This window comes from Amblyomma maculatum, chromosome 7, assembly GCF_055883805.1.
Source record: "Amblyomma maculatum isolate TAMU_Amacu chromosome 7, ASM5588380v1, whole genome shotgun sequence".
In the NCBI taxonomy this organism is placed as follows: Eukaryota; Metazoa; Arthropoda; class Arachnida; order Ixodida; family Ixodidae; genus Amblyomma; species Amblyomma maculatum.
Genome location: NC_139350.1, coordinates 133779857 through 133924035, shown reverse-complemented (window position 1 = coordinate 133924035; position 144179 = coordinate 133779857). Strand labels below are relative to the sequence as shown.

At 45.1% G+C, this 144179-nt stretch overlaps 1 protein-coding gene and 1 long non-coding RNA gene across 2 annotated transcripts; both read right to left on the bottom strand.

Moving 5' to 3' along the window:
• Positions 1-56030: 56030 nt before the first annotated feature.
• Positions 56031-140738, bottom strand: LOC146184793 (luciferin 4-monooxygenase-like). Its single transcript, XM_084608840.1, has 11 exons — positions 140665-140738; positions 108025-108202; positions 96277-96484; positions 93742-93848; positions 88914-89116; positions 86575-86746; positions 84102-84273; positions 77735-77835; positions 75757-75898; positions 63663-63932; positions 56031-56330 (listed from the first exon to the last, which is right to left on the bottom strand). The coding sequence occupies exons 2-11, from the start codon at positions 108145-108147 to the stop codon at positions 56179-56181; spliced, it is 1650 nt and encodes a 549-aa protein (XP_084464966.1). The 5' UTR covers positions 108148-108202; positions 140665-140738; the 3' UTR covers positions 56031-56178.
• LOC146184794 (uncharacterized) lies at positions 130012-136633 on the bottom strand. Its single transcript, XR_014708593.1, has 4 exons — positions 136558-136633; positions 134654-134793; positions 132961-133049; positions 130012-130078 (listed from the first exon to the last, which is right to left on the bottom strand). It is a non-coding gene; the product is annotated as an uncharacterized LOC146184794 (long non-coding RNA).
• Positions 140739-144179: the final 3441 nt, after the last annotated feature.

Genomic DNA, 144179 nt, shown 5'->3' with positions numbered 1-144179 from the left:
AAAAAGTTTTCCGCCAGGTCATTTCAGGGGCCAACGAACGGGGTAGATATCGCAGGGAGCGCTGAAGGCCACCTGTCATCCGTGGCGTTATCATTAACTAAATAGCATCACCTAGATATTAGCAGTCAGGGTTGCATTTTTGGCGGCAAAATAGCTGGCTGGGCCCCGCCGGGGTGGCGCAGTGGTTACGGCGCTCGACTATTGTTCTCAAGAACGCGGGATCGAATTCCGGCCTCGGCGGCCGCTTTTCTATGGACGTGGAAAGCAAGGTGCCCCTGTGCTATGCGATGTTAGTGTACGTTAAAACACCTCACGTGGTCAAAATTTCCGGAGTCTTCCACTACGGCGTCTCTCATAGCCTGAGTTGCTTTGGGACGTTAAACCCTACAAACCAAACCAAAATAGATGGCTGAAATTTGCCCAATAGTCGGCCGATAATTAGCGGCCTGTAACAACAAGGTTCGGAGGACCTGCACAACAAAACACGTATCGCCTTTCGTCTAATGTAGTAAGAGGTCTGTGCAGCAATTTTCGTTGTTCGGTAGCGTGTTCCTCGTCCAGACTGGGCGGTGTGAAAACGTGCGATTTTTGAGCAAACAAACGACTTTCACAATGAAGGCCGCGACAGCCTCGCAGTACACTGCCGGAAATATGAATGCTCGCAATTTTCTGGTGAACCCGTATTACGTTCGGTCGTCAGAACCAGGTGACCCATAAAGTAATGGAAGCCTTTTTTTATCATAAAAGAAGAAAAACGTCAGCCGGTTAGTCATTGTTCAGAGGCCCTGTCTGATGTGGGCTAGATTTATTTAGGAAACCGGCTACACTCTGCTGCTAATACCATTCTCTTCGCGACATTTTTTTAGCTTTGCGCGTGATATGTTCGCACACGCTTTTGATGTGCGCCTAATCCGGTGGTTGTTCATATATTCGTTCGCTTTCTCTAAACCTTTAGCTGAAAATCGCAGCGCGTGGTACCTGTTTCTTTCTTTGCATGTGTTCCTTTTATTTGGCGTTGTTTTTCTTGATCAATGTATTTCAACTAGCTCGATCATCTGCTCTGCTAGAGCATAGAAAATTAATTTTATCCCCATGATTTCCTGTTTGAGTCGAGGACAAAGCTTCTTTCATTGAAGCAGCTTTTCTGTTGAAGGTTGCATCATTTAGTAGCCGCCACCGTAGCCACCTCCGTAGTGTCCAAGAGGGATGTGGCCATATCCTCGTTGGTCGTAACGCACGCTGATTCCGAAGCGTCCATAGTGGTCCTTGTGCACTGTCAGGTCAGGTCCACCGCCTCCGAAGACACCGCCTGCGGCGACAGGCAGGAGCAATGCCGCCCATGCTGCCAGTAGAAGCTGCGTAAAATGTTAGGTAATTCATGCTGGGGGATCTGTACCATACGCATGTAAAAATGTAGCACTATATGACACTAGAAGGCACAAATTGTTTTATATTTTGGTACCATAGATGTGAGAATGACATCCTATTTTATTTATTGTTTCCGCACATTTACTTTAAGGCTGATAGCGACACTGAATAATTAGAAGGCTACTTATTCTAAGTACTCTCACCGTTAAGAGCAATGGCCTTATATGAATATATTGCTGACGGCATGAAAGGCACATTAAAAGCTATTGTGACTCTCCCTTCCACACAGGTGGGGCTAAAACAGCAGTTGAAAAGCAACACTAGGATGTTCTTTGTTAAAGAAACGGCATGTTGACCAGCAGTAGCAAGTGCGGTGACGGCTTTAGAAGTGGGCTGAGCAGGCGCGGGATTGCAGGCATGCGAATGCTTTGACACTGCCTTGGCGGGCTGCGTATTTGGGGATTTGCGACGACCGCCGTTCATAGAGAAAAAAAGCGGCAATTAAAGTAAAAGCACTAAGTTGTACACTACTTCGCAAATTATCTGCAAAATGAACTGACCGCTGTCGGTGCAATGTTAGGGCTGCGATGACGCAAATGTCCCCGCTTCAAAGTGAGCAATAAATTCTATTGACTGCCTAAGCAAATTTTTAAGTAACTGAATGCATTATAAGCGAGGTCTACAAGCATATTAGGCAAAAATAATGCGTCAGAAACTTCACTTTGCGAATGTTTATGCATTGAGAATTCAAGTGCTTCAGTTGTACAGTCATTTACGATAGTGAATTATTAACAGGTAACTAAATTATATTTCAGGAAAACCACACCGCTAAAAATGAAGGATCTGCAAAAGCTGAAAAAAAGTCTTCAGTACATATAGAATCGTTGAGGTCTTTGAAATCGTACACGTTTTCTGCAAGAAAAATTATAATAATCTCAATATATTGTTGGGGTGTTATTACGCCATCTGGATGACCTGTGGCAATAATAAACGACTTCAGAAAATGTGTGTAAACTTTCGTTTTCTGAAATGACCGCTTTATTTTAGGACACTTAATTTCATCAGATTTAACCGGGGAACATTTGAACTCAAAACACACAGTTCAGACGCTAAATGAGGTCATAGCTGACACAGTTTTTGCATTTGACTTGGCGCAAACTATAGAAAACCCGACTAGAATATTATATAGCTCAAATACGCACTAGATTTCTTTTTGAACAAGTTTAGATAAACCTAAATGTGAGGTATTAACTTGTACCTCTGATCCGAATGCTGTTTTGCAGCATCCTTCTGGCCTGTGCGCTGATAAAATGTTGCGATAAGATACATTTTTAAATATTTCATCGTGCAGGTGGTTTTTCCATAGTGGGCCAGTTTTCCTTTATTGTTTTTCTACATTTTGTGGCAACTGCAGCAATGTTCCCGTACTCTGAGACAAAATTAAAACAATAGCGCATGAATTTATTGAATATAATATACCGCTATTGAAACGTAAACACTACCCTATGCATTTTACCACATTACCACAAGTGAATACAAGACTGAAAGGCATAAAAAATAAAAGCAAACAAAAAATTATTTCTTTCAACAAGAAACAAAATATAAATTTCTCTTATTTGGACGCGATACTACAAAGACTACTTTCCCAACTCTATATCCCAGTCACCCGAGCAAGGACATTTAACGACTTCGACATCGGTGATAATCTAGTCTACGATAAGCAAGTAATAATCATTGCTTTTATTGAAAATTTTACGCCCTTAATTACGAGTGACAGTCACAATTTTTCAACATTTGTGGCATCGCTACCGCCTACGAAGCACATATTAACCAGTCAAAATGCTATTTTAAATACGGTTCTTACCCTTATTAGAAGAAAATCAACTAAGTACTACAAACAATAGAAGTTAACAGCCTTTATGCGTAATGGAGCAAGGCAGCGTCATCTAACGTTGATCGCCAGGATCCTGGTGGATGTTGACGGCAGACGGCACATGCTCGGACCAAACGTAGGAGGTTTTGCTTTCGTTGGTCCCGTTAGTACAGCTCACATGGCGCTCCCAATCCTCGCTGTATTGCAGTGCCGGCCATTATGTCATAGCAGCCACCGTGTCACCCTGTTACCGTGCGTGAAACAAAACGGCCGTGCAAGAAAACACGACTGATGACTTCTGAGAAAACCCACATCGCTCGTTCGTCATGCTGGCAACATGGTCATAAAAATTCCAGAAATTATGAGAAAATAGGGTGACGCCATCAAGCGGCCGTAATACGCATACAGCAAGCCGGGAATCCCCGACGTAACAGTGCATGCATCAAGAGCTATTCGTGAGCGATAACCCAGTACTTCAGGTATATGTACAGTCGAGAGCAAAACTGGTATACAACACTCAGCCAGTGACAGAGCTCGGGAAAACTTCATCGAAATGTTATCTACCGACAGTGTAAGAGACAGCGACATCGGGACATGCATGTGGATAAAATGAGGCACCGCCAGTATTGTCTCGATCATAGATAGCCGTTGCTACATAAAGTTTGGATGCAGTTTTCTCGAGCTCTGCCACCGGCTCAGTGTTGTATACCACTTTTGCTCACGACTGTACATATGATTTTCCTGTATTACACACGCACCAATGGAGGACCTTCATATGGAGGCGACGTTCACAACTTTCTCATCAAAGTTATGACGCAACCAGTTGTATTTTGCTGGTAGTGTCATACGGTTTCTAGTAGCATATAACATATATCTTCACGGTAAGTTTAAGACTAGCTCGCGACAGGGACTCGAATTAACGACATATGTATCTCTGAATGTATGCCGACAAACCGAGGCTTCATAATGTGACACGTGGTAATCTGCGTCCGATACGCACACACACCGAATACAATGACATCAGAAGGAACCTAATAAGTGTCGAAAACCTCCCTGAAAAACATTTCATCCGTTGGGCTATATGGCTTTCTCATTCATATACGCTATAGATGTCGCTATAGCTATAGATGCCTCTGCCGAATTTATACATTGCAATTTTTTTTCATTCGTGTTCGTGGACGAGGCTAGACTAGTAGGCGAGACTCTTGTAAGTTCAGTTTATCTGAATATGCCTTTCCTTTCTAGATCGCCCAGCAGTTATACGCAGGTTCAGAAACGACGAACACAGTACCAATACACTATAGCGCAGCAAAAGACGAGGACACAAGAGACGAGAGTCGAACACCACGGGCGCTAACTTCCAACAAATTTTATTCTTCTGAAGTATCACATTTATACGCCACAAAAAAGGAATCACATGTGCCAACAGTATCAATTCCTTAGAAAAACGAGCGCTTTATCTGAGAGGAGAATGGAAGGTGGGCTTACACACGCGCATCCTGAACTATTTACCTTTTCTGCTTCAATGATTTCGCGCGTTACCCTTTCTCTGCTTTTTCCTATTACCACGCTTTTATCAAAGAAAGGCTTACAGGTTTTTAACTTGCATACGAGAAAGTGATCAACCAGCGATCCGCCTTGCCCGTTTCTGACGTTGCGAGCGTGTTCCATTACACGCTCGTTCAGACATCTCCCCGTCTGGCCGATATAGCGTTTCCCGCACGACAAGGAAATTTTATACACAACGCCTTCGTCGTACGTGATGTAGGGCTTCTGGTGCCTTGTTGCGCACCCGCTCGCTTTGTTGGTGTTGCTTTCTCCCAGTTTGCTCAACGTTGCAAGTTTTTTCGGCGCCGAAAACACGACGGTCGCATTCTCTCGTTGACCAATTCTCAAATTGTGGGAAATCTTGTGTAGATATGGTAACACAAGGTTTTTCCGTTCACAAGCAATCGGATTTGGATGACATTGATTTTCTGGTTTCATTTTCTTAACAAGTTTTTCGGCAACAGAAACTAGAACATGGGCGGGGTACCCGGCATTATACAGCCTCTTGGACTGCTTTTGAAAACTATCGCTCATCATGTGCGGGCAAGATTTTTGGAGAGCATTTTGAAAACATAAATTGACAATACCTCTTTTTACAAGTTTTCAATGAGCGGAGTGATGTGGCAGCATCGAATTATTGCTACGCGGCTGGTAGGCCCAGCATGTGATGAGTGTGAAAGGTGAAGTTAATATCTAACAATCTAATGGAGTTATTAATGGGCACTTCGCATGTTAAAACAAGCGGTTTAAAATGTTCTTACATTCTCACATCCATCACGTTCTCGCATGCAAGTCAAAAACCTGTAAGCCTTTCTTGGATAAAAGTGTGGTAATAGGAAAAACCAGAGAAAGGGTAACGCGCGAAATCATTGAAGGAAAAAAGATAAATAATTCAGGATGCGCGTGTGCAAGCCCACCTTCCATTCGCCTCTCAGATAAAGAGCTCGTTTTTTAAGGAATTGATACTGTTGGCACATGATTCCTGTTTTCTGGCGTATAAATGTGATGCTTCAGGAGAATAACATTTGTTGGAAGTTAGCGCTCGTGGTGTTCGTCTCTCGTCTCTTGTGTCCTCGTCTTTTGCTGCGCAATAGTGTATTGGAACTATGTACCAACAAGCCTAAAAAACCAGGCTATTGAACACAGTTCTTGTTGGTTTGGCGTAGTCATGTAGGGCGCTGCGAAACACCGGGTAAGTGGTCAGGCATGATCCAGTCTTGCCATACACGCCCCAGTATACAAGGTTCCCGTGCTACCGCGCCGACAATCGAGCACGAAACCATGATCACGGGACGGCGCTACTACTATTGTTCAAAATTGACGCATAATCAGAATCAAAGTGATTGTTTTATCCGCAAGGCATGACGGGCCACATTTTGAGTCTCTGCAACTGCCAGAGTGAAACCGTTATTTAATGTAGAGACGAGTTGCTGATCAATAACCATAGTCCTACTTAACTAATGATGGCTGCTTCTAAGCAACTTCAGCACATAATTCAATGTCGGATATTCAAATTCCTCGCAGCCAACATTTATTTCCCTAATTTTTCAGGAGGGCCTATTCAGCTTATATCGAGACTACACATAATATTGCATCGTATATATATATGATGGAACGCATATTGATGCAAAAATAATAGATAATAATGGAGCCTTCAACAGGCTCACTCATAAAAAGGCATTTTCGTAAATCAGATACCGCACTTCATGAAGGAAAACTAGTCAACTGGATCTCAGCTATACCTTTTAAATGGAGAGCAATTTGTGGTTTTTAGCAGTCACTGTTCTGGCGTCCCTCAGGTCTCTGTTTTTTAGGCCTCAGGTTTTGTTACCATATAATTGTGACGCTATCGGTACCATTCTGGTGAGAATTACGCTTCACTTTGATGATTGCGTTGTTTAAATGCAAATAAGCTTGATGTGTTGAAGGTAGACTAGTACTTCACAGTGCATATCAAAAAGTATCTGCCTGGGGTGAATCATTTCATTTCGTTTATTTCGTTTATTTCACGTACTGAAAGCACATGAGGGGGCGAGAGAAAAAAGCTGCCTTGTCGACAGCTTGACAAGCTCGCGCCCCCTAATACATAAGGGCAAGGGCAGACAGTAAAAGCGTTCCGTGAAACAAAATAAAAAATAAAAACACAGATGTGAAAAACACAGCTACAAATATAAATAATACAGATTAACAGCAATTACATGCAAATTTTACACTGCGAAGAAGCAGCTACATCCTGCACTGAAGTGTTGCAAAGAAAAAAAAAATACAGAGCATATAGAATAAGAATCTACATATAGCAGGATGAAAACACGACAATTCAAATCAACTATACAACACGTTAATATTTCTGATATAATCATGCATTGTTACATTTGAAGCAAGGCTGTTTAACAATCTGGGAATAATGTTTGACAGCATTTACATTCCGTAGTTTGTCCTTGATGAAGGCACTTCCCATTCTTCTTTGTGCCGCGTATGGTATGGTTGACAGTTTTTGCTTATGTTAGCCAACTGTGATAAGAAGTTATTTTGCTTTTTGTCTTTAATAAGTGCTTTACACAAACAGAAATCATATTAGTGCATATTTACCACGTTCATTTGTTGTAACATTGTATCGGTTGAAGATTGTGAGGGTGAGTTTGAGACAACTTTTAAAATCTTATTCTGAACACGAATAATTGTTGCTGCGTTAGTGCGTGTACTATTTCCCCACACGAGGAAACAGTAGCGCGCAGTAGACAAAAAAAGTGTATGATAAAACAGAAGCCTTATATTAAACGGAAGTACTTCACGGTGGCGATAAAGCAAACCTGTCGTACGAGCTAACTTAGTTGTTACGGAGTCAAACTGTAAATCCCACATCATATGTTCTGAAAAGATTATTCCTAATGTTTTGATGCTACTTACAATATCTAATGGTTCTCCGTTTAGGAAGAGAGTGTGGCCTTGTTCTAAATGCTTGCCTTTTGTTCGAAATACTACTGCTTTTGTTTTCTTAGTGTTTATAGTTAATCCATTACTGAGAGACCAGTCTGTTAGTTTAGATAAAACTTGATTCCCACGGCGGAAAAGGGCTTCACTGTCAACATCTGCAATAAACAAGCTGGTATCATCAGCATAGATTACGTATTTTACGGACTGATCGATTTGTATTATATCATTTATGAAAATGTTAAAGAGAAAAGGCCCTAAAATACTTCCTTGTGGGACACCAAATGATGTTGGTTTAGTCAGTGAAGAACAGTTATTCAAAGATACGTATTGTTTACGGTTTTCAAAGTAAGACTTCATCATATCAAGAACGAGGCCACGTACACCATATAATTTTAACTTCTTCAGCAATAAGTTTCGATTTAGGGAATCAAAAGCCTTACTAAAATCTACAAATATTTCTAAGACATACTTGTTTTGTTCAAAATTCTGAAGGATGCATTCCTTTTGGTTTAGCAGAGCAAGTTCTGTAGAGCGATTTTTTCGGAATCCAAATTGCGAGTCATGTATTTATTGTGCTTATCTGTAAATGACACCAAACGAGCAAGAAGAACACGCTCTAAAACTTTTGAGAAAATGGGCAATATGGAAATTGGCCGGTAATTATCTAGATTATTTCTATCTCCTTTTTTGTAAAGTATGTGGTCTTTGGAAACCTGCATCTCACGAGGAAAGATGCCGACATTGAAACAAAGATTAAATATGTGGGTTAACGGACCGGCAATAATGTCCGCCACAAATTTTACTGGACGAACTTGGATGTCGGAGAAGTCACAAGCAGATTTATTTCTTAATTTCTCAATTACTGCTTGTACCTCTAATTCTGTAACAAGGTTCAAGAAAACTGATTGCGAACACGTTTGCATCGTACAGAGTGCATTGTCATCGACGGCCGCTGAAAAGGTCAGGTTAACTAAGTAATCATTGAAAGCATTTGCCAGTTCTGTTCCATTTATGGTTCTTCCTTGAATATGTAGTTCCGTGATTGAAGTTTGGAGCTTACCAGTTTCAAACAACGTGTTTATCTTCTTCCATGTTGTTGTTGTGTCTGAAGCTGTTATAAAAACACTGTTGAAATAGTCTATTCTTGCGCGTTTGATTTCCTTGTTTAGACAATTGCGGTATTGCTTAAATTCTTTTAGTTGCTCTGGGTCACGGTTGGTAAGGAATTTAGCATACATGGAATATTTAATCTTAATTTTCTTAATCAGATCTTTATTCATTCACGGTTTTCGAACTTTTCGTAATATTTTGTACTGTTTTGAGGGAAAATGTTTTGCATAAGTGATTTTGAATTTATTTAGAAATCTGTCAAATGCAACATTTGCATCAGTGGTGCTAAACACATCAGTCCAGGGCAAGTTTATTAGTTCCAGTCGAAAGCTTTCGAGACTATGTGGTGAAATGCTTTGCACTAATCTAGGAGTTTTTAGTTCGTCAAAGTGATCTAGAATCGACATAAAAATTGGAAGATGGTCACTGACATCACAAGACAAAACGCCAGCTTTTGTGTTTGCTGCAGTAAAACTGGTAAGAAAGACATCGATTAACGTTTCGGACTGAGTAGTTATTCTTGTAGGCATAGTTATAGGATTCGTTAACCCATAACTTTCGAACAACCATTTCGTTTCATTTGCTATTGTAGAATTTACGAGCATATTTCAATTTGTTGTTTCTACTGTATTCAAAAATACATTGTAGACTGTTTAGAAAGTTTGGAATGTTCTAGCTCGGAGGACGGTAAAGTACTGTAACAAGACAGCCGTTTAGTACAACTGACAGCATTTCACAGTCACTGTCGGAACGAGTGAGTGATTCAATGATATCGCATTTGTAGGAGTTTTTTACCAGTAATTACACTCCGCCACCCCGTCGTGTAGGGCGATTTAGATAGAAGACGTTGTAGCCTGGCAAAGTAAAAACACATTCGTCGGTATACCATGTTTCGCTAAGGATTATCACATAGAAATTAAAACTGATCTGTCCAAAAAGTACTTCAAGTGGTACTTGCTTATTTTTAGCAGACTGAGCATTAATGTGAAAAAACTTGATTCCGGATAAATATTTTTTCCAAGATGCTTATGTAGGTCGTTAGGAATAGTGAACATAGAAGGAAAGAAAGCAGTTTAATTCAAAAACTCTTTTAATGAGGGTCACTCATAAAAAGATCTCTTTTCGCTTCGATGACGGCAGTAGCGGCACAGTTTTAATAGCAGTAACACGATATCAATATTTTGGATCTGGGTCAAAATGTTCTTAGCTGGAGTAAACATTCCATTTGTAAGGACTATAACTTGGCGCAAGTTATTAATGCGGAAGCAGTTCTTGGCTCACAAGTGGCGTGGACAGGATTTGTAGACAGAGCGTGTGAGCACGAACTGTCATTAACGAAAAAAAAAAGCGCTGTCGCCACTTGGTCTCGAACCCGCCATAGAACGGAAAGATCAGATGCGAGACCACTATACTCTCGTATCAGTCGATCACACGTCGGATATAACTTCGACAGTCTCGCGCTGTGCAGTAAACACCTTCGTCTTCATCAAGGTTCATCTGCTCCGTTCCTTCATTTAACCTTGGTAAATATTCCGTATGCATAAGCCATTTCGTCCAGTGCGTCGGAGGTTCGCTAGCGTAATGTGAGACGAATCCCCAAAGTAGCATGTTAGAACTCGCAATTCTTACACACTACTGCACCTAAGAAGACCTAAGAGCACCCCGGAATTTGTTTTCCCAAGGCGGGCATTGCCCCGCCATTTGTCCAGCTTCTAAATTGCAGAGCAACCGGTAACCTCATCTGATCTCATCTTATGTCGATATCATTCGGGGCCATTTACGGTGACTAACATAAAGAAACTGCAGTGGTTTCAAAGCACAGAACAGAGTGTATATAAAACAATTATAATGTATAAAGGAACAACAATTAATGACGCGAACCCATGTCTGCCCTTTTACAAAAGATTGCCTATCGAGAGCTAGAAGCGAATTAGCTTTGGCCATGGTCAAACACAGTGGCGATTTTGAGAAATTTGGACACAGAACAAAAAGGGACACGAAACATAGGTGCACCTCGGTTTCGGGTTGTTTTCTGTTCTATGTCCAAGTTTTCTATAAGCGCAATGATGTTTGACCATCCTAACTAGCCCAATTTGAAACCTTTTTGTAGTCGTCACCGACTTAATTTCATGTACCAATAGATTAAAAAATATCACACCTTTGGATAAGCCGATTTGCTTCGTTTGTTATCTAGGTATGCAACCGGATGATGACACGCGCTAACTTCTCTTATTATACAAGATTCCTCCTTAATGCGATATCATTACTGCCGCGTTGAACCCGCTTCCCCTCCCCTCTCTGGAAAGGTTACGGAAGTGGTCGAGACAGTGATAGCGTCATGGAAGTCACATAATCTCGAAGGACCAGTCAAAGATCATTACTTACAGCAGCCAAAGTAAACAAACCCTTTGCTCACTCAAGCAACTCCAGGTCCTACTTCAAGCACCAATATGTACCGAGTGTTATGCTAACGAATGAGGCTGAGAATCTGTCGTCGCCGTCTGAAAAGAAGGTATATAGCAACCTGTGAAATCAAGAAACCCTAAGACCGCGACAGCGGTAAATTTAAGTTGCAAGGGCAAACAAATCTTGTCTGACATGGCATGAATTCACCGTTTGTTTGTTTGTTTTTTTCTTTTCCGCAGCACTTTGAGAGCTGATAAATTTTCAGCGCGCTGCAAATAAGAAGCTGCTTCTCCAGACTTCATGAAAGAAATCCAGTTTAGATCGAAAGCTGGGTTGTTTGATTCCTATTTGCACTTATTGGAAATACTGACACGAAGGATGCATTTAACACAGAGTATAAAGCGTAATTTCGTGCAATGTGTGACTGCTTCCTTTGTGTCCGCATATTTTGCGCTTTGGATAGCTTTGAATAGCTGGCCGCAGATTTCACGGCGAATAAGAGCCAAGTGACCAGGTAAATTTCCGACGAACGGTTCGACAGTCGAACCTGAGCGACAAGCCTCCAAGCGCTTCGCAGTCCGCGTAAACTAAACGCAGCCTTTGCGCTGTACCGTACAGCATGCACGAGAAGCAGCAGTTGCTGCGGTAGATGGCTTTCTTACCCAGGTCGTGTACTTCATCGCAGGCTCCGGTGTTCCTGACAAATGCTGTCCGTGGCGTTCGCTGCTTTTTGTGCAGCTTTTCCCGCGGTGAGGAGGGCACCGCGCACGTGGTCCGGCCAGCCGCGTTCAGCAGAGCGAAACTGTTCCGGCAACAACGAGATACGAGCTCCAAGAAGGAGGTGTGGCGCGCCTTCACGGTCTTTGTCGGCCACGTGCACTCAGCACCCTGTCGGACATTATGCGCACTAATTACCTTGCCACGATTAGCGGGGCGCGCATTGCGCCCCCATTGCTCAAGTAGTGCTTTCCTCGAAGGAAACGGAAATGCTAGCGGTTGCTCACGCTTGTTTGGAATTGAGGGCGAGTGGATAGCAGAGTTACCGCTCCTTTGCAAGAGGTACCTCAAGCGTGCATTCTCTGCCAACGCACAATTCTACACAAGCAGCCACGCTTACGACGTAAACAAATGACTCAAAAATGGGAAGAAAAACCTGACAAAAACCAAAGTAGAGTGGAAAAAGAAAACAGGCCGTGTGCTCTGCAGTGAAACATTAAAGCAGCCCAAATGTACATTTACCGACGGCAATCTAATGCTTGTGTCACACAGTACCCTTATGACGAATTCTAACGCAGTAGGTTTCGTTTACATTGTTGATGTGTTGTCTTCACTCCGGTCTTTACCGTCACAGCAAGCATGCATAGGTATAAATAACGATAATTAACTGCGGAGCGCTGATCGGCACCATGTGGGTCCCTTAGTCCTCGTACGCACTAACACAACACGTAGAGTGCATTGCACGTCGTAACACCGGAATAATTAGGCCGGTATTACGGCCACCCGAAGTCGCTGTATCATACAGCGGGCTGAGTGGGATCGTGCAAGTGGGATCGGTCACCACTCTCTCTAACAGACTTTTTTTGTCATGTTTTAGTTCAATTAAAAGTTGAACCTTTATGGCTTTGATACGTTGCTTATAAGAAATCGATACTCTCCCAGGCTTACGAATAGTAGTAGGCTGCTTAAGCTCCGCCGTTCACTCTCATCCCTTCTCTTGTGTCAGCTCAGACACCGTAGTCTGCTCTACCATTTCTATTTCTTGCAGGTCCATTTCAGCATCTTCTGCAAATGGCCGGTAAACTTTTCAGTAGCTTTTCTTGCGTTTCTGGCAGTTGTTAAAACCACACGCAAAGTCCCGCATCCAGATGAGGTTGCATTCGTTTGGCAATAAAAGTTCGCGTCTTCCTAAAACTAGTTCCTATCGTTAAAGACAACAAAAACATAAAACACAGTTTTATTTTGGGCTGAGGTCCTCCTTTTCAATCGTGCAAATGGATAACGTTTATTTAGACAAGGTGTGGAATTTCTTTTTTCCTTATAGAATTCATGCAACTACAAAGCAGAATCTCATGGCGCATATTCCCCAGCCTGAATGCTGTGAAGTAGAGCTGCATTCGCGCACTAGTAAACATTATACCGCGTCTAATTCTGGAAGGCCGCGCGGCTTTAGTCTTCGAGGTATTTACTGCTAAGGACTTTAATACGCTACTGATTAGCTAATGGTTATTTTAAAATAAAAAAATATGTATATATTTGCCATATAAACGGAAGCCTACGCTTTGATATGTACGCTAGAGAAGCGCTAAGCATTTATTGTAGCTCCAAGCAACATTGATAGCTTGTAGAGTGACATGCCATTTTCATGTACCAGCACGATTTTCCAACTACTCGGCACAGACCTCGGAACTACAACAGGTTACGCACTGTGTGATGCCTGAAAGATATGCTGCTATTGTGCGGAAGAAATCGGTCCACTAAACCAGCCGCCGCGCTGTTGATCAGGACATCGTTAAGATGGAAGGACAATAGCTTGCATGAGTCTTCCAGTATACAAGTGCAAACATACGTAAACGGCGCACGGTGATCGTCGTCAAAACTTGATCTTGACTTCACTTAGCCGAGTCACCAAGTTCCTAAAAAAAACTGAAATTAGCAGCGCGCACAAGCGCGCCTCTTAGCAGAGCAGTGAAGCAGAGCTGAGCCTGGGGGCTGCGATTGAGGCGCTTGGTCCGAGGCATCTGCTGAGATATGGGTGCCGCTAGGACATCTCGTGCTTTTAAAAACCGCTTTGCAGCAGTGGGTAGTGTGACGAAAGTGACCAAGCATGTGCGAACCACTCGATGTGTGGGTATGGCCCTCAGCTTGTAAAATGACCCACCTTTTCACCTTCTTACTCCTATCAGGGCCCGAAGAAAGCCAACTTTCTAGTTGCTGCTGCACCTTCATTGACCATTCACCAGATTTCAGGTGCTGCGTTTGCAAAAAGAGGAAGCTATTGCCAGCAGCGGTCAGCTGCTTAAGGATTGCTACCATGCACATGTGTTAGGTGCTACTGCTGTGCTGCCGCGCACGTACGCAAAAACCGAAGTTGTAGCCACCAAGGTACACTTGAGGACAACTGTATAAGTCTCGGTCGTAATAAAAATACATTTCATGTATATTTCTGATTCCCTTAGGGTTTGTTAAAAAAAACGACGAATTTATTTGCACAGAAATTTTTGTTTTAAAGGTTTCCAGCCATTTAAATCTAGCTCGTGATGTCAGGACCAAGAGAAGCTACACAATCAGGGTCTGAAAGCAAATAGAATTTTCTCCTATCTTCAGGGATGTGCACCCCTCCGATCCCCCCCCCCCCCTTTATTTCCCAGGAAAAAAAAGACAGACGAATTGAAGTTTGCTTCCTCAAACGACCCGGTGATGTCAATGGCCGTGTTTTGTCTTTGCACCTTTTCTACCTTCAAAAAAAAACAAACAATTAACGCTGCATTTGAATAAAGCAGTCTTCTTATGATCAAAATAAGGTCAGCTTTCGATATTTGTCCAATTCAGTTTCCGGCTCAGTCACTTTTTTTGATGTGGTGACCGTAGAAGCAACCTGCATCACATGGACAATGGTAGAAAAAGAGGGAGACGGAAAGCAAGGCGGATAAGCAGAAGAAAGCGGGGCGCATTTATTATTGTTCATGAGTGTGTTGGTCACCAGAAAGACGTCGCGTGGGTAGAAAGAGAAGATAGGGCGTAAAAGGGAAAGAGCGGAGTTGGGTTAGGAGAAATTAAGTTTCGGCTCCGCAGACAAACACGACGGTCTTTGAACCGAAACTGCTCTGTATGCCTAGGGAGCTGCGCGCCGGTCGTTGTAGGCGCAGTTACTTCATTTTACTATTACCCAGACGGCAAAAGTGGAGGCGGCCTACAGTACAGTGGAGCATTTTGTTGCGGCAATAAGCAAGGAGGGTTCTGTATTGTCTCCTCCTTCCACATGTGTCATATTCAGGGTTATTGGGCCTTTCGATGGAGGATAATTTTGCCGATATCTCTCCACAAAAGTAACGCCGACCCGAAGTGGCGACGCAGATTGCTTCCACTCCCGGTAGACAAGGCGCCAGTGGAGGTGTAATCTAAGGTTTGGGTAGTCGAAGTAAAAGGTCGAATATTTGACCCGGTCTCATGCATCAATTGAGAGATTTGGCTCGTTTCAATAGCTACGAGCAGCTCCACAGTGCGCAGGTGGCCAGCACGGCTTTATTTATTTACATTCCTGCACTCATACTGAGAAAGCAAGGGGACAAACTATTGAAAATGAAATTAGCGCGTTGCGGTAAAATCAATAAAAAAGCAGCGCGTCACGGGCAGAATAGAATCTACAGGCACTGCATTGCAGGGCAGGATTCTCTACACAAATGAAAGGTATTAAATATGTTACTGCATGCAAAGAATGAGTAAATGTTATGGTTCTGGTAGCAGCTGGTCTGTCGTGGGGACCGAGAACTTATGTAAGGAGGAGTGCTAATAATATATTAGCTGAATTTAGGATGTTAAAAATGGTCTTGCAAGTACTCTTCTGTTTTCTCTACTGCATATGTTATTGGCCAGCCACAACAAAATAATAAACTATAAAGAAACTGTAAATAATATAAAGAAAGAAGAAACACCAACTTTTACGCTCCTTTGAAATATTTCATAAGTACTGGGGAAAAAAAACCTTGGCGCAAAAAAATCACACACATAAAGGAGAGAGGCAAATAGACAACATGTTTTATTGTTTAAAAAGATGTTAAACCAACTAGCCCGGCAACATGCTTTATTGAGATGTCACAAGTAAACGGTAAAATATCAGTTTTGTTTTTTTACATACAAGCAAACTGTGTTTGGTTTGAACAGATTCGCTTGAGGAAATATGATGGTTGCTCTGGTAAGGCTAAAATAAGGAAGCTGAATGATTAACCTAAAGTGGCTAAAGCAATGAAAAGCCTTGCTGAAATGTAGAAAAATGATGTCAACCTGTCCAGCATTATAAATTTTCGATGTGAATGCACGTACTACGGACAGATGTTTCCTAACACCAGGCGAAAAAGGCGAAAGAAACTTATTATTTTATAGAAATTTTATCATTGATTATACAAGCTTCATAACCATACATGTAGAGGATGCCAGGAAGACATTTTGCGACCGTGTAAAATTCAGCTCTTTATAGGTTGTGACGCGACGTAACACATTAAATAAAAATTGATGAACTTACTCCTTAAGGGTACTCTACTCCACAGTAAAAGTGAACAAGCGATTGCACCAGAAATGCCACAAAGGGTGATTTACCTTAGGGCATGATAGCCAACCGGAATGCCTTTCTGGTTGTCACCCTTGTCTTCCTTCCTCCTGTTTATTTATCCTTCATCGGTTTTATCTTGTGGGTAGCGCCAAAAAGCCCTATAGGGCTTTCTTTAAAAACATTGAGAAAAGTAACTAACTTTTACTTCCAAAAGCTCAGCGGTTCTGGAATTTGTGAAAATGTGAAAACGGATGGCGTTTGCCCATGTTTTTTTCGACGTTTACTTTAGAATGAAACTGAATGATTTGTCAAGTAGACTACGATAAAAATATTTGTACGCACACACCAGCTGAGGACAAATCTGTCAATAAAATAGTGGGTATTTGTTTAGGTATGTTCCTTATCGTTTCGATTTCTCATCGATGGTGTCGATTTGAGGTAAGTTCTAAGAAAAAAAATTAGGAGAACACAAGGACATCGCCTTAAGAATAGACGCGGTAGTGCCTTGAACACCACTATTTCATTTAGAAAATTTTTGACATTGAGAGACTGCACAGAGTTTGGCAAATCATTGAACCACTTTAGTTGATTTGGTTTTTGGGAATGGAACACGCAGTATCTGGCCTCACTTCTCGGAGGACACCTACATTTGCAATGAACGGCATACAGCCGGCGATACATACGTCGTCGGTTCAAATCGTAATAGCAAACTGACTTCCAACTTAGTTCGAACATGGATGGTAAATGGGAAACGAAATAGTACATGGCACAACCCTGAATGCTGCGCGCTAAGAACGGCTCCTTCACAATTTTGGCACGAAATCAAGAGCGTATTTTTTCGCGCTTTCGACTCGTCATTGAACGCTTCCGGTCAAAACTGTCGAGTACGACGAAGGCTTTTTTGCCAAACAAGCTCAATACTCTCTGGAGTAAAATGCTAGTATCTGGTTAGAATTGCAGGGTCATGAGCTTGGGAAAAATGTCTTACAGAATTATTGCTAGTACTCGATTGTTCTTGGCATTGAGAAGGAAAGACAATGACGCTCTTGGGATTCCAAATACCTGAACGACGTCGAGACAAGGTAACGTTAATAAATATCAAATCAGGGATTGAGCAGGCGTTGCCCACTTCGCTAGCGAAAAGGAGGCCGTCTGCACCGGACCGTGCAGAAGCACAATATCAGGGAGGAGTTTTGTTCAAGGAATGAAAAGGCAACCGAGAATAGCCTAGTCAAGAGGCAGTGATTTCTGAACAAGAACACATGGACATAAAATTAAGCAAGCAATTGAGAAGCTGACAGTGGTTTCTAGAGTGTGCAGACTGTGTGTGGGATCCTCTAATTTACCTGACATGTTAACCCTAACGGTTATCTAAATAACTACAAACCGTATCATTCAAATATTTTTTTTTTTACTATGACGGCTGCATTACACCTACGGCGAGTCCTTCTCTTGGAAACACTTATGTGTAGCAGTGATAACATTCTTGATAACGTTATCTTGCATCCAAGTTCCTGTAATATTTATCATAGAAGCACAATGATCCAAAATCAAACACGCAAGCTTAATAATGCCCACTGCTCGATATACTCAAATATTTAGCTGCAGTACAAGAACCTAGTCCTTCTACCGCATTTGTTCCTACTTGGTCCAAGTTGAAGAGGCGAACAGCCAGCCGCGAGAAGCTCTGACCTGCGGCTATCGCTAATAATTAACAAGTCTGCAAATAGTACTGGCTATATTTCGTCATTCTGCAATTGAAAAGGGCGAGCTAGTACAGCGTGGCGGCAAGGCAAAAGCACAATGGCACGACTCACGCTGGCCAAGCAGCGGCAGTGCTCTACTGCTGAATACGACAGCGTGGGTTTAATTGTTACGGCGCATTTCGATTCCCATGAATTGCATAAACGATTCTTAAGCCGCTTTAAGCTGCGCTTTTAGCAGTTGTGCTTACAGCATGTGGACGGGCCGGCCTCAAAGTGTCAGCCTTTTAGCGTGCTATGGACAACAGCACAAAGCATGCTATTCAAGAGAACATTACCAGGAATCGTTTATGACAAAGGTCTCCACCTGAAAAATTGATAAAGTTACAAGAGAAGCCTGGCTTTTGTACTCGCTTGACCAGCTGTTAACCCGCTAATTTTAAGTGTGGAATCAGTATTCCGTCGGTGTGTGGAGGTACAGGTTATTTTTAAACGAACTACAGTGAGCTAAAAATGTATGAAAGAAGACCAAAAACACAGCCGTGAAATCCTCTCGCTAAAAAAACAAAAAAAAAAACGGTGTTTCACAATAACAATTTAACAGACTGGTCGCATATCGAGGTGCGTTTGACAGATGAATATATGCTTGTTGTCAATAAGCGCAAAATATTTCACATGGTAGAACGAAGCTAGTTGATATTCTATATTTTAGAATTTATTGTGCTACACCTATTTTAATTTGAAACTAGGGTACAAATACGACAGAAAGCGCTACATATCCTAGCAGTTAGCTGATGTAAAAGCCTCATCACTTACAAAAAATGTCTTACCATGAAACCCAAGTGCAAGCTTTATTATAAAAATGCACTTGTTCTGTTTCTGGCATCAGTTTGCTTGTTGTTAAAAGTAGTGTACTAATATTTTATCGCCTGGAGTACCTTAATGAAACGAACATTAATCAGGCGCAGGTGCTCTAATTTGCTTTGTAAAAGAAGCATTTTTTCCCACCACTGCTAGCGTTTCTATAATATTGCTGTGTCCGTTGCGGAAAAAGTTTTTGAGCCGCTCTGTCTACGTTCGAAAAGTCACCTTAGGAGGCTTGCTCGGGCTTCCACAACATACCCCTCCCTTTCTGCAAAGTGAAACCAAACTGTCCCGCCTGCTTCGCAAAAGCACTGTTTTTGGTCTCTTTATTTCACTTCCGCCAGCGTCGTACATTCCTCAGCCGCCTTTATTACTACTATTACAGCCGTGCATTTAAGTGTGGCGTCTGCTGATTATACGCTTTGAGCAGAGGAACGTTCTCATGATTAAATCAGCCGCACCCACTGGGCAGTGTCTCGGTCGCAACCGGCGACGTCTGCACACAGAGGCTTGCAAAGAGAAAGACACCACCGTTCATGTTTTCGTGCCTGCGCACAGAAAAGCACACCCTAGTTGCAGCAGTGTAGGGCACAAGGCATTTTTGTGCCAGAGACGTTGAAATTGCAAGGATTTTTGGGACAGTATTACACTACGCAGTGCATCTTAGGGCTACGGTAGCTGCCTGATCATCTCTCGAGTAGCAATTCTTTGTACTCATTGGCCCCTTTCGCTTACGTCGCAAATAATGCAACTGATGTACATGGCCAATTGAGACTTAATTGCTCCACTAGCGAAATAATTAAGTCGCAGATTTCACTGCAGGTAAACAAAGTGCCTTCTTTCGAGCTTCTCGAAGCAAAGTGTATATGTACCTTAGCAAAATATCTAAGTATACTGTTCAACTGAGGCATTTTCCTGAGTGCAAAGCTTCACACAAGGTTGTTTCCAAAACGTAGACCCTTTTATAAAATAATTGCAAAGATTTCAAGAACTAAGGTTGTGCGCCCATCGGAGGTGTCCTTAGAGTTAGCTAAAGCTGCCTAAAAAACAGCAATTTTGGTAGAAAAGGCCACAGTCACGCACACATAAATTTCACCTTGTTTCCAAGCCGTGCAAGCGTGTGTTTCATTACCCATTCGGTAGCACGTTTGGCTTCCAACTCAGAGGGCCCTGGGTTAGAATCCTGCCTTTAACCAAATAAATTTAGTTGAGCGAGATCAACTTAAAAAGCTTATTCATTTGAAATATGACAGCAGCCTTGAATTCTGACTGCATGTTGTTTTTTAACCAGTTTCGTTTCCCGCATGACGGCAAGGTTAACTTCCGGTTTGTGCGGTACATGAAATTCCCGGACGAAGTCATGTGGCCGTGACGCTACTGGGTTTCTGGACAACATCGGGCTTTGTTGTCAATGTGCCTTACAATGTTTTGTCATAAAAAACTGTAGTAGGGGAAACCGCGACTGAATTTAAAGATGAGCATGAATTTTGTTTTTCATGCTGTCTTGGATACAAGAGCTTTTCGATGGCTACTTCAGGTGACATCATTGCCGGATAATTTTAGTGAGATAAGTAAAAATGTTAGCCCTCTTGAGCTGGAAGCCTGCGCACTGCGGTATCGACAAGACGATGGAGAGGACCGTTCTTGATGGGATAACTTGCTTTATATGTAAAACATTAGCCAGGGTTTAACTCCGCTTGATCCGATTAAGACTTACGTGCGAGAGCTCTGTTCAGCATAATATTGCTTAGCGGTTTAACATTGAGAAACTGGAACAGAGTTTGGATAAGTTTAAATGTTTGTATTGTAAACCCTAAAAGTGGAGCTACATATGTTTTCGGTTCGATTATTTATGATTTATATGCAAAAATGAACAAGCTAGTATCTAGCCCGTTAAAGCATGGACGCCTAAACTGGCTGGATATTATGCTGCTGATAAGCATCCCAAAATAGCCTCCAACGTGACTAGCAGATCAATTTCGAGGAAGATAACATACCTTAAAAAATGCCAAGTTTATGTTTTTCATGGCGTTTCCATGTCTCATGCGACTTTTCTCACTGGAACGGGGGTTAGTTTTACGCGAGTTAATTACATTCTGGTCAAAATGAAGACAAAGAAGTGGGCATGCGCAGGCCATGTAATGCAAATGCAAGGTAACCGAAGATCCTCTATAGAGTAACACATTGGATTTCAAGGGACGGAAAGCGTAGCAGCGGTGGCGGAAAATTAAGTGGGCAGATGAGGTTAAGAAGTTTGCAGGAGTCAAGTGGATGCAGTTAGCACAGGACCGTGTTAATTGGAGAAATATAGAAGAGGCCTTTACCTTGCAGTGGGTACGACGGAGTTTCAATGAACCGCTTCCGAATTACACTGAAAAAGAGTTGCACCCCTCTATCAAAAGAAGTTTTGTCGACAAATTTGAGCTGTTAGGAGAAGAAGAGTTCCTTAGGGCCAATTTCAAAGCTGTGGCTGACTCGCTCCTTCGGAAAAGAAAGAAGAAAATTAAAGGTGCTGAGGCCCGCCGGGGTGGTGTACTGGTTAGGGCGCTCGGCTGCTGTACCCAAGGATGCGGGATCGAATCCCGGCCGCGGCAGCCGCTTTTAAGTGGAGGAGAAAGGCAAGGCGCCCGTGTGCTGTGCGATGTCAGTGCATGTTAAAGAACCCCAGGTGGTCGAAACTTCCGGAGTCCACCCCTACGGAGTCTCTCATAGTCTGAGTCGCTTTGGGACATTAAACCCCGAATACCAAACCAAACCAAAGGTAGCTGAGGCGTTAGTAGCTGAAAAAAAAAGAAAACTTTAAGGTCACGCCTGGTATGCGCAGAATAACCCTCAACCTTGAGAAGGTTGCGGTCAATTAAGACATTAACGTGTTTTATGCACTCTGCAAGCTCCCGGGATTGTTTGGGCGCATCTCACGAGGCATGTGTAGTATATCGCTCTCTACTAGGCATCGTGGAAACTTTTACATGTCATGTGCCACAAGTAAAGTGCATAGGTTTCCACTGATATGCGAAAATGCCTACATCCTTCAAATAGGCGATGGTTTCAGTGATAAGCGGCGCGAGTACTGTTATGTCCTCCTCTCTTGTTTCGTCTTTAGCGCTGCAATTATGCAAGGGCGAACACAATGCTTTCTTACGATCTGCTGATGGAGCAAAACTTGCCTAGCCGCTGCTTGGATTTTGGCTGTTATTCTCTCTCTAGCAACGTCCAATTCCTTGGCAAGGCTAGGACCAAGCACGAGCGCCTGTTTCTCGGAGAGTATTTCAGCGGAATGCTTGGCTATGACTGCATCCCCAAGACTTGGGTCTATTGCTAGAAAAAGAACTTCAGTTTTAGGTCAGTTCGAGAAGGTTTCATATGTTTTCTTTTTGTCCATTGTATTTGATGTTGATGGCTTCGCTGCACATGTGCTGATTGTCTTGCGTGAGAGGAGTGCTCTTCAATAAAGCTCAGTTGTTTGTCCAGTCTTCGTTGCGTGGCCTTCTCTCCTCATGCCCTTCGTCTGTTCTGACATGTTCTTTGCTAAGAAAGCTGGCACGGTTCAATATGAATGAACCTAGCTAAGAAGCGTAAGCTCTCAGCTACGACTCCCAGATTTGCGTTATAGCTCCTGGTAAGCGCTACGAGCCCCGGTCAGTCAGGTTCCCCGCTGTTCAGGAGCCTCGGCTGCAAACCTGGCACGACTGCGTTCCGTATGAATATCGCGGTATGCCTCGCACTGGGCTACATCAACAAGACTGGATGATTTAGCCTGAGGTTTCAGATAGAATGTAGACATTGACAGGCCGAACACTGAATCACCCGTGGCAAGGCTGAGGAAGTAAGCCGCAGTTAAAACAAATCCGCTCTACGTAGCTTTCCTGTGGCGACGAGAGCAGCGTTTAAACCAGCGGAGAGGAAGAGCGCAGTGCGCTGCTGGTGATCATGTGATTACGAGGCCGACGTCACTCACGGTTCGTCCGGCGGCGAACCGAAGTAGCTCGCTCGCGGCGCTGCTGTGGCGAGGCCCATGTATGGCACTGGCGCATGCGCAGTACATAGCTTCCGCAGAAGAATTGCCTTGGAGAATTGTAGCAGTAGAGCTTGCGCCCTACAATACGAGAGTAGGTCACGTGTTTCATATTGCATAGAAAGGAAGCAAGCGAAAACGGACGCAGGACAAGTGCAAAGAAGGCACACACCACACCGCTGGTGCCTTCTTTGCTCTTGTCCTGCGTCTGTGTTCACTGGTTTTCTTTCTGTGCAATGTGAACCAACTAGCCCAGCCGTTTACTCTACTGACGTGTTCCATAGTGCCATACGTAGTAGGAGATGTTGTTTGAGCGCACGAAGGAAGCGCGGCTTCTGAAAAGCGGTCATGTCGAGGTCGAATTTTCTTGAGCCAGAGCCCCATGGGGTGCAAGTACGTTCCTTGTGGAAAGCCTGGAAAGTGATATGAGTAATAACCGGGTCGGATGCAATGCTTCCACTAAACCAAACGCTTATCTTTCTGAGTTAAAAAGTTAATTAGTAGACATTAGTTACCATCACTCCTTTTTATAATGCGCATTATTTTTCTGATGTTCGCCAACACATGGTGTTAAAGCGGAGCAGAAAGAATCTCTGTTGCTCAAGAAAGCTTATATTCTAAATGCTGGCGGACCTATACCGTCATGTGGCCCGTATTATTTAAACACAGGAACATTCCCTAGAATGCGGATCGGCACGGAAGAATGCGAAATCAAAGGGGTTTCGTGCTACTAGTTTCACTTTGGTTTTCTCCCCTCCATGGCTACATTGTTGAAATGGCGCATAAGGCGAAACCAGAGTTCGTTGTAACTTTCACGAGTAAAGTAGCGCTATTGAATTTCTATGTAATAAACGCTCGACTGCCATTTCTCGATTTTATTGATAATTTCCACACTCATCCTACTTGGGTTCCGCACACATTGTCCTTCGGGATTCAATCGTCTTCTTTTGAGAGAAAAAAAAAAGAAACAGATTTTCTGCGATTATTTGCTGATAGTAGACGCAAGCATGAGAATTCGTAGTTCATTCAGTTCAGTTCAGTCGTTCAGTAGTGTCCGACTCTTCGTGACCCTATGGACCATGTCACACCACGCTTTCCGGTCTCTCACTATCTTCCTAACATCTCATAACTTCATCTGCAGTGCCTCGAGGATGCCATCTAACCATCGCGTTCGCTGCCTACCCCTTCTCCGGCGACCCTCAGCCTTTCCCAACATCAAATCTTTCTCCAGCGACTTCTCTCTTCTCATCAGATGACCAAAGTAGCTGAGCTTTAACTTTAGAATTTGACCCTCCAATGAGCAGTCAGGGTTTATGGTCGACAATATCGACTGATCTGATCTTCTGGCAGTCCAAGGAACTCTCAAGAGTCTTCGCCAGCACCACAATTCAAACGCGTCAATTCTTCGGTGGTCAGCCTTTTTCATAGTCCAACTCTCGCATCCATACATCACCACTGGAAAGACCATAGCACGAGTTATACGGATCTTGGTTGGCAGACTAATGTCTCTGCTCTTTACTAGGTGGTCAAGGCTAACCATTGCTCTTTTTCCCAGAAGCAGGCATCTCCTAATTTCATGGCTGCAGTCTCCTTCCGAGGTAATCTTGGAGCCCAAGAAGAGAAAATCTGTCACAGCTTCTACTTCTTGTCCATTGATGCTCCAGGACTTGATAGGGCAAGACGCCATGATCTTTGTCTTTTTAATGTTCAGTATAAGCCCAAACTTCTCACTCTCCTCTTGTACGCGCATCAGTAGCCTCTTGAGTTCCACTTCACTTTCTGCCATTAAAGTGGTATCATCCGCATATCTAAGGTTGTTGATACATTTTCCAGCAATCTTCACTCCAGCTGAAGACTCGTCCAGACCGGCCTTCCTCATGATGCACTCTGCATATAGGTTAAATAGGCAGGGCGACAGTATGCAGCCTTGTCTCACTCCTTTCTCAATCGGAAACCAATCAGTAAGACCATGCCCAGTTCTGACTGTGGCCTCTTGTCCTTCATACAGGTTCCTGAGGAGACAGATGAGGTGAATTGGAACTCCCATCTCTTGGAGAGCTTGCCACAATCTGCTGTGATCTACGCAGTCAAACGCTTTCGCATAATCAATAAAGCAGAAGTAGATGGGTTTCTGGAACTCTCTTGCTTTTTCCATGAACCAGCTTCTGTGCTAAGCTGGGCGTGATATAAGGACAAACGAGGCAAGGACCTCACTGAAGCCTCAGAGATGAAGAAGAGGTGGCAGGAATACACAGAACTGTATAAGAAGGACCCGAATGTGCAAACCCAACATAAGACGGTTGTGATTACTAATCTCGTGCCGGGCATCCTGAAGAGTGAAGTTGAATGAGCCTTAGCCAGCCTTGCGTAGTTTATTACCCAATCTAAATAGAAGTGAACAATAGCAGCACAGATCTTCAGAATTTGTGAGTGTTCCCGCGAACCGCTTTGTTCACTATCCACTACCGAAACGACGGTGACGACACCTACAGGTCGACCTTGCGGCGAGGGAACGCGGTGCTCCTGTCGTTTTCGCCAGAGGGAGCCAGCCTCCCTCGAATGCGGATAGGCATAGAAGAATGCGAAATCCAAGGGGTTTCGTGCTACTACACTCGTTTCATACATCAAGTGCAACACTGCCAAAACTAGAGCCCTTGTTTGCGCTTCCGGCATTCGTGATGAAAAATAGTGCCTGCTCTTGACGAGAGGAAATAATAATTACTTTGTCTGCAGGCTTAATAAATCTTACATTTGCCATCAACTCCACAAAAAGCACCTTTCTTAAGGAGAAAGGATCGGATTTGGTGAGTTTGTATGTTTTGTTTGTCGTTTTCGTTTGTGTCGCGTTATCGCTGCCCCGCAACCCTGCCAGCGGTGCCCTCCACGCAGCGCAACGCAGAATTCTCGACTGCCTCTTTGGAGCGGATTTTTTCTGTAAGATCCGCTCTGCAAAGATGTCCAGGCACGCGAAGCAAGTTATTGCAAACGTACATGCTCGAAATAGAGCCCGTTTCCGCAGAAACCACTCGGCCACGAAAAGAGCGCGTAGTGATACGCCTTTTTTTTTGCGGACTACTTGCGTAGCTTTCGCTGCGTTGAACCTGATGTATGAAACGCAGTATAGTTGCACGTAGGTTTTCTCCCATCTGTAGCTACCTGGTTGAAATGGCGCATATAAGACCAAACCAGAGTAACTTATAAATTTCACAAGCAAAATAGCGCTATTGCATTTCGAAGTAATAAAAGCTCGACTGGCATTTCCCAATTTTATGTATAATTGCCATACTCTTTCTAGTTGGGTTTCAGCACACACTGTCCTTCGAGATTCAATATTCTTCTTTTGAGAAAGAAGAAAAGAAAACTTCGGCAGGTGTTTAAGAAATCGCGCTACATTTATTTCGGGGAGAGAGGCCTCACACTGAATTATGGACCAGATCACCGGTGGGTAGGCTGAGGAAGCAAGCCGCAGTTAAAAAAATAATCTCTAAGTAGCTGTCCTGTGGCAGCAAGAGCAGCGTCTAAGCCAGCGTTGAGGCTGAGGAGGAGCGCACGGAACTGCTGGTGGTCATGTGACTACGAGGCCGACGTCATTCGCGGTTCGTCCGGCGGCGAAATGAAGAAGCGAGCTCACGGCGCAGATGTGGCAAGGCGCAGGTATGGCACTGGCGCATGCGCAGTACCTAGCTTCCACAGAAGAATGAGCTTGGGGAATTAGAGCAGTAGAGCTTCAGCTTTAGAACAAGAGAGCATAGGTCACGTGTTCCATATTGCATTACAGGAAACAAGCGAGAACATGCAGGACAAGAGCAAAGAAAGTACACACTCCACCGCTGGCGCTTTCTTGGGGATCTTGGGCTGACAAATTCAGTCCCGGATTCCGAGAAGTCCGGCATAGGCAAGGCCACTTTCACACTCGTCTTAAGTCTTAATTCTTGGAATGTCACGAGCACTCCCTTTCGGCGAAAAGCTGAACCCTTTCGCGTTCGCCAACATTAGGGAAACTTTCCTTGTGGTCACCCTGGCGAGCGCCAGACGGATAATTTTACATGAATAGGTGGCTTTCCAGAATGGTAGGCGACGCGGCGAGGTGATTGACCGCCGCAGCATGTGGTGGCGACGTTGCCACCAGCTCGATCGGGGCTTTGGGGGCTGCTGCTCACTGGCTTGGCCTGGGTCCTGTCATTGGCCACTGGAGCTTCGGCTGGAACCCCCGATCATATCAGTAGTAGGAAAATAGCGCTGTTGGAATTCTTTGTAATAAACTCTCGACTGACATTTTCCGTATTTAGCGATAATCGCAACACTCGCTTTAGTTGGCTTTCAGCACACACTATCCTTTGGGATGCAATATTCTTTTGAGAAAGAAGAAAAAAAAGTTCGACTGAGAGTTTACGAAACTGCGCTGCATTTATTCCGGAGCCAGATGCGACCTATTCACAGGCTGTGAATAGGTCGCCTCTGGCGCGGTTTAATAAACTCTCTGTCGAAGTTTTTTTTCTTCTTTCTCAAAAGAATATTGAATACCGAAGGACAGTGTGTGCTGAAACCCAATAAAGTCGAGTGTGGCAATTAGCGATAAAATCGCTAATTGTCAGTTGAGCGTTTATTACATTGAAATGCAATACCGCTATTTCGCTTGGAAAAGTTAGAAGGAGCTCTGGTTTCGCCCTGTGAGCCATTTCAACCAGGTAGCCACGGAGGGGAAAAAACCTACTTGCAACAGGTAACACGAAACTCATTTTATTTCGCAGTCTTCCTTGCCGACCTGCATTCTAGAGGGGCTTTAGCATTCTAAGGTGACTGGCTCCATCTGGCGTAAACGACAGGAGCACCGCGTTCGCCTCACCGCTGACCTGTAGATGGCGGCGCCATCGTTCTGCTGGTCGAGAGTGAACAAATCTGTGCGTGGAAACACTCCAAAATAATGAAGCTTTGTCTTGCTATTGTTCATGTTTTACATTGATTTAATAAACTACGAATGCTTACGCTTGCGTCTACTGTCAGGAAGTAATCAGAGAAAACTTAGATTTTTTATTTCCTCGTTTCTCAAAAGAATATTGAATCCCGAAGGACACTGTGTGCTTAAACCCAACTAGGATGAGTGTGGGAATTAACGATAAAATCGGGAAAGGTCAGTCGAGTATTTATTGCATTGAAATCAAATAGCGCTATTTTGTTTGTGAAAGTTAGAAGGAACTTTGGTTTCGCTCTATGCGCCATTTAACCAAGTAGCCTCGGAGTGGAGAAAACCTACGTGAAACTGGTAGCACTAGCACGAAACCCCTTTGATTTCGCATTCTTTCTTGCCGACCCGCATTCTAGGGCGGCTGACTTCATCTGGCGAAAACGGCAGGAACACCGCATTAGCCTCGCCGCGAGGTTGACCAGTAGATGGCGGCACTCTCGTTCCGCTGGCGGAGTGTGAACAAATCTCCGAGTGGAAACTGAAATATTCTGAAGCTTTATATTCCTATTGTTCATTTTTTACATTGGGTTAATAAACTACGAATGCTCACGCTTGCATCTACCGTTAGGAAATAATCAGAGCAAAGTTAAGTTTTTTTTTCTTGTTTCTCAAAAGAAGAATACTGAATCACGAAGGAGAGTGTGTGCTGAACCCAACTAGGAACAGTGTGGGAATTATCGATACAATCGGGAAATGAAATCCAATAGCACTATTTTGTTTGTGTAAGTTAAAAGGAGCTTTAGTTTCGCTCTACACGCCATTTAACCAGGTAGCATCGGAGGGGAGAAAACCTGCGTGAAGCTGGTAGCACGAAACCCCTTTGATTTCGCATTCTTCCTTGCCGACCCGTATTCTAGGGCGGCTGGCTCCCTCTGGCAAAAACAACAGGAGCATCGCTTTCGCCTCGCCGCGAGGTCAACCTTTAGATGGCGGCACCATCGTGCCGCTGGCGGAGAGTGAACGAAGCTGTGAGTGGAAACACTAAAAATTTCTGAATCTTTGAGCTGCTATTGTTCCCTTTTTTACATTGGGGTAATAAACTACGAATGGTCACGCTTGCGTCTACAGTCAGCAAATAATCGAAGAAAATCTAAGCGTTTCATCCCATCTAGCGTAGCGTTTCTAGTCTTTCAATACCGTAAGCATCAACCTATTCAAAGGCTCATTCCGTGTGTAGATATCTTTAAAACATTACCCTAACGACTTTTATTTGGAATTTTGCGATCGCCTGCACCTTAAAATACGTGCAAGAATCCATATTCCACATGTACATTTGATATTGGGCCTACGTAGGCTAATATAGCTCACGAGATTAACGACAGCGCGTGCGTTGCTGAGCTTGCGCCTCAGATTACAGAGATTTCGTAATATGTGTGGGAGCTATATGAGAGTTGCAAGCAATCTAAGTGTTGCACCTTAGCAGTGTCTGGACTGCACTTTCTCCTGTGTTGATCGCTGTCTATATACTTATTGTGGTTCTTTTTCTTTCTTATTTTCACGAAGGAAACACTTTACTCTCCTCTAAGGGTAGCATGGCTACGCTTATGCCATTTGTATATTAATATTAGGCTATTTAGGAAGTCACTCTGGCCATTTGAGTTATTAACTTTAAAAGATTCATAATCCTGCCTTCTCCCCTCAGACCTTACTTCCGTGCCGCACATGTATTGTACACCTGCCCTCGCACGTGCAGACTCGGTGAGTCAGAGTTGAGATCGTGAGACGATATGTGTCTCTTGCCCCCTTATTCAAAGGAAGGTGACTTCAATGCTTGGGAGACTCATGTTTGTTTTAGTACAGTTCATTAAGTAGAGGCAATGTAGCTGAAAACATTTTATCAAAAAACTCTGCTTTATCTGGTGCTAAGTTATTGGTGATTTCCTTTCTGCTTGTCATCTACGTGATTGTGAGCGGAGGACATTGTGGAAGGCGCTACACCGACTAGCGTTTCTGCGCCCGTCGGTTGCAACGGAGCTTCTGCTCTTGCCGGGGAAATGTAATGCATGCGACAGGACCCGTACCGCCATAATAAACCAGAACATAGCTCTCAACTGCCTGTTGGGGATGCAAAGACACCGGTATACGGATGGGCAGCTGATGAAGGTCATGGCAGCCGATAGCTTGAGCCCGCACTTGGGAAGAAAGCTTAGCGCTGCGATATTAGAGAAATGCACGCTTTGATCGACTTTTGACCTGGCTTAATTTTGTCGCCGGACACACTTTTTTTTTCATGTGTTATGTCGGATACGTAGGAAATATAAAAATTAAAACTGGGCACCGAATTTCTACTGGCGCATGCATGTTTTGGGGCACAGATACACTGCCATCTCCCTCAGTAAGAATGCTTTCGACATTTCTTGGAAATCTGGCCAGATAATTTGGAACACATTTTTCCAGTATGCCCAGGTGACCACACCTCAGAATGCAATTATTCGGCGAGGGTTTCAGGTGGAAGTAATAACCGCGTTCTCATTCATGCGCACCGCACTCAAGGCGTTGACGCGCGGTGTTTTAAAGCGGCTAGCGGACTCTTAAATGTCCTCCTCATGCAATTTATGTTTCCTGCCTGGAGTCTACAAGTGCCAAGAGAGTCGTGAAAGTCGACGTTTATCGCTCTTTTTTCTCTAGGAAGTCTACAAGTGCCAAGAGAAGGCGACTCTCTTGGCACTTGTAGACTCCATATATTGTTACGATGAAATAGCAAAGGGGTGTTTATTTACAGTGATATGGCAGGGGGATAAGGTGAAGCCTACTAGCCCCAGGCATCAACGCTTCTTCTTTCTCTTCTGTCCCACCATCACCATCCTTCATCGTCGTCATTAGCGTGACATTTCCCCCCTACTCAGACGAAGCCCTCTGGGCGCGTTCGTGAGTCGTGCGAGGCTGACACGGCTTCAAGCGGGCAACATGACACAGTTCGGTTTTGGCAGACCGGCGACCCGATGCTGTCAGGCGGGCTATTCCATAAGTTAAATCACTAAGGCGTTTGATAACCACATATGGGCCGTCATAATGGGCCAAGAGTTTTTGATGTAGGCCACGGCGCCGAATTGGACGCCATAGCCAGACTAAATCACCTACAGAGTACGTGACCCGCCGGTGACTGGCATCGTATCGCACTTTAGAACGTTCTTGTGAAGCACCAGACCGTAATCGGGCGATTCTCCGAGCTTCTTCGGCGAGAAAGAGGGTCTCAGCCAGGCAGGGGTCTTCACGGCTTGTGAAGGGCAGGATAGTATCCAGGGATAAGCGTGGCGGTCTGGCATAGAGCAGGAAAAATGGACTGTACCCAGTCGTCTCATGTGTGGCGGTATGAAACGCATACGTGATGAAGGGTAGTATGGTATCCCAGTTCTTATGCCCTGCGTCCACATACATGGCTAGCATGTTGATAAGCGTTCTGTTGACGCGCTCAGTCAAGCCATTTGTCTGGGGATGGTATGGGGTCAAGTGTGGGAAAGTTACGGCGCATAAACGCATGAGCTCTTCAACAACATCAGCAATGAATTGTCGGCCCCGATCAGTGATGACAATTCGTGGTGGTCTGTGTCGTAAGATGACTGAGTGCAGCAAGAAAAGCGACACCTGATGCACCGTAGCAGATGGAAGAGCGGCGGTTTCACAGTAACGTGTGAGATAGTCCACGCTGATTACAATCCAGCGATTTCCATCCACGGACTTCGGAAACGGACCTACGAGGTCAATGCCTACTTGATCAAACGGAGCTGTCGCGGTCTTCACAGGGTGCAGCAAGCCAGATGGAGTTGCAGTTGGACGTTTGTGGCCTTGACATTGCTTGCAACTGGCAACGTATTGTTCAATCGTCACGCGCATTCTGGGCCAGTAAACTCTTTCTTGAGCACGGTGGAGTGTTCGAACCGATCCCAAATGCCCAGAAGTTGGATCATCATGCATAACACGCAATACGTCCGTGCACAACGTCTTGGGAACTACGAGTAGGTATCGCTGGCCGACAGGCGAATAACTATTTTTCCATAGGAGGCCATCATGCACACAAAAACCGCTTGTAGGTACGTTGGCTTGGGCAAAGAGAGGCTGCAGACTGGTATCATTTTGCTGTTCCATTTTGAAAACATTCGTGTCAGGGAACGCTGGCTCTAGGGTCGATATATAATTGTCGAAATCATCACTTTCAGGTCCAGTCGTGGCCATTGGCATCCTAGAAAGACAATCTGAGTCTGCATGACGCCTCCCGCTTTTGTAAACCACGGCAAAGTCATATTCCTGTAACCGGAGGGCCCAGCGTGCGAGGCGACCACATGGGTCTCGAAGGTTCCGCAACCAGCAGAGTGAATGATGGTCAGTTACGATAGTAAATGAACGTCCGTACAAATATGAACGGAAACGCTGCACAGCAAAAACTACAGCTAGGCATTACTGTTCGGTGACTGTGTAGTTTCGCTCCGGCTTGCTCGGGGTACGACTTGCGTATGCGATAACATGCTCTCGTTCATTGTGCCGTTGGACAAGGACTGCACCAAGACCGATTCCACTAGCGTCCGAGTGTACTTCTGTCATTGCAGTAGGATCGAAGTGACGTAGGATGGGTTTCGATATTAAAAGAAACTTCAGTTGACGGAATGACGCGTCGCAGTCTGGTGTCCAGTTAAAAGTAGAGTTTTTGTGGAGAAGGCACGTCAATGGGTAAGCAACGTCAGCAAAGCGATGTATAAAGCGTTTAAAATACGAGCACAACCCTAGAAATCTGCGCAACTCCTTCACTGTCTGCGGGGGTTTCAAAGACTCAACAGCGGCAGTTTTCTGGGGATCCGGCATTACACCATCACCATTGACAAGGTGTCCTAGCACCAGCGCTTGGCGCTCTCCAAAGCGGCACTTTTTGGAGTTCAGAATTAGGGCGGCGTTGTGCAGACAATTCAAGACACGTACTAGACGGTCATTGTGTTCTTTGAAGGATTTCCCAAATATGACGACATCGTCCAGATAGCAAAGACAAATGTCCCATTTTAAGCCGCGCAACACTGTGTCCATAAAGCGTTCAAATCTAGCTGGCGCATTACACAGCCCGAATGGCATAACATTAAACTCATAAAGGCCATCTGGCGTTACGAAGGCTGTTTTGTTCTTATCCGCAGGGTCCATTGGAATTTGCCAGTAGCCAGATCTGAGATCAAGACAAGAAAAATAGGACGCACCAGAGAGGCAGTCGAGGGCATCGTCAATGCGAGGAAGAGGATAGACGTCTTTTTTCGTGACAGAATTTAGACGCCGATAATCGACGCAGAATCGCCACGAACCGTCTTTCTTGCGTACAAGAATAACAGGGGCAGCCCAGGGGCTAGATGACTCCTGTATCACCTTCTTCTGTAGCATGTCCTCCACTTGCTCATGAATGAATTTGGGCTCAGACGGGGACACGCGATATGGCTTTTGACGAATGGCACGAGCCGAACCAGTGTCGATGCTATGATGGGTCCGATGTGCAGGGCGAGAGGTTGGTCCATCTGTTTCAGAAAAGTCAAACATAGGCGAAAAAGGTAGAAGAATATCCACAAGGGTACGGCGTTGAGGTGAGCTGAGATCGGCGCTGATCATGCGGAAGATCGAAGTTTCATCAGCAGGCAGAGGTACGGTGGCACTCGTAGCATCTGTGACCAAAGCAACGACGTGGGGCGCATCGGGTCCACAGGAGGCGAGGTTCAATCCCGTTGGTAAAACTGCGGGCTCGGACGATGGATTGATGGTCCATAACGAGGCCCTACCATGATGCACGGATATCATACAGTGAGGGATAATTACATTTTTCTTCAGGCATGCTGAGTGAACTGGGTGTACCATGGCCTGGAATGAAACCTTCTCAAGAAGTGGAACGGACACGGGGACGAACATGGCAGACAAGGGTGGAACTATTGTGTCTTCGGTAATACTAAAAACTATTTCTTCATCACGGCCACTTTCAGAAAGAGTCGGCAGATGCGAGCCATCAAAATGAACTTCTTGACTTCGGTAGTCCATGTTAGCGCCACAAAACTTCAAGAAGCCCATTCCTAAAATGATGTCATGCGTAGAGTGGGGTAAGACTACGAATTCGGCTTGAAAAAGTGCACCACCCACAGACACTTGCGCACTACACACACCCAGTGGCCGCAACGCCTCTCCACTCACACCACAAAACGTTGAAGCACGTCATATTCAAACATCACTTTGCGTCCCAACAAGCGCCTAAACTGATTACTCATCACAGACACAGTCGCACCCGTATCCACCAAAGCTAATGTATACACACCATCAATAAACACACGAATTTTGTTTTTGGGTATTATAGTTGGAGGGATGTTGGCACACAGCATATTACCAGCGGCCTCACCCCCATTGGTCGCGCTGGTTAGTTTTCCTGCTGAGGATGCTGAGGCGACATGGAGCGCCGTTGTGGTGATGGAGAACGACGCGCACGGAAGGCGGGTGGTGGAGTAACACTTCTATCAGATGCAGGGGAGTGGTCGCGGATGTTCTGGTTATGGATGTTGCGGTAATATCCACGCTGAGTATTTGATTGTTGAAAAACGGGATTGTATTGCCGATTGTTGGGTACTGTTGGAAGCACCGGACGGTTATAGCGAGGTGGGAACCTACTGCGGCAGTATCTGGCGATGTGACCTTCGACGCCGCAGCGGTAGCATATCGGCGGGGAAGGTAGAAAATGCTGTTGCGAATAAGAGCAGGGAACAGCTGGGTGCGTCGTAGGTCTGGCTGAATGCTCATACTGCTCAGGAATCCTGGTAGATCGAATGGAAGATCTATGTGCACTTGAGGCGACGTCATACCTTGGGGCGTCAGGCACCGACGCATTTCGGTTGGCGAAATGCATAGGAGGGTAGTCAATGGAAGCTGCAACTTCAGGAGCTTGTAGGAAAGGCTGAACGGTAATCGCTTGTGGTGGTGAAGCCGGCCGTCTAGATACGCTCTGGACAGAGACCTCAGCATATTCGTGCAGGGGATGTGGGTTGAGCCGCAGGAGTTCTTCCCGCACGATTTGCCGGATCGTCGACGGAAGATCTAGTTGGGCGTGGTCATCAAGGCTGGCCACGGTAGGCACCTTGGCCAGCCGCCCAAATTTTAGCACAATACGACGCGTTTTCAAAGCTTGAAAAGCGCGGATGTGTTTAATGACATCGGAGACGGTTTCAAGGCTGCCTTTTGGCGATTAAAAAGTTGTACACGTCAGCCGCGATACCCTTCAAAATGTGGCCGACTCTGTCTTCTTCGGGCATGTTGGAATTGACACATCTGCACAATCTGAGGATCTCTTCTGTATAAGTGGTACTAGTTTCATCCGGCAATTGAGCTCTTTGGGCAAGGGTCTGCTCAGCCCGCTTTTTGCTCGGTACAGAGTCACCAAAACGCTGTTTGATCTCGGTGGCAAACCGTTCCCAAGTTGTCAAATTGTCCTCGTTATTCTCGAACCATATCAGCGCCGTGTGAGTTAGAAAGAAGACGACATTTGTGAGCATGGTGATAGGGTCCCACCGGTTGTACCGACTAACTCGTTCATAATGAAGCAGCCACTTCTCAACGTCCTCACCTTCCTCTCCTGCAAACGGTCGTGGTTCCCGGTAAGGCTGGCAGGGAATAGAGCTGGAGGGGGCAGGCCTGTCACCAGCCTGGCTTGCAGCGTCGCGGCTGGCACGGTTAGAATCGGTGTGGTCCATGATGTTTGGAAGCGGTGGCAGTCCAGCAAGGCGGCGACTACGTCGAAACTCCAGTTGTTCTTGCTGCGCTGTACTTGGGGATCGAACGGAGCACCTTCCACCAAGTTGTTACGGTGAAATAGCAAAGGGGTGTTTATTTACAGTGATATGGCAGGGAGATCAGGTGAAGCCTACTAGCCCCAGTCACCAACCCTTCTTCTTTCTCTTCTGTCCCACCATCACCATCCTTCATCGTCGTCATTAGCGTGACAATATATATATATATATATATATATATATATATATATATATATATATATATATATATATATATATAGTTTAGTTTAGTGGGGTTTAACGTCCCAAAGCAACTCAGGCTATGAGAGACGCCGTAGTGGAGGACTCCGGAAATTTCGACCACCTGGGGTTCTTTAACGTGCGTGTGTGTGTGTGTGCGTGTGTGTGTGTGTGTGTGTGTGTGTGTGTGTGTGTGTGTGTGTGTGTGTGTGTGTGTGTGTGTGTGTGTGTGTGTGTGTGTGTGTGTGTGTTTGTGTGTGTGTGTGTGTGTGTGTGTGTGTGTGTGTGTGTGTGTGTGTGTGTGTGTGTGTGTGTGTGTGTGTGTGTGTGTGTGTGTGTGTGTGTGTGTGTGTGTGTACATATTCTTTTTATCTATTTTCTCTAGCTCTAACGTTTTTGGCGAATTTCCTATTCGCTTTGTCTAAATTCCACATGCCCTAAGTTCCGTACTAATAGAGCGAGAAAACGAGGGCAAAGGAATTCACGCTAACACTGGACGGGCGATAACTACCAACTGCTTATTTATTGCAAATCAAGCACAATAACTACATATTCGCCAAAAGTTTTTTATTTAGAAGTTCAAGGTTCTTCGGTGATGATATGCAAATATATATCGCGACGGGGTCTGATAGCATTCAATGTGTCGCTTGTTTGGAGATCAGTGTTTATATTTGTCCTATACGAAAAACGAACCGAAAAAGAAAACAGGAATTCTGTAGGCATATACCCTCATACAGCTAAATTCATACCTGCTGATCGGTATAGTCGTGCATTAGGCAAGGCCTCAACACACTATGGCAAGGAACATCGGTAGAAAAGTACAAAGAAAGTTTACGCAAGCGTTCTCATGGCGGATCAGGCCTATTCAAATAGCTCTCTCTATTTTTTAACAAAATTAGGACGAAGTTTTAGGAATGCATTCAAACCGTCTCCAAGAAATGGCGTACCAACGCCAGGAAATCACTTGTAGGCGATTCCGCTGCCCACGAGGTATGCACAGACAGCTGAGGCGGGACATAAAAATAAATAGATGTTTCTCTCGCATAGGGAACCAAAGCTGGAGTTTGCTCCGCGACGCAAGCGCTCGGTTTCCAGCGGAGCGGAGAGGAACTACAAAACCTACGCGCATCCGCGCCCGTGCTGAGCACGGCTGTCTGCGGAGTCTGCGCAGCCCGTTCGCTCGGGAGCGCGTGCAACAGGCAGCCGCACGTGCAGGCTGAGCGGGAGAAAGAGAGTGACGAGGGGAAGTGGACGCGCATCTGCACGCGCATCTGCACGCGCAAAGCCGGCGCTCTTTGTCAGTGGGGTTTCTTATTTTTGCTTTTTTCTGTGCCCCGGCTGACATAGAGGCTGGCTGGAAGCATGTTTTTTATCGGTGCTTTCGAAAGCGAGAAATTATGATTATTTGATCGTCGCGGACATCGTTTTTATAGAGCGCTTGTTGGCAGGATCAGACATTAAGAAAAAAAAACATGAAGGCGAATTCGCTACTAGAAGGCAGAGGCAAGCTACAGGTATTTTGGAGGACTTGAGGCGGCTACTCTTGAGGTCTCGGTCCATGTTCAGAGATTGAAGGGTCCAGCCTTCTCATTGAGAATTGATACGCGTGTATACAGTGACGAGTGCTCCGGGCGTTGGTGGGGGAGCTTCCTTTCCGTTTGGGATTGCTCACTTGAAAGGGGTCTATTCAACTCTTTGGGGACAGACGTTTTAGGCAATGCTGCCGGCGCCGTGGCGCCTGCTTTCGGTGCGTTTAGGACGAGTTCCCTACAAAAGCACAAAGCATGCCGCCTTACCCTTTGGTTCCTGATGACAGCGGTCAGGGGGAGTTCGATGCTGCGGCGCTGACATTCGAAATCGGTGACCTATCTACCTTTAACGATGAGGGGGTTTTTAACGACCTAGGTCACCAACGAGAAGCCGAAAAATGCCATTTTTGAGGCAGTTTCCTCTCTCCACGAGACGAAGAGCCAGGAAATGCATGACGACTTTCCGTGCAGGCGGGTACATCTCTCTAAATAAACCTTTGTCTTCTTAATTCCACAGCAACGCTGCGCAATCCCTAGTTCAGTTATCTCCTCTAGCGAATGTGCAGTTTTGAGCTCCTGAAGCAGGATCGCGTATGAGGATAGAGCGATTGACGTATGTGTTTTTCCTTTATAAGCTCCAAGTGATAGCATTAATGGCGTATATCTGTTTCTTAAGGCCGACTTGGTTCCGCGATGGCTGCTGCGGCACCGCCAGTTTCAAACAGAGGGGCGAGATACGAGCGGTACGAGATACCTAAAAAAAAAAAAGACGACAACCATCCCGTTGCCGTTTCCACACAAGTTTTGCGAAAAAGTGCGCCGTCACATTTTATTCAATTTTTTTTTTGTCCCCTTTGTTGGAGCGCGACGGCGGCCAGAACGCGGCCGGAGGAGGAGAGAAACAACCGAGCGCGCGCGCGCAAACACGTGCTGGAAAGCAGCGCGGAGCAGACAACAGCATGCTTTTCGATGCGGCGGGGAGCAGACGACGCGTCCGCATTGCGCGGAGGTTTTTACGGGGTCTCCATGGAGGGCGCTGACGCACAGAGCGGAGCAGCGCCCCCTGGCCCATGTTTTCTCCCCTATGGCGGCCGTTCGGGACTGAGGTGAGGGGAGGGGGGGGTTAAGGGAAGGGAGAGCAGGCGAAACGATGGGAGCGCAGGAAAAGGCGCGAGATATAAGGGAGTTTTAGAATAGGGGGACCCAAGGCTTGGGGCCCCCAAGGAAATAGCGCGCGGCAGCGCAACGTGCTAGCCGAGCGGCGAGTTTTAGAATAGGGGTTTTCCCGACGCAGCGGAGCCGGGCTTGCGTTCGTCGATTGCAGCGCCACGACGGTAGGCAAGGAAAAGAATTTTGATATATAAAAGCAAACAACGTTATATTATTCATAAAAAAGTACTATTATTGTGCAAAAACTATCTTAAGACTACCGGTTATATAAACCGTTTTCGTCAGACAAGACGAAATCGGCCAATTGTCAATCCGCACCGAAACCGGGAAACCTCATTTGAACCTTCCGCGCTTTCCGCCGTCTGGTCCCCATGGCAACCAAAGGAGGCGAACTCGCTAAGCCTAACAGCTCGGTAAATCCGGAAGCAATCTGAAAATATAGTGCGTTTTATCGCTAAAATTTGGTTGTGCGGGCATCATGAGACATAGCATAAGCTTCGTTGGCCTTTCGTTTTCCATGAACGCGTGACACCATGAAGCGGTGACGACGAATGTGTGCCGAGGCGAGCGGCCGCCGCTTGGCCGAGCGCCGCCATGTTGCCGTAACCCAAGCGACCCAACGGCGGCTTGGGGCGAACGCTATTTTGGAAAAATAGGGGCCGCCCCAAGCGTTAACCCAAGACCCCAAGCGCGCCTTACGTTCTGCGCATGCGCATTTCGACGCCCCAAGCTCCTTGGGGGCCCCAAAGCTTGGGGCCCCCTATTCTAAAACTCTCTATAGATACTTCTGCCGTGGGCCCCGCAAACTTTAAGGGGCACTCACCATGTTCCAGCCATTTTAAACAAACGACCTCAGCGCGTACGCGAGGAATCTAAAATAGTCTGTGTGAAATGCTAGAGGCATGCATGCCCTGAAAGCAGTGAAAGTAAAAATTAAAGTCCTGTCACGCTCCCCTTCGGAAAGAAAAATCTCCTCATCCTCTGCGCAGGCATCCTAAAGTCTGTGTTGGCGCAAACGCAGTTGGGGCCTCCATTGGTGCCGCTTTTTCATTGACTGGTGCAGAACAGGTGCATACAGTGGCGTCTCTAGGGTCACCCACACCCGGTGCGGAGCCCCCCCCCCCCCCCCCCCTCCCGCCGTCCCCGCGTTATAAGCACCGGATCTCAACTTCCTTTGTACCTCCTCTGTAGTGACCAGACTTGCCATTCCACTGAGCAACAGGCATTCCATACCTTTCGACATCTTGAAAGTATAAGCTTTTTGGCTGGGCCGAGGAGCGAGAAAGACAGGTGATAAATAAACAGGACAAAAGACTGCCGGAGAGGTACTAACTTTCAGCGGTCCTCGCTTGGGAAAGAAGAGGGACCTACACATACACAAAAAGAGGCAATGCGGCGGCGCGGCCGCCGACTGGTGTCGTCTAACACCCTCCCGCGCAATGGTTTCCGATGGGTGTCAGGTTACAGGGGCCCACAAACACCTCCCGAGCATTGCTCACAAACTATCTCAATCGCTAGATTATGCTGCGATTCACATTTCAACGTAATAAAACACGTCTACGCGCAGTACAGGTCCCGCATTCCTATTCGAAAGTTGGCGCTCTCTTTCTTTCGACCTTTGCAGTCCTCCTTCTAATCTGTGCAACGCTATTACGTATTAGCGTTTTCGAATGACTATTGGTCTGCTTCTTTGGAACATCACGCATCCATTAAACTACCACTTATGCCACAACAATTGAAATACGCTTAATTTTAGTTATCAGGAAACAAAATTAGAATGTTTTGTAGGCAGAAACCTTTTGTGAAAGCTTTTTTCCTTGCACTTCCGGTCTCGCGCGGGCACAGCGGTAACCACGGTAACCACGGTAACCACGGCGCGGTCGCGCGCGGCGACCTCGTTTCAGTTCCCTACGGGGAGGAGGCACCGAAGAAACAAAGAAAACAACTTTATTTCGAGAGAAGGCCTACAGCATATCTTTAGATAAGTCCTAGAACATATTCCATTATGCCCTGAGGCAGCAAACAACGTTATTAAAAAAAAAAATTCTTTCCGCGGCGAAGCGCTGTGCTTTCTTAGTCGCTCAGAAGTATAAATGACCGCTAAGAACACAGTATTATTTCGCGCACATAATAATAATCAGCACAATTACACTGTTGTCTTGCAAACTGTGTAGCTCAACGGATGGGGAACAGCGAGCCCGTGAAAAGAGAGATGTGACATGATCACTTGTGAAGTCGGCTGACTTTAATTACTTCCAGCTTGGCCTCAAGAAGCTGAACAACTCTGATCGGCATAATTATTCGCAATCTAGCCTTACACACATCTGAACCTGCAGTTGCTCTGCCTTTTATACTTCGTGTTTCAAGCGGCAGCTTTTATGTAATACTTGAAGGACCTGCGAGCCGTCGCACGTACCGAGTGAAGTTGCCGTGATAAGCAAAGAGAAATATTTTTGAGTGCACTATGGCTTGGCCGCAGCCAGAAGCGAAACACAGAGACATGGGTACAACAAGACTGTGCTCACTCCGACTGAAAAAGTCACATGAAACTGCGCTCCATCTATTGTTAGTCGCAGCAAACATATTGATACAACTGTTTCAGCTCCAGTGGCCAATGCTTTACGGCGCTAATGCCAGTCTGTTGAGCATTTAGGTTAAGTATACTGACAGTTGTACTGTGCAATTAAATAGTCATGATAAAGCGCAAATCTGTGCCTGTGTGCAGCAATTAGTTCTTCTTTTGACAGTCTTTCATAGGCATTAGTCATAAAGTGGCGCTCTGAAGCTATGCTTGCAGCTGCCTCTCTGTGTGAACCGCCCTGAGACCGTTTCTCCGCATCCTGGAGGAGCCTGTGGACGTAAGCTGCATGAAATAGTCACCAAGATTAGAACAGTTCACTTAGTTTTTCGTGTAATATTATAAGTAGAACAAAGTTTTAACTCACAAAAAGTAGGCTCCATTTTCACTGGAGCGGCACTGAAGTGTCCTTTTCTTGATTTTGCCATTTTCACTTTCCAGCTGTCCTCTCTTTTTTTTCTGTGCCTGAAGCCCTGAAGAATTTTCATTGAAGCGAATAATAGCCAGATGTGACCTAAAAAGAAGGTAAATATCAATGAATTTCTCATACTTTGGACAAAACTGTGTTTCTTGTTGCCTACTAGCAAAATTATACTGAGTAGAGGCTACCCTGAGTAGAGGCTACCATAAGGAACCATTATGCATTATATTCACATCACTGTGCCAGAGATTGCTTCTGTTTTAGCTTCTATATCCAGCGCCTTTATATCGAATTAAGAGTGTGATGCAATGATCTTCAAGCAGCAAAATGAATGTATGACATGGGCTATACAACATCATATCATGAATTACCCGCATTCTCCCTGCTGTTGTATTCTAGCGATCATCATTAGTCCAAGTGATCAAGTGAAATTTTAGCATTCTTTCAGTTTCAATACAGTAGCTTTGGGACATTCGAGACGGTTCTAGAGGGGTCGGAAACGTGCACTGATAACTTTCGTTTTTTAAAAACTACCTTTGTCTTGCGACTGCACTAAGATGAGGAGCGCAAACGAGAGACCAGGTGTTTTTTCAGCCAGCCCTCCATGCTTGCCCTGAACTTTATGTCAATGTAGTGTCTCAGCTCTTGTCATTTCTGTCTATGTATTCCTGGTGCGCTGTTCTTTATCTCATCCCATCTGCCTATTCTAACATAACAACAATGACTTTCAATGAGGACTCTTGGGTGGCCTGTGCAGTACGTCTATAGCCTCCTGTCTCACTTTTTCCATCGAAGGGGATTACAGAATGGCTACTGCTACCATCCTACCAAGTATGTTTTTACCATATTATATGAAGCATCCTTAATTTCAGAAGTGTGCACTTCAGTGTCCTCCAAATGTATGAAAACTACCTTTGACATGGTAGTGTTCCAAGTTTCGAAAAGAAAGACACAGGGTAAGTTCAGCTAATTTTACAGCAGTGTATTTACTATCAGGATGGAAGGATTGTGGCAACTGGCTCATAAGGTGCATTGGGTGCCCACTTTATGCAGAACTTGGGATTGAGTTACGTGGTGGGCACTTTTTTTGGAAGATGTCAGGGTCGACTCCTGTGAATTGCAATTGTAGGGTCTCGTTTTACCTGGCCTGATAATATGAAGCTCGAGAACAAGCACTGCACTAAAGAGACTGAAGTCAAGCCCAACTTCCGGTGCCTCCAGTAACACAGCAGCTGCTCCCTCCTCACATTAAAAAACAACAACAAAACGAACTCATTTTCTCTTTTTCTCCAGACCTCAGCACTACATCATGTGAAAGACTGTTTTGAGGTGCTTGAAATTGGCCACAGTGCAATTTTTCAGCCCTCCAGGGCTATTTCATAGCACGAACTAAAAGCGACCTGCTTAGTTGCAAGTTCCAATGGGCTGCTTAGCAAGTTGAATAATCAAAAGGAGCAAAGGAAATGAAGCACAAGCTTTCATAGATGAACTTCTGTTTTTCTTTTTTCCACTGTTTTCTATTTCCTCTGGCCTCTGTGTCTTTTATAATGACAATATTATGTACATACATTAAAAGCATCATGCAAGGATTTATTGTTGCACATGCCACGCAGAAAAGTTGGACTGCATAGTTACACTTGAGTGAAAAATAATCTCTTAGTCTTCGCTTTCATTCAACCCCCTTACTTGCATCCCACCATCCGACTATGCAAATGATTTGGGAGCAAACCTGATGACCAAGTTGTGAAAAGATTAAAGGGAAGATGTTTGGGCTGTGGGAGAGAGTTGTCGAATGCCATTCAAAAACCTGGAGTTCTTCAGAATGAAGTTCAGCTTCTTAAAGCACATGAATCTGTTTAATATATATGCATAATATATATATATATTTGGCTGATGAGTTGCAGTATCGGTGTGTATTCTAGTTAATTGTAGATGCTTAACCTGTTTACTGCTGCTGCATTGCAGCTGGAAACAGTTTTAGCATCATATTCATTAAGGGGCTGCAGGTCTTGTATAGTATATTACTGTGAAGAGAAATTTCAGAGATGTTCTTGAGCAAACATGCTGCACTTTGTCTTCTTTTAATTGTCAGTATAGGACAGTGTGGAAAATCTCATTGTATTTGTGTTCCATACTGGCATGTATAACCAAGCTGCCTCAGTATTAAAATATCTTGCAGTCTCAGCACTAACATTTACTAATGGTGTTTCTTCACTTCATTATGGGTTTCTTTCTCGACTATGTCATATGTGAACTTGATGTTATATGCGGATATGTAGAAATATTCTCGACTATGTCATATGTGAACTGGATGTTATATGCGGATATGTAGAAAGTTTTTTTTCCGTGAAGTTCTATTTTCATTACCTATACCTTAAATTCATCATTGATTGACAAATGCCAAGAATGTGGGCCGTGCACCTGCCAAACAACATCCCCCCTCCCCCCCCCCCCCCATAGTGAAAAATTTACAAATAAAAACCTATACAAAACAGTTTACCTCTGCTCATTCATTGTCTGTTTGCAAGGAGCTCATGAAGGCATTTGCTGTATGGTCCATCATGGCCATCATACTTATCGCATATGTGGTTCAACAGGCTGCACGACATGCTGATGATCAGGTCATGATCACCCTGGCCCAGGGCAGCAACGTAGTAAATATGACTTGTGATTGTCTGGATCACCGGTTCTATTGCTTCACAGCCCTTCGACCTGCTCAAAGCTTTCAACTTCTTAAATCCAGTGCAGAATAATGTTATGACCATGCGTCCGTCTTAATTATTAAAGCAAGCAACTGTACGCATCTTTAGTAATGTGCCAAGCATCAAAGTAGCGCTCTATGTGCGATTTGCTGTTCTTGCAATATGTCCACATAGCTGGGTGGCGGTCTGTAGACAGATCAAATTAAAAACTCATTACATAATAATATATGTCAGCAAATGTACCTCTTTCCCAATGGTTTGTAATGATGATACCTTTTGTAATTCAATTGTTTTATTGTATAATGACTAATTTGATTCTTTTTATGTATAGACATGCAAGCAGCACTTGCCAAGGGCACTCTTGGTGAGGTTGAAAAAAATTCGCCTATCCCAATAGCGGTATTGGGATAGGCGCCGTTCTCACCCAACGCAAACCTGGTATCCGAGACAATGTGGTGGCGTACGCAAGCCGCACCTTGACCAAGGCAGAGTCCAATTATTCTGTTACGGAAAGAGAATGCTTGGCCATTATTTGGGCCATCGGCAAATTCCGTCCGTATGTCTATGGCCGACCATTTTATGTGGTCACTGATCATCACGCTCTGTGCTGGCTGGCGTCCCTCAAGGACCCGTCCGGCCGCCTTGCAAGAGTATGACATTCGTGTCATATATCGCTCAGGCCTCAAGCATACTGACGCGGACGCTCTTTCGCGCTCACCGCTGCCTCCCTCTTCGTTGTCTGATGATCTGATGAGATCTGCGCCTACGATTTGTCTTGGTTTGCCACTATCGACATGGCCACGGAACAGCGGCGCGACCCGTGGATATCTACACTTCTGGACTTTCTTTCAAGTCACTCTCCAGGTCGTTTGCTTAGGCCGCTTGCCCGCCAAGCTCACCATTTTTCAATTCGTGACGGGCTGCTCTTTCGCCGCAATTATCTTCACGACGGAAGGAAGTGGCTTTTAGTCATCCCCCGTCATCTCCGCGCCGAAATTTGTGCTGTTTTCCATACTGATCCCCAGTGCGCCCACGGAGGAGTGTTGAAAACCTACACGCGCTTGCGTCTACGCTTCTTCTGGCGTGGAATGTACCGCTTTGTCCGCCATTTTGTCTGCTCTTGCCAGTCTTGCCAACGCCGAAAAACTCCTCTCAAGTCTCCTGCTTCGTTGCAGCCGTTGCCCTGTCCTGCCCGTCCGTTTGATCGTGTCGGCATAGATCTTTACGGTCCCCTTCCTACAATTTCAGCTGGCAACCGCTGGATTATCGTGGCAGTGGATCATCTGACCCGCTACACTGAGACATCATCATTGCCCTCTGCTTCCGCACGCGACGTGGCTGCCTTTATTCTGAAAAACCTGGTTCTTCGCCATGGTGCCCCTCGCGAACTGCTCAGTGACCGCGGACGCGTTTTCTTATCAGACTCTCTTGAGGCTCTCCTGAAAGAATGCCGCATCATACACCGCACCGCTACCTCGTACCACCCTCAGACGAATGGACTGACAGAACGTTTCAACCGCACTCTCGGTGACATGCTGGCTATGTACGTGAACACCGACCGTTCCAATTGGGACCAAGTTCTACCGTTTGTTACTTACGCATATAACACCGCGACACAGACCACTACTGGATTCTCTCCATTCTTTCTCCTTTACGGGCGCGAGCCACCCTGTACTATGGACACACGTTTTCCCTACCGCCCTGACGTTTCCGAATCTTCCCCGCTATCCGATGCCGCCACGTACGCAGAAGAATGCCGTCAGCTCGCCCGCTCTCTCACAGCAGAAAATCGTTGGCAACAAAAATACCTCCGTGATACCGGCGAAGCTTCGTCATATCTCCCGAACTCTCTGGTGTGGCTCTGGGTGCCCTCCACAACCCCTGGCCTTTCAAAGAAGTTTCTTGCTCGCTACCACGGGCCATATAGGGTCCTCCAGCAAACATCTGCAGTCAACCACGTAGTTGAGCCCGTCACGCCCTCTGCGGACTTGCGTCGCCGTGGTCGTGAAACAGTTCACGTGAACCGATTGAAGCCATTCTATGACCCCGCTGTGCTTTCCGCGCCATAAGGCGCCAGGATGGCTCCTTTTTTTTACCCGGGGGGAAAATGTAGTGATAGTCAGCACTTCAGCCATCGACATGCACCAGTGCGTTGTGCTACGAAGACAAAGAAGAAGTACGCTGGGCTCGCCGTTGCAAGATCCTCTCCTCACAGCTCTCCATCTTAGCGTCAATAAACGCCCTATTACAATCCTAATAATATGCAGAAATTGTCGCTTCTTGTTAAAGACTGCGCTGAGACTCGTTAATGGAGGCCAGACCCAATGCTCGCGCTATTGGACACGGCAGCTGACTTCATACAGTTAATATGAATTGCAGCTTGACGATTTTCGTATCGCAGCATTGCCTTACCTCTCCTATTCTTACCTGTTCGCATCATAAGATAGGGACAGTCTGAATGACAACAACGCTGTACGTGCAGTACTTGGCGCTGTAGCCGGGAGAGCCGCAACGCCCATCTCCTACGAGGTCCATTTCCATTCCATCCAGCTGGTTGATGATTCGCACCTGCTATTACCTGGAAAAGCTAGGACAAAAATAAATGTGCATTTGTGAGCCACTTCTAACATTGCGCCGAACTGTGTCACTCGATCGTTGCACTGCTGCATTCGCGCATGCTGTTTTTTTTATTATGCAAGCTTGCCATAAGGCATATTATAAAAACCCGTGTAAATTATTTTCCGTTAGGAACCGGAGAAGGCTCCTGCTCTTATTGTTGACGGTGGGCCATTTGTAGAAGTCCTCTTCCCTTGCAGCGATTTATCTTCCCTCCCCTTTTCCGCATGAAAACCTATCTGTGTATAACTCCTGTCTATACTCTTGTAAACCAACACTTACACTTCCGATCGGCAGCTGATGGCTTATTGGTTAAGAAGCTCAACTTTGAGTGACTAAGCCAGTTCATGCGAGTGATAATGTTTCATTCGCGACCCCCCCCCCCCCCCCCCCCCCCCTCCCTCCATGCTGAAGGATAAAGCCCATTGCAACTTTTTTTTCTGTTTCCATCTCTTCATTCCTGGCAGTATCCCTCCTTTCTTCTCCTTCTTCGTTCTTTTATCAACCGCCCATCTCGGTCGGTTTTCACGTGTTTCTTTCCTGGCCGCCTCGGCTGGTGAACTTGGACGCAGCTCCACCCGCGTGACATTTCAGGGTGCGCTCTGTACAAACACCACACGGCGTAAAAAAAAAAAAAGCTGCAGGGCGGGAGTCAGGCTGTGATCATAATCGGGCACCGAACAGAGTTTGTTTACTTCCTGTCGACGTGCGCGTTCGCCGTTTTCCCGCAGTCAGCTGACGCCGAACCGCGGCTGACAAACTACACCACTGCGCACAAATAAGCAGTCCCCTTCTCCTCATCCCTTTTCTTCTTTGTATCGATCGTTAACTTTCACGAAGGGGCATCGTATAGTCAAACGCAAGAGGATCCTTAACACGAAAGTTTCAAGGTTCAAGCAAGGTGCACGAGAGTTTCCCTCCGCAACGCCCGGAAGACCGCTCTCTGTGATCTCGATTATGAATTTCTAGTCTTTCGCTGGCATCTCATAATCTTGCTGCGGCACGGATATTATGGACCCCGAGCTCGAAAAGCGAAAAGCGACGTCGGTGAATAAGTACCGAGATGGGACTCGACCTCCATAAGTACATGCCGTTAAATAATCTGGTGCTGAACCCCGACGACGACAGTATACGGCTTATATGGGTGCATTGGTGCGTGGGGTCGACTAGCGTAACAGTAAATAATATCAAAATCCCATCATAAGTTCGCCACTGGTTTATTTTGAGCAGTGTAATTGACAGTGATCATGACAAATCTCGCTTATGCACGCCACAACGCCGAGCAAGATTGCCTGAGTTAATAGAAATCCACACTGTACTGTGATAACCCGTCTAAAGCTAATATTATCACAATCTTTTCACTTTACACTTACCGGCAATGTTGAAAGAAACAGCGTCTGTACTGCTCCTTCATGCAGATGCAGTCTTGTTGGCATTCCCAAATCGCGAACCACATCCGGGTAAAAATTATACGTATCGGGAGAAAAATGCCGAAGGGTAGATACTTGGGCTTGTTGGTACATGATCGAAGGGAACAAAATGTAGCGCACCAAGACAAGGACCTGTCCTTGTCTTGGTGCGCTACATTTTGTTCCCTTCGAGAAAAATGCCGTCCACAAACGTAGATCAACTCTTTCTTCAGCGATGATGGCTATCCGATGAGCTATAGCCACTGTTTCCGGAGGTTGACGTCGTGAGGCTTTTTATGCAGAATGTTTTTCCTGCCGTCACTAGCAATACCTTTGCAGCCTGGGACTGCACACTGTAACAACCTCCCACTCATGTCCCGTCAAAACAACAATTCAGCGCTTCGATAACTGCCTTCGCGAACTCAAGAGAGTGGCCAGTCTAGCCCAGAACTGTCCTGCACCCGTCGCGCACACGACGTAACACAAAGTCGAAGGTGAGGTCAACGCCAGGGATGTATATCGGGACAACAAAACTTCCGAGTTTCGCCGAAGGGCTATGACGATGAAGCAGACGACGAGAGACCCACGGCGGCGCGTCGGAAAGCAAACGCGCCAAAACCGAAGTTTCGGCTTGCGGCGTCAAACAAAAAAGTAAAATCGCAAATGCGTCAGTTGTGACGTGTCAGTGGGCGAGGCCCGTGGAAGAGGGCCTGCCTTTGCGCGCGCTAATAAGTTTAAAGGAGGAGGAAAGCCGCGAAGGCGCAGATATTCAAATTTTGATTGCAAATAACTCTACTTCCAAATGCCGCATTTCAAAAATTCTTGCGGGAAGGTTGTCTTACATCGACGTTCTTTCACATACTAGGCATAGAGAAACTTCATCACAAGACTATTTTGAGCCCCTTTAATGCTGATGTTTCCAGGGTACACGCACGTACAAAGGCCCGGTCCGACATTAAAATGGCGTGGAGTCGCTGACATAAGCTAAGGCATGTGTTTTCAAGCACTCCTCACAAGAGAATAATTCGTTGTACGGGAAGGTCACACTTTCCTGTCAATGTCTCAGCGACACCAATGCGCGCCTTTTCGTGTCTTTACACAGTAATTCATTTCGCTCCCCGTCGTTTCCTCCCTCTCACTGCTCAGCTGCACCCCCCCGCAGCCCCCTCGCGACGCCACTGGATGCTGAACGAGCTTTGCGGCATCCCCTCGCTACGCGCTCACATTCCCGTCTCTTGTCGATCAGACGAAGGCGGAATATCAGTGAAGCGCAGCGGTTCGTAATAGCCACACTGTGCAGAGGCGTGGAAGCTGCATAGGTGTGCACATTGGGACGGCCTTTCGAAACGGACACGCACGGTGAGGTCCACCTCAGTGCGAGGACGATCGAGAGCTTTCTGATCTCGACGACGAATAACGTGGCAAGAAAACCCAAGCCGGAGGGCTAGCTGTTAGAGCCCGTTTTCTTCCCTTGAGGAGAAACGAACCATACGTGGACACCATTAAAAAAAAAAAAGAAACACATGTCAAGGCGGGGTCGCGGTGCGGGATTTTGACTTACTTAACAAGAGACTCCACGTCTCCCATGAAAGCTCGGAGAAGCAAGACAAATTTTGCTGTGGGATCATTGTCGACGGGGCAGAGATAGTGAATTAATATACTGAGGCAGGCGTTCAGGCAGTAATTTGGAGCCTCAGGTTCACCTTTAAGGGCATGACGTGAAAGCTTTATTGGCTCCAGTTTTTCAAGTCATCTTGTACATCCTGGTTAATGCACATGCATTTGCTAATCGCTCAATCGCTAATATTTGAATTTGTGCCCCCATCACCCCACACAAATTAATTAGCATGCAGTCGTGACCTACCATGTTATAAACAAAGACCACTCAACATAGATGTAAGCCTTGCTTTGATGACGCCATAAGAAAGTCTCTGCGTGGCTTACAGGCAGTGCGTCTGACGGGGGTTCCAATGGTAATGGAGAGCCGGTTTCCGATCTCACCTTTCCGTCTAAAAGACAAAACGTAACTAGGCATTAATGCCTAATTAATTAAGTCGTATGGCGTAGTGAGGTCACACAACCCTCCTACCTATTAGTGCACTGCCATGTTAGCTGTAAACTAGCCACATATCCTTTTAATTTGCGCTCTTAACGCCGACGCCCACAACACGAGCGCTGTTTTTTTTTTTTTTTTTTTTTTTTTTTTGAAAACCGAGCAATTAGGCTGCGTCGTGAGAAGTTCGGCAGAAATATTTACTACTGCTTATGTATGATGGTGTCAAAGCTTCGCTCTTTGTGTTGCAGAAAATTTGCAAATGTTTCTAAATTCCTCAAATTTGCTTCTTCAAGTGTTTTTATGTGTTTGCTGTGCATCACGAGTTTTGACACTGTAGCTGACGAGCGTTTCCTTGTCTGCACGGCCTGGTAGCAGACAAGCCTGGTCATCATCGATCCCTGCGTAGGCGTAGGAATCGCTCTCTCCGAGTGCATTCCACGATTATTTTTACTCCAAGAGCAGTCCGCATTCAAAACAGCTGCTAATAATTAAGTTATACTCATCATAAAGTGTTTGTTACGTGCTACTCTAGTTCGCTTGAATCAACATCTTCCTGCGGACTATGCATTACGTATCGGCCAGGCGAGCAGAGGGCCTGAGTTTAAACCGCAATGCTGAGCAATGAGAAGTTTATTTTATCGAATTACTTCTAGTTTATCGCCATCCCACTTGCTACCACCTCTGTGGGTGCCCTCGAGTGTTGAAAATATTGCCAGACAACTGGGCTAGTAATGGGGCTAGTAATTCTTTCGCATTCAAGCATCGGAGCAGCACGGCGAAATCGGTTGAACTCGATAGCTATAAATCTATTATTAATTTGCTTTTTCAAAATATTTTCCCGGCAGCACGTTCCGGGGACCATAGTTCAAGCTTCAACTAGGCAGATAATATCTTCTACCAGAGCCCTTTGTTACCTGATGTACGGTGTGTGATATAACCAGCGCTTGTAATGTTTGATTTGATACATTATATGCAGGGTGCATCTTGTAGAGAGCCATCTGGAGGTTTTCATCTAAACGTAGACAGCCATTCCCATGAAAACGTTTCACACTAAGTAAGAAATAGACTTCATATAACCAGAAGTGGGTATATGCTGTGAAAGTATGCGCTGTGGTTACCTGACGACGTATAAATATGAAACAAGTGTGGTAATTTCCTGCTAATCAAGATAAAATTGAAAATGTGTTGCCCACTTGGGCTGATCCATCGCGCACAAGTTGCACGGTTGCCCGATCATGGACCTAGGTCCAGCGGTGTTGGACAGCACCCTTTGATAATCAGCAGTAATCAATACTGGATAGCGCAGTGAACACACTTGCTTCTAGACCGATAGCACAAGAGCTTCTATACGCACGATGATGTCTTATCCACATTGGTGTTTAGAATATCGCAATTACTTCATAGAATTGCTTGGCACTGCGCTCACGATAAGAGTTGTGTAATGACAGAAAGACTGCGCATTTTGTGCTCTGACTTTGTCAAGGACAGAACATTTTGTTGCTAGCGCAATCTCTAATGAGTATTACTTTGTGAAATTAACCAGGTTTCGTAGCATCAGGTGCGGACCTTTACGCAATGACACTGACTTTTCTATGCACTTGGGGTTTGTTTTCCGTTGTGTGCATTCTTAACTTAGAGTTTAGATGTAAAAAAGTGGATGCAAGCATGAAAATGGTTTTTTACGACTGTGTGCTGTAGCCTGGCTCTGTTCGGCTTAAGCATCAGTCGTCAGTCACGCTCTGAGGTTCATAAAAGCTTGCGTGCTGCGATATTTCATAGCGTATATGCAATCCGCAATGCATAACACGGTAAAATGAATGCTCTCAAGATGAAAACAATCAAACTGCATGTCATTGTTTTTCGAGTTCTAATAAGAAATAGGATGATGGCCGCCAGATGCAACAGTTTCGGGACAATTTCACGAGAGTATAAACTGCCTAATTATTTGCTATTTTTAATTTATTCTGTTTTTAAATATGTTGTGCACGTAGCACTCAGTATGTAAACAGTGCAATTATTTTTTTTTCTAACGTTAATATTAGGGGAGAAAAAAATACGAGCGATATCACACTGCAGGCAGACTTTTCGCACACATTGCTGTGTCCCGATTTTCCGATGGCGTAAACAAGTCATTATTTAATTCATGGCTAATATCTTTTGTTCAGGTAAACTACAGGTGGCAAGGAGTAAGTTAGGCGTCTTTCCACCATTCTGAGGCAGTTATTGCTTCCAAGAAAAAACTTCAACAATTAAACTTAGCTGAAATTAGGTCTTGCCTACGAATTACTTTCTCCGCGAATAGAAGCCACACCTTCTTCAAATTTTCCGAGCTAACAGGTACATGTGCAATAATCAAGCTCACTAACAGTAATTTTACACGTCAAGGAGAAGCGCTAAATTCTTATGCCATATATTACTGTTTTGACTGTGTGGGTTCTTTTCAAAAATAATTACAAAAACAAAATTCCTAATTTTGCTCAAAATTCTTCAAACAGTGGCTAAGACAGGTGAAAAGGGATATGAAAAGACATGCTGCATTTGTTCGTTCCTTATTGAGTTACGCAAGATCAAACTTGTCGCTTTTCCAGAATCGGCAAAAGCACCTCAATGAAGGTAGTGAAGCAGCTGCTACTCCGCCTGCCGCTGTAACAAATTCACGAAACGCCGTGTTTGAGACACAGTCATGATTCTGAGCAGATAACCAAAATGTAACTTTTTTTTTTTCGTTGTGCATACTCAGAACTTTGACGTCCAAAAGGAAATAGCATGATATCAAACCATAAGCACAAAACTGTTTCAGTAAGGGAATACGGACATTCTAGCGGTTGATTTTTCCTATGAATGAACTGGTATCGTAATTGTGGCAGCATGTGCATTAGTGGATGCTTTCTAAAGGTAGATTTTGATCTTTTGACGGTAGAGGATAAGCACAACTTGCGATGATGATTCTTCTTGCTGGTTATTCTTGTAATTGATTATATCACCCTTTCTTTGGATCTCTAATTGTACTGCTGACATCCTTTGATAAGTTCAGCGTGCTGTTTTTGTCTTTGTGTAAACAAGTCCATGTGCGTTCTGTAGCTGACTGCCAGTTTCAGAGGTTCTTGGGCCCCTAGCAAACCGTTCGTAGCAGCTTTTATCCCTTGGACATCTCCAGGATGTAACATTTCTTTTCTGGAAAATAAAAAATATTCAATCGAAAAGAAATGTGAGCTAATATGTATAAAGACTATTGGTACTGCAGAAACCAATACGGAACGCGAATGATCAATAATTATTGCATTTTCTTTCTGGGTCATAGATAAATCCTGCTGGGCATATTGGTGGCTTGTGAATGTGCATGGATGTATTTATGCAACCTGTTGCAAGTTTTTACACTCACCTTTTTTCTGGTGAAGTAATTGTTGAAGTTTTTCCCCAAGATAAAGGACAAGTTTCCCGTCCTTCAGCGCTTCTGACAAGAGACTATTTCAGACGCTGATTGTATCACATTCGTGCTGTCTGTTGCCTGGTTGTTATGGAATGACTGGCGTTATACTAATCTGCAAATCCCATTGCAGTTTTTCCCATGTCCTATTGCAGAGAACAGCCCTTTATGGACGCGTAGGTATTTGGCCACACTCTGTGCAATCGATATTTGTTTTGAAATGCCTTGAAGCCTTAATTAATGCTTATTTATGTGACATGATATTTGTTTTGGCACTCGTGAACTTTGCTACGCGCGAAGCATGCATGTGCCGCGTCATGGGTAAGATACGGCAAGTACTTTTGCATGAGGCACATTCGATTTTATTATCCTGAAACCACAGCATGCAAAATGATTTGCTCTGGAGAGCGGCTATGTGCACTAGTCATATCGCGCAAGAGATTTATAGGTGGAGCTCGCAGTCACCGGAATTAGTCGGAAGCACTGACGACGTGGTCTGCTACGGGGTACGGTAACCTATAAAGCCGGTCGGAACTGCCTTCGACTCAAGTTGCCTAGACTGTCGACTTTGTGCGTCTATATCTGCTTCCATATGTAGAGCAGAAATCAGCGTGTGTGAACACACGCACGAGTAACTATTCTGCTTCGGAGTAATACGCAGCTAGTGGTTTAGCTGTTGCGTCGTATCTAGAGCCTGGTCGACGTTGAACGAATAAAACTAAAAATAAATTGCTCTTAGCTGCGAGTGGGCATTTAACCGGTGGCGGCAAGAACAGGTCGTCATCGGCACCCATTGCACTGTGTCACTACGCCGTCACGCCCCTTTCAGTATCGCCTGACATATGACAAATACAGTATACCAGCTCGCGTATTTAACTGCAACACACTATTGCTCGCTGTGCATTGCATTGACTCGCCTTCAACTTCCATCCGTGCGCAAAGGATGAAGAACACAAATCGCTATCGCATTGCCCTCTAAAGATGCGTTTTGTTACCAGGACCAGATCTCCAGTCATCGATTTCGCCGATATTTGTCTGAAGCCTTACCTTGATGTTGAAAAAATTCGTTGGAGGCACTTAGACCTCTCTTAAGTGCGGGAAGGCGAAAGCCTTTCCTGCGACTCTTTGCATTCACTTGCTGCTTTTTCACCCTTTCTTCCTCTTTTTCTTTTTAATTTCCTTATTCGTTTGCTCTTCTTTTACTACTTTTATTTTTTCTCTTTCGTTTGTTTTTTTCTGTTTATTACTGTTTCTTTCTTTCTTCTTTTTTTGCTACTTTTTCCTTCTTTACTCTTGACTGACTCTTTTCGATGTTGTGCAATGACGAGGCCTGACATTAGAGCTTTCGGACGCTTTTGCGTGCTCTTTGCTTACTTTTGACCTATTTGTCAGAGCTTTACGGCACCTGAACACTACCCAGAATTTGCTGGGGAGTGAATGCGGAAGACATACGCACCCTGTTCAGAAAGCCCCCGGAAGCTCTTCGTAGGACGTTCGTATAATGCCAAACCTCTGACCTGTGGTAAGCGGTATATTTTTCACATTGGGAGGTGCCTTAACGAGAGGTTAAGAGAGTGCGCGAAAGATTTTAGAAATAATTTTGGCAGTCAAAATGATTGAGCATATTAAGATGGGCCGTAATTGGGCTCTCAAGCTAGATAATACAGCGGTGCTGCGCAGGACACTACGCAGCTAGGAAGAGATTATCGAAGCTGATGAAATCGCGAAGTCTGGCAGCTCGTGTGTCCACAACCCCTCAATTTTGCTATCAGAAAAATAACTGAAGCACCTCGCGCTGTAAGAGAACTAGTTGTAAGCCCTCACTTCTTGTGAGGATGGGATATCAGTTGTCTTGATTTCTTCCTGCGTTTTTCCTGCCATTCCGTGTTTAGTGGATATGAGCAGCTGCTGCATATAAGTGACTGATAGGTTAATAAATGACCTGAGTTGATAGTAGCGCTCTGTCCGGTCATTTCGTTCTTTCCTGCATTTGTCTGTCTGTGTTGTAAACCAATTTGAATACTGCAACAACCAGCCTGCAAAAACGTTCTCGCAAGACAATATGCTTGTAATAAAAAGGGTGAACTTGAAAACTTGTTCACTGAAACTTAACATTTGGGATAACTTAATGCACACATTCTAACTGGCACACTTAGTGCGTAGCTCGAAGTTAACTGCAGTGCCTGCAGCTCTTTTGGCGGACACGTTGCAACTTAAGCTTATTACCGTGTTGAAATTGTTCAAAAAGATTTAAGCTCTTTTATCTTGGTTCATCGTACACCCGTGCTGGTCAATGTAGGTTCGCTTGAGAGCACTGCGCATGTCTTTTCCGTTTGCCATTTGGGGAATGCTGTCCAGGAACTCCACGCCGCCGTGCAGGTGTTTGTGGTACGCGGTATTTGCTGAAAAGAGAAAGGTATCCAGTCAAGGCACAACGTACGTTGAAGTTTGGTGACTCAAGCATACGCTTGCGCCCAAGATCGCCGAGAAATAACTGGTTACAAGTCATGATCAGACAGCTAAGCAGAGGGTATAGGTTTTAAACAGGCAGCTGCTGAAGAAACTGAGCATGCTGGGCAGTAGAGTGACATCTTCTGATGCTCGTGTCGAGGGTTTCACATTTGGCTTGTTCTTTTCAGAAAACCTTCGTGAGAAGCAGCTACGCAGTTTGTGTGTGAACGAAGTGTGTAGTAAGAAAGAAGAAAAAATGAATAACAGTTAAGCTCCGCCTTTAAGAGTAGGACGCGTTTGCACGCGCGGCCAGCCCACACATAGTGCTCCCCTCTAACCAAGCCGCATTAATGTGCCTGCATAGTCTAGAGGTAACGTGAATGCAGGGGGTCCTGGAAGGCTGATTCTGATATCACCCTCCCATGTGAAAAGCGAGCTCCTGCCAAACGTAGCTTAATGCAATATGGGTCAAGTTAGTGCTCGGCCATGCCAGCTACCGCCTACCGGTGCAATGCCGGTAATTTTTAGCGCACAACACCAACACCGGCGGACGGCCGCAGGCGCCGGATTTTCTGCGAACGCCTTACCCTATCGGGTTAAAAGGGTCATACGGAAAGGAAACCTTGCGCACGTTTCTACTAAGCCTGAATTCATTTTGAAAAGGAGCTCAACGCGAAATCTAGTGATGAGAGCCAACAATGTACACTGACACCATGATTAAGGGAGCATGAGCTCTTAAGCAGGTAATGCTTTTAGTTCGCCATTATCGGGTAAGACTGGCATCAGAACGGAGGCAGAACACGGCGCAGAACATAAAAAAACGTACTTTTGGGCAACATTGCCGTCTGGCTATTGGAATCTACGTGCTGCGCTGCCCCCTGAGAAGTGCACCCGAAAAAAAAAAGCATACACCTGCAAAACTAAAATGGATTGAACTGCAAAAGTGCGGCTACCATCGTTGGATCGCCGCTATGGCCGTCATACTTTGGGGGCAGAACCGGCTGCTGAAGTAGTGAGATATCCAGTTTAGAAGGAATGAAGCATATTTAGGATTTGTTGCTCTTTTAGGGCAGAAAATAAAGCTTGCAGTTGCTCAATCTCTAACCATGGGTAACAGCATGCTGCAGTTATCTTCTCAGCCTGATCGCTATCTCGGCAGAGCAATCATGGTTCGTATTGAACAGACATGGGGTTGCAATAGTTTGCGAACGCATATTCAGCTATCACTAACGCAATAATTGTTGAGATTCGAGTGAAACTGGCACGCAACAGAGAAGCTTCATTTTATCAGTGCTAATATAAGGGCGAATTAGTTGTCCTTCTCTGAATATTACACGTTACATCGGGCGCGTACAACGCACTAGCGACCAATAAACTCGCACAAATGAAGCTCATTAAGGAAACAGGGCAGGCAAAATAAAACAAAAATCTATTTTTTATTTTTCTGCAAGTCAAAACCCCTATTCTATCCTTTGCGTAGTCCATACCTTCATTTACTGGCACGCGAAATATTTTCTTCGAAATCGACATTTTTCGAAGCCAAGGCGGTGACCAGCAACGTCCCCTTTTGACATTTGCTTGAGACCTTTACCCCTCCAAATTTGAGAAAACAATTTTGTTTTCAGCTTCTGTTTGTTCACATTTAGCGGAATGGTTACCACTGATCTGACAACAGTGGAAAGCTCGCTAGTTAATTTTGTTTAGCGAAATAAATAATTAGACGCAGCCGGATTACTCGCGACTTACGGTATTTTGTTCGCGCTTCGGCGTAGTTTCGTGGGCAACTGACATTTCCTCTCTTTTGAAGCTGGATACTTAGCGCTCATCCAATATCGAAGACAGAGAAGTGGTTTAGGATACTGCACTTCCACTGGAAGAGGCGTGAATTGAACAGCAATGACACCAAATCTCGGCAATACAATCCAGTGGCGCACACCGCGGTCACCACGCGCGTCTGCATCGAAGCTTTTACACTCAGTGAGACGCACAGAAACCATAATGGCAAAAACTTGCTACCGCAGCTATGACCTGATTGACATTAACTTTCTCTCGTTTGCCGTCACCGAAAACTGTTAGTGTAAAGCATACGGTGAGGATTTCCAGCTGGTTGAAGATGCTGCACGACAAGGAGTTGCTGGCACGTTCTCCCAGCAATCTGTAAAGTGGCTCTCAGCGCCCCGGGTCGAGATATCTAGACGGAAAACATCGAGCAACATGGCTCGAGTTGGCATTTGAGGTTTTTCGAACTTTCTGCTGGGTGATTCACAGTCCACTGGTTATGTGAAGCTGACTGGCGGCGACTATATTTCGTACTGAGGGCTGCACGACAGGCCACTAAGGGGGTCGGGAGTGGAAGGTAGCTAGTACATAAGAGAAATATTGATTATGGAGGGGTGACTAACATGCTGGTGGCTATTGAAAAACATGAATCAGTATGTATTTCTAGACTTAATATTGTAATAATGCTCTTTCTTCCACCTCGAAGGCAATTATCTCAAAACATGAATTTTTGCTGCATTTGACCACTTTTTTCAGGAACTACAGGTGATAGCGAGCTAAAACTTTGCGAGTAATGAATAAAGACTGCAGAGATTCTACTGAACTAGAATATGAAAGTTAGTTCAGATAATTTTAATTTAGAGTTTACTTACTGCAGAATTTGGGTCTAAATTTTGGTAGGCCTAGTAAACAAAAGCAAACAACAAATCTAGGGTTCGGAAAACAATAATCCCGGTTCAGTATCACATAGGCTAAAATGCATGGGAGGAATAGGGGCGACCCTTGAAAGTCTTTGAGCAGCGCGCATCAATTGTAGAAGCAAATATGCGTTAGGGTGAACTGTTTATTTTCGTCGTATTTTACGGGGAAAATGTTCGCCCTGTTAATGGTATGGCAAAAACGTTGACAATTTCGCACGAAATAACCTATGCACTATCCGCACCAAGTTATGTTCATGCACCTCGTTCGAGACTGAAAAGGGCGAAAACTGCGCGCCATCTGGTCCTCTTCTTAAATAAAATGCGACGTCGCTTCTATACATCTTGAAAACATTTTTTTTTTTAGCCGGCTCCACGTATTCAAAAGATGCCTATTTTCTTACTCAGCGGCCTTCCCCATTTGCAGTTATTCCTTTCATTTTAACACGTAGTTTTAAGAGGTTGTTTGCTTGTAGGGCAGTGATGGCCTAGAGGTAGAGAATTCGTCTTGCGAATAAGACAGTAGTACGAATCTCAGTGTAACGGAATTTATAGCCACACTAAAAAATATATATATTTTTCGCGCATCGATTAGATTGCATAATCAAGCCCTGCGTACGGCCTGATCGACCATGGTGACACAGCCCACAATGCCCTTCCTTTCCAGAACAGGACTTTGCAAACACTTGTACATTTCTCGGCCGCAACCTCCTATATGAACACGCCGACGAAACCCTGGCCATTAGTATACCCAGGGGCAGCGGAGCAGCTGAAAAAAGGGGCAGTAGGCTGGTCTGTAACGAAGAAGAGGGTGCTAAGAATACCTGACTAAGGACAGGCCGCCATCAGAAACAGAGTCTAATACCATTCATATTTCGGTGTGGGTCAAATGCTGCTGATCCAATAAAAGGCCCACACCGTTCCCATTTTGACTTCACCAATTCGCTGTCGTCTTACCATAAACCATCAAGGCTGCCTAGATCAGATGATGTCTTTTCGGAACTCGGACGAGGACAAATGTTTCTCAACTGCAGGACTACCATGAAAGATGTATAGCTTCCTATTCGAGCTGTACAGTATCGCTTTAGTAGTTTATAACGTGTATATCAGTTCAGTTCAGTCGTTCAGTCGTGTCCGACCCTTCGTGACCCTATGAACCATGTCACGCCACGCTTTCCGGTCTCTCACTATCTTCCTAACATCGCATAACTTCATCTGCAGTGCCTCTAGGATGCCATCTAACCATCGCGTTCGCTGCCTACCCCTTCTCCGGCGACCCTCAACCTTTCCCAACATCAAATCTTTCTCCAGCGACTCCTCTCTTCTCATCAGATGACCAAAGTAGCTGAGCTTTAACTTTAGAATTTGACCCTCCAATGAGCAGTCAGGGTTTATGGTCGACAATATCGACTGATTTGATCTTCTGGCAGTCCAAGGAACTCTCAAGAGTCTTCGCCAGCACTACAATTCAAACGCGTCAATTCTTCGGCGGTCAGCCTTTTTCACAGTCCAACTCTCGCATCCATACATCACAACTGGAAAGACCATAGCACGAGTTATACGGATCTTGGTTGGCAGACTAATGTCCCTGCTCTTTACTAGGCGGTCAAGGCTAACCATTGCTCTCTTTCCCAGAAGCAGGCGTCTCCTAATTTCATGGCTGCAGTCTCCTTCCGACGTAATCTTTTAGCCCAAGAACAGAAAATCTGTCACAGCTTCCACTTCTTGTCCCTTGATGCTCCAGGACTTGATAGGGCAAGACGCCATGATCTTTGTCTTTTTAATGTTCAGTTTAAGCCCAAACTTCTCACTCTCTTCTTGTACGCGCATCAGAAGTCTCTTGAGTTCCACTTCACTTTCTGCCATTAAAGTGGTATCATCCGCATATCTAAGGTTCTTGATACATTTTCCAGCAATCTTCACTCCAGCTGAAGACTCGTCCAGACCGGCCTTCCTCATGATGCGCTCTGCATATAGGTTAAATACGCAGGGCGACAGTATGCAGCCTTGCCTCACTCCTTTCTCAATCGGAAACCAAACAGTAAGACTATGCCCAGTTCTAACTGTGGCCTCTTGGCCTTCATACAGATTCCTGAGGAGACAGATGAGGTGAATTGGAACTCCCATCTCTTGGAGAGCTTGCCACAATCTGCTGTGATCTACGCAGTCAAACGCTTTCGCATAATCAATAAAGCAGAAGTAGATGGGTTTCTGGAACTCTCTTGCTTTTTCCATGATCCAGCGAAGGTTGGCAATTTGGTCTCTAGTTCCTCTGCCCTTGCGAAACCCAGCTTGCACGTCCGGAAGCTCCCGATACACATACTGCTGCAGCCTACCTTGGAGGATTTTCAACATCACCTTGCTAGCATGCGAAATAAGCGCGATCGTGCGGTAGTTGGAACAATCTTTGGCACTACCTTTCTTTGGAATGGGGATGTAAACTGACCTCCTCCAATCCTGTGGCCACTGCAGGGTTGTCCAAATCTTCTGACATAATGTATGCAGAATGTTAACAGCGTCATGGGTGAGGTTTTGAAGCAACTCAGCTGGAATGCCATCAATTCCGCTAGCTTTGTTCTTAGCAAGGCTGGCTAAGGCCCATTAAACTTCACTCTTCAGGATGCCCGGCTCGAGATCAGTAATCACAACCGTCTTATGTTGGGTTTGCACATTCGGGTCCTTCTTGTACAGTTCTTCTGTGTATTCCTGCCACCTCTTCTTTATCTCTGAGGCTTCAGTGAGGTCCTTGCCTCGTTTGTCCTATATCACGCCCAGCTTAGCACAGAAGCTTCCTTTGATATTTTTAATTGTCTTATACAGAGCTCTTGTGTTCCTTAATTGGCAGTTGTCCTCAACTGCTTGGCACTGTATGTTCAGGAAGGCATTCTTATCTCTCCTTGCTATTTTCTGAAAATCCGCATTGAGAACCTTGTATCTTTCTCTTTCCCCCATAACTTTTGCCATCCTCCTTTCCTCAGCCTCTTCAGATAACCAGTTTGCTTTCTTGCATTTCTTTTGCTTTGGAACTACCTTAGTAGCAACTCCTTGTATTATATCACAAACATCAGTCCACATGTCTTCTAGATCTAATTCTTGAAATCGATTCCTCACTTCCACAGCATATTTTAATGGAATTCGATCCAGATCATACCTGAAAGGCCTTCTAGTTTTCTGTGTTTTCCTTAATCGAAGCTTAATTTTGGCAACAAGAAGCTGATGATCGGTGCCACAATCGGCCCCAGGCCTTGTTTTTACTGCTTGTATAGCGCTTCTCCCTCTCTGCCGGCAAAGCATATAATCGATCTGATTCCTGTACAGACCGTCAGGTGAAGTCCATGTGTACAGGCGCCTCTTGTGCTGTTGAAAATGAGTATTCGCGATGGTCAGGTTGTTTTCTTGACAAAACTCTACTAGCCTCTGCCCAGCTTCATTTGGCTCACCAAGACCGAACTTGCCTGCAATTCCGGTTATTTCTTCACTCCCGACCTTAGCATTCCAGTCTCCTATGAGAAAAACGACGTCTGATGATGGGGTGCGGTCTAAAAGGCATTGTAGGTCCGCATAAAATCTCTCAACGTCAGCTTCTTCAGCAGTAGTGGTCGGTGCATAGACTTGGATAACTGTTATGTTGAAAGGGCGACCTTGGATCCGAAGTGAAATCATTCGGTCGTTTATGGGGTTGTACCCTAGCACTGCTTTGCCCATTCTTCTGTTTACTATGAGAGCGACCCCATTCCTTCTCTTGGATTCGTGCCCACAATAAAAGACATAATGGTCGCCGGAGTTAAATTCTCCCATTCCGGTCCACTTGAGCTCGCTGATACCCAAGATATCAATGTTCAATCTGTTCATTTCTCTCTTGACGACATCCAGTTTACCTTGCGTCATAGATCTTACATTCTATGTTGCTATGTGATATATCTCCTCGCAACATCGGACTTTCCGGTCGCTTCCCGACGCATCCACAACTGAGCGTCCTTTTGGCTTTAGCCCAGCCGCTTCATTCGTCCTGGAGGTACTAGGAATCGCCCTTTGTCCATCCCCAGTAACATGTGGGACGCCTTCCAACCTGGGGGGCTCATCTTCCGGCGCCATATCATTAATGGTATTGTGACTGGCCATAGGGATTTCTTGGCAGGAAATACTGGAGTGGGTTGTCATTACCTTCTCCAGTGAATCACATTTTGTCAGAACTCTCTGCCGTGACCTGTCTATCTTGGGTGGCCCTACACAGCAGAGCTCACGACTTCATCGAGTTTCGCAAGCCCCTCCGCCACGACAATGCAGTGATCCATGAAGGGGAACGTGTATATACTGTCTTTAAATCCCAGAGGTGTGGGCAATTTCTAAAAACCGTACTTTTGCAAGATTCAATTAAACAACACATTAGTTTGAAAATATAATCTGTTTAATCTAATCCTGAGAACGATTGAAAATCTAATCCGCTGCTTGGAAGTTTATCAACAAACTAGACAAGTACTTACCTTATGTAAACATGTAAACAAAAGACGTTAATGCCACTTCAGGCTCGATCTATCGCTGAGTCTACGTTTCATAATTTGATCTAATACGGTTGTGCATCCTCACCAGCCACGAGGTCCTGGAGCCTGCGGGCCTCTTTCTGCTCTTCGAGACTTCCTGGCTGGAAGGTTCGCCGGGGCACAACGAAGGCGCGTGCCGCCTCTCCGAAGTGAGGGTGCGGTACGCCTACGACGACCGCGTGGCGCACTTCCGGGTCGGGGACCAGCAGCTCCTCCAGCTCGGCGGGTGCCACCTGCTGGTCCATGCACTTGATCATCTCCTTCAGCCGGCCGCAGACAAAGATACGGCCGTCGGGAGAGTAGTAGCCTGTGTCGCCTGGATGAAGGAGGAATGGTTGCTTGCATGGAGTGATGTGGGAAACTTCTCTACGGCACTAATCCGTGATACGAAACGCGTCTCGTTGTCGCCCTCCCCTTGAGTATTGTACGCTGGTGTTAACGAGCTTACCGTTGTGGCAACACGCGCACTTCGCTCCGGCTTTTATTAACTTTGGTAAAGGTGTAATATTTATTAGGCTTTAGAATAAACTAAAAGCTACCAACACACGGAGGTGGGCAGAAAAAATGAATACTTTACGAGTTACCAAAGAGAGCGTTGGAAAAGCCGTACAAGCAATCTATATGGGGAAACTGCAAGAGCAGTAGAAATATTTGCAGGCCTGTTGAAGGTTGGAAGATATCACTACGCTAGAAATACCTGCCACCATATTTGCGCAATTTTCGTAACCAAACGTATTAAAAGTGATGCATGCGGGACGGCCATTAATACCCTAATTCATAAAAGTACGAATGCAAAACACGAGCTATTACAGGCTGATTAGCTCCTTCGCGATTGCTTTATCATATTTTCAAAATTAATCTGTGACATAGAAATAAAAGAACCGCGTACTTGAGTTTAATGAGAGATCACACGGCTTTATGAAGAGTATGCTTGACAACAAATTATATTCTCATCAACATTATTAGTGAATTAAGACACATGCATGACACAAGATCACAGACGCTAAACTAGAAATGAATTTTACACTGCGCCCACCTGACTTATGCGTACGCGTCCTCCCAAACACTCGCAGGCGTCTCTTCAGAGACCGTTGATTGCCGCAGCTTTAAGCACAGTATGCGCACCCGCAGAAAGGTGTTGATAACACCCCAAAAATATATAGCCGCAAACGTTTTTACAACATCATAGTTAGTCATGGAAAGTAAAATAATAGTGGTAACAATGAGAGACTGAACGAGAGCAAGGTAGCTGAGGGACCAAAGTCGAGTTTGTAATTTCCTAGACTGTATTAAGAAAAGCACATGGCCAAGGAAGGGAATGCAATGCGGGGACTATTGGTCCCTCAGGGCAACAGCGCGGACTCCCAGCTGGAGGAAAGCCTAGACCGGAGCGGCCAGTGGGCGAATGAGATTGGAAAATTTGTTGGGCTCGTGGGGAGAGCGCAGCCGGCACATAACACGGTTAAATATGTGGTCAGTGATAGTCCGGCGCACTACAGAGGGTGCAGCAGGGCTGCTGAAGATGACGACCAAGGAGCATTTGAATTTCTCTGAGATAGCGCTGCTACTTTATTGTGTCCAAATTGATGTCCCTTTTGTTTGCACGCGTTAAAACGAAAATGGTATCAAATATTTAGGATTGTGTCCGCTACGTGGGCCTCCGAGTGGACGCTCACAAAAAACTGCACCATGTGTGGTTACATTAGACGAGCTGGCCTGCAGTCAGTCCTCTGAGAGGTCAGGTTGATATAAAAGGGGCGCCAATTATAGTTTGCTGAAAATATATACACCGTGGTGAAAAGTGGCTAGGTGGCGAGGCTCCGCCGGAAAAATAGCAAGAGCGGACGTAACACTGAAAAGAGAACAAAATTATGAGGGACACATAAGCTACGCCTTTGAGGGTACGACGCGAGCCGATGACGACAACGACGCTAACAACGCCAAAGCCACCGGATTTTACAGTGAATAGGGCCTGTTACGCTGTCGCGTTAAAAATTTATCCCTAATTATTAAGCAGCCCGTAAAGGAGCACGTTGTCAGGTGCAGCAGATGCTTTCACGCGATAGCGTTAGAGGCCCTCTTCCCTAGAAAACCCTGTGTCGGCGTTGTGATTGAAAGGACACGAAGGAATGGCGCTGGCGGTGGAATTCCGCAGGTGCCATGACGGTTCGCTGACTGGTCGTTGGCTCGGGCGACCTCCCGAAACCACGTCATACGGTCGAATTGGCAGGCGTTGACAGCTCGGGCTTCGTCATTACAATGAGAGGGCGCCAGCGGAATCCAGCCTTCCAGGACCCTTGCATACCGAATGGTCACGCTGCTACAGATACCAAGTATAGACCATAGGTCGGCAAAGTCACGTGTGCTCACTCAGGCTCACTCAGAAAAATTTGCTCCATCTGCGGGCTCACTCTCACTCAAACTCACAAGACCCGGACTCACTCACACTCATGAACTCAAACTCACGCAAGCTGGCGACTCACTCGGGCTCACTCAGGCTCATAACTAATCTGGGCTCACTCACTCATTTCAACTCACGATTCATTTGAACTCACTCATCTCGACTCACTCATTTTTGACTCGCGACTCATCTGCACTACCTCACTACGACTCACGACTCATCTGAACTTAGCCTTATCATAAACTCACTCATTTCAACTCACGACTTATCTGAACTCACTCATCTCAACTCACTCATGTTTGACTCAAGACTCATCTGCGCTCACTCACTTCGACTCGCGACTCATCTGAACTCACACATCTAAACTCAGACTCATCTAGACTCACACATTTCAACTCACGACTCACTTGAGCTCACTCATTTCGATTCATCGGGACTCACTCATCATGGACTCATTCATTTCCACTTTCGACAAGCAATGAGTGACGGTCCTAAAGCTTGTATTGGTAGACGGAAGGCAGTACAGAGAAACACTCGGGAAATAAAAAGAAAAAAAAAGTGCAACATTACTTGATTAGTCGCCCCGTCGGGGTGGTGCAGTGGTAAGACGCCCGACTACTGTGCCGGAGTTCCCGGGATCGAATCCCGGCCTCGGCGGCTGCGTTTCGATGGAGGCGAAACGAAGTGGCGTCCGTGTGCTGTGCGATGTCAGCGCACGTTAAAGATCCCCTGGTGGTCGAAATTACTCCGTAGTCCTCCACTACGGCCCCCCTTTCTCTCTATCCACTTTCACTCCCACCTTCATCCCTTCCCTTACGGCGCGGTTCAGGTGTCCACAGAGCAAGTGTGACAGATACTGCGCCTTTCCCTTCCTATGAACCAACCAACCAACCAACCAACCAACTTGATTAGTCTGTTTTCTTCAGTAATGAACGAGTTGAAAAGTTACAGGAAAAGTAAAAAAATATGATAGGGATTATCTCTTTTAAGCTGAATATAGTGCGAAAGCAAGGTCTAGCTATAGCACAGGCCAAATTTTGGAAATGGCTATGGCCGATTTGGTGGTTGACGTCTTGTCGGGCGCAGTCAATAATGGCTGGACACCAATTCTAAAGGTGAAACTTCGAAGGGGGCCTAGACCAAATTATGGAAATGGTCATGCCCAACTTTAATGGTAACCATAGTGTCGAGGATGGTCAATGCAATTAGGAACTGATCGCTTTTTATGCAAATTGGCCAAAATCAAATTTCAAGGGTTGGTAGACCACTTGTGAGCCAAACTAAAATTTGGAAGTCATCATCGTGTTCGCTGTAATCGAATTATGTTGAACATTTATTTTGATCCGAAATCGGCCGAGATCAATTTACTGGGGTGAGGGGACCAAATTAGAGGGTGGGCCCAGTCAAATTTAGAGGCCACTATCTTGTTCGCCATAGTCATATTAAATTGGACAGATTTTTGCTTATAAAGTCGAGGTCAAATTTCAGCGGTGCGTGGGCAAAATTTAAGGCGGCTCTGGAGGGAGGTCATCATCGCGGTCGCCGTAGGCGAATTATGTTGGACAGGTTTTGGACCAAATCGACCGAAACAAAATTTCAGCTATACCGGAATGCGTTTAAATTACCCATGTACGTAGCCACATATTTGTGACCTCCTTAAACAGCCTACCCAATTAGAGCAATGGCACAGAAAAAGAAATATCGGACAAGATTCTTGGTGGTGGTGAGCCGATGACTTCTTTTGCAATAAGAAAGAACGATAGAAAATGTGGTTACAAAATGGTCTCTTCGACCTTCATTAGCCTGATATTATTAGCTATGCACGGCTAGCCTGGCTCGTTCGCATCGCTGTACACCAATGAACAGCTAACCCATGAAATCATTTGCGAGATATTTGGAAATAAGTAAATAGCAAAGGAAGAACTATAAAGCCACCACAATACAACAAGCCAACGAGAACAAATGTTCTATTAACCTGCATTAATCGACATAGTCAAAATATTTGCGTAACAAAAACAATCGAAATTGTTCTACATGATCAGCTCGCCAAGAAGCTTATTCATTATTAGAATTACACTGGCAATTCGAGTCCGCTAGGATCTAACCAGCGACTTGTACTCATTACTCACTCGATCCCTTCAGATCATGATTCTCCAACCTCTGAGCAAGAATTCATTTGATTTCATCCGAACTTTCTATTTCCGCCTCAGCACGACTCAGATCATAACATGAATGCGAGTCCGGACCACTCACGACTTAGATCATGATCTAATTGTGAGTCTGGACTCAAAACTCAGATCACGATCTGAGTGTTAGTCCAAACTCACTCACGACTCAGATCATGATCTGAATGTTACTCTGAAGACCTCTGGCGCTGCATAGTTACACACTTCTCTAATGCACATCCGGGGGCTTAAGTTTACGTTTGAGCTTCCAGATAATGCACAGATCCAGTACTTGGATATCAGACTTGTGCTTCACGAACACCATACGTGTTGGTTTTATAGGACACGTGGGGAAAAAGGTCTTCTTCCTTACGACTCCGGTCATACGAAGTTGATAAGAGGGGGTTAGCTGTCTCGTGTTTACCGCAGGCATTGATCAAATTGGTCCGCACTTGATGGGCAAGAGTCTCAACCTACAGACGGAGAGATTGAAAAGAAGTGGATATCCAAAGAGCATGTTGATATCTGCGGCTGAAAGCTGTTTAAAAAATATGCGACCTCGAACAAGAGAGTGTAAAAGGAGTAAAAAGAGGGGACAGGTTGTTGTGCAGCCCTACGTATATGGCATCTCACTTTCTCTTAAGAAGATCGCGAGCCAATTTGTAATTAGGGTCGTGCTGTCTGCACTGAACAAGTTAAGGAGTATGTGTAGGAAGGTGACGGAATGAGTGAGACCAAGGAAGGATGCGGCGTGCTGCACAGGGAGCGCTTTGTCAACTGCCGCAAAGCTGTTGTGTACAAGATTCTCTTGACATGTGGAAAGGCCTATGTGGGACAGATAGGCCGACGCCTCAATGAGAAGCTTAAGGATGACAAAAATTCGTGTGCCGAATTGTCGGCTCCGGGAAACCTGGCGACCCATTGCTCTCGTTGTCGCACAAAAGACGCCCAACAGGACTCGAGGGATAACCATTGTGTAGCAAGGCTCACCGAAACTAAGGTGCTGGCTGGAGCAAGCGACACTTTGAAAAGACAGTTTATCGAAGAATTTAAGGTGATTTCGGGTGAAGAAGGGAAATGCGTGAGTGTTCTAACTGTGGTGCTCAACAGGAAGGAAGCGATACTGCCTCGTTCGGACAATAGGACAAGATAGACGCAATTTGCCATTATTTGTTTATTTTTTTCTTCAGAATTTTTCTTGGCATTTTTCCGGAATCTTCTGTTTTCTTCTTCTTATCGTAACCTTGCGTGTTTTTGTGATGCTTTCTTCTTCTTCGTATCACAAATAACAGCCATTTGGTAGTGAGCGCATCATCGGTGTGGACGTCTTGCCTTATTCTCTTGTGTGTGTGCTGCATTTGTGTGTAACTATGCAGCGTCAGAGGTCTTCAGAGTCGTCTAACGAGCTAGCTCGCACGCAAGTATACTGATCTTAATGTGAGACCGGACTGACTCAAACTCAGATCATAATTAGAGTGCGAATCCGGACTCAAGACTCAGATCATGATCTGAGTGTGAGTCCGGACTCACTCACAACTCAAATCACGATCTGAATGTGAGTCCGGACTCACTCACGACTCAGATCATGATCTTAGTGTCAGTCTGGGCTCACTCACGACTCAGATGATGATCTGAGTGTGAGTCCGGACTCAATCACGCTCAGATCATGATCTGAATCTGAGTTCGGACTCACTCACGACTCAGATCATGATCTGAGTGTGAGCCTGAGTGAGCCCAAGTGAGTCCGCTCATGAGCGAGCCCGCCGACCTATGGTATAGGCACATTCGTACGGCTTTTATTTCAAGCAAGTATTTAAATCTAGATAGGATTCTCTTTCACATACTGTGGTAGCTTACGACTGACGCTAATGAGTATGTGTGGAATAATAGAGGCACAAATTAAACATTAACTATTTCTCAAGTAGCAAATTTCATGTGCGCAAACTAGGATCCGCTAAGGCATCCGGTCAACGGGAGACATGAATGCTATCGCGTAATACCCTTGAAGGCTGAGCTTAAGCATTCCCCCATTTTTTGGTATTCGAGATGTGTGCTGTAAGGCATATTCTCAGGAAGAAGGGTGTGGTTGCAGACGAGTAATGATAAAAAAATCAGCAGATATGCGTAGCCCTGTCTACGTGTATGAAGGCCAAAGTTCGCTAGCGCGATGCGCTGCCGCGACGCCACATTCGCCTGTTTTTCCATGTGCAATTTCTGCTTCTCTGATTGCGCCCTCTACACTCATCCTCCTTCTCCTCTGATGGCGACTTCTCTATTTCTCGTCCTCTGACAACGTCCTCGGCTCTAGGCTACAAGGTGCAGTAAGGTCATATAATTGGAGGTACACATGCCGTCGGTTCAAAACTGTATGGCAAACTAGACTAGCGAATGCATGCCGAATTGGAGGCGAAATGGTATGATACCCCTCGGGACGCTGCCCACAGAAAAATTTTTTCACAATTTTGGCAAGAGTGAGGGGAAATCTGGACCGAAATGCAGATCCTTAATTGATGCGGTAAGATCAAATGGGGGTGCAAGAAGCGAGAAGAGGAGGGGCCCTCCCACGGGGTATCTTTTGCATACATGGCAAAATTATTTGATATTATAAGATTACCAATCAATTTGCAGAATGTTGCAAAAAATAATTACATTATATTACATTACAAATTGCTACTTCTGAAAAGTATTCCTATTACACTGCAATTACTTTACCAGAGTAATGCAATTGCTCTTAAAAAACTTTTACTATTCTCTGAGAGAGGAAACACCGCCGTGTTGGTACAGTAGTCAGAGCGCTCGACTCTTGTGCTTAACGATGCGGGATCGAATCCCGACAGCGGCGGCCGCTTTTCGATGGTCGAAAAACAAGGCGCTCACGTGCTCTGCCTGTCAGTGTAAATTAAGAACCCCAGGGGTCAAAATTTCCAGAGCTCCCCTCTACGGCGTCTCTCATAGCCTGGGTTGCTTTCGAATGTTAAACCAAACCAACCCAAGTCAACCACTCAGGCAAAAAAAAAAAAAAGACTAGGTTAACATTGAAAAAAAAAACAACCAAAAACAACGTTGCTCCATATGAGGCGCGCACTACCTTTCGTCATTCCGCCAAATTTCGTCCATGAAAATTATTTCCCCTCTTTCCTACTGCACGCGTTATTGCAAAGATAAGACGAGGACGACGAGACAATGGAAAGAGAGGCATTGTCGAGCGCTTGTCTCTTTCATAGCGCTCAAGATATGACCGGTGCACCAAGTGCTTTGCTGGCACGGAGCTTTCTCCACAGTGAATCCTCTAAGCAGGCAATTTGTCGCTTCCGTGATACCACGAACTGACTACGGCACCTTGAGCTCTGTAATGTTCACGTCGTGGACATTTTGCGTCCATCTCCACCGCAGCTACAGTAAATTCACGACAGCAGTTTAATTGATGCAATGTCTAATCTGTAGGGCATGCCATCGTCCCTTGGAGGGCTTCGGGGGTGAGTGGGACGTCGGTACCATTGAGTGTAGAAAACGCCGACTACAGGTGGATTTTCTCGTAACTACGCTAGTAAGGCTTTCGTCTTCAAAGCCAAAAATTTGCCAATGGGCGATTGTCTAATGTCCGTTATGATTATTGCTGGTGGTCCCTTCGCCGATTTTCCCTTCTCGATTTCCGTTATAATGTTTATTCTTTATTCCCGTTTATTCTCTGACCCATTTGGCACGCTTCCTGCCTATAGGGACCGGGCGCCCGTTGTATGGCGCCACTGTCACCTCGGTGGAACAGCGCCGCCCGCGGCAGAGTGCCAAAACAGCGGAATGGCGAGGCAGCTTACGGCGCAGTCGCTTCCGTTCTGCGAGGCGTTTTTGAGCTGGTCGCTACCCGTCGTTTTGCGGTGTGGCTTTGAGAGCTTTGCGCTGCTTTGAGTAATCGCAAGGAGTATTTTTTGACCGGGAAATCTTGAAAAAAAAAAGGGCTGTTCTCGGCAGGGCGTGCGTGTTTTTTTTTTTTTTGAAACCGCCCGGCGCATGGTATTTCTGTTATATACTCGAAAATGCCGCGCGCGTGATTTCACCATGCGCTAGGAACACCTTCGTTAGGCACTTGTTAAGGCAACTTCGAAGAAGGGAATTGCGCTTGCACTGCGCGTCCATCTTATATTAGGTCTAGTCGAAACCTGCCTGAAGATCAAATACCGCCGAGCTGTGTAGCCGTGGCGCCGTAGTAGTGGTAGTTGTAATGGTCAGCGTTCATGTAAAATGAAAAAGATGCTGCACCTGTCTTTTTTGGAAATAGCTAGGCTCAAACGATTCAGAGTAGAATAATAGCAAATGACATTCCAGTTTCAACCTTGCAACGAGAGCTGTAAAAGAAGAAAAATAAACAAGCAAGACAAAAGTAGGATCTATTTATGGTTGGAATAGCAAACACACATATACTTCCAGGACTTCCTGCACAATTACGCAAGCATAGCTCACTGAACTGGCCTTGAGACTATCAAACTTAATCATAATATAAGCCAAATGAGTAATACCACCTCAGCATCATTTTTACATTACGACAATGCTCTTGTTGAACACGTCGGAGCTGTTACATATAACTGACTTAGAAAATATTATACTATACATGCCTTTCTCCCGACATGCTGCGGAGGTTGTGAAAAGAAAGAAAAAATAAATTTCCTGCTAACATTCTCTCAGCGCAGGATGTTCAATGCGATTGACCGCACCTGCCTTGAAAATCTGAAGGCAATAGTTCAATACTGTCAAACTGTTAAATAGAATCGGAAAGAAAAACACACAGCGTGATGTGTTGTAAGATACGCCACCGACAATTAAGAGAGCATTCTATTGTTAAATGAATCCCTCTGATGGCTCGTTCGCTAAGGTGGTCTACTTTCTCAGCGTACCACGAACTTGCGGGGCCGATACCTAGCTGACCTCGATACCTGATCAGTGTGAGGGGACACGACCATGTATGTAGTTTTCTATTTGCACGTAAAGGAATCCGGATAACTGAAAGCCATTCCTTTTACAATTTTGTCACTGCAGCTCGCCGGACTGCTGCTAAATCTGTTTGCATTGGCCATAGAAGCAATTTCTGAGAGAGGTAAAACGGTCTTGTCATACTACGCCACAATCAGGAAATCTCACGTGCACTAAAACGCCGATGAGAAACACATATATTTAGGTGGGCCAGGAAATGAACGCTGCTGAGAAAATACGTAAAGCCGTGTCAGGTACAACGTGAATGCGAAAAAAAAACTGCTACACGGCCTTCGAAATTAAAAAAAAAAATGCTGTTTAAGCTCGTTTCCACAAATTAAATTGTATTTTTTTTTCTTGTTCGACTTTTATATGAAGCCGATAGCAGATTTTGTGACCATCCGGTATTGATTGAGCTGTGAAATGATTGATTTTATTAGGCGAAATGAACATGCCACAAACAAATGTTAACAAATTCTAAGAGTATCAACGCAGAGCTCTCAGCGCATTTTCATTGGTTGACAAACGAAAAGAGGAAAAATGACAAGATCATGGTAATAGGAATTGTTCATGTCTCCTATCTGCTCTTTCTGTTAAGAGAAAAAAGTAAATTATCTTTGACTATGTCAACGAAAGTATCTGCACAAACATTGTCTCTGTCCATCACTGAAGATTGTAACGCAGCCCGAACGACGATGGTGGAGCTGCCTTTTCTTTTTCCGTGCTGGGGTTTTCTTGTACACAGGCGGGGAAATGCTAGCGTCGTAACTTACGCTGTTGGGTTACTTCGATTTCCAATTGTCAATAAAGTGACTACAGATGAAGGAGTGCGGCTTCGACTCCGAGACTCTCGTGCCGTCACTCCTGGGGAACAGAAGGCACAGCGCATCCGGTAGAATGCGGAATTTTAAACATTCGGCACTTTCCATGACCACACAGTAACCAAATACGTAGATTCGTGCCTTTGCCTTTCAAAGAACCATGCTTAGGTCACCCACCACTAATGCTTCTGTGGAAACCAGTAGAAATGAATCGACTTAAAAACGTCAGACGAGTTTGCGTAGCTGCCAGTGGAGCCAATAACGCACCACGTTTCGCCAGCCTTGTTTGGCCAGACTTCATTTCACTGGACATATTCACACAACTAGCCCAACTTTCTGTTCTCTTGAGGATATATTCACGCAAAACGTCATCCAAACCTTAGGATTTCCAATTTCCACACAAACCAACGACAAACAGTACGCTCCAATGCGCTGGCAATGCGCCGGCCCCGGCCGGCGCATTCCGGCGATTGAGCGATGCGCCGAGAGGCGGCGCCACCCGTTCAGCTGTCCGGTCCCTATAACGTCATCCATATTGTTTTAACGAAGGCACCGTTAGCCAGGAAATCCGATTAGAATCAACCTGCTATGGCTCTTGCATTCACGCCGCGCAGGCACGTTCGTACATCTTAGTTAAAGCTGGAAGCAGTATAACGCGAAAGCGTCATACCTTTCGCGCTATCGCAGTATGACGGCGTCATGAGATGCCCATGCACATGGAAAGCAGCGGCCGTTCCTTATGTGCATCGCATAGCACATAATCTGAGAAATATGTGGCTCGGCTTTTCAGTGCTGACGTCGTATGCTCAGCACCCCTATATCTTCAAGACAGGGGAAGATATAGAGGAAAGAAAATATGATGTTCAACCCTTGAAGTTTTCAGTGCGGCATAAATCAAGATTTGTGGATTGTGTGCGGTCGATGGTTCATCAGATCCCTCTTACGTGCCAAAAGGTGTATATTGGACAAACCGGACGGTTTTTAAATATTCGCCTGCAAGAACATCAGAAGTGATCGTCAGGTGTGTCAAAACGCTGCACTGAGTGCGCAAAGAAAGAAAAAAAAGGAAATGTAAGGCAATGTTTGAAAAAAAAACAGCAACAAAAACAAAACAACCCAGGTACTGTACCGGCATCGAGATCAGCGCACAAGGGTGATTATGGAAGTTTCTTCAGCAACAACAACAACAAAAAAAATAAGCACGTTCATCAATCAGCCCTTCATTACGTTGCATGGTTGAGCGATCTGGTTCTTAGCCAACACTTGATGTGCCTTAGACCATGCAGGTAGCCTCCTATACAGTGTCATCTTACGTGGAGAGCCTCTTATGTTTACTGGACATGCACTGCGTTTTCTAGGCGTTTTGTATATGTGTCTTCCTTCGGAATAAATTTTAGTTACGAGACAGCGCTTGTGTTGTGTACTTCGTCATCCGTCGTCTATGTTCGCGCTGTATATTTCCTCAAGATGTAATTACAAGGCTTCCCCCTTTCTTTAAAATCTTTTCGAGATTCGTATCTTACTTTTCTAGGTGATTGTGTATGGTAGCATAGATGTTCCCACGTTTCGGATATTAAGATGCATGTGTCGCTATCGAGGAGCCATTCACGGGCACAAAAACCGCAATCATAATCCGGCCAGCAGCTTACAAAAACAATCACTTAAATCTCAATCTTAGTCGTCTATTCTCAAAGGTACCTTTCTTTGAAGTCTTTCTTCGTTTTTTTTTAAAGAAAAACTTTCGCGCCGGTTAGCCAACGGATAATAAATAAGAACAATCCAACGCACCGGTTCTTATGAAGCCGTCTTCGTACGTATCAGCAGTTTCTTGTGGTCGCCCCAGATATCCAACGAAAGTAATAGGGCTCTTTATGCAAACCTCTCCATGCTGGAATGGTCCCAAGGCTTGCCTCGTCTGCATATCGACGACCTGATAAAGTAAAACAGTGTTACGGTACGTTATGGGCGGTTTAACGCACCGAGGCTGTACAGGGACTATGAGAGACGCCGTGTCGTTTGAATGTAATGCCGACCACATGGGGCCCCAAACCTTGTGCCGACAGCGCTCAGCGTATGGCAATTTTGCTCACACCGAATCGCACCGCAGTGGCCGGGATGTAATTACTCGTCATAGGTGCTCAGTGGGATCAAGTGATAGCCAGTAAGCCACCGTGACACGCCAAGAGAAAAATGAAGTAGACGGAATACGGAGAGATGTAAGCGGTAGACGTTTTGTGTACATTACTGCGTAAAAATGCGTAATAGATTCAATTTGTTATGATATGAAGTGTGCTCAAAAATTGGGATTGGAAGTACTGTGTACTGAGTTTAACGTGTCAAAGCGATATTTGCGACAAATGACGCCGTAGCGGAAGTGTCCTACGGACTGATTTGGTCCACGTGGGACTGTTTACATGCACTGGCATCACGTAATGCCAGGGTTTCTTTCTTTTCGCCTACATCGAAACCTGCATGCCGTGGCCGAGACAGAGAGAAGGAGAGAGAGCGTGAGAGAGAGAGAGAGACGAAACTTTTATTTGCAAAGCAGAGGAGTTTGAGGAACGCAATCGCGTGGATTAAAAGTCGAGTGCCTGAACGAGTCTGCCATCGCTGCGCGGTTCTCTTACTAATTACTAATTGGATGAAAGGTTGCAACCGATATCGTGGTTTTATGCTCCATTTTGTGCTTTGACGTCCGCCGTGTTCTCTTCATGTATGAACTGACTAGTCCAAAGAAGGGCACAGAGCAAAATGATAATGGGTTGGGATAAATCTCATTGTACGTAAACGTTTAGACAATACTTCTCGTGGCCTACCCTTTTCGACAAGTATTCTCGTGGAAATGTTCAATGAGGCTTCCCCTCAAACCGTGTTCATTTTGATATGTGTGTTGCAAAAACTCCATTTTCTTGCTCTCTCTGTCATGGAACTCTTAAAAGAGTGCAGAGCTATTTGCACTATTGGCGTTGAACAAGGAGTTATGCACTTTCACCCATTCTTGAACTGAACTGAGAGAGCATAAATAACGACGGGGAGACGATTTTACTATCGGCAGTGTATTCAGCTTCGGTCGCCAAAGCAGTTCGGAACGGAAAGGCAAAGGACTATTCTGGTTTCACGTGTACTAGGTTGGCCCGCGCGATATAAGGTGCAGAGAGTAGACTCGGATACCTGAGTTCAGAAGTTCAGTCTTTTACTACAACGAGACGACGTAACCTGGCTGCAAAATCAATTCCTAGCGAGGAAGGCAAGAAGAAAGAATCTCTACTGAAAAAATGTTCGTTGTTTACAAAAGTAAAAACAAAAGTTCATATCTCCGTAAAAAATTGCAAACTCATGTCCTCCGTAGACTGCTCGACATCACTGAAATTTTATCGACTTTGCTTTTTTTGCTATTTTAACTGTAGTTCGGACTTCTGTCTAGGTTTCTTTCATCGCGCAGCTCATAAGCTGAAAGTATATTAAGCTCATCTTACAGCGGCTTCTATGCACTCGCGCCTCTATGAGTAGGAATTTTGTTGGCTCCCGGCGCCGCTTGTTCACTCTTACATGTTCTCTAATCTTTCATCCTCTCCTCCGCCATGGCAGAGGTAAAAACTGCTCAGCACGAAGCTTTGGATTGCATCTCATTCTAAATATCATCACCCGCTTCATGGATATGTGCATTTGGTACAAAGTCAGTAGTGAAATGCGCGTAGAAAAGCGCTTTGTTTGCAAATACATGAAATACACTTAGTAGCACTGCTTTGCTTAGAAAAATGCTCACCTTTATTTCAGCGAAGGCCGCCGGCTGTCCAACACTCTTAAAGTCGTCAGGTCGAGGCCTGGAGAAGGTGCCGGCTCCCGCCAATTCTGTCATACCGAAGGCTGGAAGGGTAACCAAAGTCAGCAGTTCGAAAGACATTGATGGAAACAATAGCCCGGTGGGAGCGATCAAACGATTCTAACAAAATACTTGAGCAACGCTTCAATAAGCTTAAGTTGGTTGGGCATTATATCTGCCTTTGTCGTTTAGATGTGCATGAATTTTCAGCATACTTTTAAGGATGAAGAGTAATTTTCTTAACGATGGTTCGTTCTTTTCGGAGTGGTTGAAAACCTCTCCAAACGGGGTGATTCGGCGATGTTGAAGCAGGAAGCGATGATTTAGAAGACAATGAACAAATGTATTCACAGTATTTACAAAAATAGAAGGGAAAACTGCAAGTTAGAGATGCAACCTGGCACAGACAAAAGAAACAGTAACTTAAAAGAAAATAGTCTCACACAAAACTACTGTCTACAACACCTTACTTATCGACTGAGCGTCTTAGTTAAAGCCTAGGCACTTGTAGACTTATACGTGCTAAGCACGGAGTCTCAACATAGACTAACTTCTCTTCGGTTACCTTCACCTTTTATGTCGTCGGTAGAAAACGCGATAGGGGCAGTCATTTTCGGTGGCCTCCCCCTTGTGTCATGTAACCAATAAAAAAAAAGGTATAGCAGGGCGGACACTGCCCTGTGGGTTGAGCTCAGCCTCGGACCCAGGCCCTGCTAACAAAACAAAGTCACCCAAAATAAATGAAATTGTTACTCTCTCCGGTGAGAGTAACAACCGCCTTCAGGGTTCAAGGTCCCCTTCTTAGTTTTATCCCCCACGCCATCGCCCCCTCAACGCTACCGTGTCCGATGAAATTCATCAAACTTGTTCCGTCCTGCTCGCTGCCGGGCCTTAACAACAAAAGGGTGAACCCGGGCGCGCAGGCAAAAGGATTGCGTTGGGAAGTTGTTTTCGTTCTTCTGTTGTGCACAGGGGGGGGGGGGGGGACCTATCTGCAATAAACGGCTCAAGCGGGCGCCGCCATTCCCCACTTAGAAATGAGCAATGGCTTAACCACATCTAAATTGTTGCTGGGCACTGTGAAAGTAAAAGTATCCAGTTCCGCACCCCACGCAGGAGCCCACGTACAGGAGGGGGTCAAAAGTTCCCAGGCCGTAGGTTTTGCTTCTGGTCAGCATATTCTGACACGTGAGATCCCATTAAAGCTATAAATGATATCAGGGTTTAGAATAATGTTTCTTCTACCCTCCACATGTATTTTGAGATTTGGGGCTGTCGTAGTTGCCTGACTATACTGCTGAGAAGCAGACCCTGTGGCCTGGGAACTTTTGACCACCCCTGTACGTGAAGGATATTCCGAAGGAAACATGATTGCTTCCTTCATCCCCCCTCACAAAAGCAACAAGTTTAACGTTCTGCAGCTAGCAAGAAAGCGATCGCCTGAATTGTCGCAGCAGGAGTTCGCTGCTGCGAAAAAGAAGAGACTTAACCTCTTCTCCAGCGCAGGCGACACTCGAAGCATTCCCGCGACAGGGCATGGATGCTTCCTCAGTTATGGGGCGCCTTTCGTGACCAAAGTGGCAGAATTGGCAACCCGGAACTAGTAATAGGGCAGCGGCCTAACACAGGAACAATGACGCTTAAGGAATACCATGTTGCGGACGAAAAGAGCACACACAAAGACACACATGCTCACAAACTCCTTCGCAATAGCGGGGAGCTTTTGACATTCAGATGCTGATTGCAATGTCGCGTGTTTCATCCCGCCACCCTGGTTTCGATGGCTCCCAAATAGAGAATTTCATGGTGTCACGTAAGTCACCTTGAAAGGGGCGTGCGACATCAGAAGCAACTTTTTTGATGCAAGTTTCTATCAGTGCATCCCGAGGTAAAATAAAGGGCACTTAAACGCCAATTAGTGCTCATTAAACACGCACACAATCCTTTATCGGCCTCAGTATACCCGTCATCATCGAAGGGTGCCTAGACCTTGCTAGGCTGGACGGCTTCGCGGCTGTTAGTAATGCTTTGTTCCATTTAAAGAGTAGCAGTGAGAATTTCGCATCATTGGTTCGATCGTGACGATTGCGTGAGCAGGCGACTCTCCCAGTTTATAGCAGAACGTTCTGACGTTCGATCACGCTTCCTCGACACAGCTAGGAAATAAGGGGTACAAGCTTAAGCCCGCGTTCACCCGCTTCGCCTGTTTGAACCAACTGATCTCGTCATTCGGTAACGCTGAAGGGTCCCTCATCAACCTCCGAAATCGGGTTTCCAATCACGCTCGTACGCGCGCAACGCCACGGCTAGTCTCATTACTTTTAGGACAGACCCTGTATACCGGCTGTGCCAGCTAAGCGGAGCCAAAGGTTAAAAAATAAAATATGAGAAGCAGGCGATAGAAGGCTGCTATATACAGCTGCCAGGCGCCTTGCACACCATAGGCGATTTCAGTTTTGCAGTTAATCATAAATACAATTAAGGCCATGGACGTAGGTCATTGAACGCTGACTTTAAACAATGAGTTTTAAAATTTGGACAGCACCTTTAGAAACCGACATTCAGTTATTTGCCATAAGCATTGTCTGACATTGCAAGCGTACCTTCGAGCCGCCACCAATAATAGAGCACGCGTTCGCTCGAATTGCCTGTCTGACTCTCTGTGCGTCTGAAACCGTCCTTGGCAGGAGCTGCCAACTGGGAAAACACTTTTGAGATGGGACGTATACCGCTGTCAAACGGGCATTTCGAAGGCCCCCGAGCCGACTGTCTATCGACTCGGAGGCCTTCCAAAGCTGCCACACGAGCGTTTTCAATGGCCATTGAGTCGATATAGTCTATCGGGTTAACGGAACAGCTCAGAACTCTATCGAGATCTCGAAGGCCTTCGAACGTCTCGCCTCGCCAGATTGCTAGCGTTGACCCGAGGAGCGTCACGCACACACGTGCATAGCGCGTTTACCACCCAAAAACGTGAACAAGCGTTATTATATTATATCTTTGATTTACGCAGTAAAATAATATCCGTAATAATTTTAAAATAGCATTGCTCTTTTTTAAGGCGCATTATTTATGTACTCTCTACCAATGTAACATGCGTCGCCGAGAAAAGCAGACACAATGAAAAGCACGATCGTATGAACGTCAACGCGTTAAAAAAAAAAAAGAAGTTTCCTTGAATAACCACTAAACGCCTGCAGTTATTAGATAAAAATGAGAAGTTATATTTTATTTTGCATTTATAGAGATTTTAGTTCTTTAAGCAAAACCAGAAGCAACGTTAGTGGTTCCAGAAACGTTTGGCGCCAAACAACAGAAATATTTCAATAGCCTTCGAGTTTTGTCGTGTAGCAGCGGCACAACTCCTTCGAGTTTAATCACGATTGAAAATCGCGAAGGCTATCGACTAAATCGCATTTGAAAATGACCGAGTGGCTGGGGTATTAAACCCCCTGGGACCAGCGAATCCTAATTCAGACACTTTAACTTGCAGGCAGGTTTGCACGACTTAGTTAAAGCGAGTTTTTATGTATGAGCAGGTAAAATCAGTCTTGAAGGCGCTAGCAAGAGGTGACAACATAGGCAGAGCTTTTCAGATAGATATCGAGCTCACCGGGCCCTTCAGATTCCGAGTCAGTCATACTAAGTAGTGTGTCTAACGTGCCTGAATGACTTGGCAGTACTGCTATAAGCCATGCAGGTACATTCGAAAGATCCCAGGTTAAAGTGGGGTTTTTGTCTATGGCCTGTGTAATTCCTAACAGTGTGCTAGATTATGTTTGCGTGCTAGTGAGCATTGGTGGCACAAAACCAGAACCGTAGTGCTAACCGACATTATAGCGGACCTAATTAGCACTTGGCCTAACCATACGGATAACAGGATAACAGTGATTTTCAATTATTGGCGCAAGAAACAAGGCATCTATTTAGGAGTTACAGACCGCATTGAAAAACTGCTGACTGAAGCGTTAACACCAGCCTACAATCATATACAGCCTTAGTTACGGCCCTTACAAGCAAGTTGCGAACACATGACCAGCTGCTGGTGCATATGCCTGGCTCAATGAGCACGCTATGCTTAATCGGGGACAGCGCTGAAGAAAGGAAATTTTGTGGTCTGGCAGTCATCTTTAGACGATGAGCCACTATCGATGTTTGTGAAAGTTATCTAGCCTGCGTATTATTTATTAAAGAAAGCAACAACATTATTCCATGCAAACGGCAGCTCAGTGCACAGCACATTTCTGTAGGCTATTTCTGAAGACGATGACCAACGTCTGCATTGGAACTTGCTGACGACCTTAATGAAAGGTTATCTAATTAGCTAACAATTGCTAAGGAAAGTAGGCGAACAAGAACGTCCAGGCTAGGGCAAGCGACTTTCAACGGCTCTCGGTTGGTTTCACAACATTAGGGCGCCACATCTTTTTTCACACGTCAGTTCTTTTCGCAGAAGCACGAGGTATATAATATATCAACCTGATATTTCCACTGACTATTAAAAATTATAAAAATGAAGGGGGTTAGAAACACACAAATATAATTTAGGGACTAACTCTCAACCACGAGGGACGTTATTTTACGATGACAAATCTCGACTGGTCAGACTGACGCATATTTCCTCAATTTTACTCGTGCATCATCTGAGGTATGCTGCTCTTAAGTTGGCAGAAATATGTTATGAATCTGACTTGTTGGTGCTGCTGTTTGATGGTTTCTGTGCTGGTATTCTACACGCCCTACAATCTGCATGCTTGCAAAAATTTCATGGCACAGCGACAATAAGGGAAACACTTATCGACATAAGAAATAACGCTTCCTATGCTGGGTTCATATTTTCTGCGGTATCGCTGCAAGAAAAAACGTTCTGTTTGTATTTTAATGCAATGTAATTATTATAAATCAAATTAGTTGCGTAGCGTCGTTTAATAAGCTCTTTTTATTTAGCAGAACTTGCGTTTGGAACCTATAATATTCTTCCAGAGCTTCACCTCCGCCGGGGGGCGCGTCATGGTTGGGCGTTCGACTACTGTGCCCAAGAATGCGGGATCGAATCCCGGCATCGGTGGCCGCTTTTCGGTGGAGGCGAAAAGCCAGACGCCCGTGTGCTGTGCGATATGTCAGTGCACGTTAAAGGACCCCAGGTGGTCGAAATTTTCAGAGGCCTCCACTATGGCGTCTCTCATAGCCTGAGTTGCTTGGGACACCTTAAACTTTATAAACTAAACTAAATTACTCTTCCAGGGCATTGTTAACTATATCACATGAATGCAAAGTCGAAGTGTTGCATTTAAAATAGGACACATGACATAGCTGATTGATAACTTCCAATTTTGCAGTTAAGTTCTGTTACAGGTACATTCTGAAGCGCTGATGATAGGACGGGCTATTATGATAGTTTCATAACGGCACGGAAGACACATTGAAGTGTGAGCTATTACACACGATGTGGGTAAATATCTATATCGACCAATTGAGCTTGATATTAGCGGAAAGAAACACTGTAAAAGGTACAAAGCCTCCAAGTTAGTTGTTTGTGCGCCGTTCTTTACAAAAAGCTAGCCTTGCTTGTTTTATTGAGCGATGAACGCTGTTCCCAAACCCATTTCTTTAGCATATTTTCTTTAAGGGGTAAAATATTTCTACTTAACATCAAACAATTTTTATTTACTTTCACTAATGCTTGTCTTCTTGGTTATGTTGTGCGACTGTCAATATGCATGTTTGCTTGGACTTGGTTTCTCATGGTTTTAATTTTCTTGTTCTGCCCTTTTCCAAGAAAAATGCTTAAAAATTACATTTCATTGAAGCAAATGATGTGGCCTTGTCTTGCCCATGGCTTGGAACTCCGCATTGACAAAATAATTAAACTGGGCTAGTTTTCGGAACCAATGGAAGCACAATCGTCGCTTGTCGACAGAGGCAAAAGGGCAAAGGCGCCTGGATGTATTGCGTAATTGTAGTTTAGGGGTTCCCGCGAGAGCTAAATCGATTCGGAACACTTCATTACAGCATCCTTCATAAGCTGAGCCAATTCGAGACGTCATGGAGCACATATATTATGTCATTAAATGGGAAGTTAATAAATTTTATATACATGTCTTTTTAATTAGAACAATTCTTGCAGTGCATTAAATGTGCCGCGCCTCAGAGCTGGTAAGTGAAGGTATTTTGTTTTCCCTATTTCGCACTCCCTATATTTTTGGGAAGCTTGGAATAGGTTCTCTTAAAACACCAAGTGTTTGGTGTAACATTGAACACATGCAATTTCCGGGAATCGCTGCACATGATCGCACTCGGTCGTACGAACCTTGTATTGTCCCTGTAAGTCGGAGTTTCTTTGCCACGCTTTGTAGCACATGGCCGCTTATTGTGCCGCCGCCAACCATCACTTTTGTTAGACTGCTTGTGTCGAACTGGGAAAGAAGCTGGGTCTGGCTAAGCTTCGCCACGAATGTTGGGAACAGCAGAATGGTCGTCGCCTGTTCGAAGAACGAAATCACATTGCAGTGAATTGTTTTTTTTTTTTTGTTATTTCCTGCAGAACATTACTCTCTGTCCCTCTAGAGCATACACGATTAGTCTGTAGTTTTGAGGTTCAATTTTACGCGGCCAGCGCCCCCATCTTTTTATTTCCCTGCACCTATTTCTGCGACACCAGTATTCGAATGCTGAGGTGATGTTAGTGCTTACCCATTGACCACTCTTAATACAAAACTGAGTGGTAAACTCGCAAGTCTCCAAAAAAATTATGTTTAGAAACAATAAATGCTCACGCTACTGCATAACTGTTTCCAATCAAGTGCCTAAGTCTCATAACGTTAGTACAGAGGACGATTAGCCAAGGTGGAGCAAGTGATGCCTTTACTAAATGTTTTCTTAGTTGCACGACTTCAGCAATAGTTGTCTTGTATGCCTGTAAGATCGACAGGAAATTCTACAAAATTACTCTTGTATTTCGTTTGCGATGCTGAAAACATGTAATTGAGTTCCTTCTGTTTGTGCCACCTATAGCTAACATGGATTTATTTTCTGCCGTATAAAATTTTCACGTTTTAGTGAGTTTTCCGGAGGTCCTTTCCAACGTGAAATCCTCTTAGTTCGAACTGTTCAGACAAACATTGTCTGAGAACGACAGCGAATGTAAAACCGAACATTGCAAAACTTTCCCTCCAAATCAGAAGTTCGCGGCAGCGCTACATGTTTATTACTGAAGTTTTCTCAATACATCGCCCGGAAGCTACGTCGCTGAGATGATGTGTGTGCCTACTGGAGGTTGAGAGACAGTTTTAATCTTCGGTGTAGCGTTTCCCGCTCGAGCTGGACGAGGAATGGAAAACAGGCTAAAGGCCGCTAAGCAGTCTTGCCTTACATTTGTAGCTGGGAGTGTTTCAATGAAACCTACTGCACGACTCCCGGGCCAAATCTGGAGACCAAAGTTTCTAATAAGTTCACGAATTTGAGCTTCTCTGCAAGCTGTCGTCTTCGGCAGCTAGCCTTTCTTGTGCTGGGCTTTTTCCGCAATTAATTTCCTGCTGCCATCTATCGTCAGCCGTAATAGAGGTTATAACGTTGTACATAAACCCTTTCCAGAATATTGGGTTTACGTCTAGCGTGAGTGGCGTTTCATTCTCGCAGCCTGCTTCCTTGCTATATTACGTTTCAGATTTTGCTGAAAGTGACAGCTGAATTTAAGGCACTGGGATTTCGAGCCGCGTTTTACACTCCCGAAAAATCCCGAAGTCACATAATCTATGCCTGCGTTGAGCTTACGGCTTTTACGACTTTGCGTCTTCTGCCTCCTTGCACAAGCTATTGCAATGACGTGAGCCGCAAAAAGAAAAACAAAAACATGGACACCTAAAACTTTCTTTAACCATTGAGCTATTAGTAAAAGTGAACAGTAGTTATTGCGAACAAAACATGATAGATAATCACAGTCTGGTGCTTTCGTCCGCTTTTTTAAGACATAATATTTAGGCGTGCAAGAGCCAGTCAAAGGTCCACCATGCTGCATGGTAAAGTCAAAATAGCCCGAGGAAGTAAGAGTTATCACATCAACTAAGTTTAAAAGTAGCTCGCTGATTTTGTCAATTGGTTACCTTTGTCTAATGTGGGCAAAGCTTTTTTTTCATTTTTCCATCTTTCTTGGGCTGTTATTGATGTAACTTTATAGTTTATGCATAGTCACGTAAGGTGCCACTTGGCAACACACACACATTATCGCACACACGCACACACACGCGCGCACACACACACACCCTGGGAAAGCCATTGACACTAGGGAATGCGGTGTTTACGTCTGTTTTCAGTAATAAAAGGCCAAAGCTGTTCCTCAAACAGTCGTATATAGCACAAACGCTAGACTATATTTAAACAAATTCTCAAGCAAGCCACCATATTTTTCCCTTTTCCTTTTACATAATGGTATCCATATAATGTGTCTTGCTTGACTGTAGATTAACAGATCGGTTCAGCATAAAATATACATGTGAACAGCATGGCTATCGGATAAACGCGAATTGGGGCATAGCGGAGATCTTAGTAGAAGGCTGCATTTTGACAACATTCTTTACTGAAATACGTGTGATTGTTTGTTGTTCTCACATAGTGAGTTATGCTAATATAGGCCATAGAGAGCGGAAAGACCTGAAAAAAGTGAGACATGAGCAATGTTAGTTTTCTGAATCGTGGTCCCCGTTACTGTGCACGGGAATGTACTACTTTCAGTTCTTTTCTCGCCGAATCAGAAGCGATCTAAGAACAAAAAAAAAATTACACACCTTGTGCTTTTCGATGGCAGACAAGATTACCTCTATGTCCATGGTGTCCACCAAAACGACTTTATTCCCATTTCCGAGAAAGCCGAAGTTCAGCCAGAGGCCACCAACATGACAAATGGGAGCGGAGCATAAGCTAATGTCTCCTTTCTGAAAGGTTGAGGCATCCACGTACCTGCACGCGGATACAATTCAGATTCTTTACTCGGGAAAAAGTTGTGTGCGAAATCCAAACACTAAATGGATACTTGAGTTAGCTTCAAGAAGCGAATGAACTCGAAAAAAAAAGTGTGTTATCAGGTCTGGTCATTAGCGTCGCAATACATATATGCATGGTATGTTCACTGGATCTCAAAGACATTTCAAGCTCTTATTCACGAAAGCACATATAGTGAAACACTATGATGGCTTTATGAACTTAGGCTGTAGAGTACAGAATAGAGTCTGCAGTTGTCATGAAAAAACGCATTGCGCACTTTGCACTACCGAAGCATTGCAAGAATGTCAGATAATAATCCCTATTTGCTACATATTTTGAATACTCCAGAAGAGCGAAAATATTTAAAGCAGAAAATTTCTGTGCTGTTTTATGCTTAGAGGTAGCGGTTATTGGCGATGGAATGATTGACAGAGGAGCATTGAGCTAATATAGCTGTGTAACTACTCCGATGCTACACCCGTAGGACGGCCACCTCGCGCACCACACTCTGCCAGGAAGCTGAATGGCTTAGAAATAGTCTACACTGAATTTGACAAGCAGGTTTTCCCTTGAAAAAACCCGACATCTGTAGGCACGATCTCTCATTCTTTTTTAAATCTGTTCAGTCTCTATTTGCCCTGGGACTCGACTCTAGTATGAATCTCATATAAAGCTCGCCTTCGGTACCTCCTTTCGCATGGTTCCCGTTATACATTTGTCTGCTGGAGGCGAAAAACATCGCTGACGCATCGGCGCATCGCTTTACCCATCACACATTGCACAATTGGTTCAATTGTGATAGATGCGAGAACCTGGCCGTGCCCTTGTTCTATTCTTTAAATTTGATATCGTTTACAACTTTCTCGCCTGACAGAAACTCATTTACACAGGCGCCAAAAAACCCCATTAAGCGCTCACTAATTACTTTCTCAGCCCGCATCTTAACTTTGTTTCATCCGTCTCTGCAATAGAGCAAAGCACGTGCACTTCACTCTCACGTAATTAACCAAACTTAGGCGGTGGCCCTGTACGTACCAATCTGAGCCCGGACAGAGCTCAAAACATTGGCTCCAGCCCCTACTCAGATCCACCCAGTCTCGTGTAGAGATCTCATTTCGATCCCAATCTAGAAAGGGAAGCCACTGATGCACAAAATCTTCATGACAGAGGTCACAAAACCGCTTGTCCCTACGATTCTGTGTTTCCGTCGTAAGTCTGTGCGACTCGAATACTCTTGATTCTGACGTGTCACAAGAGCTAACCGTTTTGTAATTTTTGCTCTACAACGTGAGGAATGTAAACATATGAATCAAGATGGATTACAAAATAATCGCAAAATGCTGCAGACTTGTTCCCCCAAAACTTGTGATAACGCAAGAAACTGTTGTATTGCGACAACTTTGCAAAGTGACGAAGTATTTTATATGAAAGCCCGTGTTCTTAATTCTTTTCACATTTAGTTGAGAACTATTGCGTGCTATTCACGCCCGTGGTTCCTAACGTTAATTCTTGTTTATGTTTGTGATTGGGTGCCTATTTAAGCTACTATGGCGTCTGCACCAGTTATCGGCAAGATACAGAGAAAGGTTCACGACAGTGTCTACTCGTCTCGTTCTCGAATAAATGCTTTCGCACAGACGGCACTCATTTCTTTGTGCTAGTAACATAGTCAACGGATAATGACCCAGCATTTAGAAAAACCTTGAATTCATTTCCTGCACTGATGTGAGTTTTCGTTTAGTAATTTTTCCGGTCTTGATGCGCGTTAGTAGTTTTGCGAGACAAAACAAGAGCTATAGTTCAGAACAGTTATGAATACCAAAGAAGGCAAGGCTAGCGCACCAGGAGCAAATCAACGATGTTTATTTGTGTTCCGAGTAAACCATTGTGAAAAGAAGCCGCGATATATGCACGAATACAAGTCAGAGGCTCTATTTTATGGGCCAAAGAAATGCTCTGAATTTTATCAAAGAGGAAGTTCCGGAAGGAAAGTTCTTATATTTTTCTTTGCATTTCATTTTGGTAACACTTAAGCTCATTGGCCAGATCGACGTCTCCTATCTTGTACATCGTTACTTGTGTTACGAATCCGGAAGTTAGTGTTGACGTGAGTATCGAGATGAAATAATCGATGGGTCCTCACCTAAATGACAATACTTGGGCCACCAAATTGCGATGGCTGATTTGCACTCCTTTAGGAAGCCCCGTGGAGCCACTTGAGTAGATTATAGCTAACACCGCGTCGGGTTTCATATTCACAGTCGCTGGAACATCGGCAACCGCAGATTTCGCCAGCTCCGAGAGATTCAGCATCCCTTCAAGGCTCCCCGAGATGAGAATGATAGCCTGCAAAAATACAAAAAAGCAGAGCAGGCCCAATAACTGTGAATGAAATGGACATAAACTCAGTTATTCTTATTTCGTGAATTGAAACTTTTAGCACGTTTATTTAGATGCTACCTTTGACGTTCGAATATACCGGGTGCCTTTTTTTAATCAGTACAAATTTTCTTGAATACATCCACCCAATACAGGAGCATGCCTCCTCCGTTTGGAGCCCTCTCTATGTGTACTTGGAGATAATCTTAACAAACTTCAGAGAACCGCAGTGCGTTTTGTTTGTTCCCGTTACCGGAGAACCGGTTCTGTAACACACATCCTGAAATGTTGCGACCTGGAGATGCTCGAAAGCCGACGTGAAAAACAAAGACTGAAACTGATTTTTTTTCATATCATCAGCAATGGAATAAAAATAAAGATACATATATTCACCCCCTCTAAAACATAGTGCTCATTTTAACCACAGTGCGGCAATACATCTAACAAAACCCGGCTAGATGGTCTTTAAAACTCTTTTTCCTTCATGTAGCAATACCTGGAATAGCCTTTAAAAATATTAAAGCAGTTAAAAATGGCAGAGTTTGAGAGCCTTTTTAGAACTGTGTTAAGGGCAACAAAAAAATCGGCAATTGATTATGCTGTTATTATTTTGCGAATCTTGTTAGGGCGTCATGCGTACTTCTCTATGCTGATCCTGTTTGTCTTTCTCTCAGTGCTCGTTATGTTTTTGTGCTTTGGTAATATTATTTAATTTTCTATTACGCTCCTGTAATAGCCCTCAAGTGAGGTCTACAGTATTCATGTCTTCAAAAATGAAAATCCGTGAAAAACACAACCCGTACCTGGTTTTGATGGTGCGTTAGGGCGGCATTATATTCCTTCTAGTATGTACTTAAAAGCGTATTACTTAACTTTATCAAGTAACTAAATTTTAATTCATGCTTTCGGGCACTGCGTTATATTCAGAAATAAAAGCCGCCCCTCCAACTTCCTAGGCGGATTTAGTTTTTAAAGCCTTTAAGTGGATATTGTGGTTCCAGATGAGAATACAGCACTATGCACGCGAAACGCGAAAAATACAAAAAGCACAGAGCTAAATTACTGTGAATAGTATAGGCAAAAATTTAGTTATCTTCATTTTGTAGGTGGCTATCCCAATTTCATGCCGAAGAAATATATTAGTAGGCAAAAAAAAAAAAAAAAGCAGCCTTCCATGAGCATCAAGATGTGCGGCCGGCCAGTGCCCATCATATTGGCTCCGCCATTGTACTTGAGGCCTTGCGGTACAAAAACCATTTTGAACCACTAAACGGTAAACTGGGTTCTAAAATATCAGCATGCCAGATGCTGTCTGTTTTAGCTAATAAACCACAGCAATCCATTCGCAGGCAAAGGAAATCTGAAACATGTTCTAAAATCGAAACGAAACTGGTTCAGGGTCAGTCATCGCAAACCGAACTCGTGTTTCCAACAAACCTTCATTACTCCTTTGCATCTAAAGGAGGAGCTCAAGAAACTAACGCTATGTAGATGTGAATACCTTCCTAAGGTACGTTTCTTCGTTAAAATACCACAGTGAGCATGCTTTCGTACCAAAGCACAGGTAGCGAACTTGAGTGAAAGCCGATGTTTTAGTATTAGTTGCGAATTCTACGAGTCGCTACGTGGAATGGCTTTCTTTTTCAATTATCCCGAATGAAGCTCGGATAAGGCCGAGCTCACGGAGAGGAGTACTAGCAGTTTCGGCGCAGGATACTGGATGGCTGGTACCTCGGAGAGCTAGCTGTCACGAAATACAGAAGTTCCCATCATTTATTAGGTGTTGAGAATTAATCGTTGTCGGGGACGCCCCCTTACTCTCAGGCTGTCGCTGATGTTTATGTCTCATTGGCTTAAATTTCGCATTTCTTCAAGAGCAACGATGCCGTCACTGATGTGATAAAGCTCAAAGCGGGAAGCGAGGAAATTCGCAATAACCTCTGTGAATGCCTGTTCTATATGAGGCTTCGTTACCAGAAGAAGGTCACTGAAGCGAGGAATTCCTGAAGAATCCGGTACATGATGATTTAAGAATGCAACCCAGGAAATTTTGAAGGAATTTGTCGGCGTTTCGATCTAAACATATCGAAAAGGTGTAGCGGGGAACCGACTATGACTACTAGTTCTCAGGTAACCCCAGAATCGAGTCATATTTTAGACGCTTATTGTAAACGCACTTACAAGCGTAATTTTCGTACCGCCAGAAGGATGGCATACTCGTATAAAGCGGCAAAGGTGCAACCTGAAGAATGTAAGATGCTTGCCTTTGTGTGCACCATTGTTTATAAACTACGTAGGCGGGTACGACTAGCGGATATTGTGTCGATTGTCGCTTATCAGCATAAGTAAATAATGTCAAACCACCACTGGCGAAGTTTGGTGCTTTTAACGCGGGTCCTTTAGAGTCACTAAGCATGCTTCTATAACCAAGCCTTACTGCGAGAAATCAGAAAAGTTAGGGGACCGCCCAATGTCTAAAAATGCAACGAGGGCAAATGTTTTCATTGTCGATGAAAACGTACTGATAGACAAAACACTGTACCAATGCAACAATTATGCAAAGTACGTACTAATAACCAAACAAGTTTAAGTGCGAACGGTCGCATAAGTTCCAATTTTCAAAGCTTTGCTTCTTTATCTGCAGCATAATCGGGCCGTTTTAATATAGACATGGCTTTGAAGCGGTATTCTAGACGACGAAATCAATCCCTGAACTAGCGCATAGTACAAACAGAAAGGCACACGGTAAAGGGGCGATTATCATAATTCAGAATTACGCTGACTGTTGTTCTGGATGTTGCAGACACCAAAGCAACCCTCTCTAACAGAGGAATCGTCTCTCGTGCAATGCTTGTATACACGTACGTGTGCTGTCCGATGTCGGTGCACGTTGAAGAACCCTCGCAGGTAGAAATTTCCCGAACTCTCCACTACGGCGTCTCTCATAGCCCAAGTCGCTTTGGGATGTTAAACCCCATAGGCCAACCAAGCTTGTATATATAGCCGCGTCTATCTCAGCCCCTTGCTTAACGGGACGTCATGAATTGTCTTTTAAATTACATGCAAAACCATGTTCAGCTCGCCGGGCGCATTCTGCTTGGCGATATCAACCTCCTGGATGTAAACTGGCGGACCGTAAAACATCATTGTGCATGCTCTGAAATTATCTCGTGATTGATCCATTCGCTGTGATTAGTAACGGAGAGGTGCTTTCGACTTTATGTTGGCTACGCGTCAAAGAATGGTGCCAATTGGACCAACGTGCGAGGAACAATGTTTTGGTTTTAACCCGTGAAACTTGTCGAACCAGCGTGAAATAGGTACATATGCAACACGTCAACACACGCCTGTATCAGTATCCGCTGTTTCGCCTAGCAAAAAAAAAAAAAAGAAAGCGCTTAAGTTTTCGTGTTTTATATCTTTGAAATTTTTGAGGTAAAATTGGGGTGATATTTTTCAACGTGATAAAAGGGCGAAATCCGGTTTTTCACGGAAACATTTCGAAATTCAAGATTTTTCTTGTTAAATTGACAAGACTCAAGGATTTATTACATTTTAATCGGAAGTTGACAATTAGGCCTATCTTTCAGGTTGGTAAGTGGCGAAATATCGGAATGCTCAAGAATTATATTTTTATACCTCAATACCCCTTAAATGGGGCCTTTGAGGTATTGATAAATAAATGAATAAAGCATATTCTGGAATTTTGCGTTTCTTTGATAATATTTGCCAGCTGTAAATAGCCTGAACGAAACATTAAAAACTGATGGTTATTTTTGCATGGTTATTTTTGAGGCAAGGGTGAACTCAAAAATTAATTTCCAACGTCACGTAATATTTACTTCCACGAGAAATGTGGCGTCCTAAATTGACGGCTTCACTCCGTAAGTTTGAAGCACATACTGAGATTGACACTTCTGAGAGGCAATCAGAGAGCCAATACAGCGAAAGGCGAATTTCGAAAATCAGGCGCCTGGTCGCAGTGTTCGTTATTGAATTTATACGAGTACTCAAAAGTAATGACTAGTATCTATTATCGAAGGAAGAGGTTCTTTCTTTGTGATAATAATATTTGAAGTTGTATAACACGCAACTAAACCTGTGGGCAGTATAAAACCTCTAAATAAGTAGACTGATAGGACTGTAACGGGCGAAGCCTTCTAGCAAAGTATATTCAGCATGAAGATGATTTCGCGAGGAATCTGCGTATCGGTTAAAGTTAGAAATAATTTGTACTATCGAAAAAGGACACCTACAACTTTCCTCAAAGAGGACCTAAAGGTTTGCTGGCCAAACAGGCCGTGGCGATAGTTAACACACCTAGAAATCCTTAGTCCTGAAAGTGTGAGCACGAGAGTTCGTTTCAACTCGGAGAGTTTCGGAATGACATGGATTCACAACGAGCAATACTGGACGGTCAAAAGCGAAGCTAATTGAATGTATTTGTTCCTGAACAAGATCGTACAGCATAATGCGGGATTCGAATCACTTTCTGAAGTGCTTTTGAGCACAAAATCTTAGATCACACTTAATGACGAGCTTCAAAAACGAAACAAAAAACAATGAATAATAATGAGGGCGAGCACTTTTACCTCAACCGAGCTGATTCCTTTGCACACCTCTTCGATTTTTTGAACCCCTTCTTGCTCGCAGAAAACAAACTTCGGGCGGACATCTGAAAACTGGTAATGAATCTCTCCTGAAAGTAGAAAGGTATTTGCCTGTTAGTGAAGACAGCAATAGTGAGAGCTGGCCAATTTAGGCCAGCAGTGGTGTTGGATGAGGAAACGTGAACTGTAAGTAGTGAGAATATATGTCTCCAAGTATGCTGCAACAGTGAACGCTGTCCACATGGGTAGCGAAATTTATTACCGATGTCCTCATCACGGCCCACCCACCACCATTCACTGAGGCACTTGCGGGAGCGGACCTTTCGCGTTGGTTTTCGTAAGTAGCACTAATACTTGAGTATTATTGATGACCGTGCGTTCTGAAGGCCATCTAAGGAAGTTGCGCGTTAATCCAAAATTTTTTATGGTCTTCCAGGTGGCGTTTATGGTTACCACCAAATTATTTCTCTGACGACATCCAGTCTTCTGATTACAAACAGGGAGATGTTGGCAACCTTGGTTTTAAGTTAGATAACGTAACGGAATGTAGACATCAGTTTTCGAAGCCCAAGAAGGAATACGATTGTCTTCCCGCTTATATAGAGATGCCCCCCAAACAACTGCAAGCTCCTACGTTGCCTCGAATATATTTTAATTTGACTGTAATTACAAGCCGGTCAAAGACCCAATTTTTCAAAACCTATCGACAGTGACATTTCTGATGAAAACGTGCACATAAGTAAACAACACGATATCCAACAGGATAGTTAAGCGGGCGAGTTGGTGATACATCACCCAAAAAACAGCGCGAACAAACGGGGAAGACAGGAAGAAACAACAGGTTGTTTCTTCCTGTCTTCCCCATTTGTTCGCGCTGTTTTTTTGGATGAAGAACACGATATCACCAAAAAACTATGACGTGGACTCGTAGAGTCATGAGAGTAAAAAGAAGTGACAACACAGGGTAGCTCGCCGTGCCTGTAGATGGTGCACTCTTGAAAATTTCAGCGCTTCTGCTCGATTAACTCGATATCACGTTTCTCGGTGCCTGCGTTGCTGCACGTTGGTGCAAGACAAGTGGATTTGTCTTCGTTTGTGCCCAGACGAAGACAGGACCACTTGTCGAAACGTTGGCTCGACCTGCGCACTGAGGCTTCCCCGCCCCTTCCCTCTACTCTTGTTCAGTGCCCTTTTATAGCGTGTAAGCCATCTTCTTCGTCTCGTTCTACCTTGACCTCCCTCTGGATTCTATTAAAGCCATGGTCGAACTGTAGTGGCTGGCCTCGTTTCGAATGTGCGCTGCTCAAGATGAATCGTTATTTTACCATCGAAATGGGTCGCATCATGGAATTTTCCTTTCCATCCTACTTCGTTCTGCCCAGGCACACATTTAAGTCAGATTAAAATGTTTACAAGTATGGGGAAAAATTCTCTCTCTTTATGCATCTGCCTCACAATAACAAACTTCCTACTATCTTAACCAGCCAGTCTGATTGCAATATTTTTCTTATATTTGAACGTCTTCCGTTGCCCCTTGTCCGCCTGTGTCTAGTAAGCGAAAAAGAAAAGCAGGGAAGAAGTAAGCAGAATCCACCTCCTTGCTTCATACACACGGAAATGACGGAACAGTGCTCAGACGGGACGGCAGAGGAGACTAAGCTCAAATGTACTACGCCTTCTTTCCCGTTCCGTCTGTTAGTACTGTTCTGTAGCTTCTGTCTCTAATCTAGGAAAATAAAAATATAAATAACTGTATTCTTGTTCAGTTAGGGTGTTTTTTAATGTAAATATTTCTCCTTTTATCACAATATTTTCCCATGTCTGGGAACCTTATATTTATAATGCGAGTTCTGGAGTCTCACTCTACCTCTAGCAGCATGTGGGCTGTACGCTTTGATTTGAAAGGCAGCTTCAGTATTAGATTAAGGTCTTCTTTTTTTTTTTACTTTGACCACTGCCGATTCCCCTCGTAGTTTAAGCAATGCGCAAAAGTTAATTTCTTGCGGTAGTGGTTATCTGCTGTTTCAAAAACCTACGAAGCATAATATAAAATATCGCGTCAACAGAACATGTCAACATATTTTCTCAAAACCAAGAAAAGCAGTACGAGGTGTTCATGAATTTCGCTATGGGTAAATCTAACTGGCAGACAACGTATGCTTTGTTTATGCTTTGCTCGAACTATGCAAACTGATAATTTTGCGAAGTATTTTGCTGCGCTTTATGTTTACAAGATAGTTTTTGAAATGAGGTGTCTGTAGAGTATTGCATTTTTATGCGGTCAATGCAGTTGCAGTAGCACAAAATAGTAGTGGTAGCAGTAGCAAGAGTAAAACTATATTGCTGACCGGTTAATTAAACACAGGCTATTCGGATACAGTGTACTAAAAAGAGCACATAGGAGGAGAAATATTGATAAGCATATTTCCGTCGTCTTCGTGGTAGCTTGAACGGAGAAGAGGAGACATACTGTGACGGAAACGTAGTGACGTAGTGACGTAGTATCCATTCACAAACCTTTGGTGAGGTTAGTTTTGACGAGAGCGGCAGTGCCGCCTGAGAAGAATGTTCCACAAAGGGCTACCACCAGCTCGCAGTTGTTGCCACTATGGAATGCGACCACTTCCCCCGTGTTGAGGCCGAGCCGCTGCAGGCCGGCGGCCACCCGGCGTGAGACGTCCAGCAACTCCCCAAAGGTGTACCTTGAGTTCGACACGGCGTCCACCTGTGGAATAGCATTATGACACCCAAGCAATTATTGGGAAAAACGGAAGCAGCGGCTCTTAGTAGTACGGGATGTCATGTTATAACAAAAAGTGCTTTAAAAATTGACTAAACAAATTAGAAAACGTAGTTAACGTTCGGAGGCCATACATGCATAAAGAGATTTTCACTTCGTTTAGGCGACGCATAATAAGTTAACTCCCCGATTCGAACTTGTCTTACGGATAAGCATGGCTGGGCTTTCGTCTTATACTCCCGTACAAATGTCGTCTATCAGTTCTCGTTTTTCGGGTTCCAACGCATTACAATATTCTGCTCTAGAGTAACGCCATCTCACCTCTCCTCTTCTTACGCCCCTGCTCCTCTTCGCGCTGTTTGACCGTAGCTACCTCTACGATGTGCGCAGCTGGCAGTTTGTTTAGCTCGAGCTTTTGAGCGCGTATTTCTCTCGCAATCTGTTTAGGTTATATTTTGACTGGCTGCCGAAAGTTTAAGGCTCAATGAATTTCAGTAAGGCGTTGCACACTTCCATTATTATATTTCTGAGAGTGTGCCGCACTGCGCGCGACCTCGGAATGTTTTTATCTACAATCTCCGTCTTCGTGCGTCAGTCGCTCATAGGCCGCCGGATAAATTGCACAAAGGCCCCGCCGGGGTGGCGCAGTGGTAAGACGCCCGACTACTGTGCCGGAGTTCCCGGGTTCGAACCCGACCGCGGCGGCTGCGTTTCGATGGAGGCGAAACGAAGAGGCGTCGTGTGCTGTGCGATGTCAGCGCACGTTAAAGATCCCCAGGTGGTCGAAATTACTCCGTAGCCCTCCACTACGGCTCCTCTTTCTCTCTGTCCACTTTCATTCCCACCTTCCTCCCTTCCCTTACGGCGCGGTTCGGGTGTCCACAGAGCAAGTGTGACAGTTACTGCGCCTTTCCCTTCCTGTGAACCAATTTATTATTTATAAGGCCCTCTGCTCTTTAACTGTAGGCTGCGAAATAGAATCATCTGTATGTTGTTATCTTACAGCTGTTACTGAATTGCGAACTGCTGGCGAAGGTGCTGAAGCAGCACAGTGAAGCGCTCTTCTATTCGGGCTCCACTCAATCGTCTGCCGCATGTCGAAGAACCTTAGCAATATCACGTACGTTTTTTTTTTTTTTATCTTCTCAAAGGCGACAGCTTAGTCTACCAAGATTGCGTGCGAGGTATATGCCGCAGATCTTATCAGCGCTTGCACGTGTGACGCGCTAAAGCCAGAAGTAGCAGGCTTACTACCGTTTGACTTACGCAAACGAGGGAAGAGCTGAAACTATCAGTTAAATTTCGGCTTTACCTTTACCACTAAGACAGTCACCTACACACTATGAAGCCTAAAAGCAAGGCACTAGCAATGCGAATAGCTGTCATATAGTCGTCAAAGCGGGTAGTTGTGATTTGGAATGCAGGATAACTGATCGAATTCGCGAGCTGCACGCGATTCAGCTCATGCTTTCGGTCGCTTATAAATACTCAGGAGCAAGTGGTCACATTGAAGATACACCTCACCAGCGGTGGCACTGTTGTTACGTCTCTCGACCACTAAGCCGAGGGATCAGGTTACAATCAGATTAAGGGGGAACCCAAGGCACCCCAATCTCAAGCTTGGAAGGCGAATTCCTCTACTTCGGTTGTTACCGATGAACAAAAGACGATGGAATAGCACCTAGTTTCAATTTTTTTTGCGCCGCAGGTTTGAAGAGTCAGCTGGTCAAGCTGATTGTACGTGAACATGCCGCTGTAGAACCGTGCTCCGTTACGCGTAAAGCTTAACGCAGCATAGTTGGCCCAAATTAATATCCCCGCGAAGTCTTACATGTGTGTTTCTCTTTTGCCCTTTTCTGCGGCCAGAGAGCATTGATTATGTGTTCCTAGGGGAGCAGAATTCTTTGAAGAATGATTGTGCAGCGCACGTTCTTTTGTTCGCGAAATTTACTCAGTTAAATGCGGCAATAAATTCAAAAGATGCAGTGAGTCTAAATACAGCCCAAGGTCAAAGCGCTGAAACACATGAGCGAGTAGTTAAAAGTCACGGGCTTTTGAAGCCTAATCATACACTGGTCAGACGTAAAAATTGCGAATAAACCATGGCATACACGGGGCACATAGCAGTGTGAAACACGAGAGAATTCGAAAGCCGTGTGTGTGCTGCATACAAGACTAGTGATGAGAAAGGATTCTCTGGCCTTGCTCGTAGACCCACAATAACTGTGCTGCGTTTAAGTGAATCCAACCAATTCTATGGAGCCAAACCGCCGTCCGCACCAAAGCTCGGTCGACGAATTGTATTTTGAATATCCTCTTGATGTCACTGCGCTGCACTCAAAAGGGCCGTAACGAAGCATCGCAAACAAGAAGCTTTGCTAGCAGCACCACAAAACAAAAGCGGAATGCAGTAAAACTTGCTGTTCGTGTGCGCCGCGCGTGCTCTTTGGCACCGCGGGAGAGTATGTATACTACAAGAAACGCCACAAGCAAGAAAAAGCGCGCAAAAACATGCGTCGGCTTTCGGCCACTGGGAGGGCCGAAAGCCGTGGAATGGCGCGGGAAAGGATGTAGGCAGCAATCTTCACAAGTTTGAATTACGTTTAGTTTATTTAGGTTATAGCATAGAAACTTGCCGCACATCCTGAACGCCATCTGCTGGCGGCTTGGGTTTTTGTCTTTCTCGGCAACATATACTCTTCTCAAGTCAAGAAAAAATCACTGATAACCACTGATAATCACTGCTCTATTACGAAACAACTCGTCTACTTCAGTTTTAAGAGCTAGAAATATGGTGGTGATGCGGGTGTTGAACCGGTGTCACTTTGTGTGGGCCTCTGGTGCGCTATACCACAGCAATGTGCAGAACCGCACTGTGGTGTATGGTAAACATATGAACGAAATTATAAACTACCCACATGTTATTCGACCTCCGAGATGGCGGCAGCGGGGCGTTCAAAACTTCGCGTCGATGTCCTCCGTCGCGAAAGAGATGTTGCGAAGGGTGTCTATGCAGCGCCTCGTGAAGGAGGTCTTCCACGGGAAAGTCGTGTCACGATGCGCTAATACCGGCGACAACGTTTCAGAACTTTGAGCAACAATTTAAACTCAGCACATTACGTTCGTGACTTTAAACGAACCTTTTAGTCGATTTTCTAGCGTTGTGTTTTGTTTTGAGTTAATATTTGTCTTTTAGAAACACAACCCGAAAAGTGGCGTCTGTGGCTCGATGCGGACGCGTCGCTTACTTCTTGCCGTGACCCCATTTGCGTGTAGTGCGGCATGCACTGGTTTCAAGCTACAGCACGTGCACATGACTTCCGATTCTGGGCTTCTTCTAGGGGAAATTAACGAGGAAGCATGCTTCATGACAAAAGGGAGGCTTTTAGAGAACTACCTTAAACGCTCGTCGTCACGACAGTCATTTTGAAGAAAACAAAAAAGTTTATATGAATTATTATTTTAATAATTAATAATTAATTTATAGGATGCTGCAGGCCTTGGTGCGGCACAGGCAGGAGGCGCATACAAAGAGATCCCAACGACATTAACGGCCGCTAGAAGAATGGATAAAATTAATAGTGTACACAATACCGCTCCAGTCAATCAGTTCCGAAAACAATACATAGAACACTCGTTGTTGATAGAGATCAAGTTTTTGATTTATTTTTCTGCTTAGGGACACAAAATTTCGCTCACGCAGCAGCGTTAGCGTTTTCAAGGCGCACAAGGCAAGCATGACTTTTTGACTGCAGTGTTCCAAAGACGCTCAAGTAAGTTTTCTATTGCCTTCCGTCGTAGTTTAAGCACAATGACGTCAAGTTTCTGTGCGGTGACATCGTCCACTGAGCCCCCTGTCACGTTCCGCGGGTGAAATTTTTGCAAAAGCAGGCTGAATTCAGTCGGTTTCGGAGCTCGGTTCATCACATTGTTGCTTCCCCATTGCACCTCCCTCGGCACATTTCGTCCCAGTGCTTCCAGTCCGTTGCCCCAGCCGTGCAAGTTGCGTTTTCCACGAGGACTATGTTGAACGTATAGCAATAGAGTTCGAACAGTGGGCTGGTGTAGGCAGCTCCTTTATTAGTCATCGATTTTCGGGAGGTCCTGAAAGTGGGAACGACATTATGGCCCGACCACACGCAAACTTCGTAAAGCGGTTTGGTTGGTGGTTTGTAGGGTTTACCGTCCCAAAGCGACCCAGGCTATGGGAGACGCAAACTTCGTAAAGCGTCCAATGCGAAAATGGCGTGTGCCTTGCTGTTCAAGTGGTACGTAAGAATAAAAATCGAGGCTGTGTCACTTCCGCCATGCGGTGCGACTTGCCGCTTTTTTATCAGACGGAAGTTCGCTAGAAACATTTTAAGCAGCACTACCCGTGGTTTTCATTTACTGGCGCATTCTTGAATGTCAATACCTGCATTCGAGTAAGGTTGTGTCAACTCCGAAGGGACTTACAGCATCTTGGCATATCACCTCGCGACCTGCTAAATTGCCGCTCGTGGCACTACTCATAGAAGGTGCTCTTCGTCGTTCTTGCAAGCTGTCGTGAAATGCCTGCCTTCGAACGGGATCCAAGCTTTTCTAATGCGATGCACTTCCTTCGGCTTCGACGACCCCTTTAGGGAGTCGAGGAACGACTGCAACGTTGAGTCTGTCTTCCGTGCTAGTTTTAAGCAGTCTTCGTCGGTGATATCTGCCATGATGACATTCATGGCGCTTACAACGTGGAAATATTCAGCTTTTCGACGCAGAATCGCCGCTGAGGGCGTCGACATGGCTGATTTTAGATTCTCCTCAGTGCTCTACTTCAAAAGTATATTACTGCCGTTTCAGATACGACCTGCCGACACGGGGCAGCAGATATCTCTTAGACAGGGGTAATCCTAAAACAGTTGCAATCGGGAACAACCAGTAACTGTCCCGCACAGTACTTGACGAGGCTTCCAAATTCTAGACACAACAGCCAACGTCTCAAGTCCCTTCGAATGGCATAGCTCTTCGTCGCGTGTGGGGCTACGGCTGATACATATCGAGATGGATGACGACGCCCAGATGCTCTGAAAATAACACACCTCCAGGGCCGACTTTGCAAGCGTCGATGTGTAATTTAATGTTGCTCAACGTGCGTCACGTGCCAGCACTAATTTCCTCAATCAAAACTTTTTAGAACCCTGAATGTCAACTCTTAATCATTGTTCTAAATATAGTTCTCCTCCTTGCAAAGGATGGCGGTAAGGGGCTTTGTTAGTGCGATGTATACAGCCTGAAAGGGCTGGAAATAGCTACAAAGGCAGAGGAAACGTTGGAGCTCAGGGACGTTTTTTGTTGTTGAATTAGTGACAGCTTTCAACTTGCGGCTTTGGGGTTGATGACTGATGCCAAAGTCTTGCCTGCTGATTTTATCATAATTGTATCTTAGAAGAAAGGGGACTTTTAATCGTAAATCTAGGACAGCAGACATCATAACTTAAAATACCTGTTCTAAACTGCCTAATTCTTTCTCTAACGAGGCCGATAGAATCAACAGGTCACCAACGTGAGCAAGTACTTTCCTGTTTCTGAGAAAGCCGAAGACGGTGATTATCATATGCTGGAATACGCCCGATGCTTGACAACTCCAAATGGCTTGCGGGCTAATTTGTAGAGACCATCTAGAGGGACAGATGTCACCGCCTTCTCTCGGCTCTTTTCGTCAATTGGCCCCTGACAATAGCCGTGCACAGGTTCCAGGCATGTGTAACACCGTTTCTCGAACGGTTTTTCGAGTACGCCGCTAATGACAGGGAATGGATACCCGTAGATATTTGGTTACTGACAGCTCGGAAGTTGTTCGGAGCCACTTATCGCTGTTCCTTTTTCGAGACAAGTATGATATAGGGCTGACATATGCATAGCTTGAGTCTGGTTTTGTGCCAGTAAAGAAATTTTGATGCAGTAAGGTTTATTTACCTATACCTAAATACGCAGAATACCGCTTGAAAAACGGCGTTTCCATGCAGCACAATGTAAGCAAGTCTTTTCGAAGGCGATATTCGAACGTCACCGTCTGCTCTCCACCGAATGTCGAAGGGTAGCCGGACCAAACAAAAGAATGCTGTCTTGATGCGGACGCAGTCACTGCTCTTTCAAGGGGGGGAGGGAGCACTGTCTACGCCGACAGTAAAATGTGCCTCAGTGATTGAGGTTTAGAGTGGCTTTAACGCCTTCTAGGATAAAAGGAACCACCTCTTTCGACAACTTTTTTAGATCAATCAAGTCTTCGAGGAACCTCATTTTGCCGAACTGAACTAGTACTTAAGTCGGTTCAAAGGAGATAACAAAAAAGTCAAGTCTGGGTGCGAAGCAAGAGTAAATAATATAAGCGAACACGCTCATATTGATCAGGAGGAATTTTTCCTACTATGATTTTGCGGTCAACGGGAAACGGGGACACCCGCCCAGCTGGCACACGGCACAGTTTCTCCCGCTTTCCGAGTAAAGAACTTATTGATCGAGCACGTCATGCTTGTTACTGAGCACTTAGTCGTTATCTGTCCCCCGAATGTGTGACCTGTGCATTCACCTCGTGAGAGGCCATGGTCACCCCGTGACACATGGTATCTTGGCTTGTAGGTTAAACATACTTCTTGCTTATTTCTCCTTAGGCGATCCATCAAAATAGTCTAGAGACGAGCAGATGCTTTAAATTGGCCTCCAGTGAGTTCTTGTTTCTGACTGCGAGCCAGATCAGTACACGTCGGTAGTACCTGCCTAGGTTACATCGATGTGCAAACCTGAGGATGTTCTATGGATGGTTGATTCCGTGACGTAGGATCCGGCCATCAGGTGATTTGTGTTAGCTGGGACTGAAGCGATAGAGATGTGTTCCCCAGCAGTGCGGCCTGGATAATAGGTTGGACTATCTGCAGGAAGGCGACGCAGCGGATCAGATTGGAGATTGCGCTTCCAAGGTGTTCCAGTCAGTGTCTTTGAAGTAGGGGGCGCCACCAACTTTTTCCCTTTCTGGGGTAAAACTTAGCGCTATGATGCACTACGTTGTGGAAATACCTGCCCGGTATTTTATTTTATTTTATTCATTTATTCCTCAAGAACAGCTGCACATGACTTTGGAATCGCAGATAGGTGGCGTTAGTTGGGTGGAGGATGCTGAAGCAGGTTATTTTTGTAGTCCGTGTCCTCCTAGAGCTTTGTTCGCCGGTCTCCAGTGACTGGGTTGCGGTCACATAATAGGGCACCATTTCTTCGCATCACTATCAAGACAATGGGAGGCCTATACCTAACCTTAACATCCATGTCCTAGAAGTGTAACGATACAGCTCGTTTGTAATAGGTCATTTAGTCAGTTACCAATTTTTCAGATGTTCGTTGAATATAGGTTGGGTGAGCGATTGACTCGTTTCAAAGCGCTTCATGATAACGTCACTAGCGCCTTTTTATATTTATGCATTTTTGAGATAGGGCATATTATATGCAAAGTGAGGTTACTGATGCCATGAAACCTTCCCCACTCGCAAAGAATTGAATGTTCCTCAGCGTCGGAATTAAAATCAGAATGAGCAGCTCTCGATGAGCAGTAAAAACAAATTTCGTGTGGTAATAAAATTTTGTGTATAAGAAGACAGACATATATGTCATGAAATACCGAACACATCAGACAGACCAATAGTAGTGAGGCACCTTCGGAGACAAAGGTAAATTACAGCATCACGCTGGTGGCTTGACCCCTATCGCTCTAAACATCTTCAAGTTCCAATTAAATAACGTTAGTCAGCAGTTTAAAAATTGTTTGTCCTCGCCAATTGAGAGCAAAAATTATTAAAAACAATTATTTATCTTCAATTTGAACTTAATCGACAATCGACAGGTCACAATCCGTTTTTGTAACCCGTGGAATGAGCGCAGAAAGCTGAAATGTCTGAAGGCTAGCTCGAATTCTTGATGTTCGTGAAGGATAAAATAAAAGGCCACTTCCGGCGGCCGCGTGAGGGTGGGTGGGGAAACGAGGCGTTGCATTACCTTTTCCTAAGTAGGCCATTAAACCGTCATTGTGTCCACCGTTTGAAACACTAAGAAGCTAAATTCGTGACTTGGTGACCACCGCCGCTTTTTTATATATATTGTTACGGTACGCAGTGAAAGAGACGATGACGAAGTGCTGGGCTAGTGGAGAAAGACGACGCTGCAGCTACGTCTGGTTCTCCTGTGAGTGTGTCCCTGACGGTGAACTGTTGCGGCTACGACGTACCATCGCCTCCTAACATCTCGACGTGCCTCGTAACATCTTGGTGGAGGTGCTGGGTACGTCGTAGCCGCAACAGTTCACCGTCAGGGACACACTCACAGGAGAACCAGACCTGCAGCGTCGTCTTTCTCCACTAGCCCAGCACTTCGTCATCGTCTCTTTCACTGCGTACCGTAACAATATATTCGCAGGAGACGCACTGGGTACAGCACATGCTTTTCGTGCACTTGGATCAGTGCACATGTATTCCTTTGACTTGCGCCAGAAACTGAAACTCCAACAGGTCATTCTTGCTGAAAACTGCAAACACGTACGCTGCGCTGAAATAACTGAAACTCCGCGGTAAAATTATCAGTAAATAAATAAAGTATATATTGCCACGAAGCCTTCAAAACTGTATTTGTTGATTTTTAACAGCCACCGGCATGCGGCCTTATCACTCTGAGTCTGGATCGCGTATCAGTTCTGTATTCTTTGTTAATGCTCGATGTCGCGAGTCGCACCGTTATCAGTTTCGTTGTAGCGCAAGATGCACCGAGATCAGTCTCGAAGATTCCGGCCACTCGTGTGTCTTACTTCAATGTCCCAGCTTGTGCTTGTAGCAGTTGCGGCGTTATGTAGATTGTTCTGAGCAGCCATTAAATTGAGCGTTGACGAGTGCGACGGGCATTTTGTGTTCGACGATCGACGAGCACGCTTTTTTTTTTTGCTATCGCTGCCGCCGAGTTGCTTAGTTCTTTTGCGGGCGCAACTCAGCCCAATAAAGAGTTAATTTCGGTACCATCAAGCCTGTGTCTTCTTTTGGTGTCAACGGCCTTGTCACCACTACGTGACAATATTATTCAGCCATTTTTAGGCTGGAAAAGTCGAAGAAGCAGACGTTGAAAAAAAAGATAACACATTGTGCTGTACCTCTTGTGGATTGAGTTTATTAAACCTTTAATGGCTCGTTCACACTTGAGCATTCGGCGGCGAGAGCCCGCGATTTCCGCCGCCGCGGGAGAGAATCCGCCGGAAATCGCGGCGGAAAGCCGAATCGGTCCGGGACCGATTCTCGCCGCCGGATTTTTTTCCGCCGAATCCCATCAGCCAATAGGAAGGCGAGGAAGGTTTGAGCGGTGTCGCTCGGTGCAGCCACGGCCGGTCTCGAGGGAGAGCGCGCGAAGCACTCTCTCCCTCGAGACCGGCCGTGGTGCAGCATGGCCAGCGTCAACGAAAACAGATCGACCCGCAGCTCACGAGCGCGCGTGCGAAAACGCGCGAAAAGGACAGCTTTGATGGGCTGTCGTCAGATGGCGCCAACATCGATATCGCGTCGGCGACGACGTGTTTGCTGTGAAGTGAGAACGAATGAGCCTGTCGGCGGCGGCGGATTTCGCTCGCTCTCGCCGCCGAGTTCTCTCGTGTGAACGAGGCATAACTGTTTTGAAAAACAAAATATCCTGAGCGTATCGTTAATGATTTAACATCAGAAGGAAAAAGACACCGTCAAAGTCCAGACACGTGAAATTTATCATACACATAATATCTGACACTTATTTTAGCTATGAGTCTCCACAGAACGCGTTACTGTTCCAGATACCACACTAGAACGGATTACTGCGTGCTTTAGAATCAATTTGTACAATAAAGATAAAATAAGAACAGCTCTCAAACAACTCCTCTTTTCGGACGAAAGCAAAAATTCTTCCATATAAATTTGCTTATATATTACCAACTGCTAACTCTTGGGTCCTAGCAGAGACGCATAGGTGCTCGCAAACAATTGCGAACGACAAAGAACAACAAAAAGGAAGCGATATAAATTCGTACAGTTTTAGCCAGACTGCATAGCCACCTGTAAAACATTGCTTCATCCTGACATTATACGAGGGGAAAAAGAAAACTTTACAAATATCAGTTAGAGCATAATAGGATGTCATTGAGTAAGAATGATAGTGTTTTGTGCGGCATGTTATTTCAGGCGATATGTAAGCGAACTGGTTTATTGCAGCTTGTTACTAGTCAATAAAGAAATGAATGCAAAGCTCAGCTGTTCTCAGCGCGATAAAAATGGGGGAAGGCTATTTACTGTCATCGTTTGAGAGGGCGAGACAAGCCCGGGGTATGTGATATATATAAACCCAACTGTTTTTCTTTTTGTCTTTCAATGCGGATACTATTAGACTTCGTTTGAGGGTCCAATTCTAAGCATGCACACTCTAGCTTCGTTCTAATAAATGAGAAGTAAGCGAGTAATTTTACGGAAGAACGGTCGTATTTGAGTATGTCTCAGAAAACAAAGTTTGCGGAAAGAAGAGCAGACTGGATTATTGTACAAGTTCCACGACAATGTAGGAATTAATAACACTCAATTATTTGTGGTTGCTGGCTTCGCGAAGCGGTGAAGTACCTAGGGAGTAAGAAAAAATAAGCAGTGTTTTTCTTTTAGTAATACGCAGGAATACTGAATTGAAAGGGTTTATAATCATTCCCCATTCACTGCACAGTACTTCAGTATGCTGTTTAGATCTGCGTGAAGAAGGATAAGATCAAGGGGAGTTTTCCAATCTCTATAGAAAATACAATCCTCGGCAAACAGTTTGATTTGCACACCCAGACTTTCAACGCACACGATGTCATTGATGTATATTAGGAATAGCAAGGGACCTATAATACTACCTTAGAGCACCCCTGACGCTACTTGGAGTGGCTGAGCTGTGCTCGTCAGTTTGTTTATTTATTTACATTCATTTATTGATTACTTATTTATTGATACTGTAAGCCAATTTAACGTACCGTGCTCGTTTAGTAAGGCAAGAAATGGCCCATTTTACAAAAGTGTCAGTTATAGCAATCTTCTTAACCTTGAATTTTAACATGACGTGTGGCACCTCGTGAAATGCTTCGGCAAAATCTAAAAATATCACATCTATTACACCATTACTGTCGAGGAATAATGCAAAATTACGAATACAGATAAAGAACGAATTACAGATAAGATTTGTGTTGAAGCGGAATAATGCTTTCTGAAGCCATTCTGACACTGTGAGCAAATGGTTTTCAGCCAAGAATTCATTGATGAAGTTTGTCACAACGCACTCCAAGAGTTTTCGACACTGAGATGTTGATGAAATGAGGCGACAATTTTGTAGTACTTTTCAAAATATTGTCTCGTCAGATACAATGTAACATCTCGGCAGATAATATAATATAATAATATACCACAAGAGCCCAAGAGATAAGGAATAAGTTATCAAATAGAGGGCACAAGCGCGTTAATCGAAAAGAAAGCTCAGCTTACCAGCGCCGTTTGATTTTGATGTTTCAGGCAGACATCAGCAAAGAATTCCGCAAAATTGACGTCGGGTATGATGGAGCTTGGTATAGAAGACTTAACAACGTTATTTTCAATAATTACGGACATAATGCTGCCCAATGCTGGTTTGTACTCTTTCACTGTTTTCCTTCCTTGAAGTCTTCTGAAAAACAAAATCCATAGGAAACGTAAGCTTTATCCAACAAATGATTCTTGCAACATATTAAACCTTTTCATGAAACTAACGAGGCTAACCACGTTATGTGCTGGTCACAGGAAGTCAGTAGCAGTAACCTGCGAGCAATACGAATCTACGAATCCTTCTCGCACACACGTTAAATATACAGTAGACATATTCTGGTGAACCAGTGGGGTGAATGTTCGCGGCTGCCAGTATTCGGGGGCGAAATAAGAGAGAAACCATTTACCCTGCAAGGATTGTTAAGATTAAATACGCTCATGGGGTGCCATGACGAAATACAGCCAGCATAGGCCGAGTTGCAGGTCTATGACGTCATGCGCACTTCGTTGAACTCTTGCCCGGTGAAATGTACTTGAGCTCATGGAAGAAATTATTGCTTCCACAGAGCCACTGCAGATCAACACGAATAATTTTTTACGCAGATGTTACACATTGTACCATAATGCAAAAGCTTAGTAAAGTAAATTGTTTTGCCATACGGCTCTCATAACTATAACGAACCTGACGATCGCGTGTATTGCGGCAGTTGTGCCCGAAGTTCGTACTAAGCGGCGATGTTACAGGCAAAAAGTTGGTGTCAGAAAAAAAAATGGCGTTTATTGCTTTAAGCGGTTCGTTGACCGCGTTTTTCAATTCGAGGTAAATCCTACTAAGCCGCTTAACCGTTTTTAAGGTCGACCATATGCTTCTCACCATTTCTGCGAGAGAACTACTTCAGAGACACAGTGAGCGTATGCGGCGTTTGCTTCCACTGGCAGAGGGCCTGCAGCCTTGGCTTGAAAGCTCCATTAAGTTATAAAGATCCAGCGAAGAGGCTACCGTAATGCATTTCCACGCAGAACACTGAGTTTGAGAGGCATTTGTTTTGCTCAGGTACATTGGTCTCACGTTAAGAGGAAACTGAAGAGCAAAATAAAGTCTACTTGTGTAGGTATAATACCAGCTCCTAACCAGAAAAACACCGATATTACTGAAAACAAAGAAAGCTACTATAAGGCACAAAAGAACAAGTACAGAAATACAGGTGCATACTCATAAATACATGTCACGTGATGCACAATGGATCCCGAAGACTGTTTAATCATCAGTATGGTTGAATGCTTGAATTGTTAAGTAAGGTTTATCTCGAAACTGCACGCGGAATGTTTTTCACGCAAGATGGCAAAAAAAGAGCCTAATTGTCAGAAGGCAAAGAAAATCTACGCTTGGAGGAACCAAAACGACCGATTTCGGTGTGTTTTGGTTCTTCGCAACCATAGCTAAGCACTTGGTATTCCCGGGTGGCTTCGTTTTGGACGCGCCTCGGTTTACAAGCACAGAACAGCGAGGGAAGTCTAAGTTCTCCTCTAGCGAAGTTCATGCCTCGGGAAGCGCGTGCGTATTAAAAAATCTGGTGTCAAATTTACACGGATCGCATTAATGGGTTTACTGTGCACGACAAACTTGCAGAAAACCGGACGGAGCTTTCTTACAGGCTCTCACTTTGTATTACTTGCTGGTTCTGGTTGCTGGGCGAGAAAGGGAAGGATCAAAAAAAGAGTTTTAAGATTTGAAACGACAGGAATAGTAAATAGAAAACTGAATCAAAAGCAGAAACATTCACAGAAGAGGATGTGAACCTCGTCCATTCAGACTTTAGTTTGAATACTTAGCAATGCGCCATGCCAACCGCTACAAAGATTGATTTATTATTGCTTGCTGGTCGTAACTGCACTTTTTTACCACACATTTTCTTGAAGTTTTGGACTGACATCGTCATTAAACAATCACCCCCTAGGTGTGCTGAATCTTTTGGCCGTCTGGCTGGCCCTGCAGATTGTGGCATAGCTTTTTATTTGCTTACTTTTACTTTATTATTTTGCTTCACGCATACACTGCGGAGCAATGACACGGCCAACCATAAACTAAGCCATTTAACACTCAAGGAAGCGTTGAACTGAGAGCAGCTGGGTTGGTTCATGTTAAGAAATCGAACAGTGAACGAAACGGTAGAATAGGACAGCGCTTAGTTTATGCCGTCCTTTCTTCTGTCCCCGTGCCTTCTCGCCCTGTTGGATGTGATGGGTAGAAATTGTGCACAATAGATTTTGTGTTCCTCTTTATTTTCTGCCACAGTGCATGGTTCACCTTTTGCTAGTGCTTAACAATTTTCGCAGATAGCAGTTTGAACTCGCGAGCGGCTCGGCTCGGTGATGTAAGCGGCCGCACCCGTAGCTTCATTTCCTACCGGCACTGTCGCCTAGTTGGCGCACGGATAATTTTGATATGCTGCCAGCCGATCCGCCTGGACTTTAAAAGCATCGCACGCTCTGTGGAGGCCGAGGTCCTTAATTGCATGCCGGCATTTGCCGCGAGGACTATCGTTGTCAAGCTCAGGAACAGGATCTGCATACGAAGTGACGACTTCGCCCAGCGGTACTTTTAATTTGGACTGCTCCTAGAGCGTACCGCTTGCCACAGGCCAGCAATCGAAGAGTCCACGTTTACGTCATCATTTGCGTTATTTTACCCGTCTACGTAGATGGGGAAACAGTGAATACCAGCGAGGGGGGGGGGGGGAGAGGCGCAGTCTTCAATTTCGAATCGCGATATCTCAGTAAGAATGACAAGACTGCCGTTAAGTCTACTTGAGAGCGGAAATGGCGAAAGCCACTGTCACTAGCAGTACTATCATTATTGTCAACTAAATGCATCGTCATTGTCACCGCTACCACCATAATTGTCAATATAACTTACTGCAGCCTCATTATCATCTCTACTATCATCATTATCATTATCTCTAACTGTATTGTCGTTCCTACCGCGGCTATCATTCCCATGGTAGACAAGGAGAATTATGATCGATTCCTTAATAGGAGTAGGGGTGAACGCGATAGACTGGGAAACGGACGGTTCGGAGTTCGATCCCGGCGGGAGATAGATTTTCGTTTATAATTTCATGCGGTAGATACACCCGGGGGACACATCCTGTGGATGGGCACGAACTTAATCACGCGCCTAGAAAGAATTTTGAGTTAAATCATGTGTCTCTTGCTGCTGGACAAGCGACAACAATGTCACAAAATGGCATACTTTCCGATTTTGCTAACATAACGATTGTGATGGAGCGGTGTTTAGTGCCTCTTGAATGTCCACCACCCGCAGCTTCTAGAATCTCTACGCGGAATTTGTGCAAAAGTAGAGCCAGTTCGACCTAAAATCCAGCTGTCAACTAACAATTTACCTGAAAACTATTAGCTAAAGCTTGATTTCGGCTTCCATTGAAGACTACGGGGAGGGGGGGGGGGGGTATTGATTATCACCCTTCACAGGTTATTTTTCTATCGTGTTTTCCCCTCTGACATTTGTATCTATTTTCAAGCCGAATTGTTCTTCATCTCGTAACAATACTTACGGTATATACCTCCTTCACTCTGGCTGGCTACGTCACGCAGATGCGGCGGCGCGGTCGTCATCAGTGACTCACTCGGTAAGAAAAAAAAAACTTTGCAGCCGCTTTTGCCTACCGTGATTGCGGGTGGTTTATTGCTGCCGAAACTAAAACAGCACCTTGAAGACTAGTTGGGTCGACGTGTCATGTGCTCAAGGGCACTGAAAGGGGAGTTTAGCAATCTTGCACAAGTTTCTTGCCGGCGAAGGTCGCCGTAAACAGTGGGCCACCGCGATGAGGCGCTGGATACCGACACCGGCAAATCAAATATGCGGTGAACACTTTGTCACGGCTAAAACAGATGCTTGGGCAAGTTGGTAATCCATTGAAGGTAGACAGAGCAAAAAAGACGAGGACATAAGAAGTACACAAACGAGCGCTGACTTTCAACTAATGTTTTATTGCTTATTTTTTTAACAGAAGGCAAGGACACTGCTGTTGTCATCCCCAGCTGGAAATATTATGTATCTATGTATATCAGTGTTATTACGCTTTCTTTTGTTGACTATTTCCAGTATATATTTTTCGTGGGACAAGCATTAAAGCATCAGTTGAAAGTCAGCGCTCGTTTGTGTACTTATTATGTCCTCGTCTTTTTTGCACTCTCTACCCTCAATGGGTCACGGTTAAGCTGGAGCTTATTTAACTTTACATCAGAGCGGTATACCTGTTCAAAGGTAGCGAATAATTCGAGTTTGGACTTATTTACGACACGCACTGGGATCCTGGTGCCGGTTTGGTTCGGTTGCGACTGCGCACGTAACATATGTAGGCGAGGCAGCCAGTATGTTGTAAGGCATAGGTTTGTTTCTTCGTTGGACCATGCGTAGATGTGTTTAGCTATAAGTAAACAATTTCACAAACATATTTTGTTTGCTTCGGTAATTGTTCGTATGCGTAGTGAGCAGCTGCGTGAGTGATCTGTGTTTTAATTTCTCTGTGGTTATGTTGCATGGCGAACCTTCTCCGTGTTCACCTCAAATTATTTTAATATATTTCGCGATGAAGGTTGAAACAGTGCATTGAAAGCCGCTGATTTGCTCCATCGGAGCTGCATTTTATATATACCGAGTGGTTTTAGTTATATTTGCAGCGGCTAATTGTGAATATGAGATGTGGGGTAATTCAGCATCGCCGAGCGATATATGTGCTCGTGATTGAGATCGACTCTCCGAGGTTGTTTACATCAACTACGTACTGCATGACACACTGTGATATTTTGAGTTTTTCCTACATTGAGATGCGGCCACGGTGGCCGGGGCTGAACTGCGTCACCCTAACTACGAAACCACCGCTGAGGTTGCAGCTTGTAATTGTAATGGAAGCTAAAAGCGTGAATGCCTGTGATGAAATTGCGATCGTTAACGCCGACAGCCGCCCAGGAACAGAGAAGATACAAAATGCGCGCAGTGTGGTGATTTCAACGAATACCGCAAGCATAAGCAGATCCGCGCGGTGCCAAGGCAAAATGCCCTTCTTAAAGCGGACCTGGCACCTTGCTCCATGGATCATGATTACTTCTGCTGTCACGCCTGGAGTGCTGTGACCCTAACACATGCAAAACCTTTCATTCGTTCCTCTATAGCTTCCTCACATCGACGTATATTCGAATCGTCCACTATGTGGGCCCTTAACCCGAGGGGGTTGGGCAGTACGGCCTCGGCTGCGGGCTTTTGCGGCGTAGCGGTGGCCGGGCGCTGCGTCGCTGCTGTAAGAAATACTACAAAGCAGCAGTGCTCGCTGCCGGCGTAGATGTGGGCAACCATGGGGCATCCGGACTGCAGCCTTCTGACGATGCAGACATTTCGGCGGCAAATTCCAGCAAGATCACGCAGCCTGATGCGCTAAGTCACGAAGCTCAGCTCTAGCAAATTTTAGCTCTCAATTTCATGCGGATTTCGGGCATATTTGTCTTTTATCTCTCTCTCATCAGCCTTCCTTTAGTTCTTAAAAATCTCAATCAGTTTTCGCACTTAACCCTAGTATTTTTCCTGCCATTTTCGCCTCACGCAGGGCAAGCTTAACTGTACGCAATATAAAACAGCGAAAAAGTAAAAAAGAAGTAGAAAAAACCCGCCATGTGTTAATCGTCGAACACAAGTTCAGGCGCTATACAAACTAGACAAAAACGACCAATTAGAAAGGACAACAAAATTACAGCCAAACTGCATAAACATTAAATGCAAAGAAGGTGCGTAGGACTGCTTAAATCTACTTTTACACAGGGGTTCAACGCTAGTGAACCGAATGTGGAGCGAAAGGTTTGGTGGCTACGAGCTACCGAGCGCTACATCGAGCACAACCACACAACCAGCGTTCCGTTAGACGCATCAAGTTCACCGGCTTTCTATGCAGAATCCACTTTCATGCCCTGCGCATGCTATGACGGAAGATGTTTTCCCGCTCCAATCGGTAAGCTTGTCGCGGCGGAGCGCGCATGGGTTGTGCGTAAACTACCCTTCTATTCCTCTCCCCTCCAGCATGTGCACCTGCTAGGATGCCGTTACCCTCCCCCTCCTCTCTGTGGAATGCACCACGTACATGTAGGTACCTTACGAGTCGCTGGTTGATCCACGTGACACAACTGGCGACAGCGAGAGAAAGAGAGAGCGAGAAAGCGGGCGTCAGACCACCACTAGAGGAATCCGTTATTGCGGCCAGAAGTTCTAGGAACTGCAATCGCTAACGAAACACGAAAAGCGTAGAAGGAATAACTTGTACAATAGGAAAAACGAACGATGCAGTTCCAACACGTTGGAAAATTTTCCTTCTGTCGCAGTCTCTTTCCGCTGAGTTCGCTCAATCGCTTGCGTCTGAACCGGCCTTGACACGCCAAAAACGAAGTGATCGTCGTGATGATGCGCATTTCCGAAATGAGGCGCTCAGACCACAAGGCTCCCGCTATAAACCCCGCTAGAAGCCCGGAACGGCTTCCCGGGGGCCCCTCTAGGAGGAGGGCTTTTTGTCGGCTGCCTCAAAAGCTTCCCGTGGGGAGAGGTCTCCGAGGCATCTACGTTGCTCTCTTGGCAACTTCGCGTGTCGAACTCTGCTAGAAGCGTGTGATTGCAGTAGATTGTGGTGGGGTAGGGTGCTCCTTTGCTGTGACAAAACTTACTGCCATCTAGGAAGGAACGATCTTTTTGATTTTCATTGGCTTACCACTACTACATGTTGTTGTTGTCTGTATGTGTTATTGTGGGCCCACTACTTCCGTACGTAGGTTGTGCCGAGTATAATAAAAGATTCTGGACTACGTTTGCGTGGAAGATCATACAGAAGTGAATGGTCGTATGCCACCCTCTCTGTTTATGGGATGCATTATTAGTAAAATTGTTCATAGTAAACTAATATAAAACAGCTGGCATCTAATGTTGCGCAAGAAGTTTTCCAAAAGGAATGAAAATTTTAGTCTATTGTTTTCTTTCCGCCATTTTGAAGTATTGCCTTCGCGTCCGGAATGCGATGACTAAATAGAACAGTCACAATATTTATCGCGCAGGAAACGCATCACGCGAACGATTGCTAATATGCATACTTTGCATACAGATGCATACTTTGATAGACTTATTACCGTAATATCTGGGACTTTGCACTCCTTGAGACTTCTACGCGTGTATAAAACTGCTATTTAAGTGATATTGCGCGCTAAAATTGTTTCATGTAATTTCACACACGCCTGCTTGTGCAGTGCGAAAGCACAACTTTTGATTGTTTCCACTCTGCTGCATTCATAATCATGCGAGATCATTGCGCTGCAAGTTTCCGAAGCAAATTAACATTCTTGGGAAACATGGCATGGCTATAGAAAAACGTGCAAAATAGCTGTTATGTCTTACCTCTCCGACGTAAAGCTCTTCATGACGTTTTGACGTCTTTCGCTTCGCATTCAACTTTTTTTTTCGCAGCAATTTTCATGCATCATTTCCTTTCCTGCCAAGTTCTTGGCGTGCATGATTCGTTAAAGGCACTTGAAATATGCGGCATGTAATTGTTTAGTTTTTATGTATTGCTTAGTATTGCCACGTGCCTAGCGCCGTGCGGCCGCCGTGTTTGGTGCAACAACCGCTTCGTCGTCGTCGGCACCTATGGCTTCAGTCGTCACAGTATGTGCAAACTACAAATTTCGTACTCCTCGCGATTGTTCAAGCACGGTCGCCGTGTGAAGAATGGGCACAGAGAGTTTTTGAAGGTGAGGCTGGAAGCCTTTTGCTCTTTGTCCTTCGTTATGATACTGAGTGAGGTAAATAAAATGCTGTGATTTCATTTTTGAAGTTACTGCAGTCCTCATCTGGGCACCTAGTTAAAACAGAAGGAAGAGCGAGGGTGTGCGTTCTAGACGGTTCCTGTCGTGGCTCTGATGCCTACTTTGTCTCCATGCCCTTATTTTGACTTTGAATTGATGTGATAAGTTGTATGAAATATCCTGGCTGCTTCATCGTCAGCCCGTCTCCGGTTTCCTCGTCTCTTCTCCGTCCCATTCACACTACCCGAATTCCAATTACCAAAAATGCACAATTAACCCGGCGGCGGCGAACGACCGAGGCAGGCGGCGCCGACGCGCTCTCCTTGGCGCGCTCTCCTTGGCGCGCACCGAACCCCTGTGTTCTGGCAACAGTGACAACCCTCTCGTACTCCTCCGCCAGTGTGTATGCGACAGCTTGGGAGGGGACCCTGCCGGCTGGCAGTGCCCCCACACCCCCTCACCGAGAGGCTGCCCCATGTGAATTCTGCATTTAGGGGGTGAAACATTACTGCAAGACTGCGCGCAAATGAATGCAGACAGTCCAGATAGCCGGATACATGTAAAAGACCAAGTTTTCGCCACGGCAACGCGCTAAATTATGTAAAACAATGGAAACAAGGGGCAAAAACGCTGGCCCGGACACTGACAAACAAGACAGTGATTGGAGAGCCTTATGTACAGCCTGCTTCACTGCTGTGCGGAGCGCACCAATCTTTGAAAGTTTAATCAACCGAGGCGACAGTTCTCTGTAAATATCCTGAAGCTCTCGCGTGGGTCGATTTATTTATGCGACACTACGGGCAAACGTTACTTCAATAGCCTAGCAGCAGTGCTGATCGCTATGCAGCTTTATTTTAATCCGATGAGCTCCTAACGCTTTACAGAGTTAAGAGTGACGCATATGTTATGTACAGTTGCCGAACGTGAAATAAAAGAACGAAAGCATTAAAGGAAATAAAATGACCTGAGCCAGACTTTAAGGCGCGGTGCAGAGAACGTCAGAAATGAGGTACGTGGCAAGCCACAGCGGTCGCGTTCATTTAGTTCCGCCGGCGGGTGCTGAAAAGCATTAGCATGCAGAGCCCCTTAAAAGGCAGAGACGAAGGTACACATCAATCCGCGGGCTACGGCTAGAATTCCCACGCAGCTGCATGCGCGTCTGGTCGTGTCGAGAGCGCGCTGTTCTGCTTCCTTCGTCATCGGCCGTGGAATAAGAGTCCCAGTTAGTAGATGAGACCGATAGAAGGGAGGACTTCCCGTAAATCTTTCAGCAAATCTTATCAACGTAGCCAAGCATCGAGTTTTGGTGCTCGTCGAGAAACGGCACTTCCAACGTGGGCCTCCCAGTCATGCACTCGAGCTCCCTAAGGTGCACTGGAGAAGGCGATCCCACAGAGCCACGAGGCGCAGCCGCTTAGTGTAACACATACGAATCTCAACTGCCAGAGACAGTACCACTACTAGGGGCTTTTTTATGTGGCTCTTTTCACAGGCGTTTCTAAGGCGCGCCTCTTACAGGAGCGCCAGCCGCGGTGGCCGCTTTTCGATGTAGGCTAAAGGCGCGCCCCTTTGCTGTGCGATGTCAGTACACGTTAAAGAACACCAAGTAGTCAAAATTTCTGGAGCCTCGACTACAGCTCTCGCATAGTCTGATCGAGTCGCTTTGGGACGTTAAACCGCAACACCAAACTAGACCTTTAAACCTACGAGAATCAAGTACGCAGCCAGGATGCATAATAAATCGAAAGGAGGGAAAGGTGGGGGAGTTTCCAAACTGTTTAAGGAAACCTGACAAACCATTAGTCTGCTTTACATATTTTGTACTGAATCTGTTGTACCAAACTTCTACTTAAGAACTGAACGTTATCATAAGGGTATTTAAGGTCCTCTGAATTCTCTATTTTGATAAAATAAATCACTTAATATGGCGAAAGAAAAAGGTGTTTATCCAACACACTATTAGGATATTAGCTTTAGTATTCCCTTTTTTCTCAATCACTGTGAAGTTTTGCACAGCCGTTTTTTTTTTTTGCGCAATTCGTCTCCATTAATTACCAAGTGAGGCAATGAAAACGACACTGCGCCTACTGAAGACCTATTTGTTGCATCTGGTTGATTCCTTCATTGGAAAGGAAAACTGCAGGTTATAGATTGCGCATCTCTTCATAAGAAGGCATTCTAAAATCTACACTTCCAAGAATTTACATCCTCCTAAGCAGAATAGATTTAAATTTCCAATTACGTGCTTATGACGTTGGCATTTAGGATGAACTAAATGTCTTTTCTATTTTTTTTCGTATGATTTATTTTGTGCTTGGTTTTCCATCTATTGTTGACCTGTAAACTTCTTGTTGTCCAATGCATAAAGAAATGTTCGAATTAGTTCCAATATTGGGAACTTCACAAATTTCTGGAGGAAAAAATTTGCGCGCGTAAAACAAAAAACAAATAAGAAAAATCACCCGAATCACCCGTCTGTGCCTTTTTCCTGTTCCCATACATAAACATAACAGTATACGCCTACAGCTCAGTGGATAAATAACGTCCGCGAAGTATAAATGTCTTAATAGTAGTTCATTCATGTGGCAAACTTGCGTAACTGATTGCGTCTAAAATCTAAGTGAGATCCCTCGGATTTATAAAGTTTTCTGAATTTCTCATGTGTACATCTTCTCTTGCATAGCGTGGCATAAAGAAAAAGAAATCTATATGCAACGAGTTATTCGGCAGACCACGTGCAGAAAGCATTTCAAAAAAAACAATTAGCTGCTGGATTAACTTTAGTTAACCCTGGAGAGAACTGAAAGCTTTTGGCACTAGGATTAAAAAGTGCCACATGTTATATTTCTCGTAACATCTGCAGTTTATCGTCAGAAACGTCGTTGCTTTAGTGATTACTCGGATCAAGTTATTTCGATTGCATTGAATGCAATATGAAAGGTAGCCATTTATAAACTGCTAGGCATATATAAGAAGTGCATAAAACCTGCATCGAACAAGTTCATACGTTGAACGCCGGAAAGCAGCTCTATTAAATTTCACTTATTGCCAAGTAATACTGGGCTGGTTCCATTACATATGTGTTGGCCGCGAAGAGCAGGAGCACGTATACTGTAAAACCGACCTCCACCCTCCCCTCATTTACGCGAATATCAACAATGTCAAAACCACCAAGATATCGCCCACCCGTAGAAAACAAAAACAGGGGGCCCAGCAATCTGCGAAAAATTTGGTCCAGAATTCGCGACGTCAAAAAAGAAAATACGCAGAGAGAGAGAGAGAGAGAGAGAGAGAGAGGACGCAAAGAAGCTTTTTGTTCACTACTCTCGAATTTTCCAGACCCTATGTAATATCCGCTAGAGCGCGCATTCATCTTCGCTGCCGAGCACGAACGTGCAGACGTTTTTTTGTTAACTGTTCCACCCAACGGTAATTTTCCTTTCACACCAATCCTCTCGCCCAACGCGGCTTTATATACGATGCAACGAGCGATTAATTGGATCTGTTCCCTCGACAGCAACTGGCGTTCATCACTGCCAGTCACCATGATTGATTCAGTTCAGTTCAGTTCAGTCGTTCAGTCGTGTCCGACTCTTCGTGACCCTATTGACCATGTCACGCCACGCTTTCCGGTCTTTCACTATATTCCTAACATCACATAACTTCATCTGCAGTGCCTCGAGGATGCCATCTAACCATCGCGTTCGCTGCCTACCCCTTCTCCGGCGACCCTCAACCTTTCCCAACATCAAATCTTTCTCCAGCGACTCCTCTCTTCTCATCAGATGACCAAAGTAGCTGAGCTTTAACTTTAGAATTTTACCCTCCAATGAGCAGTCGGGGTTTATGGTCGACAATATTGACTGATTTGATCTTCTGGCAGTCCAAGGAACTCTCAAGAGTCTTCGCCAGCACCACAATTCAAACGCGTCAATTCTTCGGCGGTCAGCCTTTTTCACAGTCCAACTCTCGCATCCATACATCACAACTGGAAAGACAATAGCACGAGTTATACGGATCTTGGTTGGCAGACTAATGTCTCTGCTCTTTACTAGGCGGTCAAGGCTAACCATTGCTCTCTTTCCCAGAAGCAGGAGTCTCCTAATTTCATGGCTGCAGTCTCCTTCCGAGGTAATCTTGGAGCCCAAGACGAGAAAATCTGTCACAGCTTCCACTTCTTGTCCCTAGTTGCTCCAGGACTTGATAGGGCAAGGCGCCATGATCTTTGTCTTTTTAATGTTCAGTTTAAGCCCAAACTTCTCACTCTCTTCTTGTACGCGCATCAGAAGTCTCTTGAGTTCCGCTTCACTTTCTGCCATTAAAGTGGTATCATCCGCATATCTAAGGTTGTTGATACGTTTTCCAGCAATCTTCACTCCAGCTGAAGACTCGTCCAGACCAGCCTTCCTCATGATGCACTCTGCATATAGGTTAAATAGGCAGGGCGACAGTATGCAGCCTTGCCTCACTCCTTTCTCAATCGGAAACCAATCAGTAAGACCATGCCCAGTTCTGACTGTGGCCTCTTGCCCTTCATACAGGTTCCTGAGGAGACAGATCAGGTGAATTGGAACTCCCATCTCTTGGAGAGCTTGCCACAATCGGCTGTGATCTACGCAGTCAAACGCTTTCGCATAATTAATAAAGCAGAAGTAGATGGGTTTCTAGAACTCTCTTGCTTTTTCCATGATCCAGCGAAGGTTGGCAACTTGGTCTCTAGTTCCTCTGCCCTTGCGAAACCCAGCTTGCACGTCCGGAAGCTCCCGATCCACATACTGCTGCAGCCTACCTTGGAGGATTTTCAACATCACCTTGCTAGCATTCGAAATAAGCGCGATCGTGCGGTAGTTGGAACAATCTTTGGCACTGCCTTTGTTTGGAATGGGGATGTAAACTGACCTCCTCCAATCCTGTGGCCACTGCAGGGTTGTCCAAATCTTCTGACATAATGTATGCAGAATGTTAACAGCGTCATGGTTGAGGTTTTGAAGCAACTCAGCTGGAATGGTATCAATTCCGCTAGCTTTGTTCTTAGCAAGGCTGGCTAAGGCCCATTCAACTTCACTCTTCAGGATGCCCGGCTCGAGATCTGTGATCACAACCGTCTTATGTTGGGTTTGCACATTCGGGTCCTTCTTGTACAGTTCTTCAGTGTATTCCTGCCACCTCTTCTTTATCTCTGCGGCTTCAGTGAGGTCCTTGCCTCGTTTGTCCTTTATCACGCCCATCTTAGCACAGAAGCTTCCTTTGATATCTTTGATTGTCTTATACAGAGCTCTTGTGTTCCTTAATTGGCTGTTGTCCTCAACTGCTTGGCACTGTATGTTCAGGAAGGCATTCTTATCTCTCCTTGCTATTTTCTGAAAATCCGCATTGAGAACCTTGTATCTTTCTCTTTCCCCCATAACTTTTGCCATCCTCCTTTCGTCAGCTATTTGCAAAGCCTCTTCAGATAACCAGCTTGCTTTCTTGCGTTTCTTTTGCTTTGGAACTACCTTAGCAGCAACTTCTTGTATTATATCACGAACATCAGTCCACATCTCTTCGGGCTCTTTGACTTCTAGATCTAATTCTTGAAATCGATTCCTCACTTCCACAGCATATTCTAATGGAACTTGATCCAGATTATACCTGAAAGGTCTTCTAGTTTTCTACGTTTCCCTCAATCGAAGCTTAATCTTGGCAACAAGAAGCTGATGATCGGTGCCACAATCGGCCCCAGGCCTTGTTTTTACTGCTTGTATAGCGCTTCTTCATCTCTGTCGGCAAATAATATAACCGATCTGATTCCTGTACAGACCGTCCGGCGAAGTCCATGTGTACAGGCGCCTCTTGTGCTGTTGAAAATGAGTATTCGCTATGGTCAGGTTGTTTTCTTGACAAAACTCTACTAGCCTCTGCCCAGCTTCATTTGGCTCGCCAAGATCGAACTTGCCTGTAATTCCGGATATTTCTTCACTCCCTACCTTAGCATTCCAGTCTCCTATGAGAAAAACGACGTCTGATGATGGGGTGCGGTCTAAAAGGCATTGTAGGTCCGCATAAAATCTCTCAACGTCAGCTTCTTCAGCAGTAGTGGTCGGTGCATAGACTTGGATAACTGTTATGTTCAAAGGGTGACCTTGGATCCGAAGTGAAATCATTCGGTCGTTTTTGGGGTTCTACCCTAGCACTGCTTTGCCCATTCTTCTGTTTACTATGTGAGCGACCCCATTCCTTCGCTTGGATTCGTGCCCACAATAAAAGACATAATGGTCGCCGGAGTTAAATTCTCCCATTCCGGTCCATTTGAGCTCGCTGATGCCCAAGATATCAATGTTCAATCTGTCCATTTCTCGCTTGACGATATCCAGTTTACCTTGCGTCATAGATCTTACATTCCATGTTGCTATGTGATACATCTCCTTGCAACATCGGACTTTCCGGTCGCTTCCCGACACATCCACAACTGAGCGTCCTTTTGGCTTTAGCCCAGCCGCTTCATTCGTCCTGGAGCTACTAGGAATCGCCCTTTGTTCATCCTCAGTAACATATGGGACGCCTTCCAACCTGGGGGGCTCATCTTCCGGCGCCATATCATTAATGGTATTGTTTCTGGCCATAGGGTTTTCTTGACAGGAAATACTGGAGTGGGTTGCCATTACCTTCTCCAGTGAATCACATTTTGTCAGAACTCTCTGCCGTGACCTGTCTACCTTGGGTGGCCCTACACAGCAGAGCTCACGACTTCATCGAGTTTCGCAAGCCCCTGCGCCACGACAAGGCAGTGATCCATGAAGGGGACCGACGCTCGACCATGACTGATAAACGGTGTCAGAAGTGGGGTGCGCCTGGAGGATGCGCACCGCAGTGAGCACGACTGATAGGCTATAGACAGCGTCAAGTCAGACGCCGTTACGCATATCCAAGATGGTGGAAAAACTGGAAGCTATTCAGGCGGTGATTTGAACTGTTCCTGAAAACAACGGAATGCACTGAAAATCCACGTTGCAGATCAAGGAGTCGAGTCGCGGAAATACATCACGAGGACAATTTCGACTGTCAAGACGTCTCGTGCGGCGCCGTCGGCACAGGCCGCGATTGGCACGTCAAAGTAACGAACGGAACAAGAGAGGTGCGGATGAAGTTGGACACAGGATCTCTAAGGACCGAAAGTCGAGCGTCGGCCCCATTAAATCCAGCTTGGCAAGTCTGGGCTCATATAATGATGGCATCATTAAGCATCGTGGCTTAGTCTCGGCACCTTTCTTTATCGGCGACCGAACAATTTAACCGACTTCTTCGTGATAAAGAAGGATTAGCAGGCTATCCTGGAACTTGATGCGAGCGAATGCCTTGGGCTACTTCATTGAGAAATAGGCACTGTGGCGGAAAGTGGAGATGTCTTTGTAGAATTCCTTTAGCTCTTTCAAGGAGCGGGACACATCAACCGCGAGTACGAAATAGTACTGCAAGAAAACGCTGTCCCAACTGCACAGCCGGCGCGAAGAGATTCGAAGGCGATGCAGCAACCACTTCGGGACGAGTTGACACGGATGAAGCTATAGCACATAGTTCAAAAAGTCGGCGAGCCAACGAACTGTGTAAGTCCCCTCGTTATTGTTCGGAAGAAAGGTGGCAAACTATGGGTTTGCAAGGACCCAAGGGGGATACATGCATCTCTAAAGAGGAAACGTCAAATGTATGTATGTATGTATGTATGTATGTATGTATGTATGTATGTATGTATGTATGTATGTATGTATGTATGTATGTATGTATGTATGTATGTATGTATGTATGTATGTATGTATGTATGTATGTATGTATGTATGTATGTATGTATGTATGTATGTATGTATGTATGTATGTATGTATGTATGTATGTATGTATGTATGTATGTATGTATGTATGTATGTATGTATGTATGTATGTATGTATGTATGTATGTATGTATGTATGTACGTACGTATGTATGCATAACTTTATTAAGGAGCCGGCAAACGACGGGTAAAAGCGTCGTGACGCTGGCCAAGCGTTGACCCGGGGTTATGCCCTACTCTGCACTACCTCATTTGGCCCGTTTGTGGTGGGTTGTGAGGCTAGTGCTTTTCGAGCGCACCCCGAGCCTGCTGGACGGCCCATAGATGAATGTCCTTGTCTGTATTTTGCACAGCACTTTGAAGTCCAGGCGGGTATGTCTTGGATGCAGCTTCGGTCGGGAACCTGGCACAGTCCCACATGATGTGCCATTGATCCGCCGAACCCACTTAACATACACTGCACATATCACTCGTGTAGATGTCTGGGTGGAGGACGTGTAGCACTGCCGGGGCGAGGAGTGACCCGATTTGCATTTGCCTTAGGATGACCGCCTCCTGCCGGGTGAGCCGCCGGCATTCTCCATCGAGCTAGGCGGTAACATTTCGTCCCTTCCTCGTAACTAGTCATTCGGTCTTTTGTTTTTAACCACCACTCGGAACGGTCCCTTTCAGGGGCGCGGAAAGTAAGCGCTCGCACCGCCGAATGGGCCGTCTCGTTGCGATGCGGTGAGGATGCACAATCTCCCGCGTGCGCCGGGAACCACTTGATGTGGATAGTGTTGCCGCGGTCTAGGAGCTGGAGCTTACTGATGATGGCGGCCGCCGGCGCTCACACTCGTCCCTTGGAAAAGTTGCGCACAGCGTTCTTCGAGTCGCTGAGCACGGTGCGACACTCGGCCTCTGGGATCGCCAGAGCGATGGCAACCTCCTCGGTGTGCACCGTGCACCGCACGCTCGCTGTCCTCTTGATGCCGGTAGCCGCCGCAACGGCCACTGCCACGAATCCTTCTCGCTTGTATTCCGCGGCGTCCACGTACCGGGCGTGCGGGTCCTGGGCATGTTGCTCGACGGGGACTTTGACCCGCGCCTGCCACCGTTCTTGGCTGTACTCGGGGTGCATGTTCTTCGGGATGGGGTTCACGTGGATGTGGGCCCACGCTTCATCGCTGATTTCGCACATTTGCTGACTGGGAGCTCGGGGATTGTAACCCAGGGACGTCAGTATACTACGGCCTGTCTTGGTGGTAGAGAGGCACTCCGTTTGCGCAGTGAGCTGCGCCTCGGCTATTTCTTCTAAGGTGTTATGGACGCCGATCTGCAGGAGCCGAGCTGTACTCGTGGTCCCCATTAATCCCAGCGCCGTCTTGTAAACCCGCCTGATCAGCGTGTTTATCTTTGTCCTGTCAATGACCTGCCAGTTGAGGTAGGCCGCAACATAGGCCATGTGACTGATTACGAATGACAGGACGAGGCGCAGAACGCCGTCTTTCACGCATGCCTGCCCGTCGTGCCGAGACTCGGTGTATGAGCCGGATGGCGTCCTTTGCCTTGGTGGTAATCTTTCTGATGGCCTCGTCGCTGCGCCCGTTCCATTTTAGTAGCAGGCCCAGGACCCTGATCTTCGGAACTTCGGGGATGCGCTGCCCCGATGCAGTCACGATCTTTATGTGATCGCGCTCCCGAGGAGGAGCGCACTTCCGTCCCTGTCGTAATGGTGTGAGGACGAGAAGCTCGGATCAAATGCCCCGCCAGGAAGACATCGAGGCTAAATTTACAGGCGCGGAGTTTTTCCCTTGTCTCGACGCGGACGCCAGCTCCCATTATTTTCCGCTAGGTCAGCCTTCATCAAAACTTTCCATGTTTGCAACACCCTTTGGCCGCTACTTCTTCCTCCAGCTGCCGTTCGGCATTGCATTTGTTAGCGAAGTATTTTAGAAGGCGTCAAACGAGATTTTCGACGACATACCAGGCGTACGCGTGTACGTAGACGACAGGCTAATTTGGGGAACTGATAAGGCGAAGCATGACCAGCGGCCTCATAAGGCGCTGAGAGCAGCGCAGTCGGCAGGTTGACGTTTAAGGCACAAAATGTCAGATTGTTGTGCAAGAGATATAGTTTTTGTACAATATCACCAGCAGCAAAGCAATTTGACTAAATCCGGCCTTATTCGTCAATCTAGGGCAGATACCAAGGCCCGGCAACAAGCTAGGATTTCAAAGGTTGCTGGGCGTGGTTAATTACTTCAGCAAAAACTTGGCATTACTAGGCCAGAAAACGGCTGCTTTGCGATCTCTTATCAACCAGGATGCAGTATTTGACTGGACACACAATCATGATAAAGAGTGGGGAGACATACGCAGATCTCTAAGTGAGAAACCGCTACTTAGAGGTTTTGATCTATGCAGGATAAGCAAAAGTATTGGATCCGCTCTCCCGCAGAATTACGAGGGCGGCTGGAGACCAGTGGCTTACGCATCTAGAGGTCTGAAAGATACAGAGCAGTGATATTCTCAGATAGAAAAAGAGGTTCTTGTCATTGTGTTTGCATGTGAGAAGTTCTCCCACTTGATTTACGATAATTCGCTGCTGCTTGAAAACGACCGTAAGCCACTGATTGATATTATTGCCAAGGAAGCTAAAGCCGATATGCCACCGAGGGTGCAACGCTTTTATTGCGAAAGCAATACTACTTTCACTTTCAAACCTTTGCGGTGCGACGGCGGTGCACATGAAATGACCTTTCGCATGACCATCTGTGTGACGTCACGCCTCAAAGCTGGGCGACCAACTCGCGCCGTCCGTGAGAGACGGCGGCCTAACTCCCGCTCTCTCCACCAGGAGCGCCACAGGTGTTATGACGTCACGCCTCAAAGCTGGGCGACCAACTCGCGCCGTCCGTGAGAGACGGCGGTGCGCATGACTACGATGCCGCCTACTGCTAAGGATGCTTTCGCAATCTGCCGGGCTTAACCAAGCTAAGCCTCTGCCAATTGTTTTTCTTGGGGCTTCTTAAGTATGGTTATAACCTGTTGTTTGTCCGCGGAAAACAGATGGAGCTATTAGACATGTTATCGTGATCATCGGGCGCTGGCGACGTAACTGCGGTGGATACCGACGGCGTCGAAGTTCATGCTGTCAGCGTCATGGTAGCACGTTTGAGTGAATAGTCGACGGCTCGACTAGCACGGGAGACTGCGTCGGATCCATACCTCAAGGTGGCCTGCAGCATATTATGCAAGGAAAACCTACCACAAACAAGTGGCTTCTGAGCTGTCGATAACTGACGGGATATTATTGAAAGTTACGAAGGTTGTGGTTCCCGCAAGATGCGACCAGAAATTTTAAAACGTGTGCATAAGGGTGATATTGGTACAACTAAATGCAAATCAAGATCAAAATAGCATGTATACAGGTAGGCCTCAACCATGATATTGTTGCGTGGAAGATTGTTACGTGGAACAATATTGAAACTCTGATCTAAAATGCGCAGGTTGTAGACACCATGCTTGTTTATGTTAATTTTGTACATCACGTTTCATGTAATTTTGCTTGTATTTTTAACATGTGATGACACTATCTAATGGTTTGACGATGTTTTGATGATGTCCCCCCTCTTCTCCTATGTAATGCCCACTTGAACCTTTAGGGTAATAAAATGAAATGAAATATAGCCAGCCATCGGTACCACTACTGATTCGCCCTGCCCCGATTCGCGTATGGTTTCGTGTTGGAATTTCCAGTAGGCAGGGATATTCAACTTGTGTGCGTACGATGCAACGTCAAACTTTTCAGAAGTCGAGGTGCTGCATGGGACTACGGATGCTTCGGTTATCGAAAAGCTAGGAGCAATGTTTTCAATATACGGCATTCCCGTCGAGGTATGCACGGACAACGGGCCCCATTTTTCTAGTCACGAAAAATTACGACATCCATCACGTGACGTCGAATCCGCAGTTTCCAAGATCAAATGGTCTGACCGAAAAAGGAGTGCAAACTGTCAAACGAATTTTAAAGAAAACCTTAGAGGCTAACGAGGACTTCTGGCTTGGTACTGGCTTACAGGGCAAAGCACTTAGAGGTTGGTCGATCTCCGGAGGAGCGTCTTCCAGGACGCCGCCTGCGGACCCCGCTGCCTGACCTTCGGGAAGAACCAATCAAGGAGGGGAGGAAGCGCAAACAGACAAACATTAATCACGCTTGCCTCCGCGCCTGCCCAAGGATGACGTGGTACGCGTAAAGAAGGGCCCATGGTCACGCAAGGCCAGAGTGCTAGGACCAACAGTGCCGAGGTCCTATTGTGTTCAGACGGCAGACGCTAAGCTGCTATGGTGAAACCGATAACTCTTACTTAGAACGAGAGTACTTCTAACCCGAAGCATCGGAGGATGAATCTATTGACAACTCGGATGATGCAAGCACAACGACTGATCCTCAGCTGTGGTCTACAAACGTGCCACTACCTGCGATAGCATTGAGGCAACCGTTGCCAATCTTAAGAACACAGAGGCACGTTAGACCGCCGGAAAGCTCGTACTAGGCGGGGAACTTTGAACAATTCAGCAAGTGATGGCGAAACAGTTTTTCAAGTGAACTGCTCATTGAGAAGGAGGATGTATCATATCTGCTCGTGTTATCAATTATCTTCACTTACGAGCACAATCGTGCCAACGTTTCTTTTCCTGACAACTGTTCTTCCCATCAGCTCCTTTCAAACTAACCCTTTCGCCTAATATGGCTTTATACATGATGAATAAGCGGTTGCTGGGATTCGTTCCCGCAACATGAAGTGGTGTAAATCACCCCCCCCCCCCCCGTCTATCATCATTACTGATACAGACCCCAAGCTCACGCGACGGTCGGGCGGAAGGAAAGCGATCCTGATAACGAAGTGAAGCCTTTGTTGTTTCGCAAGCGCGATGATGCCGTACCGTGATATGCAGCGCCGAAACAGGTGTTGTCGCGACTCGGTTGCCAAGACTACGCTTGGATAATGGCGCCGCACCTATATATGCAGCAGTGTGGAACTGCCCTCGCGCTCCGTAGCAGTGGATTTCACGGACGGTGAACCATTGCTTCATGAGGCTTGCAAGCAGGATAACATCCCGTGATTAAGTTTATTGCGTCTCTTGTAAATTATACATGATAACAAAACAATGCCTATTTTCTACCTTTTCCACTTCCTTTTTTCACCGAGACATTTCTCAGTTCCCTTTTTTTATGAATTTCAGGAGGCAGGTGTGCGGCCGGTGACTAGGAATAATGCTACAGAGAAAGAAAAAAAACGGACTGTAGAATATGACTCTATACCGAGCTAGTTCTATAGGGTCTGTTCTGTCTGCAGGGTAAGCTTATATGCCATGAAAGCACAAAAAACGTTCCTTTAAAATTTAAATTAGATATTTTACTCAGGCAATCCCTTATAAAAATTGGAACATCATTTGAGTTCAATGTGAACTCAAAAAAGTCAGAAGGAAGCAACTTCCTCTGAACTGAGAATTGGCTACTGATTTTGAATTCACAGTGAATTAACTTTCTCTGACCATCCTGTGAATTTCCTGTGAATTTCCTTTGAGCTACCAGTGAACAGACCGTTGTCAGTTTGAGTTGAGTTCACAGGCAGTGGCCAATTATTGGTTCAAAGGAAGTTCGAAGGAATGATGACTATGGGATATTTGGTGGATGTTCGAAGGAAGTATGTTCAGACTTAAACATTTGTTTGTATGAGCTTATATTTATTTGAATAGATGTACTTCCTCTGTTTAGGCCTTGCAATTAGGCCTGCTTTCGAAGACCCTGTGACAAAAAATCGGATCACTGCCCACAATCCTAGTGCAAACATGCGCAACTGCCGGTGACCACCTTGGCCAGTACTCCATTGAGCTAGCAGGTGTAGGCTGCAAAAAGAAAAAAAAGCATTAGAAGCATGACTGCAATGAACAAGCTAGAGTCCATCCATCCTTCCTTAGCTTTTGTAAATTAAATATACAGAGCACGGACAGTGTGAGCGCCATGCAGGCACTACAGCATTATGCATTAAGGCAAGCATTATGGCCCTCACCATCACTGAAAAGTCAGCTATTTGGACAATATTTCAGAATGCTCTTGCATCACATGCACAGGCTATGAGCTTGAGGACTTACAGATAACAGCATCCAATCTTGGGCAGTCCAGTGCCTTTTTTGGAGCTTCTTCCTTGCAGGCATTGCAGACACGGCCATATAGTGAGCTTTCTTCCAGTTCTTTGGGTGAGAACACAACCCGCACCAAGTTACACGCAAATTTTGTTGCTTGATTGCCCGCACTGAGTTTCATACGGTCAATCAACTGCTGATTTACCATAATATTGCTGCCAATGTGCACCTGCAAGTACAAAAAGCAAATATTAGTACTATGACCAGTATTGTAACATAAAACAATATTCCTTGATATGCAATAAGAAAATGAAGGGGCTTTACAAACAACAAAAAATTTAGACCAGCTTCAGAACATTCAAAGAAACCCCAAAACGCATAATTAAGGTCATTTGTTTGCAAGTAAAAATACACATTCAAGAAGCCATACTTTAACATGTACAACAATGAAGGCATACAAAAACTATTGGATGTTTTTGACACCTTCTCGAGCGGTGTTTTGATCTAATTTTGAATGATGCCAAACATCTTTTAACAGTTTTATTAGCGTAACCTGACAATTCTGTACTATGTATTTAAGGTAACTAGCCAAAAAGAGTACACATAATGCCCCGCAAAGGATTGAGCGCTAATAGTGCATTGCTATAGCAGAAGAAAAAACAAGAAATAAGAGATTATTTAATGACCTAATTTATGCTTGCATTTCAACAATAAAAAAAAAAACAGATTTTAAGTCAGAAAATAAAGGGATTTACTCATCATTAACATTGCAAAGGCCATTAAAATCCAGTTTAGACAGAGCACAGTGCCCACATTGTCACCTCCTGTTTAAAAATACTAACATCCTTTTCATACATCAGAAGCTCAACCAATTAAAAAGCTGCCAATGAAGGTTTAGTAAAAGCATGCACTCCCTGCTCTGTATGTGCTACTTTGAGGCAACATTTAGTTTCCAGCTTGCACAGGTAGCTTTCATAATTTAACCCCTCAAGCGCTTTGGACAAGCAGCTCGTCCTTGTAAAGCTGCCCTCAAGCCATTATGGACGAGTGTAGCTTGTCCTTGCAGAATAGATCCTCACCCTGAGAGTTTTAGGCGAGTACAGCGCTCCTCTGTGGCTTAGGTGATGCGCCATTTGACAGATGGCACCATTGACCCATTAACTGCTTTTTGTTCTACCGCTTGACAGCCTTTTAAGCAGCCTTAATGAGAAAAATGGTGCCTGGTTGAGGCAACGCATGCACTGTTGGCCCGTCATCGCGGAAAAGAAGCTTTTCTTCGTTGTCATCCTCGCCATCCGAAGATGGCTCAGACACTAATTTTTGCATTGTTATGGGAAGCGAAGACGACAGTGATGACATGAGTAGTTTTTCCGACGAAGATGATGACAGCTTAGACGATACTATTGCGAGTTCTGTGTCAGTGGATGAAAATTGACAACATATCGATGAAACCCCCTGGGCTTCCATTCTTGGTCGTCCCTTGTAAAACATTTCCAGTTACCGCGCTATATGTTACTCGACTAGATTGCTGCTTATTGGCGGGCAGTTGATTTTTCACGTAATGAGCAATAAACTTCACTGCGCTCATTTGACTTAGTTTCTGGTTCAAATATTTTTGTCTCGGATACCTCCTTTTTTATGACACTACCAATAGAAACCAGCAGTAAAAATAAAAACTAAAGGGACACTTAAGCTCCACCTTTAAGGGTATGATGCGACCAGTGTAGGCTACCACCCAACATATAAAGCCCTGCTTTAACCAAGCTGTATCAACATGTCTGCGTAGCCTAGGTGTAGCAAGCCTGACTCAGCATTGAAGAGCACTGGAATGTTGATTCGTATTTCACCTTCCCACCTCAACTGAACGACCGGAGTTAGCAGCTCCTCCTAACTTTTGGATATCATGTGGTCTCGTTAAGCCGCACAAATCATCGAAGAATGTGTGTTCAGCCAAGCCACTTGCCAGCACCATGCTCTTGATGTTTCACTCACAACACAGACAACAAATTTTCATGGAATGGGGCCTTTAAAGATATCGTAATTTTAAGCAATTTTAGCTAGAAATCTCGAAATAATAGTGCTCAAGGGGTTAAAGTGAAATTGAACTATTGTTGGATCAGCTTAAGAAGCCACAACTCCTTCTCAAAGGAGACCCTCCTGGCAATACCATGGTGGTTAATTGTCTTTGACTTGTCAGAGTGACATTGCAGGTGGCTGTCAGGTGCATGTGGATTATCAGCACATTAGCTTGAATACCATGATGACTGGCCCAAGTCGCTAAAATGACTGATTAGAGGAGCACCAGCTGCGTCATTCGAGTTGTAGTGCAAAAAGATGGCCTTCCGAGATCGATAACCTAAGAAACTGCTCAATATTAAACAAGCTAATGGAAATCTCTTTTCTGATGAAAAGGGCTTTGCTATAGCCCAAGCGAAGTATGCTCAACAGGAAGCGTAAACAAAAGTAACCTTGCACTTCCGATCACTACAGCTTTCACAAAACTCTTCCAAATCAAAGTACACACGAATGAAGTAACAGTCACTAAAATGAAAGGAAGCAGTTGGGATTTTTTTTTCATGGTTTTTTTGACAAATTTAAGAAAATACCACTGTCTGTCTTTTGTTGTTTCTATTACATTGACATTCATTTAAAATATCGTTATGCTACTAATTATGCAGTCTGTGAGCCCAGCCTCATAAAGAGCATCCCGGCCACGGCAGAGGCTTTTCAGTGGAGGCGAAACGCAAGGTGCCCGTGTGCTCTGTGTTGTCGGTGCACGTTAAAGAACCCCAGGTGGTTGAAATTTCCAGAGCCTTGCACTACAGTATCTCTCATAGCCTGCTTCGCTTTGGACATTAAACCCTAAGAGCCAACCAATCATAAAGAGCATTGCTTCTTGCCTATCTATGAATTCAGTGACTGCTGACTTCATTCACATGGATAATGAGCTCCTCGTTTCCCTATCCCTGCACACTTCTCAATGGAAGTGCATGACTTGTGGCAGTGCTATCATAAAGCTAGAACCAAGTTCTTGTGTGACCCTTAAAAAAGTTTCATCGAGAAAGGCAGTAATGAGGACAACCATGCAGACACTAGACTAAAGCAACTAACCTGAGCCTCGGTTGGCGGCACAACTGCTTGTGTTGTACACGCAGCAATATTAACGGATTCCGTCAGCTGATTGACCAGCTCAGCAACATCTGAAAAAAAAAAGGAAAGCTTAAACAAAACATACTATTTCATCACTAGCAGCAGCAGCTCATGTAACATTCACCACAGGAGAAAAGCCTTTTCTTTGCCCTTGACTGCATGACCAACCCCTTTCTGTCACCAAATGCGCCATTCAAAATTTAGCTGCTAAACACTGGCATCACTCACGCACTCAAGGCACCCTATCAGCGGTACAAATTCTAGGGGATGCTGATAGCAATTGATGAAGCCAATGCTGACATCCCACTTCTTATCTCTTTGTTCGCTGTGGAAATGCCTGGATTTAATTAACTGCGGAGGACGTTGTAACTACAGTGCAACTGACGGGAGCTGCTATTGCTTAGAATGAATTCATGGGTGCGGATGATGATGCCGAGATAGCTGTGAGCGCTTTAACAGAAGTTAGTCAGATCACATCCCTGAAACAGTTTGTCGGTAGCAAGGGCCTTGAAGAGGTCAGCATGCAATATACATGTATGGCGGCAGCAATACGCCATACATTTGGACAAAGGCTGACACTCGAGTGTGTAGCTGATACTCGACAGCTCATGCTTCACCTATCTCGTGTCTGTCTTTCGTGTCGACATTTGCTAACATGGTGTAGTGACAGAGTTAAGTTAGGCAGATTGCTGAGCCAGGTGCCGAGCTTGCACAAGCATAAATTTCCTGTTGTGAAAAAAAAAACACCTAAGTGACCAAAATGGCACAGGAAAATAAAGCGCATGCCATAAGGACTCCAAGGTACAAGACAGGACGAGGCCACATATGATAATTTCATACAAATTTAGATTTTTTGGTGTCCCCCCTGCGCTCATTCTAGATGCACCTCATCATTTGCAGGAGACTCTGAGGTTAAAATCTGAGGGAATCAAGGGTTCCATTCAGACAAGCCGTCCACAGTAATGCAAGAGCACCACAGACCTGCCGCAGCCGTCTGGCTACAACTTATACCCCGTGAATGTGTTTGAACCTAATGCAGCTCTCCGGGTTCACTGGAGCGTTTTTGTCACCGACCACTCCAGAACAGAAAGGAACCCGATCCCGCGCCTGCTTTTCGGCCTCGGCTTGAGCAGCACAAACCAGCACAGGTGCACACCTTCAGTGGCATTTGTTTACCATGCATTTTCATGCAGCTATCACATACGACAACAGGCTCAATCTCAGACGCATGCCGATCCCAAGCAATGATATGTGACGCGCAAGTCACTGTAACACAAACAAAGCACGCTTGCGGAGCAGGAGTGGCAGCAGTTCATCTGCTACGTGCACTGCAAGCATGGTGGTTGGTGGCGTCATGCAGCAGCGCCACGGTGTAGCTGAGCACTACTGTACACCACATATAATGTGTTGCAAAGACAACTACAGGAAGAACACCGATCCTAATCCTCAGTGTAGGGGGAACCTTATTGCAGCAACATAATCTTACTGGTGCTTTTACCAGGACGTGCTACAGACCAAGAGGTCTTATTCATTTAAGAGTTAGCACTTGAATTTGTTATGCTTTACATAGCATCTGGTGACACAGCAAATAATTTCAGTCTCATAGCAATGGAGATCAGCATTCCAATGGCTTCAGAAAAAAGCGATCACATACCAAGCATCTGACGTGCTTCATCTCTTGCGGCCTTATATTTCTTCATTCTTTTTTTTTGCAGACTCCACTTCATCCTCAAGCTCCAGGACTCTCTTTTTTGCATCTATTGGCTTAGACATTTTGTCACAGCTGCAGTTTTCCTGCAAAACGACATGTGGCAAGGTCTATTCACTAAATTGTATTTGCACTCAAATGCATCATACAAAAATTATTCAGTATAACGCATTGTGCAGATATCTGGTTCCACACATGAGATTAGCAAAATAGTGACCAAATGAAGACCACTGACAAGAGAAACGTAGCATGGACACTGTTTAGGGTTCAAAGCAACACTTTTTAAGGAGGAACATTAGCCCTTGAGCAAACCTTGGCACATAAAAGGACACGGTAATGTTTAACTGCGAGCTGACAACATCCAGCATCCAAGTGGGCAGAATGCCCACTTGAGCAATAGTGGACAAAACAAAGGATGCATTTCCAGAAAAACAATTTGAGCTCCCACGCATACCGTAAAACATAGTCACTCTGCTTTACGGTAGGTTCATGGTGTTTTATGTCCCAAAGCGACTTAAGCTATAGCTGTGAGGGATGCCGTAGTGGTGGGCTCACCTGGGGTTTTTTAATGTGCAAATGACATCATACAGTACACAGTCAACTTGCATTTCACCTCCACTGAAATGCGGCCATGAATGCTGGGATTGTACCCATGTACAGTCGTGAGCTTTATGAGAGGGAGCACGTGATCCCGTGGCAGACAACCTCGTCCTGAACTAGTGGCAAAGCGCAACGGCAGCATTGAAAATAAAGTGGAGAGAGCGGTGCTCTTCCACCTGTTGGCCGTACCCTGTGCACTGGGAGCAACTTTTAGATCGGCAGCTAAAAATCATTGCAGCATTATGCTTTGAAGTAGGATGGACAGTTGGGCGAGTTGGTACAATTGCATAGTCGATGGAACAGTGCGAAAGGACGAAACACACTCTCTTCTTGTGTGCTTCGTGTTTTCGTACTGTTCCACCCACTAAGCATTATGCTGTTGGTAACTGATATCACTGCTTGCCTTGCTACGCTCTGACCTAGCGACCCAGCGTAGTCTGGTAACTCAGGCAAAAGCGGCAGCCGAGGCCACTGCGGTCTTGGAATGGCGACTCCATGCACTGCCCCCCCCCCCCCACACACACACACTTCTTTTGTTTTTCGTTTTTTTTTTCTTTTTGAAATAAAGTTTTCTCTCTCTGCGCGAAATCTGGAGAATGGCTGGTAGCGAAGAAAGGAAGCATGTTTGATGCTTCAATAAAAAGAAACAAAGAAATGACCATGAAAATAAATGAATGCGACAAAACGTTGGGCGCTTTTATCTGCTTAAACTTCAGTCGCCTGCAGCTGTAAAAGCGTCCGTTTCGCTGCTACACTACCAGTTGTCTCGAAACGAGCACCCTGGGCATATTTAAAACTTGTTCTAAATCAGCTTCAATAATCAAGGAGCTGCCATTCTCTATGCCGCACCGTATCGAGACAACAGTGAGAATTTTTTTTTTTTTTTTACGGAGCCCAAATTGGAAGCCTACTCCTGTTATCACGAAACACCGAGAAATGCCATTTGCTGTGTAAACAGGGAGAATCAGGTCCACGTAACGACAGCTGGTGCGTTTATTCGACTTCTTATGTCCGCAAATTCTGTTCATTAGGCTTTTTTTTATTATTTCAAGTAATTCCCGGAATCAACTGTCTGTCTACCCCGTGCACCATGTGCACTACTGTCACCTGCCGGTTAACACGATGCGGTCGTAATGCGGGCATGTAAACGACTTCGCGACACGACTCACCGCGAGTAGCAAATGAAGGTGTTTCCACCGGTGAACATTATTACGAAAACGAAAAGAGACCAGAGACGTTTGACTACTTACCCACTCCGAGGCTGAACGCAGGAGAGTACGACCCCTCCTTCCATTGGACATGTAGTACTCCTTGGTTCAGAATAATCTTCTAGTATTTTGGATTATCGACCAGTTTCGCCAGTAGTTCTTTTGATTGTAGGTTTCTTACGGGGTATGCGTACCACTTCTGAGCGGTCGCCCATTTAACCAAGACGTGATCGGCCATTTGCACTACTCACGCTGTGAAAACACAACGAACACAACGAACGCGAACAATCAACTTCCTACAGTCATGAAATACATAGTGAGGTATGCCGCCGGCTGTTCTCACGAAAACGATAGCACTAGAGTCGCAAGCGCCATTTCGAACGAATCAAAATTTTAAATTCACTTTTGCAAATTTAACAAACTTTTAAAATAAAAACTATGATTAAAAAGCAACCTTAAGAGTTTGGTTTTTTTTACTAATGATATGTGATGCGTAACAAACGCAAATAATTTAAGCAAATTATTGTCACTAGAAACAGCAGCGCTCTTTTTTTTGAAGCGGAATTCTTGTGGTGCGTGTCAATCTTCATTGGTTTTACTCAACGTGAGAACGTTGGTTTTACTGGCAGTACTTGGTAACCTCGGCTGCGTGGGCTTCTTGTGCACGATGGTACCGACGTCGCCGACGTATTAATTGCTGGTCTTTAAAATGTGATAGGAGGTAAACGAGCTTGACTTTCGTGAACAGTGTGACATCCGGCACTAGGAACGTCGTGAAGTGCATTTAACCGCAGGCTTTTGAAGCCGTTATCGATGGTGCGGCGATAACCGTCTACCCGTCGCCTACCTGTCGCACGCACTGGAAATGCCACCACGGTAAAAGCGTACTGGCGCGACGTCAACGTCGCGCCGTACAGAGGTGCACTAAATCACGACGGAAGCAGGCCGCGCTTGCTAACAGCGTCGCTGCGAGCCAAGCGTTGCCAGTCTGCAGTGCCGACCCAAATACTGAAGAACCCTGCCAGCCCTACGCCGAGCTTCGTTGCGTACCGTGTCATAGTGCTGAAGCAGCGGTCACAGATGTAGACGCGGTCTCGCGCATGCATCACCATCGAAGCAGCGGGCTGCGAAAGCGATGAATTTGAACCACCTGGCATTCTTTAACATGTATGAAAATTCTTGAATGTGTTATATTTTATGTAAAAAAAATTCAGAGGGGCAAGACATAGACCAAGTAATGCCACACACACAAAAATAAGCACAAGAAATGCGTGAAAAGAAAGTTATCTTTACACTTAAGGACAAAGGGAGGAAGGGGTGAATATTCTTGGTCCTTGTGTGGTGACTAAGAAGAAACTCGCGCTAAAAATAAGATCTAGCGCATGAAAAAAAAGCATGGATTCAAAATAAAATGAAAAAAAAAAATGAAAATGATTTTTACTTGCACAGCAAAAAAACGAATGCGATTGTGTATATTTTGATAAATGTATGATTGGTTTATTCTAAAAATTTCAGAAGTTAAAAAAGTGCAAGGGATACTCATGAAAGAAAAAAACGAGAAGTAGAGCTGAAAAGAATGAGCTTCGTATGTTTTCACTTAAGAACAAAAAAAGAAGGTCATGATGCATAAAGAGTAAAGGGAACTTACTTCCTCTTTACTTGAGGACAAACGAAGGAAGGTCATTATTGGTATTGCCAAAGAGAGCCAGTTTAAAAATGAGCTTCCTTCTGTCAAAAGAAAGGAAAGTCTCAACAAGGTGAGTTCAAAGGAAACTTCCTTTAGTCAAAAGAAAGGAAAAGTCTAGAGGAAGGCTGTTCAGGAAGCAGAAAGGAAAAACAAAGGAAGTAAAAAGGCAAATTCCATTTTTATAAGGGATTCTGTGGACTAATCAAGAATGTACCAACATGCCCAGCTAGCAGTACTTTTTAGTTGAACTCTACGGAAATAATTTTGTCTATTAGAGGCTAAACCTTAAATGTAAAGACACCGAATAAAAATAAAGATGTCTCCTTCTGGCTTCGTACAAAGGGACTTACTCTAGAGATATTATATAATATTGAGCTCTGTACACATGTGGGCAATTAATTTCAGCATCAGTTTCTATCAGTGCTATCTCTCGCATCCAGCAGCTTAACCTTCGCGAAAGCACATTTTCGCTTCTGGCTCGGTTGGGTCCTGTGCTCGGCATCGCGATCTCGTGCGGCTGGATATTGTCCGCGTTGAAATGCTCGCCGCGCTCCGTGAGCCTATAACTCTGGTTCTCTGTGCAGTCATTGTTTATGTGCGAGGTGAGACTCCGGAAGCTTTTATTCGGGGTACTTCCTCCGCAGTCCTTGTTTCCAGGTGCAAAGGCCAGCGATTAAAAAACGACACGCAAGGAGCCAGAAGACAAACGCCACCTACTTCAGCACCAGGTTCTGCCGCAGTTAATGACCGCAGGAAGGGCGATGCGAAACCAAGTCAACATTGCAGTAAACCCTAGTGCTTGGAAAAGATAACCACCACAGTAGTGTCGTTGTCATTTCTCTTTCCCTCGGCGAGCTTTTTGTCAGGTTGTATGTTGTACGACCTAGACGGAGCGCATTGCTTTTTCATAGCACAGACCGGTCAACAATAGTGTTACCGGTCTAGTCTGCGGTTCCCGTAACTTAGCTGAGTCTACGAGCTTTGGCTGTCAAAGCACACAGAATGTATTCAATGCGCTCTTTGCGTGCTTTCCTGGAATGTGTAATCGAGCACAAGTTTATAAAATAAGGGCTTTTTAAACTTTATTGTGCCTCTCTCTCTGGCACTGAATTTCTTAGGGAAAATGAGTTAAAATTACGAATCCACTAAATGTTTTCTTTTTCCTGCACCGTCACTTTAGAGACGATCCTCTGATCATTCGCTCAAGATGTGCCAACAATAAGGCCAATATTCGGGGAGTCAACTTTGTCTAAAAAAAAAAAACAAAAACGAAAGCCTCCGTAACTCCCCACGCACCCTGATAACAATGAAATAGTCCTTCGGCAGAGGCATAACAGGTCGTTTATGAGCAAAACAAAATATTTATCTGAGCCACGAGTCTTGAGAGAAAATTATTTACTACAAGGACTATAATTAAGAGGTGGCTTGTGGGAGTCTGATTTGCGATGATTGAAGCCTTAAATGTGTAGCCAAATTTAAAATGATTGAAATAGGTTTAGTTGAAGAAATGTTCTTCAGCACGGCTTAATGGTTACGAGCAACGAAGTTGGTAATTCAGTAGGACACTGTTATAGTTGCGGATGGAGTTATGCCCTTCGTGTTTGCAAGGAGCATTCGCTCATGCCTGAAATTCGTATTGTAATAAAATACCCAGTTGTGACGATTTAAAAATTTGGCGCTTAAGGCCATCATCTTCAGCCGGAATATACCCACAGCAGGACGAAGGCCTCTCCCATATTCCACCAATTGATCCGGTCTTGTACTAGCTGCATACATCTGACCCCTGCGAACTTATTAACCTCTTCCGTCCATCTAACTTTCTGTCGCCCCTGCTATTGTTTCCTTCACTTGGAATCAAAATTGTTACCCGAAGCGATCATCGGTTGTCCCCCCTTCGCACTACGTGCCTTGCTCATGCCCATTTCTTGATTTCCACTAGAATATCATTAACCGGATTTATTCCTGGGAAAGACTCGGTACGCTTCCTATCTCTTAACGTTGCAACTACCATTCTTCGTTCTATAGCCCTCTGCGTTCTCCTCAACTTAATTATACCCTCTTTGTTAGCCTCCACGTTTCAGCCCCATAGGTGAGTACAGGTATAATTCAACTGTTGTATACTTTCCTCTTGTGTGATACCGATAAGCTGCTAGTCAAAATCGAGGAGTACTTGCTAAATGCGCTCCAGTACTTGCCAAATGCGGCACTTAAGGGGTTTGCTACTAACTTTTGAGCACTGGCTTTCAATGCCACTGCTTTTGATGGATAAGACCATAAAGAACTCTTGTAGCACAATTTCAAAGTACTGAGCTCAACAATGCTTATACCCGTAATAACTAAACATGGACTACTTTTGCATGCCATCGCAAGTTCATCTGTATTATTCAAAATGCACCCTTTAGTAAAAGTTTTCTCAGGGAACCACCTGGAATGATTAGACAACACGTATCTCTCTTACTCACCGTGGAAGCTCGCATGCCGCAGTAGCTTCGCCGAGGCAGAAAGAGAGTCCGCAGCCGGTTCAAAGAGGACGCGATTTGCTGACTTCGTCCCGCTGACACTCATGCACACCGGCCGCGGCGAAGAGACAGGTGCGAGCGCAGCGTGGCTTCCTTTACGCATTTGTATTCTGCCGAGCTCCCTGGATTTATTTTTTTTCGTTAGGTCTCATCTGTCAGCCCTCTTGCTTGTTTTCCGCCGCTTAAGCACCGTATCCGGCAGTTCATATTAGCTGGCTTTCAAAAAAGGCTCGAACCACAATGGCAAACCGAGCCCAAAGATTGAGTTTTCGGTGTCTGCTTGTCGTTTTTTCCAACCTGCTCTTTCCAGCCCCAGAATCAGCTCAGTGATTATGCCATTCTTCTGTTGCGCCCCCGACGCGACTCATTGTTATGGAGTTGCAATGCTAAAATCAGCGTCGGTTGTTCGATGAGAACCACTTTAAATACGGATTAGCAGTGCGTCCGTGCAACGTAGAGCCCATTTTGCAGACCTTGACGTGGCTGTACAGGATAAATAGGGAGAGGGCGTGTAATTGTGAACGATGTCAAAATGCAACGGTTGTGAAATGGCGGACAAAACACTGCGAAGTAGTGGTGGCAAGTCTCAGACAATAGACAAGTCCAATAACATGACACTGGAATGAGCTCTCTGTTGTGTTGAATCGACACAAGAGAGAGACAGATACACGCACACACACACACGCGCACACCCACACTCGCACGCACACGCACGCACGAGCACACACACACATACCCACACACACACGCGCGCGCACAGAGAAAAACAAACCTGTCACCGGCGACAGGCGACACATTCAATTTCAGCAATATGGATAAATGTGGAATAACATGTGGACAACTCCCTTACAAAAATGTTCGTCAACAGTCTTTAGAATTTGTATTAACACCTTATTGACTCTATCAATATTGTACGTACTTTTAATCTCTATGGACATGTGTAAATACGAAGTTCATACACGGTTACTTTTGTGTATTTAGATCAGTTCATATAAAGTTAGTACATAGCAAGTTGTTAGGCGAATATACTTCTCTGTATATAGGCCTGTCAATATACAGCAGGGGCGTAACCAGGGCTCTGTTTCGAGGTCAAAACACCTTCCGAAAGTTTTTGAACTCTTTTTTTTGGCCTTTTTTTGCAATTTTTTTTAACGATGCCGTATAACGCCCTAGACAATTATGTCTGGTTATACCACTCATACACAGCTATGGCAATATATTGAAGCAATTTGGCATGTCAGAAAAAAATGTTCAGATCGAAAGTATATAGTCCCAATTAACTGACCGAGTGCATGCTGTTCATTGCAAATCATATTTGAATTACTTTTTTTTATTTTTATTATGAGTAACATCTGTTAAAAAAAGAAATGTAAAAAGACAATTGATACGACAAATTTGCAAGAATCGTTGATAAAAACGTATAAGTTTATATTTTGAAAAATTGAACTGGTTACAATTTCACTCTTTCTTCATCGCGTATTTCTTCGTCAAGCGTCCGCTCTAGTTGAGGACGCACTGAGTCCTGTTATCGAGCTCGCTCGCACCATTAAAGACTAAAACATCACAAATGGAAGGTAAACGCGGACAGCACGGCGTCAGCCACCGCGCCGCCAACTTTACGATGGCGAATGTGCGCTGTGTGGTGTTGTCGGGTTACATCGCGCGATGCTCTCCAAGAGGCGCACGCCCTGGACGCTCAGATCCACGTAGCCCAAAAGCTGTATGGGCGGGACTTTAGCATTATTTGATGGTATACACACAACTATTGAGTATATGCGCATATTCAGTAAAATACCGAACGAGCTCCCCCCCCCCTCCACCCCCTTCCCTTTTCACACGCCGAAATTACTGGAAAATGGAGAGTGCTTTTCCCTGACGAGGACAAAACTTTTCAAACCTTTTTTTTTCACCAGAAAAAAAATGAACTTCTCCTTTTTTTCTTTTATCGACACGATCGGGATTAGAACTGTGCGCCCAGACGCCGTCGAGCCACCCCACTGTTCACGCTACGCCCCTGCCCACCACTTATGGAAACAAATCGGCGTCCGCGTCGCCGACATTTTCTATCGCCGCGCTCAATATGTTAGCAATTGTCTTATTCACTTCTGCGCCACAGCTCCCGGCAAGGCAGCGGCCATACTGTTCCTGACCGCGCGCATCGTATGTTTCGCTCGCGGAGGTTATCCGAGACCACACAGCAGCCTTTGGGCATGTGCGTCAACCGAGCGAGTGCTCTACAGGTTCTACTTTTGTTTGTTATGTTTTTGCTGGAGGTGGTGTCTGGGTGAGGTGCGTGCAAAGGGCAAGGGTAGAGAAGAGAGGCGCGCTAATGGTAAGAGAAGAGAGCGGAAGAGGGAAGGCGCAGAGAAGGGGGCGGTGCGAGCGAACTAGCACACATAACGGCATAGAATGCGCCCGCAGAAACACGCATATTAGCTCTCTGCCTTCGCATCGCGCTCATTCAGCCTGGTGAACTATATCTCCGCGCAACCTGCGGTCCGCAGCACCGACCTTGCTCTGTGCATAAATTAAGCGCCCTTACGGCACAATTAACAGCAATTAACATGCAGAACCACGGAATATGAACCAGCTGTAGCTGAACATATTCATCCTTCCGTGTGTTGTGATCCATTAAAAACGTTATGCTAGTTCTAGCTGCAGGCACCCTCTCGAGAGGGTGGTTGCAAGGTGTCTCAAATCCAATGCGCGGGGAGGATGCAAGGAGGCGCTTGACCATTGGAGCGCGCGCCTTCGAGCTGGAGGAGGGGAAGCGTCTAGCCGTCCTGCGAGCAAAGCACACAGCAGCACGCACGCACGCATTCTTCACCCCCCCCTCCCCCTTGAAGTGCGGAAGGTGTGAAAGGAGAAGCGGGCAGGCTTGCCAACGTAGACAGCATGGTATCAAACCTGTGACGGCTTGGAGCTGCCCTCGGCAAATCACAGAGCAGACGTTGCACGCTTTCTTCCTTTAGTTTATTTTTTTTAAGTTTGGTAGCTGCCGATCGAACCAAGGATCGGCAGCTAGGTAGCGCTGGCGATTTGACTGCTACGTTAACATTTACGCGCCCTTCAATCAATCAATCAATCAAATTATCACTCAATCAATCAACCTTATTTTCAAATCCGAGGACGGGGGAGGGGGGGGGGGCTCCTCAGCGAGAAAGCAGTTGCACACTGCTTGAGAGTTTACATGGAACACAATACAGGCATAAACATTGCAGGCATTACAGAGATGAACAGCATCAAAAGTAAAAAAAAAGGAAAATAGATATGTGTTTACCGAATAACAGCGCAATTTCATGGTAATACCGCAGTGATGTCATCAATACAGCGAAAAGGATGGCTTCAAAGTTTCACAAAATATTCACGAAGCTGTCTCCGAGTAAAAGTAACCAAATCAGCAATCACTTTTTCGTGTTTAATTAGCATAAATGGATAATGCTCTCAGTCTTGAGAGC

Excerpts from the sequence above, each read along its gene's own strand:
- LOC146184793 (XM_084608840.1), bottom strand. The coding sequence starts at position 108,147 with ATGTCCGTAATTATTGAAAATAACGTTGTTAAGTCTTCTATACCAAGC. Across the intron at positions 86,747-88,913 it reads GCCCAAGTATTGTCATTTAG|GTACGTGGATGCCTCAACCT; the intron begins GTGAGGACCCAT and ends ATCCGCGTGCAG. Across the intron at positions 63,933-75,756 it reads AGACGGCTTCATAAGAACCG|GCGACACAGGCTACTACTCT; the intron begins GTGCGTTGGATT and ends TCCTTCATCCAG.